At 44.7% G+C, this 138,815-nt stretch overlaps 15 protein-coding genes across 22 annotated transcripts in view; 8 read left to right on the top strand and 7 right to left on the bottom strand.

Moving 5' to 3' along the window:
- Positions 1–740, bottom strand: part of LOC136947627 (nesprin-1-like) — a 28,599-nt gene extending 27,859 nt beyond the window's left edge. Inside the window, exon 1 of the mRNA XM_067241756.1 lies at positions 656–740. Coding sequence (XP_067097857.1) covers positions 656–740 — 85 coding nt within the window. The remainder of the gene's footprint in view (positions 1–655) is intronic.
- A 14,956-nt stretch (positions 741–15,696) lies between these two features.
- On the top strand, positions 15,697–18,551 carry myct1a (myc target 1a). Of its 2 annotated transcripts, XM_067241933.1 has the most exons (3): positions 15,697–16,135; positions 16,448–16,682; positions 17,179–18,551. In XM_067241933.1, exons 2-3 carry the CDS (start codon positions 16,586–16,588, stop codon positions 17,721–17,723), a joined length of 642 nt encoding a protein of 213 aa, XP_067098034.1. In that variant the 5' UTR covers positions 15,697–16,135; positions 16,448–16,585; the 3' UTR covers positions 17,724–18,551. The 2 variants fall into 2 exon arrangements, with proteins under 2 accessions (XP_067098034.1, XP_067098033.1); XM_067241932.1 differs by lacking the exon at positions 16,448–16,682.
- A 648-nt stretch (positions 18,552–19,199) lies between these two features.
- serac1 (serine active site containing 1) lies at positions 19,200–25,699 on the top strand. 2 transcript variants are annotated; one of them, XM_067241553.1, is made up of 17 exons: positions 19,200–19,271; positions 19,569–19,666; positions 19,853–19,889; positions 19,986–20,128; positions 20,771–20,860; positions 21,479–21,610; positions 21,882–22,003; positions 22,165–22,293; positions 22,441–22,554; positions 22,648–22,810; positions 22,976–23,126; positions 23,227–23,362; positions 23,492–23,592; positions 23,773–23,870; positions 24,079–24,261; positions 24,500–24,643; positions 24,830–25,699. In XM_067241553.1, exons 1-17 carry the CDS (start codon positions 19,267–19,269, stop codon positions 24,961–24,963), a joined length of 1,980 nt encoding a protein of 659 aa, XP_067097654.1. In that variant the 5' UTR covers positions 19,200–19,266; the 3' UTR covers positions 24,964–25,699. The 2 variants fall into 2 exon arrangements, with proteins under 2 accessions (XP_067097654.1, XP_067097655.1); XM_067241554.1 differs by lacking the exon at positions 19,853–19,889 and having other exon boundaries at positions 19,226–19,271; positions 19,569–19,804.
- A 345-nt stretch (positions 25,700–26,044) lies between these two features.
- Positions 26,045–26,897, top strand: gtf2h5 (general transcription factor IIH, polypeptide 5). The gene is made up of 3 exons (XM_067242053.1): positions 26,045–26,086; positions 26,359–26,439; positions 26,548–26,897. The coding sequence occupies exons 2-3, from the start codon at positions 26,405–26,407 to the stop codon at positions 26,726–26,728; spliced, it is 216 nt and encodes a 71-aa protein (XP_067098154.1). The 5' UTR covers positions 26,045–26,086; positions 26,359–26,404; the 3' UTR covers positions 26,729–26,897.
- Positions 26,898–27,317: 420 nt separating this feature from the next.
- On the top strand, positions 27,318–28,546 carry dynlt1b (dynein light chain Tctex-type 1b). The gene is made up of 5 exons (XM_067242055.1): positions 27,318–27,401; positions 27,600–27,641; positions 27,841–27,964; positions 28,073–28,150; positions 28,263–28,546. Exons 1-5 carry the CDS (start codon positions 27,375–27,377, stop codon positions 28,331–28,333), a joined length of 342 nt encoding a protein of 113 aa, XP_067098156.1. The 5' UTR covers positions 27,318–27,374; the 3' UTR covers positions 28,334–28,546.
- A 98-nt stretch (positions 28,547–28,644) lies between these two features.
- tmem181 (transmembrane protein 181) lies at positions 28,645–35,767 on the bottom strand. 3 transcript variants are annotated; one of them, XM_067241476.1, is made up of 17 exons: positions 35,637–35,767; positions 34,123–34,226; positions 33,650–33,717; positions 33,269–33,359; positions 32,839–32,960; positions 32,562–32,678; positions 32,264–32,344; positions 32,063–32,162; positions 31,637–31,767; positions 31,449–31,540; positions 31,301–31,358; positions 31,056–31,158; positions 30,840–30,891; positions 30,655–30,737; positions 30,393–30,482; positions 30,241–30,307; positions 28,645–30,137 (listed from the first exon to the last, which is right to left on the bottom strand). In XM_067241476.1, exons 1-17 carry the CDS (start codon positions 35,765–35,767, stop codon positions 30,053–30,055), a joined length of 1,575 nt encoding a protein of 524 aa, XP_067097577.1. In that variant the 3' UTR covers positions 28,645–30,052. The 3 variants fall into 3 exon arrangements, 2 of the variants coding, with proteins under 2 accessions (XP_067097577.1, XP_067097578.1); XM_067241477.1 differs by lacking the exon at positions 35,637–35,767 and adding an exon at positions 34,747–34,850; XR_010877014.1 differs by lacking the exon at positions 28,645–30,137 and having other exon boundaries at positions 30,293–30,307; positions 30,393–30,488; positions 30,614–30,737.
- Positions 35,768–36,194: 427 nt separating this feature from the next.
- Positions 36,195–62,126, bottom strand: tulp4a (TUB like protein 4a). Its single transcript, XM_067241841.1, is given in 16 exon segments — positions 36,195–39,543; positions 39,736–41,927; positions 42,014–42,036; positions 42,038–42,258; positions 43,006–43,463; positions 44,045–44,138; positions 44,289–44,433; positions 44,774–44,918; positions 46,562–46,796; positions 47,067–47,291; positions 47,660–47,811; positions 48,002–48,109; positions 51,126–51,330; positions 52,125–52,286; positions 52,511–52,639; positions 61,814–62,126. Coding segments are annotated over 16 exon segments (4,863 nt in total). The 5' UTR covers positions 62,066–62,126; the 3' UTR covers positions 36,195–39,426.
- Positions 49,783–66,612, top strand: mrps10 (mitochondrial ribosomal protein S10). Of its 2 annotated transcripts, none has more exons than XM_067241843.1 (7): positions 49,783–49,848; positions 64,572–64,624; positions 64,921–64,987; positions 65,125–65,264; positions 65,507–65,615; positions 65,885–65,974; positions 66,139–66,612. In XM_067241843.1, exons 1-7 carry the CDS (start codon positions 49,816–49,818, stop codon positions 66,217–66,219), a joined length of 573 nt encoding a protein of 190 aa, XP_067097944.1. In that variant the 5' UTR covers positions 49,783–49,815; the 3' UTR covers positions 66,220–66,612. The 2 variants fall into 2 exon arrangements, with proteins under 2 accessions (XP_067097944.1, XP_067097943.1); XM_067241842.1 differs by lacking the exon at positions 49,783–49,848 and adding an exon at positions 64,342–64,413.
- A 2,751-nt stretch (positions 66,613–69,363) lies between these two features.
- si:ch211-51e12.7 (uncharacterized protein LOC336335 homolog) lies at positions 69,364–71,585 on the bottom strand. Its single transcript, XM_067242293.1, has 4 exons — positions 71,516–71,585; positions 71,062–71,199; positions 70,692–70,808; positions 69,364–70,304 (listed from the first exon to the last, which is right to left on the bottom strand). Exons 1-4 carry the CDS (start codon positions 71,542–71,544, stop codon positions 70,214–70,216), a joined length of 375 nt encoding a protein of 124 aa, XP_067098394.1. The 5' UTR covers positions 71,545–71,585; the 3' UTR covers positions 69,364–70,213.
- Positions 71,586–75,583: 3,998 nt separating this feature from the next.
- Positions 75,584–76,003, bottom strand: msgn1 (mesogenin 1). Its single transcript, XM_067241762.1, has one exon. It carries the CDS (start codon positions 76,001–76,003, stop codon positions 75,584–75,586), a length of 420 nt encoding a protein of 139 aa, XP_067097863.1.
- Positions 76,004–77,136: 1,133 nt separating this feature from the next.
- On the bottom strand, positions 77,137–83,100 carry LOC136948023 (flap endonuclease GEN homolog 1). Its single transcript, XM_067242281.1, has 13 exons — positions 82,940–83,100; positions 82,578–82,794; positions 82,248–82,424; positions 81,763–81,873; positions 81,536–81,609; positions 81,326–81,411; positions 80,945–81,095; positions 80,810–80,846; positions 80,628–80,708; positions 80,362–80,492; positions 80,204–80,265; positions 79,365–79,519; positions 77,137–78,651 (listed from the first exon to the last, which is right to left on the bottom strand). Exons 1-13 carry the CDS (start codon positions 83,098–83,100, stop codon positions 77,269–77,271), a joined length of 2,826 nt encoding a protein of 941 aa, XP_067098382.1. The 3' UTR covers positions 77,137–77,268.
- A 532-nt stretch (positions 83,101–83,632) lies between these two features.
- Positions 83,633–93,505, top strand: si:dkey-119f1.1 (Structural maintenance of chromosomes protein 6-like). Its single transcript, XM_067241409.1, has 27 exons — positions 83,633–83,839; positions 84,595–84,719; positions 84,843–84,960; positions 85,183–85,288; positions 85,646–85,782; positions 85,947–86,008; positions 86,132–86,212; positions 86,501–86,602; positions 86,771–86,890; positions 87,127–87,225; positions 87,337–87,483; positions 87,696–87,784; positions 87,990–88,154; positions 88,350–88,528; positions 88,875–89,073; positions 89,185–89,299; positions 89,483–89,643; positions 89,798–89,933; positions 90,062–90,142; positions 90,508–90,678; positions 90,978–91,115; positions 91,266–91,411; positions 91,625–91,750; positions 91,879–91,984; positions 92,244–92,396; positions 92,640–92,737; positions 92,943–93,505. Exons 2-27 carry the CDS (start codon positions 84,606–84,608, stop codon positions 93,049–93,051), a joined length of 3,258 nt encoding a protein of 1,085 aa, XP_067097510.1. The 5' UTR covers positions 83,633–83,839; positions 84,595–84,605; the 3' UTR covers positions 93,052–93,505.
- Positions 93,506–97,655: 4,150 nt separating this feature from the next.
- On the top strand, positions 97,656–99,776 carry tmem18 (transmembrane protein 18). Its single transcript, XM_067241673.1, has 5 exons — positions 97,656–97,804; positions 98,185–98,302; positions 98,595–98,649; positions 98,830–98,923; positions 99,110–99,776. The coding sequence occupies exons 1-5, from the start codon at positions 97,712–97,714 to the stop codon at positions 99,206–99,208; spliced, it is 459 nt and encodes a 152-aa protein (XP_067097774.1). The 5' UTR covers positions 97,656–97,711; the 3' UTR covers positions 99,209–99,776.
- A 24,327-nt stretch (positions 99,777–124,103) lies between these two features.
- On the top strand, positions 124,104–125,686 carry LOC136948072 (ALK and LTK ligand 2-like). Its single transcript, XM_067242340.1, has 5 exons — positions 124,104–124,383; positions 124,569–124,622; positions 124,866–124,946; positions 125,114–125,189; positions 125,578–125,686. The coding sequence occupies exons 1-4, from the start codon at positions 124,104–124,106 to the stop codon at positions 125,176–125,178; spliced, it is 480 nt and encodes a 159-aa protein (XP_067098441.1). The 3' UTR covers positions 125,179–125,189; positions 125,578–125,686.
- A 1,493-nt stretch (positions 125,687–127,179) lies between these two features.
- Positions 127,180–135,715, bottom strand: acp1 (acid phosphatase 1). 3 transcript variants are annotated; one of them, XM_067241596.1, is made up of 6 exons: positions 135,666–135,715; positions 134,869–134,942; positions 134,039–134,152; positions 131,929–131,990; positions 129,950–130,055; positions 127,180–127,854 (listed from the first exon to the last, which is right to left on the bottom strand). In XM_067241596.1, exons 1-6 carry the CDS (start codon positions 135,703–135,705, stop codon positions 127,777–127,779), a joined length of 474 nt encoding a protein of 157 aa, XP_067097697.1. In that variant the 5' UTR covers positions 135,706–135,715; the 3' UTR covers positions 127,180–127,776. The 3 variants fall into 3 exon arrangements, with proteins under 3 accessions (XP_067097697.1, XP_067097698.1, XP_067097699.1); XM_067241597.1 differs by lacking the exon at positions 134,039–134,152 and adding an exon at positions 134,217–134,330 and having other exon boundaries at positions 127,186–127,854; XM_067241598.1 differs by lacking the exon at positions 135,666–135,715 and having other exon boundaries at positions 127,186–127,854.
- Positions 135,716–138,815: the final 3,100 nt, after the last annotated feature.

Consider the following 138,815-nt stretch of genomic DNA (forward strand, 5'->3'; position numbering starts at 1 on the left):
TAGAGCGACCTTAGCAAAGGACCATGACAAACGCTTTTGTCCTCTGGCCTCTAGTGTTGAACTGCATCTGCTAAGTGACTGTCACATGACAGTCAGCCCACGAGGCAGACAGACAGACAAGCACAGGCTGGGAGACACACAGATGGTCAATTACAAGAAAAGAACTGACAGTCTGACAAGAAGGCAAATGTACGGATAGACAGAAAGACAAAGCTTGTAGACAGAGACAAACCAATGCTGTTAGACCAACAGACAAATAGTTACATATAGACAAACAGAGGCTGGTAAACAGACAGCCAGATGGATAGTTATAGGACACAGACAGGCAGCTGCTGGTAGACAGACAGGCAGCTGCATGGCACAGTCAAAGTGCTGCTGTTCATTCTGTCTGAACTGCCACAGACGCAGAGCGACCTCCACATGCCCCTGTGGCAGAGGGGAAACGCCCCCTTTCCAGACGCACGCACACAGACACGCTCCACACTTTCCCCTCTCGGTCATCCTCACGGAACACAGTCTGGTCCCAACAGTGCTGTCCTGTCTGCGAGGCTAAACGAGGAGGATGACCGCTCCCACGTACTCACTGCACCAACACTCTTGGACACACACACACACACGTACACACCCACCCACACACAGATTGTGCCCCACTTACCACGCAGGTAGTGAAAGAACCCAGTGACCAGGTTTAGAGATGTGTTCTTATTGGGGGAGGCATCCCCCCCCGTTCGCCGTGCCATCCTGTACCCCACTCGGTGCCCAGAGCCCCCCCTGCCCTCATAGGTGTGTGGAGAGGACATCCACAAGCAGCCTCCAGGAGAGAGGACACTCGCCCTTCCTCCTGCCCTTGCTGCTTCCTCCCCGGGCTGGGGAAGTGTCTCTTCAGAGCTCCCTCCCCTTTTTTTCTTCCAGGAGCTTGGGTGGCAGGTTGGCAACACCAGAACTGTTGCTCTTTGCTGGTTTGAGGATGTCCTCTTCCTCTTGGTCCCGGTGTCCTCTGCGCTCCTTCAGTCGTCCAAACGTGCTGTTCACTGAGTATTAGTTGTGCATGTCCGTGTTTTTCCTGCCTCCTAAGCAGCTTGAGTGTGTGCGTGTGCCTGTGTTAGAACGCAAGCCAATGTGTGTGTGTGTGTGTGTGTGAGTGCAGCGCAGTGCCGGCTTCTCTCAGCATCAATCTTTCTCACTCCCTCCCTGCCTGCTTCTCTCTCTCTATCTTGCGCCCTCTCTCTCTCTCTCCTTCACTCTCGCTCTTAGTTGGCTGCAGGAACAATCCATTTCCCTCCAATGGACAGCCAATCAGAGTGTGTGGGAATGGGTGATGCCACCAGAGCCCTTGCTGTATTTGGTGAGGTGTGGGGGGGGGGCGGCAGTGAGGCAGGGGGGTTTAGCAGGTTAGGGGAGAGAGAGAGAGAGAGAGAGAGAGAGAGAGAGAGGGAGGGAGGGAGGGAGGGAGGGAGGGAGGGAGGGAGGGAGGGAGGGAGGGAGGGAGGGAGGGAGGGAGGGAGGGAGGGAGAGGGAGAGGGAGAGGGAGAGGGAGAGGGAGAGGGAGAGGGAGAGGGAGAGGGAGAGGGAGAGGGAGAGGGAGAGGGAGAGGGAGAGGGAGAGGGAGAGGGAGAGGGAGAGGGAGGCAAAGCTCTGTCCCAGGGCTCACACAGTCATGCTCTAAAAACACCGGCCGACAACGTCAGGAGCACATAAACGTGCAGGAATTCCCTGTGAGCTTCGAGCGACATTCGTACGCAGCGTGTCGCTCTCTCTCCCCTTCTCATCTTTCTGTTTCTCTGTCCGGTAACTTGGTTAGGTTACCCCTTTTCTCTTTACCCATCCCTCCCATTCTCTTCTGTCTCGCACGCCTCACAGTCTGCATCTCTCTCTCTCCCTCTCTCTCCCTCTCCTTCCCTCGCTCTCCCTCGCTCTCCCTCTCTCTCTCTCTCTGTCCCTCTCTCTCTCCCTCCCTCCCTTCCACAGACTACGGGGCTCAGAGTGATGCAGTGCTTCCATCGTCGTCTGCAGATGAGCGGAGGCTGAGCCTGTGCCTCAGCTCCTGTCTGGTCTCCACCTGCACTCTCCCCACAAGCTGCGTCTCTCCCCCCATCCATACTGACCGCTCGCTTTTCCCTACAGGAGTACAGGAGCGGGTGAGGAATGGAAAGAAACAATGGACGGACAAAATATACTGTTTTAGTCCTTGGCCTTGCTAAAGGTTCAAAACGACCGGTAGTGCTCTCTCTCTCTCTGTCTCTCCCTCTCTCACACACACATACATTCTGATTTGCTTGGGCTGGATCGTAAAACGTCATTATCGAGGATGGTTGCTGGAAAGTAATTCTGAATGCAGATTCGTCTTATCAGCCTAAAAAAAGAGATGAGAACCATCCATCATTACTGTGATTTTCTCTTTTGTTCTCCCGGTTTCCCAAAAGGGATTTTAATTATGAAGGTCATCAATAACCAATGACAGCCGTCATCTGCTATCAGTCTCCAGATAATAACCCTCTACTGATAGCCCTCCTAGGAGCAGTCTGGAGATTGGACATTACAGCTGCACTCTATGGTGAGGTACATCTGAGAGAGAGAGACAGAGAGAGAGAGAGAGAGAGAGAGAGAGAGAGAGAGAGAGAGAGAGAGAGAGAGAGAGAGAGAGAGAGAAGGTGTATGTGTGTGTGCCTGTCTGCCTGTGTCTGTGTTTGAGATTGTATGGAGCGGTGATATTTCTTTACTTTCAGGTTTTCTACATTTACATATACATTGCCTTTACTTTTGCATCTCAAAGCCAAAAACTTACACTCTTCATACCTGCAGAGTCTACCACACTCCAACCACTCACACCATCTATTTCACACTGTATGAATCCACATGATAGTCAATGATTTCATTACATTCAACTCAAAATATTATCCCTGCAGGTCAATTACTTAAGGCATATCTTGCAGCAAGATGTTTGTAAAACACGTTTAAAACTTCTGTTAGACATTCGTTTTAAATATAAACAGCGTGACCCAAATGGATCCCTCCCTGTGCTTCCGTAACGTCTGACAACAGTGCTATTGAGGACGTCTGTAATGAATTAGACAGTATTGACTGGTGAACTCATCGAACCTGCCCAGCTTTTTATTATTTCACATCCTCTGCTGGCCTGCTGATCTCGGCCACAGAGCAATGTTGACCTTGTCCTGGAAGTGCTCTTTATCTCATGCTGTCTGTTAGCTGCTGGTAACAGTTAACAACACTCTTTTTTGAAGCTTGAAGCAAATGCATTCCCCCGTTTTGCAGGTAGTACTGAGGTAGGCTTACACATGAGCTGTCCATGGTGCTGAACAGCTGCAAGGGACTACAAGCAACGCTGTTTTAGACTGTGCACAGTCCTGCTCAGTTCATTTGAGTTAATTTGCCTTTTTTTTGTTTACATTTGTGATTTCAAAACCAATTAGGTTTGTCTTGTTGGAATCCACATTACAGCATGAGCCTCATTTGGTGCCATCGTTAAGAATGGTTCTGCCAGAATGTTTGTGTTAATGTCCTTGTTCTGTGGAACATTTGGACTGTTAACATACTCTGTGTCCTGGAGCAGATGACAAACTGTTTTAATTGTCTCAAGGGGACAAACAGTTTAGAAAAAAACAACAACAGTAAGCCATACACAAAACTTGAGATATTTATAGGGCTTATTATTCTTCTAGAAAATTCACACTCACACACACACAAACACACAAACTGCAAAACAACAACAAATGCCCTTGTGGGAAACACCAAGCACAATCCTTGAGGCTACACAGACTCGGTATAAAGCCCTGGAGAGTTCCAGATCATTCCAGGACTAGAAGCAGAAAAGAAGAAGGATGCCGGTTGGTGGGGCTGGAAGACCAGACCACATTTGAGCTGCTCTGATTCCCTGGTGGAGCCCCCCCCCCGACAGAGCCGAACCTGCAGTCACGTCTCTGGTTGTGGAGGTGGTTTCTGGGTCAGGGCCCCAGCGCTCACACAGGTGCAAGTCTACAAGGGGGAGGCAGCCTGGAGGAGTGGGAGACCGGGGGGGGAGACGTTCTTCCACCCATGAAAGGAAAAACAAATGGCCTCCTTAGAGAGCTGCGTTGGCTCTTGTTGTAATCTATTCACCCAGAGGATATTTGGGTTTGCTGTCTGAATGGCCAAATGCTTTCTTTCACTCTCCCTGAGAGGAAAGGGACACAGCGCCACCTGATGTATAGCTAGGGTAGTACCACAATACTGTTTTTGTGGAATTTACTTGAAACACATTATATAAGCAAAGATAGGAATCCACCTCAAAGGGGATGGTGTTAATTTGTCAATACTGGTTTTTCTTTTGCCAAAGGCATAATCAATACAGCCATGCAGTCACCTGCTATTGAGAAACACCTTAGAGGAAAGGAGAGAGTGAGGAATAGAAAAAGTGAAGGGAAGGAGAGAACCCGGCAAAGACAACGACAGAAAAGTATTAGGAACGATAGATGGCGAGAGGAGAGGGGCTGCTTTTACCTTGTGATTTCCCAGAAGGCCTTGCAAATCTCCATTTGAGCATCTCTGATCCCTGACTTCATCTGTGAACGATCGTCCTCGTTAATCAGCCGTGATTACCGGCCAGATACAGACAGGTGCCATGACAGGAAGACTAGGAAGCTAACCAACCACACAGACCTGCTACTGGAAGTCTGTCTGCTTTACCCATTATGTTCTTCTTTTTTTATTTTTTTTGGGGGGGGATTGCTATAGCAACGATGCATCGCCTACGAGGGTATTATTTATATCTCGCTAATGTACCAGGCCTGTTAAAGCAGAGGAGGAGGGGGCCAGAGATGTCTGGTTATCTCAACATACACACTTGCAACAACCCCGTTTAACTCGCTTTAATGGCTTTTTCCTTCCCAGTAGGCACACACACACACACACACACACATACATCTTCAAACCGCACTTCCTGAACTCCATCCTTCACCCCTCCATCAACCTCTTCACTCCACATCCGCCTCGCCACTTTACAGCAACACCCTTTGAACAGCCCCTCTTACAAACCCCACTCCAACGTCACACAAACACACGCACACACACACACTCACACACGTTCATTCTATTCACCCCCTCTTCACCCCTCTCCCTCCAACACCCACCCGTCCCACTTAATTTTGGAACACACTTTATACCATGGAGTAGTAAGGAGGAACTCCAAACGCTAGTCCATTAGCATGGCTAATTGCATTTCACTAATAATGACACCACACTTACAGAGAGGAAGAGAGGGGAACAAGTCAGAATGATTACCAAAAACACCCACTTCCCCCCCTCACACCCAGCACAACCCTCCTCTCCAACGGCAGATGTTCAGACAGAGGAGCGTGCCGCTGACAAAGATGTCAAAATATCACCTTTGTGTTCAAACCACTAGGCTGCTGATAGCCGGTAATTCGCCACAGTCCCACACCTGCAGTTGGGTCCTTTACACATTCAAGAGCTTCACATGAAAGGGGGGAAAAACAGAATCAGCTGAATGATTAAGCTAACTCAGTCAGTACACATACAAGTTGGTGGGGGGAAGTGGGCATGTGCTTTGAAATATCACTTTGATATATTTTCTGGCGACTGTCGTTTGCTGTAATATTGCAAATTGGCTTCGGGAAAGACACCTGGGCTGGTGAAGGATATTTTTCTGATTATTCGGGGCTCCATAATGATTTAACCAACGTAGGATCAAGCCAAGCTTGGAAAAAAATAACATCTGTGTGATAAATGGAATTGATTAATTTCTTCCAGAGAACTCTTTTGTGGACAGTCCAGCAGGCATAGGCTATTGATAACACTCACGTTGACACTGAGGGCATTAGGGAGCTTAAATTTGGCCAAGATTAAAACATGTTTGAGCTGTGGTGTGTTTTTCTGTGTGTGTGTATGGGGGGGGGGGATATTGCAGGAGTGGGTCAGACAGTCTAAGCTCCTTATCCAGTTTCAGCTGGCCAGCCACACTTTGCAGGCCGGAGAAAAGTAAAAGGATTGGCGTCTAAATCAATCCGAGCAGTCAATCCAGTAAACCATCTCCAGTACATCTCTCTAGTGCATGGCACAATACACTGACTCATATGACCCAAAATACTAAAGACAGACACAAAGCACTCAACTGCACACCAAAAGGGTTGTCTATATCAGCATAATGCAGCTGACCCATCCATCATCTACTGTTTTACCAAGACTGAAACCCCAAGTAGTTCAACGATGACAACCTAGTACACATTTTTGTGTTATATTTAACACTTTCTTTTTTTCTCAATCTATCAGTCACCATCGATAGCCCTTGAGGCCACTACTGTATATAATGTTTCCTGAATGGTCCTTGTGTTTGTAACAGAACAGCCAGGCTACAGTTTGTGGGGATAGGACAGGGTTTGTTGGGTCAGGTGGTTGGCTAAGTTTGTGTCTGGAAGGAGAGCCTGGAGGAGAGAAGAAAGCCCTTGGATCCAGGTACCAGCACACACGTACACAAACATACACAAACATACACTCCCCACCCACCACCCCACACACACACACACAGATACACACACTCCCCACCACACAAATAAGCCTCTGTTACTAGAGCACAGATCACCACTATGAACATACGGCACAACACAGGAACATAAGTCACACCCTGTAGAAGCATTCATGACTCAGGATTGAAATACAATGCTTTCTAACACAGCTTAAACGCCATAAAGGATGAAAGATGACAAAGTAATGATCTTACATTCTGGGTCACATTCTGGGAAAACTTCAAAGACAGACGATCTTGTCAAATTCTTAAGTTTTAAATAGAGGATATTCAAGGACATTTCAAAGAAGTGATCTGATGCCAGTGCAGCCTCAAGCACAGCTTGGGGAGGATATCGAGTCACATCTGGTAACCCGTGATGTTCTCCAGTTGCTTAACCTCTAGGGTCATTCCAAGACCTTTCGACCTTCAACTCACACCTCCAAATGCCAAACATGATCTCAGAGGCCAATCAAATGACATCCTCTTCATCTGCCAATCACTTGAGATGAAAACAGATGGAGAAAGAAGCAGCGCGGTCTGTGTGAGAAAGATAAGAGAGGAAGTGATGTTGAAAAGTGGTAGGGGGAGAATAAGAGCTATTTCACTGCTGTTGAATGCTTGTCAGGGTTTATCTGTGAAGCCCTTTGCCTTGTCTGTCAATCAAAATCTGTATCAGATTTTCTTGTTGGACAGAAAGCATTATTGGCTCAACCATAGAGGTTACTTATAGTTATGTGAGATGAAAGAGACAATTGTCTTCAACCTGATTTTGGATTCACACAATATTCCTCTCCCTCTGCATAGAGTGTTCCAAATAACCATGAAATCCATGCTTTCTTCTATGTTGTCTGATTGGTTGTTTCTTACAGTTGATGGTTGGGTAGAAAAGGGGAGCAATTGTTCTCTCTTTTCTTCTCTGCTTCTCTTCTTTACTCTTTGTAATCCCCCTCATCAGCCTTGGCATGAGGTCTGGCTTTTTTTTATCTCTCTCTTTCTCTCTCTTTTACAATATTTGATTTGCTATGATAATGGTAATACTTGAAACCACTCATTTTGTAACAAGTATGTCTTGGAATTCCTTTGTGCTGTTAGTAAATATAAACTCCTCTAATTTAACCCATGGTGTCAAATATTCAGCACATTGGATTTATGCCATCAGACTTCCATCAGACCAAGGCTTATTTTTTGTTGTTTTGCCAATACAAAACTTCTACACTTAATGCATTTTCCGTGCGCAAATTACCTTGAAATAAAAATCTACTGTACATGAAAATAAATCTACATAAAACAATGAATGATGCCTTTATGACAGTGCAATCTAACTTCATGTGAACCAGTCACAGAATGTAAATTGCTTCATTGTATTTGTACCTGAACCATAGAGACACAGCTGACCTTCCAAAGGGTGTTAACATTAGAGAATTACACTGTTTGATTGACAGCTGCACAAGAACGTCATTAAAAAGGGCGGCAGACTGAAACGCCTACTGCTTTGTTTGGGACGGACTGCCAGGAGCCCAAATCCTGTGAGGTGTCACTCAAACTTTCTCTAAATGGCAGGTGAATAGAGATTATAATCTAGAAGATAATATTAGATAGAAAGCACCCACACAGTCACACAGACACACACACAGGCTCTCTCACACACACACACACACATTTAATCAGACATATTGGTGTGACACAGAAGCAGAACCAGAGAGAGCCAGACCCGCAGGGCAAAAAGACCCATGCTGATTGTCATGTGACTGTTGCTGTGACGACGGGTCATAAACACAGTCTGGGATGTAGAGCGTCTTTAGTAGGACAAGGTGCCACACACCGCCCGATGTCCACACCCACACACACACATCCACCCACACCTTATATCTGGGTCTAGAATAATGATTACTCGCTAATGGACTTGGGGTTTACACGCCTGCTCAGTGTCTGTTATTCAGTTTAGAGCTAACTGGGCTACCAAAACCGCTGACTCCCAACGGTGCAATGAAAAAAGAGACCTCACAGCTATTTTTAGCTCCTCCTGTGTATGTGTGTATGTGTGTGTAAGTGTGTATGTGTGTATGTGTGTGTGTGTGTGTATGTGTGTGTGTGTGTGTGTAACCAGAGCCAGAGTCGATGAATGGTGGTGTCAGAATCACAGAGGAGGTTGGACCGGCTCAAGGTGACCGTCTGCCTCGGCCCATTTCTGTGCTGGCAGAACCACCATGTCGCCCCTGGCAACCACATGTTACTGTGGCACTGTGCCAACCTGTGGAATTGCGCCAATCCCAGGAGCCACTGGGAGACTTATCCCACATATCTGTCTTCAATCTCTCTCTGTGAGATGTAATACATGACTTCCTTTTTCTCACACATTTGGGTTTCTCCATGTGATAATCTGTGGTTCATTTTTTCGGTAGCCAAAGAGATGTTGATGTCTTCCAGATGTTCTCATGTAGGCTACCCTCCCTTCTCTTCCCCCCACCCTCTCCTTCCTTTCCTTCGTGTCTGTCATGACTACGAATGCAGAGGAAGCTCGTAAAAAAGGGGGACCACATTCCATAATGTTCATGGACAAAAAACACCCTCCAAAAAAGCCATGTGCTCTGGACACAAATACCCAGACATCCAAGTCAAGCCAGGGTGGAAACTCTTTATTGACAAAAAGAAACTAAAGTCTTACCAGAGTCAATTGACTACACCACCACACCTGCAGCCCAATAAAACACACACACACAATGAGACATCATCACAGGAGGCTTAAGAATCTCTTTCTAATAGGTAAACGTATGCCAACACATTGCTTCTGTGCTTTTTCCACCCACTAAAGCGATCCAAAAAATAAAACAGGTGATCTATTTGAATAAAACCGTTTCCTTGTTAATGAGTGACAACAAAATGCCCAAATTCCATGGCATATGGGAGAGTTCAGTCTGGGAGGCGTTCAAAGACGCTTCACCGTTCCCTGCCATATGGTGTCACTAATTGCTGTTTTTCCCTGCAACACTGTGTGCAAGGAGACAAGGTAGCCTACAAGAAGAAGAGAGCAAAGAAAAAACACAAACCCAAAACTGGGGCAAAAGTTCGTGTTTGCATAGATGTTGTTTTGTTGAACAGTTTTTACTGAGAACTAAATTAAGTCTGAAGGGAATATTATGAGTAAACATTTAGAGGTTTTGATGAGCGCTGATTATAGAAAAACTATTGTTTTATGGGACAGTGAGAGGAATTTGCTGACTAATTAGTGAAACATAAGATCTGTTAGGATACCCTGTGTTTTTACGAACATATATATTTGATTGTTAGAATCCATGCACATGGGGGCATTTGATCTACACGGTACACTTTTGCAACATATGCAACTACAAAGATATTTTCATATAGTATATCTAGGCAGGACGTTTGATTTTGCATGCTCTGCTGATAAGCGACGTGATGCCTGCTAAGCATCTTCTTGAAGGTCCACCTCAATATCTTGCATGTGATAAGGGCGACTCAAAAATTCAAGGAGGTTGACAACGTGTATCTCAACAATGCACCTTCCTCCAACCACACAGGATGACTTTACAGCAACAAGGACTCCTTATCTGCCAAGGCCTTGCACGACAAATTGCACTTACAATAAACCCCTACTGCCTGCTGGCCTTAGGCAGATAAAGGTTTTGCTCAGTAGTGTCAGAAAGACACACCCTAAACCACAGGACCAAGCCATCTTCTCCAGGGGAGATATAAAGAACAAGTCATGCTTTGAGGGAAGCTGCATTACAGTTAATGTGTTATATGTGATTTGCCTGAAGTGAACAATGGTCTCTTTTGTATCTTTGTGGTTCACGCTGTTTGGTTACATCCTTGGGCTTTGATTGAATTACATCACTTTCGCAAGGACTAAATTAGATCTCCCCGAAAACATGCAAGGACTTTCTTAAGATAGAAGGAAGATAAACTTGAACTTGAAACTTGACCTTCCATGCCTTACAGGAGCCATAAGATTCTTCAGAGCAAAATAGCCCTAGAGGCAGAAATATTTTCTTTTCAAATTGAAGAATGAAATATTTCTATTATTAGCTCTGAATAAATTATTCCATTATGTACAATAGCATTCACCAAAGTTTCCTCAGAAGAATACAACTTCTTAAATGTAAACCCACTCTGAATAATGATTTGAGAGAGGACATGTGTCGAGGGATGCTGCCTCAGCTCTGCTACAGTAAAACCTGCTAAATGCTAAAATGACTAAAAACCTGCCACCTCTGAAGCCATGCTGGATGCAGCCATCTTGGATCCCTTCCAGCACTCCACTGTCACCTGACTCCTCCACTACTTGGATAGGGCAATCAATCCAGTCCAGAACGAGATCTGGGAGTTTTATGTGCTACGGATCCTTCTGCAGCTGAGGTAGTTTCTAAGGCAACAAAGCAAATATCAGCTATAAAAAACAACTAAGCAGAATGATGCCAGTGTTGACAGAGATTAGCCCAGCATCAATTTGTAGTAATAATACACTGACAGAGGAGTAATGATGATCGCAGAGTAGACTATAGCAATTTATCACGGGTCCCATTTGAAAAGTTGTGTTTTAGAATCAGAATCAGAATGGGATTTATTCGCCATGAAAGTTTGCACAGACAAGGAATTTGCTTTGGCAGGAATGACGTTGACGTTAGATGAGATTCGCAGTGGTTTCGTGTGTGTTCCCTGTCAGTGTCCACATGGTGGCAATAAGAAGAGTAAGCAGTCCTTCAGAGGGGAGAGACGAGAGCAGAGAATAGGTTTCTCTTCGTCAGCTCCTCTGAGGATTAGCTTAACCACTGTCTGCCACTACACACTCACGCTAGGATGACAGCAGCACACGTACATTCAGCCACACACAGATGCGCACACACACACAGATGCACACACACACACACACACAGATGCACACACACACACACAGATGCGCACACACACATGCAGACATTCAAAGTGAACTGCCAGCACTGAAAACATTCCAATAACTTCAGTAACAACACACACTCCCTTATTTCCTGAAACTCGCTCAAAGTTGACCTTCAGCACAAATGAGCAGATGACATGCACACTGTACAGACACAACATCATTGAACACAACCTCCAAATACCTACATGAACACAGTAGGATGTTGCCTTGGACACAAGCTGTCATCCGTTATCACAAACCTTTTCATGCCAGGAATTCACAAGCACAGACAGTACATAGCTTTGGTACTGCCCAGGAAATCGATGTAACATATTTGATGTACACATAAAAGCTCCCATATGTGACATTGAGAGGAACAGTACAAGGAAACGTACCTTTCAGGTTCAGATCCCTTTTTGCTGTGTCATACCTCAACCTTAGCCGTGGGTCACCTTTAGAACCACTGCAGAGCAGGAGAATGAATGAGTAAGCAGAAAGCCCCTACCTTGCAGCCTCTGCATCACATTGGCTATGTCCCTGGCAGAGCGCCCATAGTGCCTGGGTGATGCCATGCTGTTCTGCTGTTCTCAAGTCAGCCAAGTTGTCCTGCTGCCTCAAGCTGTCACCACACCGGAGGCTGGGACTTCTGATCTGGGATCAGGCTGGAGTGCAGTAGAACAGTCTCCAAAGTGCAGGTTAAAGTCTGGGAGCTGTGTCCATGATGCTGTATTCCCCTCAACTAGTCATCCCTGTTGCAGTAGCAGGCTGCAATCTCTCACGCTCGCAAGCTCCTCCCCGTCTACGTGTGCGTGTCTCGGTCTCCCTCCCTCCCCTCTCTCTGTCTCTCTCTCTCTCCACCGGTCTCCCTTCACTCTCTCTCTTTCTCTCATGCAGAGAAGACAGATGGCTGCTCTGTGTGTGATGCCACCTAGTGTCTACTCACGGCACATCTCTGGGTCTCTTGCCCTGCCCACTGAGCTAAGCAGGGGGTGTGAGAGAGGGAGGGAGGGAGGGAGAGAGAGAGAGAGAGAGAGAGAGAGAGAGAGAGAGAGAGAGAGAGAGAGAGAGAGACAGAGAGAAAGTCGGTCATACTGCAGTTTGCTTTGTCATTTTTAAATACCTTTATTTATGTTATTGAATTCAATGGAAGACCAACGGAGGAAAATCCTATCCTCACATCTATTCACAATACAATTGACAACAACATCTCAGGATGTGAAAACGGACCAATAATCAATGCACATACATGCCAATGATACACCACTGCACATTACTGGTGCTTTCTCTGTGGATGATCGATGCTCTTTAAGATGCAGGGGACGAGCGGCCTGCACCGCTGGCTCTCGTCACTTATCGAGATCCGTAATCCCATTAGACGGACCCTTTTATCTCCACAGAAGGGCTCTTGAAAGAGGGGGGCACACCGGTGGTCTGGAGGCATGCTGCTCCTGTGAACAGAATGAGAGACTAACTGATTTTTCTCAATAGGGCCCAACACATCTTCTACGCTGCATGGGGCTTTTAAAGCACAACTTTTTCATTCTTCAAACAGACTTGAGTGATTTGTGGTTTACTTGATTGGTTCAGGTGATATAGCCTATGTAGGTTAATGATATAATTGATATATTAGCAGGGTATCTTCTTTGAGGGCAGGGTCTGACAAAAGAAAGGGCAGTTCCAAGCAGTCATATAGCCTGTAGTATACGCTAGCCTACACTAAATCTTAAACTTTGACTCTATGCTTTGTTGGTAAGGTTTGAGGTATTTTTGTTGTGATAATAAGATGTTATGTCCTTGTCTTTCTTCAATACCAATGCAGTTAGCTATGTTCACAGGCACAGGAGTTTGAGTTGCAAGTCCAGACTAGAGCAGTGTCGTGTAGTTCAGAACGGCCTACACAGCAGCAGAAACAATGCTGACTCCGACATTTTTACGCAGCGTGGATCTCGGGGTGACCTCTATCGGGCGATGCCCCACAGGACCGGGCAGAGTGCGGCGGAGGATGCGGTGCGTAGTAATGCTGCAAATTGTCCCCCCCCACACACATCCCTTGTGGTGTGGGGGGTTTGAGTTGTCAGCACCTGCCTGGTCGTCGGTCAGCCAACGCTGGACCTGGTCGCGAGTCTCCCGGTCCTGTCCTACATCTATAAAGTTGAACAATGGATTTTGGTGTTTCAAAACCCATCGACACTGTATGACTATGTTTAGCCTGTGTTCTGCTCCTCTCACCAACCGTCTCTGGAGGAGGGGATCCCTCTCTGAATTGCTCTTCCCAAGGTTTCTTCCATTTCTTTTCTCCTGTTGAGAGTTTTTTGGGAGTTTTTCCTTGTCTTCCTTGAGGGTTTAGGTTGGTTGAGGGGCAGTTCTATGGGCGTATGTGAAGCCCTCTGTGACATGCTTGCGTGTAAAAAGGGCTATACAAATAAATTTGATTTGATTTGATGTCTGAAAGGGAAGGTGCAAAAAAACATGATGTGAAAGGGAATCCCTAAGCCTCGTAGCCCCAAAGAAAGCACACTTCTGTCTCTCTCTCTTATCTGATCCCACCTAGCTCTACAAAAGCGTGTAGGTAATCTCCTTCAGGCGCTGTCAGCACTTACAGTAGCCTACTGAAATCGCATTAGTAATTGTTCGTTGCTTACCTGTCTGTCGACCCCTTTCCCTTGGATAAATTAGGCTGTTTTTCAACATCATCTGCTTGCTACAGCAGTTACGCGGAGACAGAAATCCCAGTTTGTCCATGTTCTATAAAAGTGATACAAATTTGTTTAAATTGAGATTTGTGAGGAGGACTTTTAGCAGAGGTGAACATAATTTTCAGTGGATAACGACTCCACCTACTGTTCCTTAGTAGAAGACAGCTTACAATGTGAGCAATACATTGGAACTTCAAACAATGCCCGGTTTGTGAGACAATAAAGCTACAGACACACACACACACACACAAATTCCTGTAGTTATAATTAGATATGTCATACATCATATATTATCAATTATTTTAGCCATTAGAGGCTTTATAAAAACCCACTTTGGCACAACAATCCTGCCATTGTATGGCATTTTGTTTATTTAAGCGGGGACATCAAATCCCGTAAACCTACAGCTTCAGCCACCCACACCCTTGAACAATCCATCGCAATGACCAACCAGCCTTCAGAACAATACTAATCAGCTAGCGTGGGTTTGAACTTCAGTCGTAGCATCAACACATTCTTCTCTATAGAAGATTTGCTGGACCTCCCAATCACACAATGTGTTAACAAATCACACTACATGACCCGCCCATGTGGGTGTAACGGCTGTTTCCTTTTTACGGCCTTTAAGACGGGGCAACAATTAAAGGAAGTCTCAGCTGCAGTGTAGGTACATGAGCTTCTCCATTTGCTCCATTTGCTCTCTCCTAAAAGGCCACAATATGAAAGTAACTCAACTTCCTTCGCCCTCATCAACCAACCACGTTGCAGATCTACAGGGGTTGGTTAGGGGTTAACAGCGTTCAATAGAAATTCCGTGTGGCTTATCATAGGCCCTGGTCACAGCTGTATAATAGTCACTAGCTAAGTCTTGTTAGATCTAAGAGAGTCTCAGAGGGGAGAGGGGAGGGAGCCAGAGGTGTACTGAGCTAAATCTTGGTTGTGGTTGCTTCCCTATCTTATCAGAACCAAGTGTTTTTACTGGACCTCTGTGACCAGAGCGATCCAGACAGCCCATAAAGGCACCACTATCCTGGCACCCTCTGTGGAAAGACTGAGGTTACTCCCAAAGAAGCTGGAGAGGAGGGCTCTGATAACCCAAATTCTCCATTAGATGTTTTTGCAGCATTAAGTAACAATTGTGTGTTATGGTTTCTGCGTGTTATTGAGCTTCTGTATTGAAGTGTGTCACTGCTCTGGCCTGGTCTGGTGTTGCCTGACATATTTACTTCAGACCCAAGAGTGTAATTGGTGGTGTAGGGATACTGTCGCCTGTGGTCTTTTCTGCGGTGGATTGGAGAAAATAAAGATTTCTTTTTTTTACATGTTTATAATTTCTGGAAAAATTTGAAATATGAGAGGGTAGTGGATTGTCCCATGACGAAAGCACAGGACAGGGAAGGTTGGAGGTTGGAGGTTGGGGGGGTGACATTGTCTCTCATTAATCAACTTTCAAGGAAATGATGGGAGGGGAAGTGATTGCACCAGGTCCCCCTTCTCTTCAACCCACTTCTGCAGGAACTCTGTCCAGTGCAGATAAGAGGGCCTCAGAGCTAATTTTGCGCAGGAAAGCAGGAAATGTGACAGTGAATTTTTCCGCTTCCACAAACAAGAAAGCCGCCAGACTGGCCTTGGAGGGAATCCTGTGTGCCTCTGGGCTGTAGAGAGAGGGGGAAAGACATAGTGTGTGTGTGTGTGTGTGTGTGTGTGTGTGTGTGTGTGTGTGTGTGTCTGAGAGAGAGAGACAGACATACATATAGACAGACAGAGAAAGTTAGCGACTGAGGCAGATCGAGAATAGGAGAAAGGGAGGGTGCAGAACACAGAGGCAGGGAGGACGGGGAGAGTGAGTGAGAAAAGAAGAGAAAAGAGGGATTGACAAGAAAGAGAGGAAAGACAGAAAGAGAGCCAAGGAGAGAGTGGATGCGTAACGTTCTCTCCTCTACTTCTCTGAAAGCACTGAGAGCGTTATGGCTGACAACAACACAAACCTCTTTCTGGAAATACTTAAACCCTTTGATGTTGGTGAGTTCTCTCTTGCTCTTTCCACTCATGCCCCGAGAAGGTTCTTGGTTGCCACATATATTCTCTTAAAAACTCTTTATTAAGTAATACACAGTAATAAGATATATTAAATTCAATTATTTTTGAAACTGAAAACAATGCAACTGCATGTATTTAATCACACCTTATAGACCAGTGTAGACACACAAGACTATGACACACTTAAGTCAAGAGTATTGCAGTGTCCTGACTATTGTGTGTTTTCCCCTCCATCTTCCTAAATGTCATTTCCAGATGATCCCTGCTTAATGTCTGCTATATCCCTTCCAACAGAGAGGAGACAAACAGCTGGAGGCAATTTGCTTTATGAAAATGAACTGTAGCTAAAGGAAATGTTTTTTTTTGGACTAGATTCATTCCATTTAGGTGAACCCCTGGTCCTTCATTCTCTCTCTCGTTCGTCCTGAACACATGTGGCAGTCGTTGCTTTCAACTACAGACTCAGAGTTGATCCCCATTTTGTGGGAAGGAGATGCGATCAGTCAGCAGTCTCTGGAGGTTTGCGCTGGTAAACACCACAGAGGAAGCACTGATTATTTTGTCTGGAGGTGCCATCTTGAAAGACTGTTGGCAGAGAAGGCTCAACGATTTAACGGTCAAGGATAGCTACTACTAGGGGGCTTTAAAATGGACATGTAATGTGACAACCAAAACGCTTTTGGTTATGAAGAATTTCCCTGTACTTGGAAATATGTGAATACCCATGCCCAGTCGTCAGTGACAGTCACATTACTCTCTGAAATGTACAAATATCTAAACCTTAAGATAGTTTAGATTTTGCCTGTTGAACTCAAAAGATTGATATGTGCTGCATCACTTGTCAAGTCTTAAGAGAAACCATTCCTAGATCTACAGACAAGAGACTATATCATAGGAATGGACTGACTGTTCAGTACCCTCTCAGTTTTAAGGTCTCTAAAGTCGGCTAAAATTAATTGTCAGTGTTCCCTTTCCTTCCACTCTCTCTGTTGTTTTCTATCTCTCTCTGTTACTCTCCCTCCCAGTCTCCCTGATCATAGCCTTCTGTGTGTCCATGGCTGTGGGTCTCCTCTTGGGGGCATTAGTCTACGTGGTCCTGACCTGGATGTCTCGACGCAAAGCCGGCTCCGCCAGCATTACCCGCCGGCCCCCTCGCCCGTCCCGCGTCTCCCCCCGTGCCCGCCCTGGCTTCAACCGCAACAGCAGCTACGACCGGCGCAGCAACAACAGTCTAGTCAGCGCCGCCTTCAGTTTCCACCGCCAGGCCTCCTCCCCGGACCAGGCTGACCCTCTGGGCCGCAAGCCCAGCTTCAGGGCCTCCACCTTCCATCCACTGCTCCAGTGCAGCCAGATTGCTCGCGAGGCAGAGGAAGGGAGCCAGACCACGCTGCCTCGGACCCCGACTCTGACCACCTCAACTGGATCCGCTCAAATCGCTGCCCAGGCTGCCACCCCTCCCAGGCCAGTGTCTTTCTGGAGCACTAGTAGTCTGAGAGGGTTCCATGCCACACAGACCCCACCTCCAGCCTATGAGAGCATCATAAGGGCCTACCAGGAGACCTGCACCTAAGGGTGGTGTGGATGTCACTGTGGGGCTGTTGACTGTTGACTAGGCCTGTGGAGTTTATGGACATTTGTAGAAATAATGAGAAGCCTTGGTGCTCTGTGTGTCTATGCAAAATGTATGTGTGTTTGTGTGTTGTGCGGGTAAGAAGTGGTGAGGTCAATGGTTTGTGAAGTAGTTGATGAAGATGTGTGTGTGATAAATTCAGTGTATGTGTGTGTCATATTGTAGTATCATATTGATTTCCATCACAAACCTCAATTCAAGAGTATGTATATGGATGATTTCCAATTTGAGAGCTAACCAAGACATTCACCTGCTCTTTATGAAAAAAACAAGATTTGCAATAACCAAGGAAATCAAGAATATGACAAGAATTGCATACCAGGCAATTTACTAAATACTATGAATGTGATTATGAAGGTGTTTTTTTTGTGTGTATATTTTGGATGGAATTAACTCGAGACTATGATTATAAGTTATCAAAATCAATTTCTGAAATTGTTGATATATTGGTAGTTCATCAAAGAATATGAAAGTGAGTTAATAAACTGAAACATGAATGTGTCCATATTTGGTTTAGATATGGTATCAGCACTAAGTTCTCCCCCGTACAGGAAACCCTGTCACTGTTTCCTCAGGAGGGAATTATTTCACTGGCCTGAAATGAAAGGTCAGGTTCCTTGGTGTCAAGTTACTGACCATCACTGGAAAACAGTATCCATTACAGTATTTTGACTACAGAATACACACAACACCGTTGAAAACTGAAACAAAGATATGTCTACACAAATAAACACACACACGCACACACACTCCTTTATATGCTGAAAATATTTGACCATTAAAGCTATGAAAATACTTCGAATTGTTACGGTAATCTTGGCTGCACTTTCTGTTATTTACGGTACGTGACGTGTTTCGTGAGACCATTGCATTAGTTTGCCATGTTTTTGAGGACGCCGCTGACAGTCGGAGGTCTAATTGGAGGGAGTCATCTAGGCCCCCAAATCACTGTAATTTAGCTAGTCACCAAATGAGGTAATGATGAATAAAACGTTCACAACTTTATGTACAACATCAAGTGTCAAGATATCAAGATAATGCATTATCTTGATATCTTGACACTTGATGTTGTACATAAAGTTGTGAACGTTTTATTCATCATTACCTCATTTGGTGACTAGCTAAATTACAGTGATTTGGGGGCCTAGATGACACTGGAAAACAGTATCCATTACAGTATTTTGACTACAGAATACACACAACACCGTTGAAAACTGAAACAAAGATATGTCTACACAAATAAACACACACACGCACACACACTCCTTTATATGCTGAAAATATTTGACCATTAAAGCTATGAAAATACTTCGAATTGTTACGGTAATCTTGGCTGCACTTTCTGTTATTTACGGTACGTGACGTGTTTCGTGAGACCATTGCATTAGTTTGCCATGTTTTTGAGGACGCCGCTGACAGTCGGAGGTCTAATTGGAGGGAGTCATCTAGGCCCCCAAATCACTGTAATTTAGCTAGTCACCAAATGAGGTAATGATGAATAAAACGTTCACAACTTTATGTACAACATCAAGTGTCAAGATATCAAGATAATGCATGACAAACTAAGCTAGCTAGCAAGTTAGCGTAGCTTTCATAACATTACAGTAGAACACACATAACAAGATAGCAATCATGTATTTGTGGTTGTCAGTAAGAATAATTAGCTTGTTTGATCCAGATAAAAGAAGCTGTGGAGATGACGGAAGTCCGGGTTTGGCACGACACCGTTAACTGGTGATATTTTATACTGCTAGCATCTAAGGTTTGTTCTTGTTTCATATGCAGGTGGAAGATGTCTGTGGCTGCGCTTCGAATGATCCGCTGTCGGCGACTGAGCACCACTGGCCCGAGTATGAAGAAAGTCTTGCCCTGGCGGGACATAAGTAGGTTGCATGGGAACTGTGACTCATGGCTAATCTATCCTTATGGTTAAGCATCGTAGCTAGTATAGACAGACTGAAGTTATTTCCAAAAGACACTGGTTTGCGTGTGGTCACCTTTCTCACTAAAGACGGCATATTGTAAGTATGAATGTCTTCATTAATGGACTTATTCTTTTTGACATTTAGGGAAAATTGCTAAAGTCACCGGTGCTGTTGTGTTGGGGTATGTCAAATTGACATGACAATGTTTTTAAAATATTTTTTTAAATAAATAAAATTAAAGCTTTTCTGGTCTGACAATGTGTCTTTCACCCACCAGGGGCTGTGTGTTCATCACATATGAGGTGGTGACCTTGAACAGAGCTGTGACCATTGATACTCAGGCCATTCTGCAGGAGAAACGGAAGTCCTACATATACCTGCGCCCCACACCTACAAAGGAGCAGGACAAGATAAGCACGGGTACTCTATGTCATTCACCTTAAGCTTTATGACAGGTCTTATGGTGGTATCTCTGATAGCACGCATGTATGTACAGTAACATAACGTACAGTAGGCCTACATTACTTTATTGTTTGTGCCAACTGCTCTGTGTTAAGCCTGCCACGACACTACAACAAATACGGTTTCAGTTTCAGTAAATGATTATTGAAATCAATACATCTCCACATCCAGACCAGGTGTCCATCTTAACAATCACTCCCTTCCTTCCTTTTTTCTCTCTCTCTCTCTCTCTCTCTCTCTCTCTCTCTCTCTCTCTCTCTCTCTCTCTTTCTGTCTCTCTTTCTGTCTCTCTTTCTCTCTCTCCTGTGTCATTCATCCTGTCTGTTCACTGATCTCACTTCCACTGGTCAAGGCTGACTTGTTTATGAAAGAAAAAAAAAAAGAAATAGCTTCTTGCCAAACCAAGCCAAATCAAACGATCAAATTATTCAATTATGCATGCTTACATTATGTAAAGTGAAAATGTTATTTAAATATTTAAAATACAAGATTCTGAATTAAGCATGTTAGCCCAAGAGTATTTCCAACTGTATAGTCCTCAGTGTAAACTGACAGCATAATTCAGTTGAGAACATTTGCTATAGATTTGTATTGTTTCAGGGATCACAAACAAAGCCAGGAGAGAACTTCACAAAGCAGTTCGTACATTTCTGGAACTCTCCTCAAGGATTCTTCTTCGACCACTCGATGGTAAGAAAAAGAACATAACAAATCCCTGCTGATGTCCAATACTCACCACAAACAGTCAGGCTTCTTATTCTGAGATTACTGGAAAGCAGAAGTCAGTGATGGAAACAGAAATATTCTCAATGTCGCAAAGAGGAACTGAAGTCCAGCTGTGTTATTGGAGATGCTCTTAGACAGACTTTTTGTAGTTTTGTTGGTTAGTCTCAGGATGCACCTGTCCCTTTGTCTCCGTGTGTGTGTGTTTTGTTGAATTCAACTGTTGGACAAACTACCCCTATCTTTTTTGCATTTGTTAGACTTCATGAAGTGTCACTTGTGTTGTATGAATACTTTTAAAAGATCACAGAGAAGAAAAAAAGTCTACGTTTATAAGGAATGTAATATTTTGAAACTTCACAGTTTTCCAATTGAAAGCAGCCCGACTGAACGGTCCAGGTTGGCAAACTCTTTATCTAGGGTTATTGTATAATGGTAGCCTTCTGTGGTAGTTGTTAGAATCCTAGGTTTTTCTTTTGTTTTGGTAACTATTTGTGATTTAGATTTAGACACCATGGCGTTGATCTTATGGCTTGATGTATATATGTATATATCATATTGATATTGTGTGTATGTGTATTGTAGAACACTTGAGTCGTGTGGATGCAGATCCCCATGAAGTGGCACTGTGGGTTCTGTTGAAAAGGACGCGGTCCAACACCAGGTCTGTCAGACTGCAGGCAGTTCAGGACCTGGCAGGCAACCACCACTGGCATGGTGAGGAGGCCGACAGCCACCACACAGCCTCATGACCTTTCACCTCCCAATCCCTCACCTCACCACCTGCTTCCAACTCTGTCCGTTTCTTTCTCCAGCACTTTTCCTGTCACGTCGGTTACAGCCACCATTAGAAATGTCTCAGTTAGCTCCGTGTCCAGCTACTGTAGCTCGTCCTCCTACTGTTGTGACCAGCACTCAGACTAACTCGTGAACTCGACGTCAGGCATCTTAGCGTGAGATCTCCCACTGATCCAACCGTGTGTTGCAGACTACCAGTTCCAGACCGCGGCCCAGGTGGTAGACCAGCAGACGGTGGTGGGGCTGGCACGCACCCATCAGGTGGACCGGCGCTTCTTCCTCTCCCCACCTCTTCTGCCCGAGGTCCAGGATGTACGTATCTCCTCCTTTCACAATGACTGTATCTCTGAAGTTCCATGTGTCTCTTCACTTGTTTTCACAGATAGCGAACAGTAGATGCGAGCTCGCTCGCGCACGCACACACGCAAACACACACACAGGTGGGCTGATGTGAGGTTGCTCCCTCTGCTCAGGGGTTTTCTGTGGAGGATGGCCTCAGGCAGCTGCTGGCGTCTCTGCCCCAGTCGGAGGTGGACGTGTGTGTCCAGTACTTCACCTCACTCGCCCTGCGGGAGAGCAGCCAGTCGCTGGCGACACAGAGGGTAGGACACACACACACACTCACACACACTCACACAGTTACGCATGCACACACACACACTCTGAGGTGAATCACCTCTTTTAACCCCATCACACATATTCGTCCATATACCTGATACACCCTAACTTTGTGTGTGTGTGTGTGTCAGGGTGGTCTGTGGTGTTTCGGAGGGAACGGCCTCCCATATGCTCAGAGCCTCACTTCTGTCCCCTCTGAGAAGGTGGAGTCCTTCTGTCTACAGGCTCTGGTTCAACACTCCAAGGTGAGGACCTCACCGGTCTTGATAACATGTTTCATCACCTGTTTACCATTTCTAGTATCATAACCCCCCCCAATCCCCATGTCCCTCGTCCAGGTACAGAGTCACTGTGACCACATTGTGGCCAACGGGGGTCTGCAACTCCTCCAGAGGGTCTACCAGCTTCGCAAAGACTCCCAGAAGCTCCAGAGAAACATCGTACGCATCATTGGTAACTTGGCGCTTAACGACAGTGCCCACCAGGCCATCATACAGTCAGGTAGGTGAACGCCACTGATCACTCACTGGCCAACAGATCCATTCCTCTGTGTTTACTAGGTCTGAATAACATTAATATTGTATGGAACATAGTGCAGTGTCATGTTACTTTAGTCCAGAAATACAGGAAAGGTTAAAGGTGTCGTGTGGTGGTGTTGTTTGGCAGGTTGGGTGCCTGTCCTAGCAGAGCTGATGCAGTCCACACACATCATGCAGGCTTCCCATGCAGCCCGCGCCCTGGCAAACCTCGACAGAGACACGGTGAAGGAGAGGTACCAGGATGGGGTTTATGTTCTCCACCCACAGTGTCGCACCAGGTACTGTGAGGTCTTCACCAATGTTAACATACATAGGAATTTGTTTTTTCTTACACAATATGGCGTATCAATCTATTTGTTGCTCTTGATTCGTGTTCAGCCAGCCAATCAAAGCAGACGTGTTATTCGTCCATGGGCTCCTGGGGGCGGCCTTTAAGACATGGCGGCAGAAGGACTGTGATGTGACTGAGGAGGAGAAGGCATTCAAAGAGGACTACACAGAGTGCTGGCCCAAGGTAACCATTGCTGCGTGGAATGACTGAGTTATATACAGACATGACATCAGTTTCAATGATCTAGAAGCATGCACATTCCAATGCTCACTCTTTGCTTTTTGATTGGCTCCTTTTTGTCTGTTCCCTTAGTCGTGGTTGGCTGAAGACTGCCCTAACCTGAGGGTTCTGTCGGTAGAGTACGACTCTCACTTGAGCGACTGGAGGTCCAAGTGTCCTGCTGAAAACCAAAGGTGTCTGTCTGTCTATATATTTGTATATGTACATTATATTTTGGATTGGAAGACTTCGGAGTTGTTTGTGTCTCTATTTTCAGTATTTTGTACTGTATGGGTTTTTATATATATCACTTATTGCAGACTGTTTCTGATTATTCGACTCCATGCTCCGTGTGTGTGTGTGTGTTTGTTCAGGAAGTCTCTGGCCTATAGGAGCAGAGAGCTGCTTAAGAAGCTCAAGTCGGCTGGGGTAGGAGAGAGGCCTGTGGTCTGGGTGGCGCACAGCATGGGAGGTACAGCACACTGGGTTGTCACGTGATTCTGCTGTTCAAAAGAAACAATATCTTAGATTTTGGAATATATATGTGTATATATAAGCAATAATATTGGTTATGGATTTTAAGGATGTTCCCATCTACTTTTGAAATGTTATGACACGGTTGATCTTGTTAGGCAACCATTAACAGCACACACAATCCCATTGACTGATTTCCCCCCTAGGCCTGCTGGTAAAGAAGATGCTACTGGACGCCGCCAACGACCCGGACCTCCAAGACCTGATGAAGAACACCAAGGGCATCATGTTCTACAGTGTTCCTCACCACGGAACCTTCATGGCTGAGTACTCGGTCAACGTCCGATACCTCCTCTTCCCCTCTGTAGAGGTCAAAGAGCTCTGCAGAGGTGTGTCTTAGGCTCAAGCAGACATGACTCGACAGAAATGTGATACGGTTTGAAGACATATTGAATGTATACTGTTACCCCCTGGACCATCAACTATGAATAGGATCTGTAGTGAAAAACTCTCCGTCCTATATCTGTCTGTGTCGATCAGTCAGAATTGGCATTGTAGCTTGATGTTGTTCTTCAACATGCAAGCTCCTCACCTCACTCCCTTAGTTGTCCCGCTCTTCTGTTCCAGACTCCCCGGCATTGCGCGACCTCAATGAGAACTTCCTGGACATAGCCAAGGACAGGGACATCAAGGTGCTGAGCTTTGCCGAGACTCTGCCCACCACCATTGGACCCATGATCAAGATACAGGTGGTGCCCCCACAGTCAGCAGGTACGGTCTCATTTCTGGAATAAATATGTGCTATGGAGTGAGGAGGGTGAGGGGACCAGGGGAATGAACCACAGATCACTGTTGTAGTTTTAGACTTTTTAACCGTTTTAATCTTACCTGTGTATGTAATCTAACCCATGAGACCTTTGACTCTTCTCCTAATCCTGAGTCTTCCTCCTCTTCCAGACCTGGGGATCGGGGATCTCATCCAGGTAGATGTGGATCATCTCAACATCTGCAAGCCTGAGAAGAAAGACTCTTTCCTCTACAAGCGCAGCCTCCAGTTCATCCAAGATGCGTTGCAGGGCTACGTCAGCTGATGAACACTGATGGGGTCCAGACACTTGAATAAGAGGTGGGGGTATGTTAGGGTAAGGCACCACCCCAGCCCAACCTACCTGCCAAGCTTAAGAAAACCTAACTGCCTCTCTTTTTGACTAATAGTAGAAACATTTTGGTCATGGTGCTCATAGGAAATATTTTTGGTGTAAATGTGGTGACTTGAGAAATGGCTGGGTTTATGTTGGATAAATCCAAGGTGCTCCAAATGTGTTCCATCAAAAGTCATCCTCAGAAATAGAATACATGAACCACTAATAGATCATGTTTTAGGAGATTGTTTTTAAACATCATCTTGACCATGTTTACAAGTAGTAATTGAGTGGATGAGTCCATTTTGGTCTTTTATCTTAATCATGTAGAGATTTTAATACTTCATACCCTCTGCACATGCTGTTTTAAGTATAGACCGCACTGAATTTCCATGCCAAGTCAATACTTGAATTGCAAAGTATGAATTTAATTTGTCTATTTTTAATTTATCTTATATATGTATTATAGATATCCGAATAACCTTGTTAAGTGCCATGATGTATGTCCTCTCAAGCCTTACCTCAGCAACTAAAATGTATTATGTCAGGTTGATTTAAAAAATATATATATATAGAATCTGACACTTGCTTATCAGCTCCATTGGTTTTCTCTGTTAACAAGAAACATGTTGTGCAAAGCATTATCATCAATATCCCTGTCAAATAAACGGGCTGTGCAATATTATATTATAATCATTGTTTCATGAATGTTCTCATACATAGATAGTGGCTCACCTGTTAAGAGTGTGTACCACGTAGGCTGAGGCTGCACCTGCATGGCCTCCTCTTGCACCCCTACATTTCCTGTCACTTTACATTTAGTCATTTAGCAGACGCTCTTATCCAGAGCAACTTTACACTGTATTTATTCCAATACATAAAAAATGCCGTAAAATACATTGAGAGAAAAGGTTTTCTCATACTATCACAGGGCTGACAATATACCCATAGTTAAACATGGGCCCTTTAAAATGTGTCGGTGTTTTGTCCCTCATGAGACCCCATACATCCCATAATTCTTTGAGGCAGCGTCACGGAGAAGCAATATACGTCAACAAAGCCAGCAACACAGGTAAAACGGGAGACAAGTTAATTAATAATTGTATATAAGTAGCAGCTGTATGTTGTTCATAGAATAACCATGGGTGTGGTGTGGCGTTATACTTGCTGGTGCTAATTACATTTGAACACGATTAGCAACTCACAAATTCTAGAATTGCCTGCATTTCCTGTAGCTTAGCCACTCCGTTTGACTTGTTTCTGTCTAGCTAGATAATCTATCAGCAACTTCACATCTCTATATTTTCTGAAGGAACAATGGAATATTTTTTGTTGTCCTTTTAGCTGGATCCCATTTTTATTGCTACCCAAGTCCTGTCTGCCTGACAAAATGGTCAACGTCCTCAAGGGTGTCCTTGTTGAATGGTAAACCTAAAGTATTATAATCTATAGACTGTGTAGACAGTCTATAGACTCGAGACTATGTATGTTGTTCTGCATAGCGGTATTTAATCATCCCCCACACCCCAATAGTGACCCGGCCATGAAGCAGTTTCTGCTGTACCTAGATGAAACGTCAGCCCTGGGAAAGAAATTCATCATCCAGGACCTGGACGACACGCACGTGTTTATCTTGGCTGAGGTGGTCCATATCCTCCAGGAGAGGGTGGGAGAGCTTATGGACCAGAACTCTTTCCCCGTCACCCAGAAGTAAAGGAGAGCAGAACACTGAGCTCGTCACTGTAGAACTAAGGACAATGTACCTTTGGCAGCCTGTCTACTGACTGGACGGATCTTGTGAATTGATTACATTGTTTGCAGCAAATTCACTTTCTACTGGGTTAAGAAACACCCTTTAGATATAAAAACATTGAACAGCTTTATCCTTTACATGCATTACATATTTGCATTGCTATCCGCACATGTATCAGTGGTAGCAGAGTTTTTGTTGTGATTTACGACTCTGTTGTAAGGTTGTTCATATAATTGATCCAGTGTGGATGTAAAAAAAAATGACATGAAACAAATATACGCTGATGGTTGTGAGCATTATATGATGTACTCACCAGTAGAGTGAAGATGCATACCCAGTATTCACTGTTCTCCTGGTGTGTTGTAAGTGCTGACTTTAATACATAACTATGGCTTTTCAAAAACGTGGAATAAACTTTTGATATGCTTGTAGTTTCCGACTGGTTTTGACCTTATACTTCAATAAATCTAATTAAATGCAAATACCCTGTCAATTTACAAGCACGCATCTTCCTCGCGCGCCCCCCAGCCGGCTCTACTTATCTGGCATAGTAACGTTGATTGACGGCGTAACGGGAACTGCCAGAGCAGCTGGCTAGCCAGTTATCATGGATGAGTTTCAAACTGGAGAGGAGGTAAGTGGACATAACGTCTGTTTCGATTATGTGGCTAGATGAATAGCGAATTTTATGCACACATATTCTGAATATAACATACTGGGAGCTATAGTAAGCTGGCTAACTACAATCTTGCTATTTTGCTAACGCCCGGTCTGTAGGCTAGCTACTATAACTAGCTCTAGCTAGCTAAATCATCTTTTGTTTCTGAACCAGACTGCCTTTGTCGTCGACGAAGTGAGCACTATTATCAAAGAGGTAATTAGATGTCAACAAAGTTAAAAATTTTGTCCCAATATGATTAATTTATTTTGACATTATTTTGCAAGTATTCTGTGTTAACATAGCCTATCAAGTTAAATCCTTCCCGTTGCTAAGGACATCAATACTGATAGTTGCTAGCCAGCTTCTTAGGCATCACGGGAGGGGAACTAACTCGGTGTGAATCTGTATTTAGTCAGTTGAAGGAGCCATTGGTGGAAATGCCTATCAGCATAGCCGAGTGAACCAGTGGACCACCAATGTAGTGGAACAGTGCCTGAGCCAACTCAGCAAGCTGGGCAAGCCTTTCAAATATATTGGTATGTGGTAATGTGGAAAGACTTACACTACTGCGTTCATCTGCAAGTCAACATGACATATCCACGTCTTCAGTCCATTTAAATGCATTTACTAATGTGTCTCAACAGTGACATGTATCATCATGCAGAAGAATGGGGCAGGTCTGCAGACAGCCAGCTCATGCTTCTGGGACAACACTACTGATGGTGAGAGTCTTGCCCTGTCTCTCTCACAGAGAAACCTGATACCTACACTACAGGTCTCAAACCATATGGTGTTCAAGGTGGAACTCATCCTGGTTGTCTTCTGTGCTTTCAGGTAGCTGTACGGTCAGGTGGGAGAACAAGACCATGTACTGCATAGTCAGTGTTTTTGGCCTGGCAATCTGAACTCCTTACCTGCACAGACCAGACACTAGTGTTCTTCCATGAATTAACTTTTCTGTGTATCTAACCTGATAGCTGGCAATTTGACCAAACTGTTTCCAAAAATCTTTTTTTTTTTATACCTAAGTGTTTGCACTGTGTTGTGCTGTTCTAATTTTTCTCTGGGCCAATTTGTCATGTTAAGATTTGCTACAGTTTGATTAAATTATTTTCTGTTTCCAACCATTTGTCCTTTGACTTATCGATCAATGATATGCACACCACACCTAGATATGTTTAGTATAAAACTACAAACACATTCTGAGTTTGTTTTAATGAATACTTTACTGGATACAGAATAGTGCTTTATTTACATGTGGTATTTACAGTACAGACAACTCTATGCCACTCAAATATTTCTGTTAAACTCAAATTAAACTCCTCCAAGGTCACGTTTATATTATTGAAAGAATCTCAATCACAAACATTCACATCAAAAATATTTACACAACTTGTTAGACCTATTGAGTGAGAACAAGGCACAATCTATCAGAATGCGTTTGATCTGCCTTTTTCTTTTCATCCTCAAACATTTTGCTTTACCCTTCAAATGACCAATGCTTTTTACACCTTTTACCGATGACAAATGCATGTACTTCATTTTGAAATGTAGTACCATTTTATATGAAAAACAATGAGTCAATGTAATAGGTTGGTTAGTGTGAGTGGAGTATAGATAATACAGTTCAGATTTAAAAATGAAGGAAGAACATAGTTCCACTTAATAAAAAGGCAGAACAGACTTGTTTGAAGAATAGGCATGAAGTAAATATGCAGGCCAACGGTTTCATACAAATAAGCACAAACAGTGAAGCATTCATGAGACAGTTCATTGGAATGATGTCCAAAGTCATTAGATTCTTTAAATGTTTCAGGAAAACGAAAGCTAATGACAACAATGAAAGCAAAAACAATACAATATCAAAAGCCATCACTGGGGCAAAGGTAAAGTACATTCCCACACATGGAGTGCAATCATAAAGCTGCTACAGGTATGTAAAGGTTGGCAAAGGAGAGGACATATGTAGCCATACCAACCCCACTTAAGGTACAATGTTACTATAGTAACATGGGTCACACTGGAAGTCCTCAGGGGGTGTCAACAAAATACAATTAACAACTGAACACATTAAATATGTGGATCAAGATATGTGCATGAGTCATAACAGTGGCAATCTAGATTTCTAGAAATACTCCCCTTAAAATGGCCAAACAACACAAATACAAAGCACAGAAAGATATGATAGTGGTTTGACACAATTTCAAAACAAACTTTGATAACCTTTGATTTTCCCTATAAATAAAAAGATCCTATTATCATTATTGGCACTGTTCCCTTTACCACTGTTCATCTATATCAATTAGAAATAAGGAAATGCAAGTCATGAAAAAGGGTAGTTTTGATGTGGCTAAACGTAGTTTCCTTTTAAATTCCACCGAAAGTTTGGAACTATGAAATGCTACAAAAACATTGTCCGACCACACCTGCAGTCTTTTCCTTTCAGTGAAATTACATTCAAAAGACTTTTCAGTTTTCTATTTAAAAATATAGTTATGTACACTTACAGTATATCACTATTTGCATAACCTATGCAAACACTCCTTATTGGTGGTTTGTTAAATACTCCACCTGGCACCTCAAACACGACAGGAGAGCAAGTGATGCTCCAATCAGAGATCACATCAGTCAGTGTCGCTCTCATCCTGGTACTTGGCGGTTGCTTTGATGGCACGGCCATTTTGTAAAGGCATTTCCTCGTAGTCGCTCCTTCATAAAAAAAGAAAAATATTTAACAGAAAGACAAAGTGGAACATAGGAGATTGTACACTGAAGGGTTAGTCAAGGATGTTGTACAAACGAGATCACTCACCCATATATTACTTCATCATCAGAGTCATTAAGCATAGAGAAAGCGGGATTGTCCTTCAATTGGGAATCTGGGGGACAGATAACTAGTCATGCGATACATTTCTGGGAGACATGACAATGCGTACACTTATATTTTCTCCTCGACTGACTTACCATAAAGAGCATTTTTAGAAGGGGAGTACACAAAAGCTAATGTGTATAAATAAAAGTTGAGCAGGCCGTAGAATGATAAGAATTCAGCTGGTATATCTGGAGTTAAGGAAATGTATGAAAATATAATATAACATGAATGACTTAATGTAAATGACTAAATGAATGTGTCTGTATTATGATATGGTTGAGGTTTTAAACTTTTTACTGAACACAACACTCACAACAGGTAAGACACACCCAATGCAGTCTTAGTAAAGGATATAGTTCTGGTAGTGGGTGGACAACTCTGCAACAAAGTTGTCTTGTAGAGCCTTGGAACCAAACCGGAGGTACAATATGACCATACTAGGGGAACAGAAACGGTTAATGCATGTCGAGACAAGGTCATAGAAGACAAATAAAACAAACTTACAGACTGATGGATAGATACTTTATACAAATACATACCTTATCACAAGGACCACAAATGTCAGGGCAGTCAGAAACTTCAAGCGCAGATCTATTGCCAAAAAAATGAAGAAAATACATTTTGAGAAAAGTATTGTCTTCTAAAAACTCCACTAAGAACTTACATCAGCAGGAATAAACAGGTAACCCGCAGTGAAAGTTAGTGACGTGAAATGGTATGGTGGTTCTGTAGAACCCATGTCAACAGTAGCCTACCTGTGTAAGGCATGTTCTTGAGCTCAGAGCATGCTCGGACAATGAGGAAGATCAGGTACAGGATATACAGTGTCACCACAATCAGGAAGAAGATCTTCATTCCCTGCAAGGAAAACATAAACCTTTAATGAAGAGGGCGGAGCAGCACACAAAACAACCCATGTGAAGAAAGTAAAAAAAAAAACATCCCATAACTTGCCAACTACATATACAATTGAATAAATCCAAAGAAGAGTTCATTTTACCTGGAAGTTTGCTATGTCAACTTTGTACTGGTAGGTTGGGTCCTGGAGTTCATTGACTCTGTAAGTACAACAACATGGCATTTTAACACACTGATGAACACAGAGAGGTGGTAAATTCAACAGAGACATTGGCAGAGTCCAGACTTACGTCTGCCAAATTCCCAGTGTCACTGCAGAAAGCCACAGGAGGCCTACGATGACCAGCTTGGGCAAGTAGAACGTCAAACATTTCCTCTCACCCTAAACAAAATACATTTGATGAACCCAACATTTCAGAAAGGGGTTAATGGACCAACCACAAACATGGACAGGGTTTAGGTTGGAGGCTGGACTCACCTGAACCCTGATGCCATGGTAGACACAGAGCCAGAACAGTAACAGGGCACACAGGAAGAGGGCCTGGAAGAACGCGTCCAGGGTTCCTGGGAACCAGCTGTTCACCAGGAACGACAGAGGGAAAAATGGATCTGAAACCAACAAATCCACAGTCAGAACACCGGGATTAACCCAAAGACTTGGGCGTTTGTGCTAGGTGTCAGGCAGTTACTGTTACAAAGTACATTGAATATTATTTAGTAGTACAATACACACAGCAGATGGAAGGAAAACTAGCATCCAGTCAAGATCAAAGAAAACAAAGGCTTTATGTCAATCGACTACAGTACACTGTTGACTACACTGACTACATACACACTGACTACATAACTTGCATAGTATGGCAACTGAGAGACCCTGAATAAAGACAGAGAATGGGCTCATCACCATTGTACAGCAGAAGGAGAGGCAGCAGGATGGACATCCACTTCTGCTCAATGCCCCAGTCCCTCATGGAGAACTTCCTCAGTGAGTGGGCAAACATGCACTGGAACACACAACAGCACGTCAGCGCACACATGCATAGGAGGTACACTCCCAGACGAGTGTACTCACATGCACGTACACCCCCACACAGACATCCCTTACCGTCACCATGAAGGTCAAAACCACAAAGACGAAGCGGAACCAGATTTCCACTTGCGAGAACAAGGGATTATACATCTTCCACTGTGGGAGAGAGACAGAGAGAGAGACAGAGAGAGAGGGTGGGGGGAAGAGATCACTGTCACTCATCAGGTCCAACTTCAAAGCCCCTCTTTTCCTCAGATGAAACAGAGATAGACGGAACGCTGGGAGCGAGGGAGAGCGAGGGAGAGCGAGGGAGAGCGAGGGAGAGCGAGGGAGAGACAGGTCCAGTGTTTCCTGGGTTGAGACAGCAGCTTACCATAAAGTTGACTTTGACGTCGTAGGTAACATTCTCTAGGCCTTTGAAGCTCACGTTAATCTGGTACTGGGTGTAGTTCAGGTAGCCCAGGTGGACCACAATGATCTCATCACACTTCTGCAAGAACACATATGCGGGGCAAAAAGCAAAAGATGATTGGAAATACTCATATTAATGGTTTAACTAATGAACAAAGAAAATATCAGCCCAGTGCTGTATGGGTCAAAGTGTGACGGCCTGAATGATGACTGGATGGCTCATTGGGTTTGACACGTACAGCGCCACAGTGCAACGTGCGTGGTTTCTGATGCACGTTGTTACTGATGTGCATCACACTGGCGTCCTGCATCACTCCCTTCAGCTCCACGTTGATTTCAAAGTGCTGCTGGAAGTCCACCACTGACCAAGGAGCAAGCACACACAGGACACGGTGTTACACAGCTCCTCACGACACTGAAAAAGGAATATTTTGCTTGTCTCCTAGTCGATTGATACAATTCTAATGTGTTCTGTCAGCAGATGCTTATAGGCAAAGCAATGTACAAGGGGGTGGATTTGAACCTGCGACTCTTCCACTAAGCTAAATACCCCCCCACCCCCCCCCCACCCCCTGTGAAAACTTCATTTCCTCTATTTCATCTGTTGGCCAAAACAAAAAGGGTCTTAACTCCGAGCTCAAGCTAAAGTACTTTTTCCTCAGGTCTCACCATTGCTGTGTTCCACCTGCATCAGGCAGGTGAGCCACAGCTGCTGGTTGTAGGTGGTGAGGGGAGGAGACTTCAGGTGAAAGGGGCCAGTCTGAAAACAACAATTACACATCTTATCATGCAAGCTAAGCTCTGAGAACAGGAGAGTGAGATGCATGCAGCCACATCAAAAGGCATTTATCCTGTTTTACTGGGCACAGAAATGATGAAGAGACTGGAAAGTTATTTTTGGATAGGGCAAATAACTGATGCTAAAATTAGATTCAAACACATGCATTTTGTGCATAAGTGGCCGCAGCCGTGAAATCCATTACTGGAGTACAACAAACAAAGGTGCATTATTCCCTTTCTATGTTCCTTCTAACCCGTGGTTTTCCTTACCTTTATTGAATGGTTTTTTACAAGCAGTTCTTCGCCATTGCATTTGGTCTCTGCAATTATGCTTGGGCCTAAAATTGAAAGAAGAATGATTCAACAATGACACACAAAGAATGAACCCTGTGTACTCAGCAAGCTCCAAGGGACTTCTGCCCCTTTATTGAGGCTGTTAAGGTGCATTGTAAAAAGAAATCCCCTCAAACTGAAGTGTAATGTTACCCATAAGGAGCTTTCTGATGTGTGACGTTATTACCCTAAGGAATGTAGCAATATTTCTGCAAACTTTATCAGTCTGGAAGTTGTCTGTCAGCGGGTTTTGATCATATTGGCCAGATTAAGCTTACATACCTACTCAAGTTCTGCTCAGTTTTACAGACAAATTAGTCAATAGGGTTACAAAACAATTCAGTCTGTTTCTTGTCAACAAAGCAATTAGTGAAGCCTAAATTCGCTCAAAAAGATATTTCTTTCCATACCTTCAATACCGATGAAGACTGTGAGGCTAAAGCAGACCAAGAAGACCACGAACACAAGGACAAAATGTCTTTTGGAGAGGGTGTAGAGCCGCATAGGGGCCAACCTGTCACAATGTTGATTGGCACAATGTCAGAATTGCACCTCTATCTTTCTTTCAAATTATCTCTCTCTCTCACACACACACAAAAACACAGTTTTACATTGTTACTTGGGTATTGGGAGACCATTAGCTAGCTAAAAAGAAAAATTCGAATTTCAACTGCTGGAGGCTAAACTCTTTGCACCTTGCATTTCAGCCAGGTGTGGCCTGCTTGGCCTGTGTGCACTGGACAAGCAATGGAAGAAAACTGTAAAACCACGAGCCGACGCAACAACAGGTAACCAATCCTATGGTTGACTATTGAGTTAGCAGCAGCCCTGGAAAGGTAGCTGGTTGGCGAACCTAAACCTGGTATCGCTACTGTACCAACAGTTGCAGATCAGCCAGCGGTGCAGACTGAACATGGAACAGACACACAAGCAAGCAGCAGGCAGGGAAACCCAACCATTCGGCACATAACCGGACATATCAGAATAAAAGTAACATATCGTTGATGAAGACAGACTTGAAATAACTAACTTACAAATCCATGTCGTTGTTTTATCACCCTTGAAAGCGAGATAAAATAACAAATGTACAGAAAGAATCCACATCCGTATACATCAGACTCTGCGACAACTGGAATGCTACGTCATCGTGTGGGTAGGAAGCAAAGTCACGTGGTGTCGTAGGGGAAAGGGACATTGTGGGTGACAGTTCCTCCCGCATGATTGTATATCTTAGTGCAGTATTGTCTTATTTAAAACAAACAATAATGTAAAAAATGTAATACGTACATAAAATCGTATACAATTTCGCATAACTAATAAGGTCAAATGGACAGGCTGCTTTTTAGAGCACGAACCTATGCAGTTTTAAAGGGTTCGCCTCATCACACTTGTTGCCCTCTGTAGGCCTTAACCAATAAGGCATTTTCTATTGGTCGTGGAAACTCACACTAACAACCACAACCTATGTAAGACAAAGGCAATGTATCATTGCAATATTGGCAAAAAAGTGTTTCCTTTTGGTGTGTGGCTTACTCCCCCCCTCCCTCCCCCCTCCCCCAAAATGACTAAAATAAACATGTACAGCTACAATGCATAACACTGCGGGGGTTCGTGGATCGACGTTGCATACAACCATGTTGACTGAGTGTTTATAATTGCCTATATTCTTTGTGTGTGTTTGGATGTTATGTATAATGTATGCCTATGCACGCCTACGTGTCTAAAATGTAGACCATATTAATGTGTAATTTATGTATACATTTGCAGATGTAGCCTATATTTTTGTAAATTTGTTGGTCGCGTGTTAGATTAAACACGCAGATTACATAATCAATAATGGTTGTTTAATACATCAAAATGGTTGTTTAATACATCGTGAATAACATACAATAAAATAGGTTTCATGTTAGGGTAACAGCCAAACCTGTAAAATCGATCGTCTCGATAAGGTGTCAAGTCTTCTTTTAATTCGTTGTAGGCTTCCTGTATCTTTTTACAGAAATATTTCAGCTCGCTATAGAGAGGGTTTTCTAAACCCGAGTAGTCGGTGTCCATCCTGCCGGTGTCTGGTGCCTGAAAATGGCGATGGGAAATAATCCGCACCCTTTAGAAAACAACACCGGTGTCTTTCTTTTGTGTTCTCTAGTTTAATTGAAAGTGCAGTCAAAGCTTTTTTGTTTGTGGAGGTCCAAAGAAAAAACCCACTAAAAACGAAGAGGGGGCAGAAGCGCACATACAAATACAGGGGTATGGGTCACGTGGATAAAAATCAGCACCAAGGATAGAGACAAGTGAACAACGTTCGTGATGCAAGACAGTTCACTGCAGTAAGGCAGATGTGTTCAAACCAATAATATTGAATGTAGTAAATATTTTTTAGAATGGTTTTATTGCCTGATTACTGAAGTGTAATGTGTAATGTTTCTGTGTTTCATTATTATCTGATGATCGTGTTATTAACTCACATCATTGACAAGATAAGTTCTCTGAAACAATGACATTTTATTCAAAAGATGCGTGACATATACAATTGTAAAATAATTTACATGGCATGCCTTACTACCGTTCACTATAAACATTCAGTCACCAAATCAGACTCTTTTTTTCAATGTATTTTATTTTTTTTCCTAGATTTGTCTACGTCTACATGTACGAAGCACATTTCTTCTCAAAAGAAAAGCCAAATCCTACAATGTCTATAATAGGTCACCTCATCAAAATCATTTAATGAACAAGCCTCACAACCAACAACCAGGCAGCATGTATTCAGTGATTTATGTGCACCCAGGTGGACTGTGATTTGTGACAAAATAACACATAATAAAGAGAAATGAACATGTCAGCATTGATCTTGTAGATTTTCATTGCATTATGATAACAAACAAAAGGATCATCATAACAGTAAAAAATGCATTTGCTTTCTGAAGGGGGATTGGTGGAAATGCACGCACTGACTGAAGATAATAGATAACACTGATGGGATCCATTGACCTCACAATTGAACACAGACACACTTTAACTTGACAGCTACATCCTAAACGACTACAATACCAACTACACTCAATAACTGGGCACTTACTCTTTTCCATCCAATGCAAACTCAATGACACAGAAAGTTTGTCTGGTCAAAATCAAATCACCTACCAAACCCCACAAATGAGCTGTCAGTAACAAACCCATAGCAACACAAATAAATGTTCAGCAAAAGTCAAGTTATGTACAGCCTTTAGTTCAGGAAATAATCTCATATAAATTAAATGTACAGACAAGCAAAAGGGATGGTGATTACAGTTAATCTCCACATAACTTTGGGGAAAATTGTTATTAAAAATAAAAGAAGCCGGAAAAATATTTCCTTCGAAAATATTGCACAACTAGACTAACACAATACAAATGGGTCACTGATTCGAGCAAAATTCTTCCCATCTCTTATTCAAAAGTTTCGCTTTTGAATAAGAGTGCCAACTGCCATGCATCTTAGAAGAAGAAAAAAAAGCGTATAAAATCAAAGAAAAAAAATCTAATTGTTGTCAAGATGCATGTCTGGTCCGGAGTGATCTCTCTCCCTCTCTTGTTCGCAAGCTCAAAACACATGTACACTTAAACCTCTCCTCCCCTTTATATCATTATCATGTTTCTTACAATCGAGCTAATGTTTTGGCACACACTTCTGGGGTGGGCCTACACTTTTCATCAAATTAGGCCAAGCTACCCTATTCTGATCCTTCTCAAATATACATTTGCAATGTAACGCTGGTGTAGTTCATTATGTAGGTAATTAAACCTAAAACGGATAATGCTGACAACAGGCTACATCATCAGCTGCAGCTCAAGCACCGCCCTGAACCTCCCATATTAGTCTCCATTTAAACAATGCTTTCATTTCAGATCGTTAAACCGCAGGGATATCAAACCGTTTGACGCTTCACCAGAGCTAATACTGAAATTGCATGAGTGATTCCGAATGGTTATCTGTTGTAGATGCATGTCAATGTCACACGACCGCTTTCCTCGACGTCTGAACACAGTGGAGAGGTATGTAAACTGCTGTCCCTCAAACTCCATCAGATGGTTTTACTCAACATTTACCAGTGATATGTTGCAGATATTTACATGACGTAAAAAAAGAAAGAAAAAAAAAAAAGGTATGAAATGGCATAGGTGAAAAATACAAAAATATTTCCTGTACCTTGCTTACATTACATTTAGTAGGGGGTGAAGAGCAGGGACTTTCACCACCCCTACCCACTGATTGACTTCACAGAAGTGACAGCACGTGACAAATCATTTCACGGCCCTTTATAAATACTTTACAAATGCACCCTCCCTTGCTCTCCTCCATCGGGTAGTCACTTATTGACCATGACAGGACATGAACATATGTCACACTGCTTTGTCACCAAAAAAGCAATTCTAGATCAATGACTCCCTCATGAGAGGAAGAGAGGAGGGAAGCATTTTAGTGTTATTAAAACAGGACATGATGTTGAGAACAAGGCCAGGGATCAGATTGTTGAACCTTGACCCTCTATGACCTTTTCTTTGTGACCTATCACAATATCACAATGACAGAGAAATGGGAGATGTATCAAAGAGTACAGGATGTCGGTCACAGTTCCTTTGTTCACACCTCAGAGTCTAATTCTTCTAACTGTATTTGTTCAAAAATCAAACATTATTGAAATAGTAACCTGTCTCCCAACTAAAGCTGACACCTTGAAATCTACATAAACAAGGTCCTAAGTATGACATCATAATATTAATATGAACAACCAGTATTACACTAATAAAATTGAGAATAACGTATGACATATGCAACAGGAGGGAAAACAAATACATTGATAAATAAATCCATGTGTGAGCAACATCATTTTTTCTTTCCTTCAAATTTCAACTTTGTGAAACTTGGTCAAAGGAGTTCAGCTTACATCTCTTTTTTCCCCTTTGCTCCCAGAGTACTTAGCAACAGGAAACTCAAGACAATTTGCACCAGTGCTCCAACAACAAAATGCATATATTGAAGCCTCAATTCCAGCCAAGATAAATTTAGATTGTAACAAAATAAGAGAGCATCAAGAGAAAAGAGAGACAAGTCTTTTCTTCATCCATAAAGTTTGATCTTTAAGTTCAAGCCTAAGAGCAAAAAGCAGTCGAACAACGTTTTTCACTGAAGTTTCATACAGCAATGGATTTCAGTGCCCAGTAGTACCTGTGCGCTCTGGGAAAGAAAGAAGGAAAGAGAAAAAGACAATAGCGACATCTTCAATCTCCAAAGATAGTTTTTTCAAGTATTACTGCCGCTCTTTTTCATGACCACACAGAGAAGACGACTCTTAAAGAGTCATCTGGAACTCAAACCGTTTGGTTGTCAGTTAAGTGTCCGCTAACCTCTATTAGCTTCCTTCAGCTAAAGCAGCATTTATATGCATGACGACTACAGAAATCAGAGATCTTCGACCCAGAGGGCGTTCTGTAAGACCACTGCCTCCCTGACATGGCAGACTATTAAGCCCCTCCTTGGCACCTGCAAGCTTATTGCACCCTCTGGTGGCAGCATTGTGCAGTGCAGTACTGCCTATTTCATTTCCCCGTCTGCAATCCAGGGTTTGATTTCAGTCTCTTCTTCTTCAAAAAAGAACAGTAACTTCAACTTAAATAACCATGTCGCTCCAGCAGATGAGTTGTAGGATTCAGGACAAGGGGGGCGGGACCACTCATTTCAGGCGCTGAGTGACATTTGCCAGAGCCACTGCAAAGGCTTGCACAGCAGAGAATGGGTACTGGAAGTCTAGGATGTAGGCGTTGCCGTCAATCCTGCCAAACTGCATCACCTGGACACAAACGAAAAAACTATTGGTGATTCAGTTCAAACAATATCTGGATTACCTCAAATACAACTGTGCAGTTTGATTGTATGCTGACTTACTGATCTCTCTGTAAACAGTGTTTTCTATTCCTTGCCTTTCCAAATATTGTTCAACATATCTTTATTCTAACTACCCAGCCAGGTTGAACCTCCTTACCTGTCTGCCCTCCAGCTCGATCTGGAAGTTCTTGGCTGACTCCTGGGTGACGCGGCCTCCAAAGTCAAGCTGGTACACCTGGGTTGCCTCGTTCCACAGAGGCTGCTTATTGGCCATGACGTAGACGAATCCCTGGCTTCCCAGTCCCCGGTCCTCCTTCTCATTGGCCTTGCGACATTTGATCTCATCCAGCTCGCTGCCCGCGCGGAGGCTCCTCTTGCTCTTCCAGCCCTTCTTGCTGCTCTGGCACTGGTTGAGCAGCTCGTCCCCGCTGATGAAGAGCTCGGGCTCGCTCTCGGAGCTGTCCTGGAACTCGCTGGTAGTGGTGGAGGCCTTGCTCAGCTTCTTGGCCTTGAGCTGCTGCTCCTTCTGGCCCTTGAGCTTCTTCTTGTCCCTGCCGCCCAGCCTGGGGCTGGAGATGAGAGAGTTGAAGTCCCCCAGAGCCCTGCCCTCCTTCTTCGACTTGCCTCCCTCTGCCAGCGGAGGGACGTTGGCCTCCTCTGCCCGCCCGTCCGGCCGCTTGCGGTTCTTCTTGCTGAACTTGTCGACGGCTCGCTGGGGCACGGGGCTCTCCGTGAGGGAGAGGACCTCCTGGAAGCCGGCCTCCCCGGCCTCCGCCATGGCTGAACCCTCCTGCTGGCCGCCGTGACTCTGCAGCTCCGCTGGGGGTGGAGGTGGGGGAGGCGGGGGAGGAGGAGGGGGCGAGAGGAGGGACTTGTCCACCGCCATGTGGGAGGATTTGGGGGGCAGGGGCACAGCTGGGCTGGGCATGGGGGGGCAGGGGTTGTAGGTGCCCCATGGTGTGTGGAGGGTGATGGGGGGAACGGGGAGCCCGGTGCAGGAGCTGCCTCCTGGGTACATGGGTGGCAAAGGGCAGCAAGATAGGTTGGCCAGGCTGGGAGGGTAACCAGGGGGTAGGACCAGTGTGGCATCTTGCTGGGAGAAGGGAACTGTTGCTACCAACTCCTTTGGGGAGCATGGGCGCGGTGAGCCCGGCATGGGCTGGAGCTGGGGTCCATTAAAGGTGGTGCCTGGAGGGTACTGGAGGGAGATCTGGTAGCCTGCAGCGGCCGCTGCAGCCTGGAAGGAGGCTGCGCTGGGACTGGTGGGGGACTTGGGGGAAAGGACGAAGGGCAGCCTGGACACGTCGAGGTGTTGGGTGGGGCTGAGGATGAGCGGGGGCGGTTTGTGGGGTCCCTGGGGCCCGGCAGAGGGCAGGGTGGCGGTCCGTTCCTGAGGCACCCACACTTCCTCTGTGGCAGCCGGGTCCCACTGATACGGCGGCGGGCGCTTCATGGTCAGTCCCGACACGTCGGCGCCCCCTAGAGCCAGGTGCCTCAGCGACTGACTTAGAGCCTCGTCCTCGGTGAAGGCGGAGTTGACGTAGGCCCTGTCTCTGTTGCCCCCTCCTCCTCCTCCACTCCCGTTCCCATCCAGGGCGCTCAGCAGGTTGTAGGAGGACTGGGAGGCCAGCGGAGAGGCGCTGTTGGAGTGGACGATCACCGTGCTGTGCAGGGCTCCGTTCCCCGGAGGGAAGTCCTGTCTGATGATGGTTCCCCCAGCTATCCCGTTGCTGCTCCCCGGCGCACTCCCACCCCCATTTCCTCCACCGTTACTGCTGCACTGGCTGCAGGTGTAGAGGGCAGTGGGCACCCTCTGCTGGTAGGAGGCTGCCAGCGCATTACCAGCTTTGGCCTTCGGGGGCAGTGTTCTCTGAGGGTCCAGCATCTGGGAGACTTTAAGCGCAGCTTCTCGGCTGTTCCTCCTGAGCGTGGCGTGGATCAGACTGCTGTCCAGCCTTTGGCCGGGGCTCCGCCCACCGCCGTTGCTCTGGTTGGCTGTGTCGGGGTACGGGGGCGGGTCTCCGCTGGGGATGGAGTAACGAGGTACGGTGAGTCTGTTGAGGGTGGCCGAGGCGTAGGGCAACTGGATCTTTTTCCCATCGCCTGAGGAGGATGACGATGAGGATGTGACCCTGAGGGTGGCTGAACTGCCGGGGCCTTGCAGCGTGTACACGTTCTGGTTGCAGACGAGGCGCGTCCGAGGGCGGCACACCTCCTCGACATTCCCGCTGCTATCGAAGGTGGTGATGCGTTCGTACCCCAGGGGAGTCGGGTATTGCGCCGCCTGCTGGCCTGGAGGATACAGGGAAAACTCGCCCTTCTTCAGGCACAGCTCCCCCGGAGGTGGGGTGCCGCCGCCGTTGCCCCCTGGTGTCCCGGAGGAGGCGGTGGACGCCACGGCAGCGGACGCCACGGCGGCGGACGCCACGGCGGCAGCGGCCGCAGAGGCGGCGGCGGCTGCAGCTACCGCGGCGGCGACGGTCCCGGGGTACGGGGGCGGGGGGTTCATCTTACTGAGCTCCAGCGGGGCGCTGAACACCACCGTGTCCCCTTCCGCCAGCTGTGGCACCGAGCGCGTGGGCTTCATCTTCAGCAGGTGCTCGTGCTCCGCGGCGACCAGCCGCTCTGGCCCCAGGTCAGCCTGAGGAGGGTGAGGGATCTGGATCTGCAGAGCCCCCTGCTGGAGCTGGTGGACCGTGGCGCCCGAGCCCGGGCCTGCCGACAGGGAGGGGACAGGGGTCGAGAGCTGGTGCTGGTGCTGCTGCATCTGATGGTGCTGCTGCTGTTGCTGCTGCACCTGATGGTGCTGCTGCTGCTGTTGCTGTTGTTGTATTTGCTGTTGATGTTGCAGCTGTTGCTGCTGTTGATGTTGATGCTGCTGCTGTATCTGCTGCTGCAGCTGCTGCTGGATCTGTTGGTGCTGCTGTTGCATCTGCTGCTGCTGGAGCTGCTGTTGGAGATGGTGTTGGTGCTGCAGCTGCTGTTGGTGCTGCTGTTGGATCTGCTGCTGCTGCTGCTGCATGTGTTGGATCTGCTGTTGGATGTGCTGCTGCTGCTGCTGCAATTGCTGCTGCTGCATCTGTTGTTGTTGGAGCTGTTGTTGGTGTTGCTGTTGGAGCTGTTGTTGGTGTTGCTGTTGGAGTTGCTGTTGGTGTTGCTGTTGGAGTTGCTGTTGGTGTTGCTGTTGGAGTTGCTGTTGGTGTTGCTGTTGGAGTTGTTGTTGGTGCTGTTGGAGTTGCTGGTGCTGATGATGTTGCTGTTGTTGGTGCGGTTGTTGGTGTTGTTGTTGGTGTTGTTGTTGTTGGAGTTGCTGTTGGTGATGCTGCTGAATTTGTTGTTGTTGGTGCTGCAGTTGCTGCTGATGATGTTGCTGCTGTTGTTGCTGATGACTTTGTTGCTGTGGGTGATGTGAGGGCGGGGGTCCCACTAGAAGTCGGCTCATCTCCAATCCTCCAAAGATCACCTGCCCAGGACTTGAGTACCTGGTAGGGACTGAATACTGGGCGGTCAAGATGGTGTCCTGACCCTGGTCCGCCCCCCCACCACCACCAGAGGCTCCGGCGGAGGTGGCCGTGGGATTGGACAGTACGTCCAGTTGGACATTCTGATTGGCAAGAAGGGACTGGACCAGGCCGATGCTCTGGGTAGGGGACATGGCCTGGGCAGGGCTGTGGATGGGTGCGATTGGGATGTTAACGGTGCATGGCGGGTTGTCGTCGGAGACCCCAGAGGGCCCTGTGACAGGAAGGTCATCCTCGTCCTCACTGAAGACGTTGGGGCTGAAGACAGGCAGGTTGATGTAGTCTATGGAGATCTTCCTCACCTCCGGCAGGTATATGGTCATCTGCCTGGGCTGCAGGTGCAGTAGACTGGTCTTGTAGATGACTGGAGAAGAAAGTGACATTGAAGTAACTGTGATCCATGAGTAAAAACTTAAATATGTTGTGTTAGGGCTGCACAATTAATCAAATTTTAATCACGATCACAATTTTGGCTTCCCACAATCAAATTTGCGTGATCGAGTGATATAAAAAATGCGTCATTCCGTTCGTAGAACCCTCCATATTAAAGTGTCTTTTTTTTTGCTTCTGAGAATAAATTTACACAATGGAAAATAGTGCCCTGTTTTTTTTGCCAGTTTTGTGCCAGTTTTGCTACATTTTCTTTTTTGTTTTATTTATTCTTTAAGGAGATGCACTGCATTTCGGTGAATAAGAGGACCTATTTTATGTTGATGCACATATTTGTACATTAGCAGGAATGTGCCACAATATGCATGTGAAAGCTGTTATAATTAGCCTATGTGACAATAAAATGTGTTTAGGTTAAAATCAACAAATAATCGTGATAATTATATCAAGATTGATCAAAATAATCGCGATTAGCATTTTGGCCATAATCGTGCAGCCCTATGTTGTGTAATGCATATCTAGCATTGATACAAATACATTCTGCAAGGTAGTTACCTGCACCAAGATTTGTGGGCAAGAAGGTGGCAAGCCCCACAATCTTAAACTTGGTTCCCCAAATATTGGAAGTGACCTGAGCAAGGTAATTATGCTGCAAAAGACAAAACAAAAACATACCTTACAAAATATTCTAAATATTTTATGAAACCAATTCTTCACAGAAATAGGAAGTGGTCACATTATGAATCAATTATGAAACCATATCGACCAATCCAATTCACTGGCTGATTTGGCTAACCACCTGTGTGATGTCATCCAGGGGGAACTCTCTCCAGGTGAGACTAGGAGAACCGATGGAGGGCTTGCGGATGGGTAACCGTGGTGACCTGGAGATCTCCTGAGTAGTGCGAGAGAGCTTGGGCGACTTGCGGGGGTCGATGTTAATCCTGTTGGTAAAGGGACAGACTAAGTCTCTACAGAGAAGGTAACACACGAAGAGAGAAGGTTTAGGCATGCGGTGAAATCAGATCAAAACAAAGCAGTGAAGCCCAATATTCCCTCCTTATTGCAAAGACACTTGAATTAAGCATTGGAGAAAGCACAATATCCATGTTATGACAGGACATGGGCTTTCAAAATATATTGTTACTTAAAAAATCTTGCGTAAAAAATAAAGGAAAAGGACACCAAAGTGGTGAGTACACCATGCATTAAGAAAAGTTAAAAGACTCAGAGCAAATCATTATAATGTATTTGATCCGAACACACAGAGGGGTGAGTCTCTACCTGGGAAGCTTGGGGGACTTGCTCCCTCGGGATATCTTGGGGGACTTCTTGCCCACCCAGTCATCACTCAGCTCGATGTCGCTGGAGTCTGAGCAGTTACAGCTGTCAATCATGGAGGAGATGAGACTGTTGCCGTACACTTCATCTGGAGAGCGGGAGAGAGAGCGAGAAGAGGAGGTGGAGGAAAGAAAGAGAAAAGAAGATGAACGAGCGAAAGTTGAGGGAGATAAATAGGGGTCGACCAATTATAGGCGCCGCTATTAAGCATTTTTATGGTTATCGGTATCGGTCATTTTCAAAACCGATTTGCCGATTATTTTTTTTGCTTCCTGCACCACAACCTGGTGCTGCTGGATTGGGACTACTAATTGTAACCTATTTTATTAGCTTATAAAACTTCAGGGAACTATTACATTTATTTTCCATTATTTGTTCATTTGTTGCTTGTTGTGGTTTAAATTTACTTCTTTAAGTTTTATAAAATGTTTACAGAATCCTGGACTTTTTATGTTGTTGTTATTATTAATATTAATGTTGTTATTATTAACAGTTCTCAGAATTAAAGATATGGTTAAAATAATTTAAAGACAGTCTTTGTCAGATGCCTTTTTATTCTTAATTTTGATTTTTACACTAGACATATACATCGGTTCAAAATATCGGTTATCGGTCTACTTGATCTGAAATAATCGGTATTGGCATCGGTCCTGAAAAACGCATATCGGTCGAACCCCAGAGGTAAAGCGTGCTGAATATGATGTTTCCTCGTGTGATGTTTCCTCGTCCACACAGCCAGTAGAGTGCACACCCAACCAGGTACTTAGACTATGCGAACTTCTAACTTCCCGTCATTAACATTTAGACCGATTCATTCCCAAACTCTCCTCTCAGAGTAACTTTCTCTCCTCCCTTCGTCCCTCTCATTCATATGTCATCCATGAACCGCAGAATACACCCTCGTCTGGGTCGAGCTCATTTATTTAATGGGCTTTAAATTCAGAATGGGGCTGCATGCATTTCATGGCTGGCTTCATTTATCACTGTGTGGGGTGTGTGTGTGGTATGAGTGTGTGCGCGTGGTGTGTGTGTGGGGGGGGGACTGAGGGCATTGCTGATTTATGGCTGGCCCAGGGGCCATCAGAGTCCCCATTAAGGAGCTTTTAATTAACACAGACCTGCTCGGCCCCTATGCATCCCAGACACATACACACACTTACTTTCAACCCTCAACTTGACAAACACAATCACTTTCTCAATGCCAACCAACACTGGATAACTGTCCTGTATCAGTCATCCAATTCTTCCAGGGAACCTGGTTACAAGCCTGATGCCCTCCTAACACATGACAGATAGAGATAAAAGATCACCACAAAATGCTATAACTTATAATCAAGACGACAGCTTGGTATCCATTTCACTACCGCAACCTTTATGTTGAGGACATTCTGAAGGGGCGGCCATATCGGGCCCTGGAATGGCAGAAGCCTATTCAGTCTGGATTGTGACAGTCACAGCAGGGAGGAATTCTAATGCACGGCCGTGTTCTCCGAAAGAGATTCCTCCTGTGCGATGTCTAATGAGGATGAGGGGCCCTTCGCTGTGTGCATGGCTTAGAAGAGGAAAACACACAGGTCCGAACTGGCGGACTTATAGAAGAGCCGGTCTTGTATGTATAACATGTATGGGGGAATTCTTTGGTGACATTCTACTTTGAGGGGGGGAAAAAAAACATACTGAATCAACCCTGATGATGAGAGATTCTCCTCCATCTCCCCCCCCGCTACTCACCAGCCTTCCCGTCCGTTTTGGGGTCCATGATGACAAACTCAGGCCGCAGCTTGCTGATGCGCCGTCCCTTGAGGATGGGCACCAGGCCGCCCAGGTACTCCAGGTAGAGCGTGTAGCAGGGCCCGCCCACCTCAGGGTTGTCCTCCGTGCGCTTCATGGTGCAGTGCAGGCGCTCGTTTCCCACCGTCGGGTAGCTGACGAAGTCGCGCATGTTGTTGGGGTCCGGGATGGGGGGCTGGAGAGAGGGAGATGGAGAGATAGAGAGATATAGACGGAGAGGAAGAAAGAGAGAGACGTGAGAGAAAGCAAAGTGACAGATGGACGCAAACTAGGTAAGAACATTCACGCGTAAAGCGACACCTCGGATCCCGAAACGACATCACATCCTGTTCATGGAACGTGCGTGCTAGAGCCCTGCCTCTTGGAGCTGCTAAGCTCGGCACAGAAATAGTGCCCCCCCCCCCACCCGAGACACCCGGCCGACGGCCGAGAACCCCGACTTCACCTTGATGGTGGCGGCGAAGGCGGTGGTGACGTAGGAGCCCAGGCGCGAGGGCATGGTGAGCTTGGCCACGTCCTTCTCCTCCCTCAGCGCCGTGGCGATGCCCTGCTGGCACAGCAGCTGCAGGCCGGCCACGCGGTGCTCCACGCGCACCACGTAGAGCGCCGGCCCCGACGCCAGGAACAGGCGCGAGTCCCGGTGGCCCCAGCACAGCGTGGTGATGGGACGCTGGGGGGAGGGAGGGGAGGGGGGAAACAGAGGGAAAGAGAGGAGATGGGGGGGGGGGGGGGGGGAAGAGAAATAATGCTGATCATCACCATTTTTTTATATTGTAAATTATTTGGCTACTTTATATTTTATTTTATATTTTTTATTATAGTATTAGTTAGACTTGTACCTTTAGTATAGTTAGACCACATATTTAAGTTTTAAGATTCCTATATGTTTAATGTATGCATCTTCCTGCCAAAGTAAATTCCTTGTCTGTGCAAACATTCATGGCGAATGAAACCCTTTTCTGATTCTGATTCATAGTGATCCGGGACAAACCACAAACTGACGGATGCGTGTCTGCGTGGGCGTTCCTGGCAGCTCACCTGGGTGGGCGTGTCCAGCGTGTAGATGTGCTCTCCACGGACGTTGTAAAACTTGACGACGGCGTTCCGGGTGCAGTCGGGTGGGGGGGCGGCTCTCTCCATCCCCGCCACGGCCAGCAGGTCGCCCTGAGAACACCACTGGACCACCACATCTGGGGAGAGACAAGAGGCAGGTCAGAACACACACACACAACACACACACACACACACACAACACACACACACACAACACACACACACAGTGACACGAGCCGGAGAAGAACGAGTAGACAGAAGAAGGGGAGAGAAAAAGGCAAAGGAGAATGAATGCACACACACATGCACACACACACACTAGTGTACCTTTAAGGCTGGTGTGGATGAGAGTGGGAGAGAGGTCATCATAGTTGTTCATCAAGCTGATGTCTCCGGAAGTGAAGCTGACCGTCAACAGGGGCTTCAGGCTGTGCACTGAGACCAACAACAACAACAACATGATTGGTTAGAACAATAACCACGACGAGCACCAAGGCATGTACAAGATGGACCACGGCGACCACATTAGACGCGTCACGGCTACAAATTGACAGAAGCAGCCCACCACAAAAGGCAGGTTACAAATCACAGGGCAACCCGGTCAATCGTAAATCCATTAAGACCGCTTAACGGCTGCAGTCCCAACACAAAGAAGAGAGTAACAACCTGAGCAGGAAAGTCATTTTTCTGTGGTTTGATGAAATTCACATACATTGATTATTTGAAGGAAATTGATGGGTCACATATAAGATAGAGACCACATGAAAGGATAGTAGGTTGGATCAATATGCATTTCCAGTGGGGGCCATAAATATAGATGGGAAGTAACTGTGTGTGTGTGTGTGTGTGTGCGTGCGTGTGTGTGTGTGTGTGAGATGAGAGGGGGACAAGGACATTTCAGTATCTTTGGCAGCTGGTTTAAGTGATTTATCTTTAGTAGGTGGTGAGTGCTTCTCTTCAAATACACAAACACACACAGCCTTCACCTTGCTTCCATCCATCTCCTCTACTGGTGCAAACAAGTGCGCTGGTGTTCCACTGCTATTAATAGCGACACAGAGACACGGTCACCTTTACTGTTCACTATTTCAACTTGAGCTCCTTTTTGAGGACGTCCTAGAAAGGGACCATGGACAATTAGCACAAGCATGTTGTGCTTCACCTAGATGTAGTGCTGGCACTGCCCCCCCCCCCCCCCCCCCCCGCCCCCCCCCCCCCAAAAAGAGAGTCCCTTGCACTCAATCCCACATGAGAATGAGAATGTTTGCTGTGCTGTGTTCTGAAGTGTTGCGTTGCATGTAGTGCATTCTAACATCATCATTTATGTTGGTGGAGTCTTGGCAGCCAGACAGAATGGTAGAGAGTCTGGACATCTCCCGACTAGCCCTATGGCCATGGAGGTGGAGAGAGCAAAAGAGAGAGAGGGATAGAAAGAGAGAGAAAGCAAGTGGGAGAGAGAGAGAGAGGAGAGAGAGATGGGGGGGAGAAAGAGAGAGAGAGGAGTGAGAGAAGGAAAGCGAGAGAGATAGCTACGGAGATCATTTTCCAGGGGCCAATCAATTACTATCGACTCGTTTAATTAGTGAATTAGGGCATCATCAGTGTTCCAGCAAAGGCAAGCACTTTGGATCTTTACAACACGGCTGCGCAACCGTAGCAACAGAAGGAGAAATAAACGAAAGGCAGAGAGAGAGAGAGAGAGAGAGAGAGAGAGAGAGAGAGAGAGAGAGAGAGAGAGAGAGAGAGAGAGAGAGAGAGAGAGAGAGAGAGAGAGAGAGGACCCATAAACACCAAACCCTCCCCCACTGACTGGGAAACCACTGAGGTGGGCCGACCGCTGTTCCCCAAGCCGCATGCCCCGCGAGCCTGCAGGAAGGCGTGTTCTACCCGGACACTGAGGGGTGGAATAGAGCCATTAGCGAGCCTCGCCAGCAGCTGTGTGTGTTGGAGTTAACTGGGGCATCAAATTACTTTGGAATCAAACATCCCGCTGGGATGGGGAGCGGAACAGAGGGCGAGGCGTGTTTTCTTCCTGGTCATTTCCGAGGGGCACGATGTGGGTTGGCGTGAAGGGAGTTAGAATAAAGGCCAGGTCTTAACGCCATTCAGGACAGTGGTTTATTATTTAGGGCCCGTCAACCATGTGGCTGGAGAATGTACCCATGTTGAAGAAGGTACGTATCATCCATGGTGGAGACCGTTCCCATGCGTCCTGTTTGTTTCCAGTAATAGCAGCCAACTGTCAACCACCTGGACATCAAGGAAACCAGGTGGTGTTTATAAGCATGTGTTTTATTGCTCAAGTTTCCGTAGATAAAGACCTAGCTGGCAATCATCATGATCGCATCGGTAACAGTGTTTGTGTGTGCGTGTGTGTGCATTAGTGTGTGTGTGTGTGTGTGTGTGTGCATTAGCGTGTGTCGCAGACCCAGGGGTCCGGTGACGTGTGCCTCAGCCTGTGTGACAGCTGCTGTTGTTACGACGACAGCCCCGCCCAGCCCCAACCACCGTCCCCCTGCAGCAAGTCAGCAATCAGGACTTCCTGTGGCAAAGTCGGACCAATGTCACACACGTCCGCCCGACAACGTCCTCTCCTCCTGCGCTGCGCTATTTCCCCCAATCACCTACCCCCCTTTTCCACGCTTCTCCGTCCGTTTTTTACACACTCTTTAGATTTCAGTGGCCATCGGAGGCCCCATCTCAGTGTGCATGTGTTCAGTCCTCAGTGGCCCCCTCCCTCCATTATCTGTGGTTGAGTCAGGAGTTATCACGCTAGCCTGTCAAGAGAGCGTCGCCAGTCACAAGTACGTGAGGAACTCAGCGTCTTTTAGCATATGTATGGGGGGGGGAGGAGAGCGAATGCTTTTACGTGGCACATGAAAGGTAGAAATGCGAAGATTTCTATTTTTCGAACGCAGTCTGAATGTACAGCACGCAGTGGACTTAAATAGCGGGGTAACATTAAAATAACTTTCAGTTGAGACCTTCAGGAGAAACACTATTGGCCACAGACACACTCTCTTTACTCTTCTCAAAACAGGTCACCAGAGGAAAAGAGCGGAGAGGGAGACAGAGATGAGCGAGAGAGATAGAGAGAGCGAGAGAGAGAGAGAGAGAGAGAGAGAGAGAGAGAGAGAGAGAGAGAGAGAGAGAGAGAGAGAGAGAGAGGGGAAACGGAGGAGGAGAGGACAGATGGCCACACATCTGGCTTCATCTCCATCCGTGGAATGGAAGCAGCTGTTCTCTGGTGTTCCGTTTCCAGAACATACCATCTCCTACTGTAACCTCCATCTAACACAGATTAAAACTGTGTGTGTGGGGGGGGGCAGGTATTAATAGCCTATACTATCTAGGGAGAAGGGGGCATGGGGGGTGGACATACAGAGGATGGAAGGGGGGAGAATCACCTTGCCGGGGGGCCTTAGTCATTGGAGGCAGTTGGGACAGGGACCGCACCGTGTGTGTGTGTGTGTACCTTGCGGTGGGAAATAATCGTCCGAGTCGGTGTCGCTCTCGCTGCTGTCCTCCACCAGGAAGTTGGGGTAGTTCCAGGACATGCTGACGATGCCGTCCGACTCATGCAGCAGGATGTGGGCCAGCATGCGCCCGTGGCAGTCCATCACGATCACCTGGCCGTCCGCAGTACCAAACAACACCTGCAGGGGGAGAGGAGGGGGAGGGCCCGGGACAGGTGAGCTTGATCCGTCTGGCTCACAGGTTGAGACAAAAGAACAGGACTATTCCAGAAGAAACCTACTCTACAGGGGTCAGAAAACCATCCCACACATTCTGTCTACGAGTAATGCACCAGAACTGGAGATACAAAATACGAGAGAGAGAGAGAGAGAGAGAGAGGAGAGAGAGAGAGAGAGAGAGAGAGAGAGAGAGAGGGAAGGAGAAGACGGGAAGCAAGAGCTAGGAAAAGATGGAGAGCGTAACAGAAAGAAAAAGAGAGTGAAATGTGACGGGGGAGAAAAAAAGAGTGAAAAAGAGTGGGAACTCAAACGGACAAGAGAGCTAGCTCAATGACACCTGAGCTGAGCTGACGTGCCACGCTGCCAGACTAAAATGCACCCCGACAAAACCAACAAACACGGAGACGGGGACATCCCTGATTGTCGCCCTCTTCAAATAACACAGACGCAGCCTGGAGGGCGGGCGACCTCTGCGCTCTGAGAGAACGGGTCTCAAAAAGTCCGTCGTGGTGAAAGCGCACTCAGAGTGACGTTCAGTTAAACACGGCGGAACTCAGATGCCCTGACTGCCTGTCTTGTTACATAGGGATGTTCTAGGTATTTAAGGAGAACAGCTGTGCCACAAAATGGCTCCCGTCCGCCACGCAGGCTGGCTGCCCCGTACTCTCAGTTTCCAGCCTCACAACGGAATAATGAATAGGGGTTCCTTGGAAACTGCCGGGTCGCAGATCGACATGGCCGCCGCGCTGCTCTACCTGCTGGTCATCGGGGGTCCAGATCCCGCAGGTGATCTGGCTCTCCAGGTTGATCTCAGACGACCAGTGTCTCTGGCCGCTGACCGAGCCCACCAGGACAAAGCCATCCCGGTACGAGATGAGAGCCTGAGTGCCGTCATGTGACCAGGTGAAGTCGCTCACCTGGAGGAAGAGGTTAAAGGTCAGCTACAGGGACAAGGTCTGTTTATACATTTATCCTTTAGCCAAGCAACGTACAGGGGGGATTTGAACCTGGGATCTATGGACCGCCAGTCAAACACTCTACCACTGAGCTATGCTTCCCGTGCCCCTCCCCATCCTCGTTCTCAAAGAGTCGACCACAGTGCTGTGGTCAGCTTAGAGGCACGGTCAGTGTTGGGTCTGACCTGGGCGCCGCGGTCGTTGACCAGCTCCACAGACCAGCGGCCCTCGTACTGGATCCACACGAAGATGCCTCCGTCCGTGTCGCAGGTGGCCAGCTTCTGGAAGGGTTCGTTCCAACGCACCAGCACCACCTGGTACACGCACACACGCATCACAGAATAAATGGAAAAGAGCAAAGTTAGTTAACTAGATTTGAGAACATATTGAGGGGCTAAATTTAGAGGCTGGAAGGGAATCAATCAGAAAGTGGGTTAGCCTTGTTACCAACGTGACGCAAACGAGGTGCTAATATCCTTGTGTCTAAAATGAGTTCTTATTAGCCCCCCCCCCCCCCCCCCCCCCCACCCATCAAGACTACAGTCTGGTACAATCAAAAACCTCGTGTGTTATACTTGTAAAAATAGCTCCCTTTCCACAGCTCCATTAAAAGTCATCACTTGAAACTGGGTGGGGGGCTAAACAGCCCTTCACCTGAACAAGGGGGACGTGGATGGGAGTTACTGACTGACTCATCACAAAGACAGCAAGTGGATAAGGGAGGTTTGGAAAAATAGCACAGCAGAAAACACAAGTCAGAGAGAGAAAAGCAGACAGGCAGAGAATGAGAGAGAGCAGAAAGAGGATACAAAAGAGGTGTGCTGCAGGGGTGAGAGAGAGAGAGAGAGAGAGAGAGAGAGAGAGAGAGAGAGAGAGAGAGAGAGAGACGGAGAGGGAGAGAGAGGGGTGGGTGGGTGGGTGGAGAAGGACCAGATCCAGCTGTCTGGTCTGCCGGTGACAGCAGCTCTGTGGGCGGAGCCAGTCTGGTCTGCCGGTGACAGCAGCTCTGTGGGCGGAGCCACGACCCCTGAGGTCAATGGAGAAGACATAGAGACACATACACACAGTGTACCTGCAGCACATCTGCCACCTCTGACCTTTTGGCAGTAACTCACACCAGGGGAGGTCTCTCTCTCTCCCTCTCTCCCTCTCTCCCTCTCTCCCTCTCTCCCTCCCTCTCTACTCTCTCAGGTCTGTAGCGTGACTCTGCCTATTCCCATAGGTATAATCTCAAGCCTGGTGCAGATCTCCTCTCACTGTAAGCACGTGGAGAGCACACACACACTCAGTCCGAGAACAACAAACACAGCAGGCTTTCCTGCAGCTTAGACTGACCCGCAGGTCCATCAGATCAGCCCTTCTATGGGTTCAGCAGTAGATTAGCCATTCCCCCTGCCCCCTCCCCCCCCCCTCCCCCGTCCATCAATCATGCTCAGCAGCAGCCTTCACGAGGGAGAGCACGTTGGACGGGCACACTGCAGCCGGGTTGACCGTTCACCTGTCACCTGTTCGCGGGGTCACGACCTCTGGTACGAGCTGCTGCGTGCTGGAGATCGGAGGGGGACGGAGACTGTGTGTAAATCTGCCCTGTGGGTTTCTGAAGGAGCACGCACACACACACACGCGCAGACAGACACACACGCTTTCACCATGAAAACATGCTCCTGCTTCAAGCTCCAACGGCCACCCATTTCCACTGGACACGGGGGAAAGTTATCTCCGATAACAGCCATCCCTCCGGCCTTATATCCTCCCCGTCTCTCGCACGCACGCACAAAATAAGTTGTCCTGTGCGCCACATTTACACCGTTCAGCCGCCCACTCCCACAGACATCCATCCTGGAAGTCTGTGGGTCCTGTCCCCCCCGTCAAGACTGATAGGAGGCCGGACAAAGACAAGCGCCGTGCTCCGGAGGAGGGGGAGCGCGGGCCAGACACACAAGGGACAACCTGCCCTCTCCATCACGGTCCTGGACTTCCGTGTCACAGCATATGAGAGAGAGAGAGAGACTTGTAAGGCGCGGAGCAGAGGTAGATCAGAATGGATCTTTCGGTTGGTCAATGTCGCTCCCTCCGGAGGGCTTTGTTTTAATGCGCTGGCGACGCCGTGGTAGGTCGTTGTGATTGTTAGGAAGTAGGACAGGAACAGTTAGGGTGTGGTATGCGTTTCTGTTTCTCCATACGACATGTTTGTGTGAGCATAAAGCGCTTTCCTGCTCTGTAATGCGTCTTGACAGGGCTGGAGATAGAGACACGAGGCTCCACGTCATGTGACATGTTTCTGGCGGCCATCAAGCGTTGATTATTTCGGGATGTACTAGTGCACTGTCTGCGACCCCTCTCAGGCTAACTAGATTGATTTACTGGATCGGTTTCTTTAAACAGTAAGAAAGGTTTGCAGACTAAAAGGCAACAGCGGGAAATAAAGAAGTAACCACTCACACACACGGACACATGGAAACACACACACACACACATGCATATAAGCACGCTCACACCTGGTCTCTCCACGGAGGTGAAGGCAATTCTTGAGTGTTTGTGTGAGGGGATTAGTGAGGGGCAGCAGAGCAGCACACAATGACACAGCGTTTCAGAGGATCAGACGTCACATTGAGACAGTGAAGACAGTCTGCTGGCCAAACACTCAACCTCACAACCCCCCCCGTCAGAGACTGACACACTGGAGGACAGGGGAACACGACGCCTCACAACCCCCCCCTCAGAGACTGACACACTGGAGGACAGGGGAACACGACGCCTCACAACCCCCCTCAGAGACTGACACACTGGAGGACAGGGGAACACGACGCCTCACAACCCCCCTCAGAGACTGACACACTGGAGGACAGGGGAACACGACGCCTCACAACCCCCCTCAGAGACTGACACACTGGAGGACAGGGGAACACGACGCCTCACAACCCCCCTCAGAGACTGACACACTGGAGGACAGGAGAACACGACGCCTCACAACCCCCCTCAGAGACTGACACACTGGAGGACAGGGGAACACGACGCCTCACAACCCCCCTCAGAGACTGACACACTGGAGGACAGGGGAACACGACGCCTCACAACCCCCCCTCAGAGACTGACACACTGGAGGACAGGGGAACACGACGCCTCACAACCCCCCCTCAGAGACTGACACACTGGAGGACAGGGGAACACGACGCCTCACAACCCCCCCTCAGAGACTGACACACTGGAGGACAGGGGAACACAACGCCTCACAACCCCCCCTCAGAGACTGACACACTGGAGGACAGGGGAACACGACGCCTCACAACCCCCCTCAGAGACTGACACACTGGAGGACAGGAGAACACGACGCCTCACAACCCCCCCTCAGAGACTGACACACTGGAGGACAGGGGAACACGACGCCTCACAACCCCCCTCAGAGACTGACACACTGGAGGACAGGGGAACACGACGCCTCACAACCCCCCCTCAGAGACTGACACACTGGAGGACAGGGGAACACGACGCCTCACAACCCCCCTCAGAGACTGACACACTGGAGGACAGGGGAACACGACGCCTCACAACCCCCCCTCAGAGACTGACACACTGGAGGACAGGGGAACACGACGCCTCACAACCCCCCGTCAGAGACTGACACACTGGAGGAGAGGGGAACACGACGCCTCACAACCCCCCTCAGAAACTGACACACTGGAGGACAGGGGAACACGACGCCTCACAACCCCCCCTCAGAGACTGACACACTGGAGGACAGGGGAACACGACGCCTCACAACCCCCCCTCAGAGACTGACACACTGGAGGACAGGGGAACACGACACCTCACAACCCCCCTCAGAGACTGATAAAACAATAACAGTAACCAAATGGATTTCTCAAAAGGCTGCGAACACACTGTGTATTGGACCACCTTTATAAGTTCCATATTCATTTATTCATGAAACCGGAAATCTAATGAATAAGTTAATGAAATCTGCGGAATAGGATATGAAAGTGGTTTAATTTGGAAGAGGGTGTGAGACTAACATTTTCTATGCATAGAAGTAGCTTTCCCACTGGTGAATTGCACACAGGCTCTAAACATGTTCTAAACAAGTGCAACAGAGAGAAAAAAAGGAGAGGGAAAAACAACGACACTCTCGTCTCTCTTCCTCTCTCTCTCCCCCCTTCTGTGTCAGTGTCTGATGGGACATTCAATCAGAGGGGGAACTCAATTAGAGAAAAGCGCTGCGCTAGGACCTGATGCCGGGGGGCGGGAGCAAGGGGGGGGGGGGGGGGGGTGATTTGCTGCGGGACATGAGGGTCAGCAGGAGGGGACCTTGGAGGTGGAGGGGAAGGGGGTGCAGGGGGCAGTGCAGAACTTTATTACATATCAATATCTGATAAAAGCGCATGTCCGCTGGTTATAATGGGAGGCTGGGCACTGGGCGCTACCGCCGACACGGCGGCCTTGGAGAAGACTTTATGGCGTGTCGCTTTCTCGTTCTCACACACACACACACGTACTCTCTCAGGTGTATACGTTTGTGTGTGTTACATAATAAGTCCTCGGTAGATAGATTAGCGTGCTAAAGCTGTCAGTAAGCACATTCAGCTTTTGACACTTTAACACGCTGCAGGTCTGCTCACCTAATGAGGAGAAACAGAGAAAGAGAAAGGAGGGGGGGGGGGAATAGGGAAAGATTCGAGGGGTGAGAGGCAAGGAGAGAGATATGATGACATAGGAGAAAAGCAAGCAGGTTTTGCAGGGGGGGGGGGGGGGGGGGGGGGGAAACACACACACTACATTGGAATAGATTCAGCCGAACTCGACTGGACATGGCTGAGGATGACCAGAGCTGTTACATTAGCCATCACCTGCTCATCCACTGCGACCCGTGAAGACCGAGCTCCAGCTAGATGAGCTTGCGCCCCATCGCCCAAGCTTGACATCACCACACGCCACCGCCCCCCTCTCTTCCCCTACCTCTCCCTTCTTTCCCCCGCTCGTCTTTGCCCTTCCCTTCCCTGTCCCCACATTTCTTCTCTCCACTCATCTCTCCTCTCCCCCTCCTCCACCCCTCCCCCTGTCCTCCCCTCCTCTCCGGGCAGGTCAGCTGTGAGCCTGTCCCCACATGGCCTCCTCCTCCACAGCTCTAAGCTGATTTATTCATGAGGCTCCAGGATGGAGCGTCACAGGGCGGGAGGCGGAGGCTGCTTTTAGCGCGCGCGTGGACACGTGTCCCACACAGACTCACATCACCACCACCACCACATCTGGGCTTCTGGGACGGGGCGGCGGGGGGGGGGACGGGAGCTTTACACGGGGGGCAGACAGGCAGAGGGATGCAGCTCTGTGCTTTATCAGGATTACACAACAACTTTGGAGGCTAGGCTTCAGACCGTGCTGTTTTCCTGGCAAATCACCATCTCTGATTGGACTGGCTTGTCGAGTGCTAGCAGTGGTGTAGTGCAGGCCAGGGGATATGATCCCTACTGGCGATCCACTGCAGGCTGCAGCCTACGTCATGATGTAAACACAACTATTCACCCGCGGGGGGCCCGACAGAGTTCCCAAATGTGATTTCTGAGTAGACTTGAGGGAGGTGCTCTGTCGTTGGGTGTGGTAATAAGAGTGCAGTTAAGGTCAGTTTCTGTCATTAGCAGACGTATAGCAAAAGTAGGTGCGTGTGTGTGTGTGTGTGTGTGTGAGTGAGAAAGAGAGCGCTAGACAGATCAACAGTCATCAGTGGCCCCAGGGTCTCCTCCACCTGGTGGAATATGACACCTCCAATCAGCCTGCAGTTTATTACCCCCAGAGGAAGGACCAGGAGGGGCTCCAGGGGGATAGTCTGCTCCCAAACCCACTGGGGAAGACTGGGTGTGTTCCTACTGACACAGAGGGACTGGGAACAATGAACCAGCCACCACACTCACCACGGAGTTGATCTTCATATTGTACTTGTCCCCCCTCTCCCACACACACACAGCCTATTTTCTTTATTGCAGAGTCTCCAATGACAGTACACATTTCTTATTTTTAGCCCCAAAAGTAAAACGCCTCCCTTGAGATTGTCACTGTTAATGCTCCTTCGTCTCACTGCCTGCCACACACACACACACACACACACACACAAACAAAGAGACAGAACTCAAAGCGCAGTGTTGTCATCAGCCGGTGTGATCTGTTCTGGTGGGAATAAGATTGACAGGCAAACCACTGTTAACTTTCATGTACTTGTCCTCTTTTTGGATCGTTGAAAAGTGCCACTCTGCCCACAGATGGGGGCTGCTTTTTCAGATTATATTATTAAAATAAGTCTTGGAGCAGATGGAGGCTATTACAATCTCATTTAAAGGCCCGTCCCTTTACTTGTTCTTTTCAACTGGGGCAAGCTACTGCAGGATATGTATTTCTGATGTACAAACAGATTTGTAGCAAAGATGCTTATGTCCCACTGCCAGCTGTTGCTGTAATGTAGGCCAAAGGAGAGCCTCACTGCCCCTATAAACCAATGCACGCGCACGCACAACCGCGCACACACACACACACGTGCAAACAGAAACACCAACACACAAACATGTACACATAATCTGTGATGACAACTCAGCGTCCTTCAATGAGGTAGATGTGGGACATGGCAGAAACGTGCTGACATGGCAGATCTGTGGTGCTAGCACACAGTCTGGTCAGGGAGAGCTGTGGTGCTAGCACACAGTCTGGTCAGGGAGAGCTGTGGTGCTAGCACACAGTCTGGTCAGGGAGAGCTGTGGTGCTAGCACACAGTCTGGTCAGGGAGAGCTGTGGTGCTAGTACAGTCTGGTCAGGGAGAGCTGTGGTGCTAGTACAGTCTGGTCAGGGAGAGCTGTGGTGCTAGTACAGTCTGGTCAGGGAGAGCTGTGGTGCTAGTACAGTCTGGTCAGGGAGAGCTGTGGTGCTAGTACAGTCTGGTCAGGGAGAGCTGTGGTGCTAGCACACAGTCTAGTCAGGGCAGAGCTGTGGTGCTAGCACACAGTCTAGTCAGGGTAGAGCTGTGGTGCTAGTACAGTCTGGTCCGGGAGAACAGCAGGACTGAGGTGCCCTGCCGGAGAAGACGCAAAATAATTAGGCCTGCGAGGTACACACATAACCAGATGATGACATCTCCTGCTGCCTCCTCCCTCGCCTGCCTCTCTTCTCCTCTCCGTTTGCTTTCTTTCTTTCTTCCTTCCTTCCCCATCTTCCTCTCTCTCCCTCCCTCTCACACACATGTTTCTCCTACCTCTCTGGAGCCGTGACGCTTTGAAGTCCACATCACAGAGCGTGTGCGAGACTCACACCTGGCCAGAGGAACCCTGCACGGCCAAGCGTCTCATCTCCTGGCCTTAAGGAGCCTTTCACCCTTTCTCTTCCCTACTCCCTCCCTCCCTCCCCCTCTGTCTGTCTCTCTCACTTTCATACCGTTTCTTCCCATTACTCTTCTTTTGTATCACCACCTTCTCTCGCCTCTCTCTCTCTCTCTCCCCCCCCCCTCTCTCTCTCTCTCTCTGTCTGTCCTCCTCAGTCTCCCTTCCTTCCTGTCGCCTGACTTCTGTTGTCCTTTCCACTTTACAACTTTTTGAATCAACAGTGTGTCTTCTGTGCTTCTCGGAATTTTCCCTCTTGTCCACTCGTCCTTTCATGAGCATATAAACCAGAATGGTCAAAACAAAGACAAAGTATAGATGGCAAGTAGTCCAACATGGTGTGACACTTTACACACACACCCCTGAGAACTAGCTACCTTGTAATCAGCGTTGGCCCCAGCCCTTACTGAGTGGTGAAAAGTAAAACAAACAAACAAAACAAAATGTAAACTAGGGCAAGAACACAAGCATCCATCTAGAAGGTCCGGTCCTTGTTATTACCTTGAGACCCCATCTTTCAGACGTCCACCTCAGATGTAAGAGTGCCAGACAAGTGCCTGTCGTTCTACACAAGCTGGCATCCACTTTTCCTCCATGACCAGGGCTGGCTATCGACCAAAACACCCCTCAGTTCAAAGCTCCTCTCTGTTCAAAACCTTGTGACACTTGCATTTCAAACTAACCTTCCACGTTGTAATGATAACCAAAAATCCTTGTGTCGTCAATGCTGCTGGGGTGAACAATATGCTTACTTAACCTTGGCTCACATAGCGGTTTCCTATGAGGAGAAGCTAACATGGTATTCTGGTCTGTTTTACACTCGGAACAGTGTGTCTGTCACAGCCAGGACATGATGTCATTTCAGCCAGGATGGCGATGTTGAGGGCTGGTGTTTGAAGGACGTTAAGAGGTTTCCCCCCAGGATGCTGAGAGAGCAGCTTTTTGGGTTCGCAGAAGGGTTATCACACGAAGGGAAACGTTTCTCCTCTCCTTCGATCATCTACGGAGCATTTCTAAAACATGGAGGATAACTACAGTGTCACTGTCATACTCAGCATCAATGCGTTCAGTGGTTAGAAAAGTAGGCTAACTAATATGACTTCCTTTCCTACAGGACACCCCCCCCCCCCCCCCGCGTGTCTGTTCTACACCATGTCGCTCCCTCACCAACAGGTCCCGGGAACAAAAAGCTTCACCTCAAAATCGTATCACCGGCAACTTGAAGAGACACTCCTCGTCTCACGAACCAGAAACTCAACTCTCCATTTCGCTGCTCATCACCAGAGCTGTGATGTGAACGAGCGAGCACATCCGTCAGAACCTGACAGAATTCATTAGGCTACGTAATTTCCCGACTGTCAAAGACGCAGAATTATGCGCCGGGCCGAGGCAACCAAATGATGGATTTTACATTCCCCCCCAAAGCGTCCGCTTATTTATTGCCTTATATCAAATATGGACCGAGGACAGACATGATCGACTTCATTACGGGAGAAACGACGAGGAGGGGAGAATCTCGGTCTCTACAGGTGGACAGGAAACCCAACCCTGGGGAACGCAGGCTGTTGTTCTGAGGCTACTCAGCACCACTTAAAACTCCTCGCCAAGGTAAGCCCGTATTGTGGTGGACCAGCGAGCCACATAGAGCACATAGGCCCACGCTCTGCCATATTGTCACTGTGAGAGCCAGGAACTAGCTTAAAGCCCTGTGTGAGTGGGCAGAATGGACAACACTTCAGTGCTTCACTGTAGGGCTCCACTCTCCAGTCAGCTGCCTTTTGGAATGCTGACACAGCAGCTTGGCCCATCTGACCCACAGTACCAAACTACACTCTCACGCTGAGAGGACATTTCAAACACTGTTGAATTGTGGGATGAGAGGCATTGAGAATACAGTGCATTCAAATCTTTTCAAACAAACATGCAATTATGAGTCAAGAGTGCTTAATTGACATGGCATCAAACATGTCTATGCCTTACCACTAAGGTGATGATTCAAAAAAAAGTACTTTTTGAACATAATGCATTAACTTGTTTATTTGTGGGCCAATGCCGAGAGCTTCAATAACTAGGATAAACATTATTCGCAATCGAAATGTATACATTTTGTTGATAAAACAACCAAAGTTATTTTACCTCACTGTTATGCCCTCGGAGGTTGAAGTTGATCCTCTGTGGAGTGGGCCGGTCTCTTCTACAATGGCTGGATGTGAACGTAACACCAACAACTCCCCTCCCGTTCCCGGTGGCCAGCCAGCCTTCCTCATAGTAGCGTCTCCTACACACCGGTTTTTCCTTCTCGCTCTTGGGCACCCGGCCCTTCCACGACAAGCAGAGGATGTTGGAGTCGCTGCAGAGCACGGGTCCATGTTCCACGGCGGCGAACATGCCTGCCTTCTGAGAGCGCTGCTCCAAAATGATCCGGGAGATTCGGAAGTCAGGCGCCTGTTTGAAGCTAGCGCTGGCCCAGCTATGGGTACTTCGCCTCCGATGTATAGAAATCGGTACCGGGCAACAAAAAGTGTTGCATAATATTTGAGGGTATCTTGGGTTATTACGGATTCCCCATGCTATTCAAGAATGTACTAGGACTAAGGACCACTCGTAAAAAAAAAAAAAAAAGTATTTTGGCAGTTTTTCTGTTTTAGGTTAGGGTGTCTGAAATGATACAAGTTGTCTGAATTATTCCAAGATAGTTGATTGCGAAAGCATGCCCGTCTACAACGTGGAATGACAGTGGCAGATAAAGATTGCATAAACGGAAAAGGCACTGGTGAATGTAATGATCAAATCGGTCCTACCTTTAGCCACTGTATCAGCTGGTATAATAGTATCGATCATAGGTCGGGTGGCAAACTACTGACCAAGATTCACTAAAAGGCCCATCCATGTACCATTTAATTGCAATTGTGGCTTCATCGTTTCATCCATGCAACCAACTAATTTAAAAATCGTTCTTCTTGTAATCTTCAAAAAAAAACAAGAAACATATCCACAGACGCACCGGCTTTTGTTTCACTTGATCATGATATGAAAACTAAACCAGAAACTGCCCTGTATTGAAAAGGGGCGTCTTTTTTTCTTAGTATGGTCAAATTCGGTGTGTCATAGTTAAACCGTCCGCCCGCTTTCCTTGTGCGATCTCCGTTGTCTGGAAGGAGTAGGGACTCCTCGCATCAGCTGTCTACCCACGGGAGTGCCACTTCTCCCGGCAACGTCATTACGTCACCTAACTTGTCTTCCAATCCACGTCGGGAATCCCGTCAAGGAGCGCTGATGAGAACAAAAACAGAATGATCGAAAGGATCACAGAAAGAAAATAACACCACACTTCATATTACTGGCATAAAAGGCAAGCAGAAAGAGAAAGGAGATAGAGATAGGAGGAGATGGGGAGTGAGAGAGAGTGCGTGGGCGGATGTCAAAGCCAAAGAACACTAGACAAGCTTTCATTACACAAAAAATACAATGAATACAAAAAACGAACAATATAAGATGGGGATGAAAATGTGAGGAACTACATTTGCATCGTATAACACAATACAGGCTTTGAGAGACGAATCAATGAGTCTCTCCTCTAAAGAAGCTGTAGCCTATAGACAAAATGCACACAAACAATCTATCATAATCTTAAGGTAATTTTACCACAATCTTAATAGCTATGGCTATGGAAAGTTCCACTGGACAATAGGTTTGCGTAAGCGTTTAGGTCATCTAGACACATTGACAAACAGATTTGGCACAGCCAGAAAAACTGAGTGCTGGTCTGACTGGGTAGCCCATAAAATATCCAAATAAAAACACGGTTAAAATGCCCACACACTGCCATTAGCTTGCTTGCTAGCTAGCTAACAAACTAGTCAAACTAACAAGTTCATATTCCAAAAACCAACCTACTACCGTGTTACGTTTTTTAAGCAAATACAATAACGATGTTTACCTTCCTAGATACCTAGGAACACTTACTAACGGGTAGCTGACCATTGTAGGACCTCGGCACTACTATCATCAACTATTCGCTTTCGCTAGCTTGACTAGCAATAGCATTACTTGGATGGATTTGCTAATTAGCATTAGCAACCTTTTTGTCGTTCCTATCTCGATAGATCCAATTATTTGGAACATTATAGTAACAAGGGGATATCAACGTTGTCCTTGCTATATAATCACATGAAACCTGTTGTCATTATCGTCAGATTAATATCAATGAATGATCAATTGCTTACTTACCTCTCTTCTATGTCTCTGTTGCTGCCACTGTACTGGCAGACACAGGGCCCTGGTTACTGTATCACGTGACACACACATGATTTGGCCTGCTTTGTCGCTTCTAGCCCAGATTGGAGAAAGATTTACCATAAGAAGTACCATTTACGATCATGATTCCTAATCATTCTGAATCTACCAAAAATCACTTAAATACAAATTGCCCTTATCATAGTATCAGTCAGAGCATTATTTCCTCAATTTCTATACGGCCGCTTTTTATTTTTATTTTTTTAAATGTACTATCACTTAATGAAATATATGAAAATAATATATCGTTAATAAATTACGTCTCGCGGTCACACCTAAATGTGTAGTTATCATCCTTTACAAGAGGGGCAGCATAACATCGTCTTTATGTAGAGATTGTATTCGTGCACTGCCACTTTAAAAGAATCATGGCTACCCCCATGGCTGTTGGTCGAAACATTCGCACTGCAGCAAGGATATTAGTTGGAATCTCACAATCGGTACGATATGTATTTAACAAACTTGAAATTATATATCTGGATTCTTTAGGTAGGAATTGTACACGTTTCTAAGCAGCTCAACAGCCATCAATGTATTCTAGAGATGGATTAGCTCTCAAGCTGTCATTCACACGTCTTGCCAAAAATCTTTTTCTTAGGGACCACGCTCGTTAAATGCTTGCAGAGGGCAAACACAAGGCACACTTATTCGGTAAGTTGGCTATATATACATTTTTTGTAGATTAACCTTTAATAAAAACACAAAATTTGAATACTGGAATCACACTCGTCATTAGTCTTGAAAGCCTCAGTATTCTCACAAATTCCCCAACCAGTTGAAGCTGAAGCATGACTGATAGATGAAGTCAAGCTTTATGCTGAATGGCTTTAATGAGTGCAGTCAACTACGACAGGACCTAAGGATGCGTTTTTAGTGATGGGTATGTTATTCAAGCGTGTTAGTTAGAAGGGTTGAATTTGACAGCCTTCTGTTTACCCATACTGTAGCAGGCTTCCTTTGACGTCGACCGCATGCATCCACACTGGAAGGCTCTCTGCATCAATCCCTTCTTTGGTGTGTATACATTTTCCTGAATAGGTTACACATATTACACATACAGGTCTGGAATGTATTTATTTAATGTCCCATACACATTTGTTTCTAAAAAATCTTGGTAACACATTACTCGGGTGTTGTATTTCTCATTTTAGGTGACAGAAACAAAGGAGCCTGACGTACTTTTCCAGAAGGTGTCTGTGCTGGTGAAGGGCCATGACAAGGCCGTCCTGGACAGTTATCAGTTTTTTGTCTCTTTGGCAGCCAAAGAGCTGGGCATCACTCTGGGCAAAGTGTGAGTTGTCACAAAGGCTCAGAAGTTCAGAATCTTACATAGCCTACTTCATACTACCTGATAATATTGGTGTAGGCCTATTCATAACATGATTACAATCCATTACTGGTAAAACTCTTAATATTATAGTTGAATTGTAATTATGTTTAAAAACATAATTATATTATCTTCCTTGTGGGATTGATTGACATGTTGCTAAGTACTATTCACTAAAATTGTCTATCACGCTTGCTCTCCATCAGATTTGAGCCTCCCAAAAACATTGACAAATTTACACTACTCAAGTCTGTCCACATCTTCAAGAAGCACAGAGTCCAATATGAGATGAGGACACACTATCGGTGTATTGAGGTGAGGAAATCTTAACCTTATGATCTTAAACTCATTCTATTTCTGTTCCCCACATTTTAAGGACTACAGTAATCAAGGATGTTCTTTTAGGCAATCTACCCCATCGGTTTTTCATGATATCTTCTTGTGGTTCATAAGCCTGTAACTCCACAGACTTAAATAAGGGTGGTTTCCAATATGATGAACAGTGGGGTGAGGTGGGACATCAGTTGCGCATGTTTACATTCTTCCCTGTCCTCTCCCCCCCCCCCCCCCCCCCACCCACCCAGCTGTGTCATGTGACAGGCTGCACAGCAGACGTGTACCTGGAGTACATCCAGAGGAATCTACCAGAGGGCGTGGCCATGGAAGTAACCAAGGTATGATTGACAGATGTTACAAAGAGCCATTAAGATGTTGTTCCGTGCTCTAGATTTTTGATTACATAGTTAATTAGATTGTGCTTTGATATTTGGTGTTTATGCTTAGTCAATCGGATAATGTCCACACAGTAGTTAACGTGCATATTGTTCCATCTTCTCAGACCGCCATGGAAAAGATTCCTAAACACATCATGGAACCAATGTGGAAGGACCTGACCTCTGAAGAGAAGCCCAGCCAGTAAGAATGGAGTGAAAAGAGTAGCTGTTCATTCTCTGGATGCTCTGAGAAGTCAGTCGTCATCAAACCTCCAACTTTCTTGGAGAGATCAACGGAGGGTGATTGTTCCAAACATGTATATTGATAAATTCTGGTTTTGGCCATCAGAATGGTTATAAACACTTCTGCACTCCCCCTAGTGACAGCATTGGTGAACAAGCAAGATAACATGTAAGCTGCAAGTATCTCATCCGTCAAATATAAAATTACTCAACTTTTTCAATTGTCTGCTGTTGACTTCATATCAGAGGTTGCTAACATGCAGCTTATTTGAATAGGTTTATTGTTTTTCAAGTATGATATGAGACTGAATTATGTAATATTTGTTTTTGTTAATAAAGTATATGTAATCATGGCATCCTGTTTTGTTTTGAGTGCTTGTTTAAGTGCATAAGCTTTAATTACATGCAGTGCTGTGTCATAAGGGAGTGAATCGAACAACAGTTATCAGAATGGTCTGCGGTGTGTTTGTGGTACAGGGAAAAAAAACTGCAAACAAAAGCAAATGTAATTGAAAAATTAATTTAATCGAATAATGCTGTACAAACAGACTGGTGCTGTGAGAACAAGCAGGAGGCGAAAAAAGATTCCCCCTTGTCTGTCCATTGTCCTCCCCAAATGAAGTCCAGTCATGTGCTCATCAACATATGGACTCCCTGTACTAGCTGTTCTATTTCAAGCCACCCCACCCCCCTCCCCTCGTCTCCTTGGATCAAGATGAGTCATATACGAAACCTAAAAGAACACTTGGCATTAATCATGTAAAGACCCAGAATGGCTCATCTTCTCCACACAGAGCAGCAGACTACAGTACATCTTTGGGATCATCTTAATCGCTGATCATTCAGGCAGTGTAATGGGTCGGATGTCACCTTAATGTCAAGAATACTCTCCCTTTTCACTTATCAAACTCACAACTGAGGGTATAGTAGATGATGGACTAGGAAATATTTACACACTAATCTTATAACTGAATCCAGACATACACCCTGCACTTTACATGTGGTAATTATTAATGCCTCATCAATCACTGTCAACACTGTTCTCTTGGGAATCCTTATATCCACTGCTGTTGCATAAGGAGGATGTGAAAGGATCAATTATTCTTTGTTATATGGAATATTGTGTAGGCTACATCTAATGCAGTGTGATTCTAATCATTATTGAAAAGAAGAAAAATGAGTTGTAGATGCAGATCCACTTTTTCACTGTACACCTATGACCCTGTAACAAGAACATACCAAAAGAGTTTCTATTTCAACATTCCCTTCTCCCGGTCTGTCTCACCTGGCTCAATGGACTCCTATGCTCTGGCAGGCTTTCTCTTCGTATCTGTCCTGTAAAAGAGAACCTGCAGATATCTGAGGGGAAGGGGGGGGGGGGCAGGGAGTTGGGGATGGAGGGAGGGAGAAATGGGCACAAGATGGGTCTCACCTTAGAGGAGAAAGAGTGGGTATAAAACAGCACATCACTACACAGGGAGAGAGGGGATGGGGGGAGAGAGAAGCTTGGTCTGGATCCTTCAGGACACAAAGAAGGTCAGTCAGTGATCATCATTGTAAGAGGATAGCAGCCGGGCAGGGGAAGGAGACTGGAGGGAGGGAGGGAAGGAAGCACTTATTTATTGATGGGGAAGATGGACAGAGAGAAAAAAGTGCAACACCTGCAGTGGGCTTCTGTGGCGTGGTATGTGTGTGTGTGTGCGCGTGTGTGTGCTGCTAATGGACTAGACGTTAGCCTCCGTTGATGTCTTCTGCCGTAAGGGTACCAAATAAAGTGTGTCTGTGAGTCATTGGATACATAATGTGCTCTACTTTTCCTATGGTTGTTATCTAGTTGTGGACATGGCAGAGGGTAAAAAAATAATTTTCATTTTCTTGATAATCTGTTTCAGGAGGGTTTCTACCATGACATATCTGTGCATTTTTCATTATGAAAGGTATTCTCAAATAAAACATCACTATTTCTCATTTCATGTCATGCAGACGACCCTATCCTGCTGTGGGTGTGTAGGACATATTGCACCTTTACATGCAACTGCATGCATTGCAACATACTGGGACAAGATTGGGAAAAAAAAGTCAAAAGAGATCAAAACAATTGAGGATAAATAGAGGCATCGTTTATCAGAAATATAAAACAGAGACCCTATGGATAGGTTGGAGCACTACCATGACACTATAAACCACTTGTCTGTTCCTGGGATATGTAGTTAAGTCATGCTCTAATTCCTAAAAATGGCAATATATTATATCACGATTCATATGGGGATGAAGATGTCCTCCTTTTAAACAGACTACCACTCCAATTCTGGTTGTGAGATGCTGTAGCCTAACGTTTTGTACATTTAGGTGGGAGTACATTTCCAGCACAGATGTAGAGTGGCGGGTCTTTCCTGTTTCAAATGTACACACCCTACAAACTGTGGTCCTCAGAGTAGTTCCATACAAAATTTGTGGTTGCTGTTAACCTCAGCCCTCAGCACAGCTAAAATATCATAACATATTTTATAGACCCATCTTATGTCTACAGTACAGATTTAAATTCCCTTAACGGCCTTGGTCCTCCAAATTCTTTTTAACAAATATGGGGATGTGTATTCAAGTGTATATGTGTGCAGCAATGCAGATATATAATGGATACAGAACACTCATAAATGATGTGCAGTGTTTTAGAATTTGCTTAGCTTTCATGGAACCATCAGTACAACAACAGCAATAAAAGTGTAGCTGTATTCTCTTCCTATACATTTGTTCTCGTCAATCAACATTACATAGTTGTACGGTTGCTTTAGGGTGACACTGAGGCGATGCTCAGAATGTGACTTTGAATAACCAGTAAAAAGAATACAGTTCAGTTTAGGTTTATTTTTATTTTTCTTTCTCTCATGACTACGTCAAAACTGTTGACGGTTTTCAAAAAGCACATTCACAAATTCACAAATTGTAAGTTAAGTCAATTACATAAAGGTAATAACACTTCAAAACTAAACACAAGAAATAGTATCTTATGGTATAATGAAGCAAATACTTTTATCATTTGCTTTCAAATATAATAGAGATATACTAATATATATTTGTTCAATATAGTATCCATTTATATTCATAGATTTTATTTTTGTCATTCCATAGTATACTGTAGATTGCTGAACACAAACATGTTCCAAACAGCAATATATGTATTAACTTAAAATAGCTGCACATTAATGATCTAAAGTAGCACGTATAGGAGCCATGAATGCATGAATGTCCAATATAATCTTTTCACTTACAAAATGTGTAGGTGAGTCTACACAGCGTTTGTTATGATAGTGTACTGTTTGTGAAGTAATGTAATACAAAACTATGTCCAGTAATGTCCAAACTATGTCCAGAAGGAAAGGGAGGTCCAAGGAGTCATCCACTACAGTTACTGTACACTGATGCTTGAGGGCTGTTTGTGCTCTCTGGTATCCTTTATTTGTTTCTCTCACGTCTTTCCCCTCTCACTGACACATACTGTGGTACACTTCTAGAACTCTCTACTGAGGGTCGGAAAATACTTTTTAAGGCTCACAGGGTGATCACAAGAATCACAGGACATCTAAAGAACGGAAATGTTGACACCTTCATCTTGGGTAATAATCATTCCAATGTGTTTCTTTCTATAATATTTACTGTACATTTTATTTTACGAAACAAGCTCATGTTTTTACTTCTAATAACAGAATTTACAATAAACAACGGTTTTACACTGTATGAGGCCTTTTAAGTGTCCTCACTTATTGTAGTCTGTTTCACCTATTCTCCGCCATTATACAATATCAATACGCATTTGGCTAAAGGAAGTGTTTCACATTGTGTTTAAAAAGGTCGGCTTTGTATGACACACATATGGGGGCTATGTATGTAGCCACCCCTATACACCCCACCTTGCTACAAAACAAGTAACTTATTTATTTATTTTTGGGTCAGGCTGCATTAAAAGCGTCGGCCACCAGGGGGCCCTGGCCACCTCTGGCCTCTACCAGGTGGTGGGTGTCGTGGAGGAGAAGCTGGTCCATTGTGGTAGCTGTGTAAAAGGATAAAATCACATATTGGATTCTCTTGCTCTGCCACTAGGAGGCACACTCTTGAGTGTAGTGCACTGGAGGGTCTCCCCCTTCACATACTGTGCTAATATAAAGGTCATTTTCAGTTTTGGTATGTTCACCTAAACCGTTTCATGCACTATTTAGAACAGGTGCCCTTGAATTTGAGCAGGGTTTATGATCTGTTGGCCCTAAATGGAGGTCTTTACCTAATGTTTTTTTAAATCGTTTGATTCCAAATGAACTGAATGGAAAAGGCAGGGGAAATGGGAAGGCATTGGAAATGGAAGGGAGTGAAGCTGGATATTCTATTAGAGCTGTAGAGAGGAGAGGATGTTCTGTGTATGTGGTGTTAGTAAACTTCTTACCCTCGTGGGCCTCTGGGGTGGAAGGGTCGAGGGGGCCCGTGGGGCATACCCCGTCCACGCAGGTGAGGGGGTCGCCCTCGGAACCCTGGATGTCCCAGGGGGGGAGGGGGGCCATGTCTACGAGGGACAAGACGATATCAGGACATCATGTCAAAAAGGAACTCCTTGGAGAACATATCCATGGTTGTTAAGATAGCTACAAAAAAGCTGATGAATTGATAAAGACCCAGACTACCTGCATGATATTGGTGCCATTCACCATTTTAAGTCCAATATATATTCTATTCTACTGATTACTTAGGGCGTGATGTGGTTTAAATCTAGTTCAACAGTGACCCTATAGATCACATACGTATATGGTGTGTTTCACCTGTGCATGGGCGGGTAGGGCCCTCTGAGGTGCAAGGGAGGGGGCGGGGGAGGCGGAGGACCCATGTGCATGGGCCCGCCCCTTCCTCCACGTCTACCCCTGAAGTCTGGGTATGGGCGCATCCTTCCTATCCCTCTCCTGCAGGAGAAGCAATGCATCATGGGAGAATGAGTCATTCAAGATTCCATGTGAATACCTGTCAATCATGTTTATACAAACTGCACAGCTCGCACGACAAAGATCCAGCTAATCCCACAGACTCCTTCAGCGCTGTCTCTTTCCCATTCTCTAAAGTGGTTTACTTTGACAGCGAGAACCCCAAATAAAATACTGATATACTGCAGTTGGATTTTCAATGACCAACACATGACAAAACATCTCTTATATTGTGTGCAGATCATTCACATCATACTCCTTTAACCTCATGTACAACTGTTGTATCCAGTACTGTTACCTCATAGGCCCAAATCCGTTCATGAGCATGTCCCGCCCTCGGCCCCTGCCACGCCCAGGGGGACCAAAGCCTTTCGTCATCATGCCCCGCCCACCACGAAATCCCCGGCCCATCCGACCCACTCGGCCTTGACCTTTGAACCCGCGACCCCTGCAGAGAGGTAGCGGAAATTGAAAAAAAACAAACATCTTACGGATGGATGTGATGGATGGAAGCTGGCCAGAAAGGCTCACATGACAGACCTGGCTTTGCTCTCTGATATGGACTCCTCAGATGCATCTTGGGAGGTTTGTGTTGTTTCTGTCACCTGTTCTGTGTCTGCCATCTGCAACAGACATCACATGTGGTGGAGTCAGATTACCAGTCTTTAATGAAGACCTTCAATAAAAAGTTCCAGTGACTCATATGCTCACTGATAGTAGGAATTTTCAGTTAGGTTGGGCTCCTGTTGCCCCGAGATCATAGGTCATCATTTAGTTCTATATATATGACACAAGGCATTCAGCGTAAAACAGTAAGGAGACAGTAGAGACTTACAGTCCATGATGACTTATGATATTGTCATGGTACATCCTTTCAAGGACAGAAGATGAACACTGTAGTATTTGTGGGCTAGTGGCCTTTCTTTCCTATAGAAATCCTCCTGACACTGACTCAGGAGGGCATAACAGTGAGTGATCTATGCATTAAAGCTGTGGTCTGGTGTCCGCAGACAGACAGCCTACCAACTTTGTCATCAGAAGTAAACCTTATTTATAAACTAAAGGTTTTAAAGAGATCAGTAGGATGTATGTTTTAGTTACATTAGGGTTTGACTGTCAGTAAGGACTAGCAAACTAGAAAATCGAGGGCTAGAACTACACATTTTCATTTCAAATTAGTATGCAGACAAACCAGCTACAATTCCTGTCACGGATACAGTGTACAGTTGAAAAGGCCTACTTGATACAACCCTGGGTGGTCCTAATGGGGAGTGTGAAATTGATCGTGCATCAGCCAACACTGTGGGGACATCACCTACTGCCAGTCATCTAATCTGCCATCTGTTCAGGGTGGCAACCACTTGTATCACATTTAAATAAGGGGCAAAGTTGAATAGGTAAAGGGTTAGGGTTAGAATATAATAAAGTCTAAGGCCGCTCACTCAGCAACACCAGCCAGTTAAAGCCAGACGTCCAGCTGCTGAGGTTGGGTGTTTACAGCAATGTTGAAGAGAGTGCTACTGTGTTAATAAGGTGCTACTGATTTCAGCTATAACTTTTACGAAGCCTTTAGAAGATGGGGGAATCACATAGATTTCATTCCCTGTGGCTGAATGAATAGATGGTTGAGAAGATAAATCAAGCCAGTCCTGAAACTACAAGGTAATCAAGCATGACTTGAGCAAAAGTCAGTTTCAGTCCCACATCATTTAGCGACTGACCATCTTCACTAGAACACAGGGTGTCCCCTACAACATCAGATGTCAGGTGGCTGAGCGGTGAGGGAGTCGGACTAGTAATCCGAAGGTTGCCAGTTCGATTCCCGGTCATGCCAACTGACGTTGTGTCCTTGGGCAAGGCACTTCACCCTACTTGCCTCGGGGGGGAATGTCCCTGTACTTACTGTAAGTCGCTCTGGATAAGAGCGTCTGCTAAATGACTAAATGTAAATGTAAATGTAAATGTTATTAAAAGGCTTGTCAAACAGTGCATGGTCTTCAAAAAGACACATAAGATAAAGAACATTCCCCCCCCTCCCCCTCCCCCCCCCACACACACCTAGAGATCCTTCAAGATCCTTTAAAGCAAATCTGTATCTCTATTAATGAAGATCTGTGATTGAAGAAAGGCCTGCGTGAAGGCCTGTGTGAATGGACAATAACTGGCTGAAACATGAAACGCTCACAGGAGATTCATAAATAGTTCCACTCACATACCGTAGCTGGGGATGGTAAGCATGCCTACACTAACAGACAGATAGACGGACCTTCAGAAGGAGAGAAGGAGAGGGAGGGGGGTAGTCAGATTCAACCAATCTGTGTCATGGGAGTTTCGCAGTCAGAGTGGCATGGAGGAGAGCTGCTGATGAATACTGCAGTACAACGTAGAGTATTAATAGTGCAGAGGCCTGGGCCCATAGGAGAATGTAACACCTGCATCATTGCAAGGCTGGGAGTGGGGCTGGGAGTGGGGCTGGGTGTGGGGCTGTGTGTGGTGGATAACGGGGGAACAGGAAAGACTGGGGTAGAGACACAACACAGACACACCACATCTACATGCTGACAGCTGGTGAATTTTCTTTGAGAACCAAAAGACCCAGGCCCCACGTGCTGGTAAGAACCTGACCTATCCATTGGTGTGGCATTTTAAAATCTGCTCTGTGGAAATAACGACAGTTTCTTTCTGCTTGTTTTACCATGTCAAAGACAAAACCTGCAGTAGCCATATTGAGGTGTTGTTACGGACTGAATATCTCCTCACAATAAAGGTCAACTTACAAAACTGAAAACACCATGTCAGTTGGAGGCCCATGCAATTATTTATTGGAATTCAAATGAATAATATACTTGGTTGTGGATTTACTGATTCATCAGCTGGTAGGCCCATTATCTATGCAAGAACACACATTCTATCTTTAGATTTGAAGCTCCTTGGAGGTTTGAACTATACCCAAATTGAAGATTAATTTTAATTTAAGGATTCTTTCCTTCACAATATACATCTTCATAAATTGTGCTTTTCCTCTGCAGGTTATATTTCTCAGTTCACTGAGCTTGACATTTAGTGCTGTCCAAATTATGTATTATGGAGCAACGATTAAAATGTTCACTTCAGCAGATATTATACTTTAAAATCATGAGGCTTTAAGCCGTGCATGGTCTACCTAGGGTTATATAGGAATCCCTCCGGAATAAATGCAAACATCATTTTCCAACTGTTGACCATACAAATAGCACGTTTCTAAAATATATATATACAGCTAATGTCTATTCGCTTGAGGAGATGAGGAGCGAAATTTCCCTTAGCCTGTTTTGGTTCGCATCGAAGATGAGTTAATGTGCTGACAATGTATTAGTTATGATATAAACACTTCGGATCATTCGTATGAATGAGTAAGTACCAAAAGGCTTCACATTTTCAGGGGCGTTCCTAATATGTTGCTGTAAAATAATACAGAAGGAATGACTTACTGTTGCCAACCTCTATGTTGTAGTAAGACGAGGAAGGTCCAGAAAAAAACTAAATACTGTTTATTTTTCTTTAAATACGTAAAAAATTTATAATATGCATAGAAAAATAGAAACGTAAAAAATGTTGTACCGTGCACCCTGTCCCTATTACGCTTTGAAATGGCGACTTCAGCCGACCCGAATACATCGAAGGCTCAGATTGCCTTGTCAAGGATACATTGTAAAGGAGAGCCACGCCCCCAGGAAATTAAACGGCTCTGCGATTGGTCGATCTTCATCATTGCGATGGCCTTAACTTTGACACTGTTATTGGTCAAATAAATAGGTTTAATGTTTGTTTTTTAATAGCCTTTTGATATGTTTTATCAGCAATTGATTGCATTAGCCTACAGAAACCAATGGCAACAAATATAGTAGCTCAACAACATATCAGCCCATAGCCAGTAAAATATTTAAAACAGTGCAATTATTGACAGTCATAGGGACAATTAAATTCAATTGGGGTATGGGTAAAAGCCTTAAGAATATGGCCTATTTGTAGATTTGACCTCGCAGAAATTATCTAATGAAAGTGTGGCAACAGAAACGGATATACAATAACATGCAACGCCCAAATTATAGCCTACATTTAATTAATCATGAAAACAATGACACTTATGAAAGCAAATGTCAAAAGAGTACTTTTCAAGTGCCCACACAATAACAAATATTTACAGACATGGGGCATGAAAATATTAAAAGAATATGGAAATTAAGTTATTAAAGACAGCATCAGCAATCTCATGCAAATATGTATGAAACAAACCGAACCAAACTTTTTATCAATGGTTTACAATCACTCCACAGGCCTACAGCAAGTAGTAGCCTATTTCCTAAAATTGCCAGCTTTGCGCACATCATTGCGCACAGTTCAGAATGTTTGAAAGTTCTTTGATGTATTCAATGGTGAATTTAAGAGTTTGGATTTTGGTCAGCGGCTGGCCTCTTTTACTGTAATCCGGAGGCAGGTAGTCGCGGAGTTGGTGTAAAGCCTCTGCTAGACTCCTCATTCGCATCTTCTCCCTCTCGCTCGCCTTCATTCGCCTCTTAGTCGACATTTTTGGTTTGGTCAGCTTCTGCGAAGTGCACAGGGTCGGGCTTCCTCCTGATTTGTCGTAGGAAAAAGTATCTGGTGAGGAGCACATCGAGTCAAATGATGACTCGGGTGAGGTGGATTGAAGCGAGTCTTGACTGCTTCCAAATTCCCTTTCTTGTGCTTTCCAATCCCAGGTGGAGAGAATTTTTGCTGTAACAATTTCTATGTCACTATCATCCATGTTAGTAAAATCTGCAGACCGAGTCTCCATGCGTGACAATAGCGCCAGATGAAGAGCAAATTCCGAGGAAAGGTAAGGTGAACCGTTTTATACAGAGGCAGCTTTTTATGAGTTCACAGCTGAGGCGAAAAGTTCAAAGAACCCTAAGTGCCAAAATGCGACCTTTCCCGAAGGACGCTGTTAGTTGTCACCAAAGTGCGAATATGGCTAAATAGACGGATAATGTGTAAAAGAAAGAAAAATAATTGGATTTTCTTTTGTGGGCAATCGTTCTAAAAGACGACACGACATCAATTATCAGTTTCATGTGATTTGTTTAATGAACGAATGAAAGGTGGCTGTTATACATGGGCTTTTCACACGTCCTTGACATATGAGCAGCGTGCATGTTTTTCGTCTGGCATGCAGAGACAATTTAAGGAACATACAAAAAAAAGAAAACGTATGCTGAAAGACAAATAACCCCAATAGTCTGATGGAAGAAATTCCCTGTAATGAAGTGGAATTCACAGTTCGCATTGCGCGGGCGCGTAAAAACCATTACGCACATCAAGTAACGGCTAACAACATGCACAAATAATATATTTGAAAGTTTATATGTCGTCTTTCCGGTATTTTATAGCAAAATATAAGCCTACAGATTGGTTTGCCGGATGTTCTTACGGAGGATGTCATTACGCACACGAGCAAGGAGGATGCAGCTGTCACCGAGACTCCGTGAGACGCACTAACCTGACAGGCCTTTCATGTCTGGAAAGGTGTGCAACGAGTCACTACTGATCAAAAGAACCAGCACAGGGTGGGTCATAAAACCTCAACTGTTGGGGAGCCAGTGACGACGAGAACCTCTGCGCCCCAGTCTATATCTGTGAAATGATTTTTTTTACCAAGTGATTGTTTATGTATTTATAAGGACGATTACTTCTCAAATAAGACAAGAATAAATAGCTCTATACAGGAAGTTGTATAATTGATCAACCAAGGCAAGAAAATGGATGCAATATCGACCTAGCAATCATTTGCTTTAGTGCCTTTTGCATGCACTTGGATGAAGCAATGACAAAGTAGGCCAATATTTCGAAATATGCAGAAAATATAGATACTGGTAAAGGGTGTTTAATAATTCTGCCAAATCATATACATCCCAAAATACTTGTTATATTTTATTAATGCACGACTAAGAAAATGTTCCTCTCCACTTGAGTACAACATATACAACCAAAGAATGGGTCCCTCCATTTAAATCACCTACAACACTACAACATTTACTTCAAGAATTTCAGCCTGAGCCGCTCAGCCAGTGGCAGTGGGCTCTCAGCACAAACCACCGAGTCATCGTCATCGGAAATGGTCCCTGGTGAACTAGGGATTTGAATGAACACATCATCATCAACAATGGTAGATGGTTTCAGTGGCACAAGCTGGTATTTCACCTTGGAAGGAACACAACTACGTCGCACCTGCCCAACCACGCTGGCAGGTATGGTTTCCGAGGCTACCTTGGTGATGCTGGGTACGGAGACGGGCTTCAGCGGGTAGTCAGTGAGGTTGAGGCACCTGGGCTTGTCTGTAGCCCTCCTCGGGGTTTCTGGCTGGCGGTTCTCCACGTCGCTGTCCTCGCTGGATGAACACACACTGGTGCACACGCTCTTCTTGGTAGCATGGTGTGGTTTGCTGTTTTTGTCTCCCTCACCGGGTTCAGAGTGGCTTCGCAGTGGTGGGACAGAGGATGACGAAATGGCTGCCTTTACAAATGTATACCTGTGTTGAGGTTTGCATTTACCAGACCCATCGTCTTTAGATGTTTGTACTTGTTGTGCTGAGGATCTGTGGGTGCTTTTTGAGAGCTTTTGGTTTGAGGATACAGAGTTGAGCTCATACTTCCCATTCTGGTCCTTATCAACCAATGGAGCTAGTTTGTTGCCATTCGGGGGCTTCCTTACTGGCTTGAGATCAATCAGGTCTTTATTAGGAATCAGTACAGTTGACTTGGCACCCTGGTTATTAGAATAGAGAGGATTTATGGGCTTTGACACAGTGTTCACATGCTTTGTGACATGATCATGGTGCGGCTCAATGATCTTCACAGATTGGAATGTATTCCTCTTAAGAACCCTGTCTCTAAGGGAAAAGTCTGACTCACACGGCTCTGAGGATGTCGATTCAGCTGGTCTGAGATCAGATGAGGAAGCCTGTGTTGTTTTCCTTTCCCTTTGCTCGACATTGTCCTGCGAGGTTCTGACAGGCTTGGGACCTGCAATGTGAGTGCTGGTCACAGGTTGGGTCGGCGAGGAAGTGAAAGACATAGCCTCCCAGTCGATGTCGCTTAGGTGCAGTGCGTCCATCACTGTTGAGATGGACGGAGATGTTGCCATTTCCGGACCTTTCCAAGAGGAGGTCAGAGAGGGAGGTGATACCACCTTCGTTCTCAAAAGCTTGGTAGAAGATTCTGGAGGGGCCTCGTCCTCTGAGGACAGGAGAGGAACTCTCTCTGGTCTGAGGTGACTCGCGGTAGATGGATTGGGCTTATGGTTAGGCTGTTGGGGGTTTCTTTCAGTGGTAGAGCCATGCAAAGACATCTGGCTCAGGAGGTCAGAAACTCCATCACACGCATCGGCTGGTTCCTCTTTTTTGCTCTTCGGTTTGTTCTCTGAAATGAGTCAAGGAGGTGATCAAATTGGCTTAATAGTCATCACAATCACGTTGTCTCAAATCTGCTTTAACTGCTACATCTACATTTTGACACATAGGATGTAGCCTATTTTCAAATATTTTTGAAGTCTCTGCTGGAGTATCCTTGCACATGCCCTAACATGGCCTCTTTCCACCCTTCAGGAAGCTCTGCTCTACAGCAGAGCTCTTCAAGGGGAGCGCACCCCAACCTGTCTAAATTGACAGCAGCTACTGTGTGACAGACACCTTTGGCTCATCAAAGCCTGTGGTGTTGGGGGTTAGAGCTGCCAAGCCCTGCATTTCCAGGTGTCAGAGGCGCTTTTAAGAGAGACCCAGAAAAACATCGCAAAGCTCCAGGTGCCTTTGATCACGACACCCCGCTTTGGGACTTGGGGAACGGGGATCTTAGTTTTGGGACCTCCTGATTTTGACATGGAAAATCATTTTTTAAAGATGGTACTGGCTGTACTATATTTCTTATGTTACCCAGTTTACATAACAATTCATGTATGCTTGTCAAAAACATATTTTGCCACCTCCCCCATTTCATTTAATCACTGAGAAAATAGTATAACTTCAATACTGGGACTTATCCTTTTAGAAAAATTGGCTTTCGTAGTGTCTTTCTTTAAGTTATTACCAACAGACAGCAGTAATGAGAGCAGGAAGCACAGGAAGCGTTGTCAGCCTTACTCTTGGTCTTCTTGTTCTCCGCCAGGGCCTTCTCTGCCAGGTAGAGCTCCACCACCTCTGGGTAGGCCACACGGAACAGAGCCTCTTCCTCCACCGTCCTCACCTCCTCCCGGCTCGCTGCAGCGTGCTCCTCAGGAAACACATAGTGATCTGACACACAAAATGGAACTTAGTCAAACTAAATAATATTTACCGAAAGGCAATGGTGAAAGAGGCATCGACAGTATTTTGGTTACTGTTAAACGTTGCAGTCATTTAAGTAACTTGCTATCCTCAACAATATACATTATTTTTTTGTATATTTCGTATCAAACCTAAATGGTGATTATGATTCTCTGGAGGAAGAAAATATCAGATGAGGTTGTTAGCAAAGAGGGACTTTGATATGACCGTTTTCCCAGCCTGTGGAGGAAGCTGCTTTAGCACCTGGTGGTGTTGAGGCTTATCCGTCACCTCTGTACCCAACCTCACATCAAGTCACTAACAGACAACACGGTGACAAGCACACCACGTTTACAGGAGTTTGGGCCCATGCGAGGGTTACTCACAACACTGCCACACAAAACTTAAAGGGATCCTTCGACATTGTGTAAGTTAAGTCCTATAGATGGTACCACATGAATAGATGAAATAGCCCTTTAATTGAGTCTACCCTGATATCATAAGGACAAAATTAAACACTTCAATGACAACACTAAACATCTTATTCATTTCATAAACAATAACACTAAGGGCCAGTTTCCCAGGCATGGATGGAAGCCTAGTGGGCCTAAGAGACCTTTCTACTAAATATTCAAATGAAGATACAAGTGTTTTACAGTGGCTCAAGCTGACCTGGTTTCCTCCAGATCACTTCGAAGCAGGCCACCGCGTTTCTAACTCGTGGTTTCCAGATTCTGCGTACACAATAGAAAACATGACATCTTGTATAATGTTGAAGTTGTTTTCTCTCCGAGTAACAACCAATGAATTTGTGTCCAGTCAACACCTACTGTAGTGGTTGAATCTGTGGCGATGTCTCTCTCCCATATCTTCTGTTCATCAGCTCACTGTATGTCATCAAGACCAAAACCTTTGCACTTGTGTAGTGCTTCGGCCACTCCATTTGATCATGTGCAAAGTTCTAGAAAGAATGATAAAATAAACGTTTAAAATCATTTAAACTATGATGTGTATTATACAACGATACTCTTAACAGAAACACATTTCTTATGCATTTTTCATCTACTTAGATAAAACATCAGAATTAATTGTGTACCTGCATCAACAACATATTTGGTTTTCTCCTTTTGAAATGGTTCACAGGCTTGTCTTTATCAATCATAAATTCATTGACGATCTGAGAAATGCAAAAAGAGCTAAATAGTAAATGTTGATGCAGACCAAGTCATACTGCTTTTTGCAGATTCAATAACTAAAAGATAATACTATTCACTTTACCTCTGTGAAAGGGAATTGATCACTGGCCAGAGTTTTCCTAGAGGAACGTAATGAAGTCAATAGGTATTTTACTTTATTATGAGCATGTCACTTAACATCTGTACAGGCGTTTTATTTTCTCATTATCACGCTTACTTCCTGATACTGGCCTCAACTGAAGAGGTTTGGTAAGTCGGCTCATAGCGGTGCCAGTCACAGGGGCACTGGTAATCGTAGTCCTTGGGCTCACAGAAGTGTTTACTGTCACACAATACACAGCCAGCACGTTCATGGGCCTTAGCCGACCCTGCACAGTAGAGAGAGAGAGAGAGAGAGAGAGAGAGAGAGAGAGAGAGAGAGAGAGAACACTGAAATCACATTTGCCAAACACAGCCCCTCACGTGTAGGTGCCTGTCATAGCACAGCATGGTGGCTTTAATCAGACACGTACACGTCATGTAATCACCCTGAATCCCCCCTCTGCTTCACACCTCTCATCCACACCAGAGGCTGAGGGGAGATGAGGGCAAGACTCACCGGGATGGCGGCACACCAGGCAGTGAGGGCGCTTCTTTCTGCCCTCTCCTGAAACACCCACACCCTCCTCCCTCCACTGATGGAATCTGCCATGGTCAGAAACACTCAGATATACCACGGATCTCCCTCTGTAAGGTTGGGGTCGTTTTGCACAGTGGTCTAAAAAGGAGACTGTGCTAGGGGAAGAAGATGTGAACGCGCTGTACTTACTTTTGTAAAAGAGTTTGTCCTTTGCATGTCTTGATAAGCTTCAGCGCCAATTCTTTACCAACACCTGGTATACCCTTGAGGAGGTCAAATGAAACAAAACAAAATAAATGCACATATACCGTATATTATAATCTACTGTATCGTCTTTTGGCTACAGTTCAAATTTTAAACACTGTTCATGATCCCTCACTTTTGTTACAAAAGTGATCTGTATTAGAAGTGAATACCTTAGGAATGTAATCACAGCCCAGAAGGATGGCCAGGCCAACTAGAGTTTCCCTTTCCAGGTGCAGCTCTAACTGGACCCGGGGCATCTTGTAGCAGTCAACCTGAGGATCCTGCCAGGGGGACAACAATCAATAATACAACTCTCTGTGTTATTGGAGCAATTAGAATCTAGTGGAGGGTTCCTTTGACTGCCTGAGCAAGATCTGTTACAAGTTAGTGGTGTCATTAACCTGTGATGGTTAAAAGAATGGTGGTGGCCTTGCAGGGTCATGGTTGATTTCCTTTGAGGTTGTTTGCCTGACTAAGCTAAGATATGACTGTACTACAACGTAATTGTTGCTAATTCTCGTGCGACAATCAAATACTAACAGGACGCCTCGTAGAGTACAATGAAAACCCCAAAAGTGGGACTCTGATCCACATAAACATCGGAAACCTTTAGAAGTGCTTGATTGGATCGACCAATCGGATTGTGGGGTGTTACCTTGGTGTTCATGTTGAAGTTTCTGTAGACAGTCTGAGCTCCGTAGAGGAAGGCGTCTCCGTCGTTGGTGATGCAGCCGTCCACCAGGCCCTGGGAGTCCAGGTAGGCACACATGGCCTCAGCCTCCCCTGCTGCTGTGACCCAGGGAACCCCCAGACAGTCAAGCATCTCCGCACACTGCAGAGAAGACAGAGGGGAAGGAGTCGGGTCAGATTATATTCACCTTCTTCAGCTATTTTACACAGAAACACACACTTTCCTGCATGTGTGTGTTATACAGTCTTACTACACTTTATGGATCTTGTGCAGCTGTAGATGTAGTCCACAAACCTCTCTGAGCACAGCATTAAAGCGCCCCCTAGTGGTTCCTTTAGTAGTGGTTGTTTTTGTGGTGGTGGTTTTAGGAATGGCCTTTTTGAACCCCCCGAATCTCATATCCGTCCTTTTCCTCATTATCTCTGCTTTGAGTTTTGGAGCCTCTCCTTCCATGACAAACACAAGCTTTACTCCCATTAGCGTGAGAGACGAGACTCTGAAAAAAAGGTTCCTGGAAGAGAAATGTATGGTTGGATGCCACTGCAGATCATATAGAACAACCTTCTTTCAGTAAAATAAACTATGAAAGTGCCAACAAACTATAGTTACAGTGTCTTTAACATTTACTGACAACATTGATCGTGTGGCACTTTTACCTAAGGTGTGGCTTGGTGACCTTCCCCATCATTCCTTGGACGTGTTGTGCCTCACATACCCACAAGCTTAGATCCACGGCCAGGGTCTTTCCAGCGAGGCTGTACAACGGCACAGACTCACAAACCGGTCCAAGAATGGACCACAGGTCGTGCACACCCATCCCTGGATCTGGATATCCACTCTCACAGATCGTGCCGAAAGAACAGTTTAGCGCCCGGTGTTCGAACTACAAAATAAACAACTGGTACGGCTGGCTAGACGAATGTCTACATAAAAAGCTAACGCAACTGTGTAGTGATCACACGCCACGAATTATATTAGGAAAATACATTGGAATACACCAAATTTTAAGAATAAAAAATATTTTCCATAACAGGATAGGACAGAGTGAACTTTCAAATTCAGCGGCATACACAGATATCCTGCACATTTCCGGAGTCCTTGAAGCCCTCTTTCCGGTAACCTTATTTTTTAGGAGAAGTTGGTTTCACCCAACAATCTTTTTTATAAGTATTTTGCCACTTTCAGTTCCACACACCTAAACAAATTATTAGCTATATTATTTGATTATATATTTTTTGGTTTTGAGATTTCAGTTCTGACGAGCCTTGCCCCTCGCAGTCTTTCAGCCAATGAGTATAAAACGACTGAGTTCGTCATTTAAGCGCGGATTCAGCCAGTGAAGAAGTACAAAGAAGTGGATTGGCTTTACTGGGACCGACCGAGCTCCTGCAGGGAATTATCTAATGCGCAGCAGTGAATATGTTAAAAGAGAATGTCTGACATTACAGGTCTTTACATTAGTAAACGTTTTATGAACATCGGGGACACAATTTGATTTATTGTTGTGCTCCAACTGTTTTCAAGTTTCCCATCTGCACTTCACCAACGATTTTCAGGTGAGATTGCCATTGTAGCTAGCTAAACTATGGGTACTAGTACTAGTAGAGTCAATAATGTTAATGTCCGATCATCAAGTCAATGTATGAAGTCTAAAAGCTAATCCATCAAACCTAAATAGCAATTTTGTTGTTGCAGGAATTATGTAATGTGTTGTGTTAGTCTAGCTAGCTTGCTAGCGTACTTTTTGTATGTGTATCGTGGCGGAGAGATTGGATTTGTCAATCGGCGAGAAGTTTCTCCGATGTGTCAGTTCATTTGGCATTAAATAAACAAATATGCTGTAAAACGTAGTCGGAGCCGAGCCTGTCATAGTGGCTGTCTAGTTACTTTCCCCTACTGACGTTTCAGATTAGATAACAAGACAATTATGTGTCACCACCTTCAACATAAATATACATGAACGTTAATGAAATGTTGTACACACAAAAGATAAAAGGAATTTGTATGAAATATTGGAACGCAGAAATACATTGACGCTACTCGGCTACTGTATGTTTCCCGCAGAATCAGTCAGTGTGTAGTCTTCTAGGTCGTTTCAGTTTCGTTTCCCAGAACACAGATAGGTGACTTAGGAGTTTTGACTGCAGTTAGTTAAAACAGCTTACACGTTTGATCTTTTACATTCAGTTTACACACACAGACTACATACATTGGCGTAATAACAGGTCCTCTCTGTCTATCGATTGTCAACTTGAGAATGTTTTTCCATGTTTTCAAACTATCTTGTGATTGTTTATCATCGGTATTACAGGGTGTTTGACAATGTCAAAAAGGAAAAGCACCTCTTTTGAAGAGACCCACCCCAAGCGGGGAAAGCCAGCTGAGGAGGATAATGTTGACGAAGTGGGTCCCAGCCAGCCTCTTTCCTTACAAAAGGTAACATATTCCCACTTTTTTTTATATCCACACCTGACAGGTGGTGTGGCTTGATTTCATGCCAGTGTGTTTGGAAGGGAGTACAGTCTGTGAACTTTATCATATGTCCTTGTGTTGTTGCAGACTGTTGGGGAGGTGGGCATTGTGGAGAGCATCACTTTGAGGAACTTCATGTGTCACTCACTGCTCGGTCCATTCACCTTTGGTTCCAATGTCAACTTTGTTGTCGGAAACAATGGAAGTGAGTTTAAGCCTACCCGGAACACCTCACTGGTTTTGGTTTGCACCTCTGGTTGTATCGTTTTACCCTTAAATACGACGGTAGGTTCGACATGGTTTACTGTGTTACAATTAAACGCGTGTACCCAGTGTAAGTTGTCGATGCTTTGTTTGTTTGACTTTGCTGGTTATCATCATGTGACATGCCTAGGTTTACGTGCTGTCTTGTTTTCCAATGTGACAGGTGGAAAGAGTGCTATACTGACAGCTCTGATCGTGGCCCTTGGTGGCAAGGCGCAAGCCACTAACAGGGGGTCTTCCCTGAAGGGATTTGTGAAGGAGGGAGAGAGGTAACTTCACACACAAAACATGACATTCTTGACTGAAAGACTGAGACATAGTCTAACATCAATATTGTCACTTCATTTTCTTAAAATGACTTGCGGGTCTGAAAGTGTCCGAAACTAGTCGACAAAGACTAACCGGAACTTCTAGAAAAGTCAAATGGATAATAGTTGGGTCTGCTTGACTAAAAGTAGGTTAATGTCTACCACTCCCACTCACTTTTTTAAAAATTCCTTTTTGAGTTACAAATGTCAGCCAAGTGATTGTTGCACAAACGGAGGTGTGTATGTGTATGCGTATGCATGTGTGTCCAGTTAAATGTGATAGTTGTCGAACTGTTTGTGTTGTCCTCTCTGCCTCAGCTCTGCAGATGTGTCCATTACACTTCGAAACAAGGGGAAGGATGCCTACAAACCAGAGGTGTTTGGCCAGGCCGTTATCGTGGACCTGAGGATCACACGAGAGGGCTTGAGGTCCTACAAAGTCAAGTCGAAGGCTGGTAATTGACTCTTGATTCACGTGTGTGAATGAACAATTTGACATACTATACATCTACTGCATATGTCTGCATGGTGTTACTTGGGCCCCATTGAGGATCCGTGCTTGTAGTCATGCTGTATTGTATGTTACTAGCTTTTTAAAACACCTGCTTCTTGATCCCAGGTCAGCTAGTCTCTACCAAAAAGGACGAGCTGATGGCCATACTTGATCATTTTAACATCCAGGTACAACCAATTTATTACAGCAATGCAGTTCATAACGTTATATTAAATATGTGAGAATTGATATGTGTGTTAAGAGTTCAGGGGTTGACTCGTTTGAACATTTCTTCTTGTCTCTCCGCAAAGGTTCACAATCCTGTGTCAATTCTCACTCAAGAGATGAGCAAGCACTTCCTCCATTCCAAAGGAGAGGGTGACAAGTACAAGGTGAGCAGAGGCCTTAAACCTTTATCATTCCTAAACAATCATGAAGTAACTTTGGAACGAGTGAAATCGAATAATATAGTAAATTGCTTTGAAATGGTGTGTAGGATTTTCAAAATGTAACCTGGGAATTGCTAATTGTGTCCAAATTGGTCTCAAGAGTGCAACCATTCAAACCTGAGCCGCCATCATGCCCTCTGTCCTTGGATTGAACAGGCATGGTCTCAGGAAAGAGGTTGGTTTTGTCACATTGGTTGTCACTGGGTTCACGGCTGTATGTTCCCCTCCCAGTTTTTCATGAAAGCCACTCAGCTGGAACAGATGAAGGAGGATTATACCTACATCATGGAGACTAAAACCGTCACCCAGGGCACTGTGGAGAAGCATCAGAGCGTGAGTGTTTCTGTGGCTCAGCAGATTCAAGGGTTCTGCTGTGTTCTCATAAACATCAAGAACATTGCAATACAGTACACTATGGTGGATCTCTTACTGGAGTGAATTTAGGCATATAAAGTCTTCACTGCGTCTTCACTGCGCGTTTATTTGCTTTATCTGCCCCAGTCTCTGGAGGAGCTTCAGAGAAATTACAAGGAGAAGGAGAAGCTGTACAATAGCTTGGCGTCGCTGGATGAGATGCAGGCCAAGTTGGAGGAGCTGCAGAACCAGATGGCCTGGGCTCTGGTGAGATCAGGGGGTCGCAGGTCTCCTAATGACATGCTACGTCTTCATGTTCATGATCTGTTGAAATGTAGTTGGTCGTCAGTGTTCTGATCTGTTTAGCTGTTACAGCTGTTCATCAATTTGTAGTTCTTATTCTTCGGTTTGTAGTTTCTGTTTGTTCTCATTGGTGTGTTTATAGTTCTTTTTTTAGTCTGGTCACACATCTGATGTAGGTGACTGGTGTGGTCCTGTGTTAGGTAACAGAGATGGAGAAGGAAGTGAAGCCTTGTAGAGAAAAGCTGGAGTCTGAGGGGAGGTCCACCATCAAGTATGATGAGAAGGTGGAGGAATGGAAGGTACTGGAATTTTAACCCTCAAAGCACATTTAGGTGCTCCTCTTTGTGTGTGTGTTTTTTTTCTCGTGGTCATCCATCCAACCTGTCTTTGTGACCTCACTTCCTGTGCAGGGGAAGGTGGTGGAGGCGGAGAAGAGGGACAAGGAGATCCGTGATCAGCTGGATGACATCACGGTGCGTGTGCAGCAGATGCAGCCCAAGTTGGCCCAGCTGAGGGCAGAGGAGCAGGCTAAGAACAAGCTCTACAAGGCCTCCGAGGTGAGCAACGACACCTGCACCTGACGTCTGTCCAACACTTGAACCTCAGTGGTCAACAGCCACACGTCCAATAGAAGACCTGAATCCGACACAGACGCACAGCTTACCTTGGCCAATGCCATCGCTAGGCGTAACCTAGGGCAACCGCAGTCGTCTTACCTCCGATGAGAGAGAGAGGAAGGATCGGTCAAACCTCGCTTTTCCTTCTCCAGACCAGCGTCCACAAGAACCGAAACAACCTGAGGGACCTGGAGAAGGACAAGGACCAGCTGTCCAAGAGGATTGACGAGCTGAAACAGAGGTATTGCTTTTCTCCTCATCGCCGCTCTCGTATCTTCTCCTTCGTTTTCTCTCTCACTACTGTACCCCTTTCTCTCCCTCTACTGTACCTCTCTTTCACTCTCACTCTACTGTACCTCTCTTTCACTCTCACTCTACTGTACCTCTCTTTCACTCTCACTGTACCTCTCTTTCACTGTCTCTAACTCTCCCTCTGTCCTCTCCAGTATCAGCGAGACGACGGGCGCAGAGAGACAGCTGCGTGCGGAGCGCATCGAGAAGCTGCAGGCGGACCTCGACACCCTCAGCTTCCAAGACTCCACCCTCACCCAGCAGGTCGACCAATACCATAAGGCCGTGGACAGGGCCAAGGACGAGCTCGGCAAGATGAAGTGAGGCCTCGATCCTCTCCACCTGTGTTTGTGTCTGCTGAACCAGATTCACCCAGAGCCAATCGCCCGCATTTAGAAAGGGATCGGTCGGGATTTCAGTTACAAAAAGCAATCTTCTATTGGTCACATATCAGGAAGTGTGAACGTGTGAGATGTGTCGGTTATCCAAAGCGGTGTTGTGTGCTGCGCTTTCAGGCGAGAGGAGAGGCCGGCCCAGGTGGCTCTAGACGCTAACCAGAGGAACCTCAGGACCATGGAGAACAGTCGCACCGACCGCCTGCGCCGCTTCGGAGAGCAGATGCCTGGGCTGCTGGCCGCCATTGAGGAGGCCCACCAGAGGGGCAGGTTCAAGCACAAACCCAGAGGGCCTCTGGGTAAGAGCCTGTCTGTGTGTGGTGAAGCCGTGGGCATGCAACTCGGTTGATGCATTCCCAGGTTTGAAAAAAGGGATTTGAAGTAGCAGTATTTGGGCTGTACTTGGGGTCAAGTGAAATCACAGGGTCATACACATATGTACAAAACTATGTAACCCATACATAGTTTTGTAGGGTGGGGGGGGGGGCTCTAGAGCCATTTAGGGGGGGGGCTCTAGAGCCATTTAGTTTGTTTAATAAAAGAGCAAGCTATAAATATATATATATATATCCGTCTTTTTTTGTCTCTTTTCCCTCTCCTATCACATTACATCTCCTCCCCACCACCTCTCTCTTTCTCTCTCAGGCTACTGTATTGGTCTGAAGGACCCAGAGCTGGCCCTGGCGGTGGAGGTGTGTCTGAAGGGCCAGATGCAGGCGTTTACGTGTGATAACCATGATGACGAGCGTGTGCTGCAGGGCCTGATGAGCAGGGTCTACCCTCGGGGCAGACCCTCCATCATCACCAGCCAGTTCCTGCCTCATAGGCATGACACCAGCAGGAGGTGTGTGTGTGTGTGTGTGTGAACACAGTAGGACTGCATAGAGGGCCTAGTGTCTGGTTAATGTGAAGTGTGTTTCCTGTGGGAACTGAAGTGTGTGTGTGTGTGTGTTAGGGAGGTGAACCACCCCAACTACCCGTCCGTACTGCAGGCTCTGGAGATTGAGGACCCCGTTGTGGCCAACTGTCTTATTGACCAGAGAGGCATTGAGTGCATCCTGCTCATCAAGGTAAACACACACACACACACTCAAGGCCCTACAGCGAGAGGCTTGTGGCATCTTCAGTTCCAAAACGAGCAGCTACCACTCACCACACTAGTTCTCCTGTGCAGTGTTTCTGTCCAGCGAGGGTCACTCGCTGGACGGGTCTTTACCGCGGTGTGACGGGACTTTCTGTGACCGTGTGTGCAGGACACAAAGGAGGCCCGCATGTTGCTGCAGGGCAGGAGCCCCCCGAGGAACTGCTCCCAGGCCTTTACCAAGGACGGAGACCAGGTGTACACCAACCGCAGCTACGCCTCGGACCAGAGGAGGCCCAACTTCCTCAGCGGGGACGTGGAGGAGGAGATCAGGTGTGTGTCTGACGGAGAACACGGACTTGAGAAGCCGTGTGGCCATCTGCCTTCCCTCGTTCTCCAGCCTCTGCCTGGGTTTTCCTCTCTTTCTGTCTTTCATCCAACTCTGCTGTCTCTCTCTCCCTCTGCCTCCTCCCTGTGCTACCACCAGGCACCTGCAGGGGGAGATAGAGAACCAGAGTGCCTACATGGTACGCTCCAGGCAGCAGATGAAGAAGGTGGAGGATGACGTGAGGCAGAACGAGGGCCTTCTGAAGAAGGCCCACGAGGAGAGGAAGAGGACCAAGGTCGGCTCGCCTCTAATCTAGTCGTCGCCGTCTAAGATATAAGATGAGATGAACTCTCTCCACTCCTCCTGGCCTCACTCTTTTCTCTTTCTCCGTTTCCCCTCCCTCCCTCTCTCTCTCTCCAACAGGACAAGTCTACGAAGCTGCAGCTGGAGATATCAGACCTGCAGAACGTGGAGGAACCTCAGTCTGAGGACCTGCGACCTCTGGTGAGTACAGGGCCTGCCGGGGAGGCAGATTGAGGAGGCTGGTTCACACAGCCAGGAAGGGGAGCCATGGCGAATGACACACAGCTGAGGGGAAGAGGAAGGCAGATGCTATCCTCGTCAGTCCAGGCCACCCTTTCAAAGGCTACTTTGAGCCGATGCTCTCTGGATGCTGTTTCAGAGCACAGAGGTCATGAGTGAGCGAGATGGAAATGCATTCAAATGACCGTTTCAGTGTGAGTTTAGTCACACTTGTCCTACTTATTAACATCGCACTCGCCCACACACAGGCATTCAGTTGGACTGTACGCTCATCATTTCATGTCACATCTCTCGTACACACGCTGACACGCGCCGTCTCCCTGCAGGAGGAGGAGCTGCAGGAGATCCTGGATAAGATCGCCTCGTCGCGTGCGGAGAACGAGGAGGCGCGAGGCAGGATGGCCCAGCTGAAGGCTGACTGGGAGGCGGGGAACCGGGAGTACCAGCAGCACAAGGAGCAGATCAGCAGCGTGGCCGAGGAGGCCGAGCCCATCAAGGTCAGGCCCATCAAGAGCACAGCTGGGTAAAGGTGGACCCGCCAACTCCTAATGAGGAGGAATATATATATTAAAAAATATATATATATATATATATATATATATATATATATATATATTATAGTACTAATTGTCTTGACCAACTTGACATTTTAAGTTAAAGGTTGAGACGTATTCTAGTTCTGAAATTATGCCTGAGCGAGAACTTTTAAATGTTCTTTTATCCGTTTATTTCCGATGGGGAAATAAAGGAAGTTGGGAAAAGGGTGTTCTTATTTTGTGCCCTTGTCCCTCCCCAGGACGAACTAAATAAGAATGACCTCGAGGTGGATAGGAATAAGCGCCACAAGAAACACTACGAGGAGAAGCGCATAGTTCACCTCAAAGGCATCCAGGACCTAAAGGCCGCCCTGCAGGACAAGGAGAAGGAACTCACAGTACGCAGGAGTGGGTCTGGGGTTGTCTCTTATGTTTTGAATTGTTGCACACGCTTGTAGAAATAGGAAGGTGTGTGTGTACGAGCTCGCTTTCGTCTCCACCCCCCCCGCCGCCCGTCCCTCTGAATATTTTCTATGCGTGTCCATTAGACGTCAATCGTCAAGGCGTCTGAGATCTGTCCGGAGCGCTTGGAGGTACGGAGGTCAGCCAAGAGTCTGGACACAGAGATCAGCCGACTGAAGCTGAAGATCAGTTCCCAGCAAGACCAGCAGGGGGACCCTGAGGATATCATCAGGTACATGACCTCTGACCTTTAACCCTGAGCCCCCCCCCCCCCATACACAGGCTTCAGCTTCAGACCATCAAACCCTGTGTTGATCTGCCGCTTCTTGCTTAGTGTTGATTCGGTTAGCACCTCCCAACGTCCTTCTCCTGGCCCAGAGTGTCGTGTCGTAACCACGGGAACGTGTGTGTGTGTGTGTGTGTGTGTGTCCCTCCCTGTCCACAGACAGTACCACGACGCCATGGATAGCTACAAGACCGTCTCCATGCAGGTGAAGAACCTCAACCAGTTCGTCCACCTGCTGGGACACATCATGAACGAGCGGCACAAAGTCTACACGGAGCTTCGCATGTATGTGGAGACACCTCCCCCCCCCCCCTCTGTCAACTGTCTATAGGGTGCAACCATCTCAATGCTGCCAACACTGCGGTCGTCAGACATGCTGCTGACACGAGGGGTGTTCTTCTGTTTCTCTCTAGGTATCTGGCTGTGAGGTGTAAGTACTACTTTGACTCCATGCTGTTCCAAAGAGGTTACACAGGGAAGATGACCTTTGACCACAGGAAAGAGACCATGTCCATCTCGGTAAGAACCCTTCCGATCCACATGTTCCATTTCCCAAATGACCGTCCCGCAAAACCGTCCGTGGTTGTCAAAAGATCGTAACGTTCATTCTTTATGAGAAACGTGTTATTTTTTTCACCCTGTGTTTAGTATCTGTCGTGCACTCTTTCACGCTCTGTCTGTCTCGTTCAATCTATCCCCCCCACTCTTGCACTTTCTGTTTTCCGCCCTTTCTCTGTTCCGCCCTATCATTTCCTCCTCTCTTTTATTTGCCTCCCAGGTCCAGCCAGGGGAAGGGGACAAGGCTTCTCTGAGCGACATGCGCTCTCTGTCCGGCGGGGAGCGCTCCTTCTCCACCGTGTGTTTCGTTCTGTCCCTCTGGGCCATCGCCGAGGCGCCGTTCCGCTGCCTTGACGAGTTTGACGTCTACATGGTGAGAGTGCAGGATATACAGCTATACTTGGTTATTATAATGAATAGTTACTTTCTTTCTTTTTTTACGGATAATTTCGTTGACATATCCTTGATGTTCAAGTAAATTGTTCTCATAAAAATCCAGTGCAGATTTAGGTCTGATATTACAAATTTTGCACATTGCATGTTCTCACATGGTGAGTCTTGGCCGGCTTCATCTAAAGAGTTAGTGACTAGGAGGTTTGTTGTTTTGTCTCTTCAGGACATGGTCAACAGAAGGATCTCAATGGATATGATGTTGAAGGTTGCTGCCAGCCAAAGACACCGGCAATTTATCTTCCTCACCCCACAGAGCATGAGGTACCTGCCAGTGTCTAACAATATAAATGGTTACATTTTTATTTATTAATTTTCTCATGCTGGTAGTGGTGGTTAAAAAATATATCGTATAGAAGTATTCACATTTTTGTAGATGGTGTGAACCCTGTGGGTTGTGAATCTTGTGAGCTAAAACTGAAGTGTCACTACTACACTGTAGTTGGCTTATTGTCGTTGTCTTTCTCAGCTCTCTTTCTGTAAACCATCTGATTCGGATTCTCCGGCTGAATGATCCAGACCGCAGTCAATCGGCCCTGCCTTTCGGCCAGAGGAACCAGGAGGAAGAAGAGGACTGAGAAAGAAGGAAGACTCTGACTGAAGCACTGTTACTGCACACACTTGGTAACGATGTGTGTTTTAAGTGTGTAAAATATTTAGAAAATATTTGTACAATTCTGTTCTGGTTGAGAAATTTGTATATAATTTAGTTTTGCATTTTTTTATGACTGAACTTGTCATTTTAGTTCTCAGTGCAAACCATTTACTTATTACTGTAAATGTTATGGGATGCATGAAAGCACATGCATGTGTAGCAGTGTATTTGTCTATATTGTTTCTAGCTTTATTTAGAAACTTTTTTTTTTTCTTTCCTTAATTTTAATAATCGTATGAGACACACCTAAAGTTTGTTGTAAGATTTACATTTTCTGAATATTATATACAAACAACTGCATGGCAAAAAATATATAGATATATTTCAGCTGTTTTGGGCCAGTTGAAAAAATAAATATATTCATGTTTTGTACAGAAGTTGGCAGTTGTGAGATGTTTTTCACTTTTAAAGGTAAGACCAGAGATTGTGAGGAGGGTCATGAAAAGTCATCTTTTTAAATAAAGTTCACTACATTTTGTCTCACTAACTTTCACTCACATTTAAAACAGTTTAGCAGCCCACTAGTATGCTCAGAGTAACTTTATACTAAGACAGTCCTCTACTGTTAGCGACAATAGCCCAGTAATATTGCTAAATATCTATTGTCATGAATTGAAATTTGACAGTTTCATACTTTTAAATACATTTCTCTATGGGGATGAATAAAGTACCTGTCATGTTTTCATTTATTAACAATTCCAATGCATTACACATCTGACAGTGTTATTATAGTTTACAGTGCAAATATGTGCTGAGTGTGACTTTAAGGGTTCAGAGCCAAGTCTTAAACCCAGACAGTCAACACGTAGTCCAATAGAAAGCATGCTCACTCACACTCAACTTCAGTCAACTTCTGAAACAACACACAGCGCTGTACTGTAGCAGTAAGAACACCCTCCTGAATACCCGATAAACAATGAAGGATAAATCTATCGCTTCAAGGTTATTTGATAGTTATTCAATGAGCCCTGGTGAAACAGAAAAAGCAGCAGTATATCACCGGCAAGTAGACTGTGAGGAGCAACATGAGCAGTTGGAGAAAGCGAGTAAGAAAACGAAGAGCCACAGCGAGATTCATCTTTCGTTTTTGCCAGAGCGATACAAACCCTTAGTAGAAGAGGACGAGGCAAGAGAAAAAGCCAAAGAAGCAAAGAAGAAAAAGAAAGCAACATATAAAAAAATAAGAAAGGTATGGAATAAACATACTAATACCCTCTGGGCTCAACTACTAAAAGTATTTCAATGGATCTTCACCCAATGTTTTGCACAACGACTAATTATTTTATTACTAACATCAGTATACAATTTTCAGATACTTTCAACAATAGAAATCCCAAACGAGTATCCTTACAGTACTAATTTCATATAACTTGGGTAAGTAGCCTAGCACCATTGGCATACTGGTATTACGAGACAGCAATACCATACAATATTAGACTAAATTAAATATTCCTGAACATTACTAATTTATGGTAACTTAAGTGTATTAATCAACGTTGAATCACAAATTGTATTAATTGATACACATCAAAAGGCATTTTCATAACGGTGGGCTACAGGTGGACGAACAGCCTTTTCAGGATTAATCCAAATTGTCAATTGTTGTTTTCCCTGTGTGTATTTTCTAATCACCTCTCAATGAACACATGGATCTATAGGATGACACGTTAAGAACTGAAGTGATTGAACTGGAACGTGACAGGGTTAATGTGCTACAGAGATACCATTTTGCAGAAAATAATTGTCAAACTGCTGATCTATGCAAAGCAAAACAATCTATGTTCTCTGTGTTACTGGTAATTTACTGTAATCTCAATCATTTAAATATGGAGGCTCTCTCTCATTCTCTCTTTCTTTTTTGGCTGTAGTTGTTGTCTTTAAATAGCAGGTTAGACTATGCACAGGCAAGCATTTACTCACACTTGGTTGCCCAGACACTCATCCGAGCTCAGACCATCACTGGTCTATTAGTCAGCCAGGCTAAGCCCATTGATTTGCTAAAGAGCTTTGGGCCCACTAGATCCCACAAAGCTTCAATGTGATGTGACCCTTTCTGCCTCTCTGATTTTGTTGGAAAGTCACATAGAGAAAGTTAATGCTATGACCATAGAGAGTGTGGCGAATAGAGTCCTTGTTGTCCTTGTCTTGTAGCAAAAGGTATTCCAGTTGCTCTGTTGTTTTTCAGTAGTCTGCTCCTTTTTTGCTCCATACTTGATAAGAATACCAGAATCACAAATTACAATTGGTAACCTGTTTATATGTTTACAATTCACTCACTGGCCATGACTGCAACTTTATAGTTTGTACATAAAGGGTATTTCCTGTTTTTGCGTGCTACAAAGCAAATCTCTATCACCGCCCTCACGTTCTTAACATGATGGAAGTGTTCCAATTGAACATAAAAGTATTTCTTATCCGCCTGAACATCAATCATGACTACTTTCACGTTTCCCATATCGTGTTGATGCATGCTTGCCCCAGCCAAGTTTACAAATACACAGATTTAGGGCTTTATTGAGGAAGGACAATTCTTGGATCTTGGTTGTAAAACCTGAGGTGTTACTGTAAGTTATTTAGTGACTAACAAGGAAATGGTTAGTGTGTGTAGAAAGCTTATCTGATCAAACCAGAAATAACATTGGGTAACATGGTAAATTATTGTATGAGCTCATAGTTAACATTGTCTAACAATTATAAATGAAGTGGGACATCTACATTATTTCATTAAATAGGTGAAGGTAAGAAGGTCTGGTTAAAAGTGAATAGTTGGCTGTGTGTACAGGTAGTTATTTTTGCTGTTTTTGAACGACCCCTCCCCCAGTCAAACTGTTGGATTTGTTCCATTTTCCCTTCCCTTCCCTTCCTGAACACTGACCATGGAACCCTAATGTTCAGCAAGACTGCCTGTTTTAGTTAGAGGGAAATTTTGCTGTTTCCCCCTGCTGTTCGGCCATTGTTCCAGAATGGTACAGAAGGATTTCTTCATAGTTGGCCTAGTTCTGTCTTTTTGATTGGATGAAGAAAGCAAAAACAACTTTGAATAGCATTGAATAAGAATATGATTCCCTGCTTACATTTATTCATTTAGCAGATGCTTTTATCCAAAGCGAGTGCATAGGTGCTTACCCTTCAAAGTCCATCCAAAACAATACGCCAGAGTGGTGGTTAAATGTTTTTATTACTGGTGAATAATATAGTTTAGAGTTATTAACTTCATAGTTATTGATTGGGTGAATCTGTTCTCCTGTGGGGCTCTTGTCTTTCAGAATGTTGGCAAGGCCTTTCACTACAGCTGGAAGTGTTTGATTCTGGGCCTACACAGCTTTACAGCAGGGTACTCCACTCCCATCTCTGCAGCTGCCAACCTCGTCCCAGACTTCCACGCTGGCAAGGCCAAACGCTGAGTCGGCCACATCATCATATTTTCTAACCCTAACCCTATGATTCCTAAAACCACAATTTCAAGTCAGGTGTTGCACTAAACAAAGATTTTAAATTGTCATCTGTTAGGAATACAATGTTCTTACTTTAGTATTATTACAGAGACTAACAAATTATGATCGTAGGTAATTTACAAATGTATATATTTTTATTGACTTGTAAAACGCATAATGTTTGAAAATAATTTGTATTTATGAGATGAAATTATTATATCTGTATAAAGTTTTTATCTTTTGTACTTACTGTGGTGTTTCAGAAAGGTTTTGAAAATATTTGTATACATTTGGGTAATTCTGAATAGACGAAGATACTTACTGATTGTACATAACCCTAAGAACCTTAACTTACTAGAATAGGATCTTAGTAACTATTATGTGAGTACGTTTCTCCAACGTTGCTTGTGCCTTTTTAGATAAAATATAGCAACCGCTCTTTTCTCTTTCAGTAAAGGAGACAGAAGAGCGAAAGGGAACTGAAGCCAGTGTTTCCCACAGGTTCTGTGACCTCAGATTAAGTGAATGAGGACAGGAGCTTATTAACAAAGAGATTTAGAGGAAAGACTTAACATGGTGGCCAGGGGAACCAAAACAGGAAAAGGAGGCAGAAAGGAAGAGAGCCTGGGCTTCCTGCTCACAGGGAACCTACTGTATTATTACACTGGTCTTTTATTCTGCTTGTGAACACAACACACATATTTCTGCTTGTGTCTTCATGCTTATTTTGTACTGTAAATATTTAATCATGTGTTGGATCATCTCTACAGTCTTTGTGATTTGATGCTTGGGCGAAAGGCAAGAGGAAGTGTAACGAATGCTTGTTCTGGCCGACAGGTTAGCCAACTGTGTATCCATAGACTGAAATAAGCAGAAACGTCTGAATAGAGAGGCTTACAGGAGTTAAGATTGGGCACAAAGAATTAAGGTGTTGCGTTGGAAATGTATTCGTCTGCTAAATCAAATAAACTTCTGAATATGATGATGTATAAAAGGTGTAAATAAATAAATAAAAGTTCGAAGTGGTGGCACACTCGATGACGTCCTTTGCCTGCGACGGCGGATATGGCTTCCGGTATTTCGTTCAGCTTTGTTGACGAAAGGTAAACCGTATAGTCTCCCAGAGAAGGCTAACGTGGGCTTTGCAAGATGACTGACCAGAAGGCAGAGAATGTCAGTTCAATTCCAATTGATGGATTTAGCAATATGCGAATCACATCTATATGGACATATCTGATGTCTGTAAGTATGATATTTCATGATTACTAAAGTAGGCTACATTCTGTTATTAGCTCGCGACTACAGTGCAGTATTAAGTAGAATTTCAAGTAGATAGCTTCGGCAAACAGGTTGAGTAGCTCCAGTTAGCTAGATAGCTCTAGAATGTTACATTTTATTGATTTACATTGGATTTGTATGACTGTGTAGTTACGTGTGACTTGTAGTTACACAGTTGGCTAACGACGAATGAGCTAGATCAAAGTAAAAAGTGTGGCGAAATAAACGTGCACAGTGTGAGCCATGTAAAGGTGCTGATCAATTTTGTAATCGGAGACATGTAGTAAGTGTTTTAATAAGATGTTTATTCCGAGAAAATAATCATTGTGATTTCCCGTCCTCAGATACAATGGTCGGAAACATGGCTTATTGGGTTGCTAGTGTTTCATGTTCTCTCTTTCTGCCTGACACTGCTAACCTGTAGATATTACAGACTCCAGATCTTTCACTTCCTTATGTTGGGTAAGTTAAAATGTATTTGAAGTTTGATTGCCACAGTTGTACTGGATTCACCAGTTTTCCACAGTACTCAAATGTGTGTATAAAAGGTCAATTCTGTCATTTTAGATGATACCCACATGTCTACCATCAATAAACTCTTATGCTGTACTATCTCACACATCTTTTAACGTTTTCTAAAAAAAACATCTGGACATCCAAAGATCAAAGATGTTTGATGATATTTTCATATTGAATGTGTGCCCTGGCTTTAAATGCCACTTAATGGGAAATTAAATTGTTCCTCTCTTTGCAGTGTGCCTGGTGTATTGCGCCGAGTACTTAAATGAGCTGGCAGCCATGAACTGGAAGTAAGGACAGCATTTATCTACCCACAATATTAAAATGTGTCAAGAAAAGCTTTTAAACTATTTCAATGCACCATGAAGGCAACTTCAATGTTTTCCAAAGGCTAACTAGCTGTAGACTATAATGAGCATTGTACTTTACTAACATGAAATTCTTCTGTTTTCGTTACAATGTATTTACAGGTTGTTTTCACAATTCCAGTACTTTGACTCCAAAGGAATGTTCATATCATTGGTTTTCTCCATTCCCCTTTTATTCAACGCGATGATAATTGTGGTATGTGGTTACATAACTTCTATGGTTGTGCGCTTAAACTGTCGGCTAATGTGTATATATTAATGTGTGTGCTTGAGAGAGAGAGAGAGAAAGAGAGAATGGGTGTGTGCTATATTTTGATCGTTGTCTGTGTTAACGTGTGTGTGTGTGTGTGTGTGTGTGTGTGTGTGTGTGTGTGTGTGACAGGCATTGTGGGTGTACCGAACCTTTGTTACCATGACTGAGCTGAAGATCCTGCAGCTGAAGAGGAAGGCCCACAGAGAGAGCAGGAAGAAGGCAGAGTGATCTGACATCACATCCTGGGTAAAGCAGTCTGGGATTGTCTGGTCCAGCCCCCCGTGTGAGCAGGACACAGAACACAGTGTCACTAGTTGACTCATATCTTAAAGTGGAGGCAGATTTGCATATGGACGTACAGTACACAATGAGGTGTTTGAGCTGAATCTATTGTTTCCCATCATTCTAAAGGGTACTTTTAAATGGGATGCCATCTGTTCCATAAACTCTTTCCCTACCCCTGTTACTCCTTATTGGAGCTCTCAAAGGACTGGTTTGTCTGGTTTGGTGGTGGTGATCAGGTTAAGTACTGTTCTCTGTAGTGTATTACCGTTGTGTCATGGCATCCAGTATACTGATCACTTTGTATGAAGGACCAAAATATGATTGACTGTATGTTTTATAGAATTATAGAATTTTACAAAGCAGTATACTATGGTAAAGGCTAATGTATTGTTAAGTTAATAGTAAAAGTTGAGCTCATGCTCATTTCAATTTTCTGTGACAGATATTGCTTGGATCCTAAGTGAACAGCATTTGTAAGTAATGCAAAATAAACGTCTCCTTTGCCAACTGACCCTTCAAGTGTTCTCCTCTTGTCCACAAGAGGGCGTGATTCACCCAGTCACTTCAGCCTGTGTGTACTCCACTAGGCCCAAGGAGGAAAAAGATCTGGAACCAAAAAAACAAACACATTTACGATGATATAAAGTTGGAGCCTCCCAACCAGTCCTGCAAAGTAGAGTTCCTATCCAACAGGGTAGAAAACATTGACAAAAAAATGACCTTTGGAAGAAAAAAAAAAGTAAATTTTTAAAGCCCAATTCCTTAAAAAGAAGCCAATAACGACTTGTGCTTTTTCACAACTCACCCCATTTTTCATTCTTTATCGGCATGAAGAGAACCAGGCATAAAAGCTGGACTCCAGCTGCGTGTTGTTATTCATGCCTATTACACTTATTCCTTTCTCCAGATGCGAACGACGTGTGTGTTGGTATGCCGACCTGTGCTGAATCTGTCAGGGTCGATTGCTAGAGACGTGAGTGATCGGGCCGGACGGCTGCAATCCTGTTATGGAAGTCATCTGAGGTGGGGGGGGGGGGGGGGAGGAATAGGGTGGGGGGGGTGGAAGGCAAACTTGGCAAGGCCTTGTCTCTGGTGTGTGGGGTTTGTTGCATGCCAAAGGTTTATGTATTTCTCCACCCCTTGACTATATCTTACTGAGTGATCCACTGCTGCCAAAAGAGCGGCCTTTGGAAGTTTCTCTCATCGTCCTCCGCAGTGGCCAGTATAGGCAGGTGGCTCCACACAGCACAGGCTCCCATGCATGTACAATACCTAGTTTTAAGAATAGATTATAGGGTAGGATATAAAAGGAAGGACCCCTGTTGAAATGCAGAGTTACAGTTACACAAAAAGCAGAGAGGAAAGCAGTTTCGTAGAAGTGTGTTAAATATACTACAGGTATCATCTGGACATACTTATTGGCTTACTAGGAATCTTATGGGATATAAAGTGTCTGGCAGGTGTTTTATGGCCCACAGACAATTGTATCTCTGAATCTCTATTGAGTCTTTGTTCAGATCAGATCCTTGATTACATGACATCAGATTGGAGGGTTGTCTTGAACAAGTTTGGCCGATGTTTTCAGATTCACGCTCAATGTTCTTTCCATGTATGAATACTTACAGTCTCCTTTCAGAAGACAGCATGTGATTGAATGAGTCACACAAGGCCCCCGTCTCTCTCACCTTATAGCCCTTGTTCGACAAATCCTACTTTGATTTAATTCCCAGAACAAGACCTAGTCAGGTATAACTGAGGACGTTAGATTGAACTCTGCACGGTCCAAGTTGGGAATCAGACTTCAGACTAGCATCTGCAAACCATCATCCGAAACTTCTGGCAGGGGTCCCCGGTAAACCCAGTTAATATGGCAAAGAGTAACTGTAAGTTCTGCCAACTTTAGTTTTAGATCCCCCGCCCCGCACCTGTATCTTGCGGATGTTTTTGATTGAGACACGCCTGCAACGAAAGAAGAGGGCCAAATAAACACAAAACATTTATTAAGTATATAAAGTAGTGAGATAAACACATGATCTAATCCAATGCTGTTTACTGGTCTGCAAAGCAGTTTACGTACACTGACACAGAAAATAAGCAATGACTTCACTCATTCAACCAGTGGTGGATATCTTGTGGGTGTGTGTCTCTGGTGCTTTTTTTGTGGAGTTTCTGTAATGACTGGATAGCTATCCTGCTAGCATTCAGTTGGACCCAAGCACAACTCTTTCTAGAAACAGGTTAGACATGAAGAAGTGGCAGAAACTACAGGAGGCCTACTTGTCTTTGTTTAGCCTACTTACATATTTCCAAGTAAGAACTCAACTTAAACTATTCTTTACCCTCAAAAAATAGATGGTTCTTTGGGAATAAGTGGAGACAAAATTCTATATTCAGCAAGGGCAATACTGGCAACCAATGAAAACAGAAATTGTCAGCCTAAACCGAGGCTAAATGATTGAACCTGAGAGAAAGAAAGACAGACAGCCGTTGTGGACTCATAGCTGCTCATATGCAACTTCTTTATGATCCGTTACCACTTTGTGGACTCAGAGATAATGTAATTTCCTGTAAGTGGCCTTACCCTTGCTGTAGCACTGAAACTGATCCTCGTCCTTTTCATTGGAGTGAGAGGGCTCCTGTGGTGTGTCCGTGTCTTCCACCGAGTGACCGCACTGCTGTGATCGTACACCACTTGGCCCTGTTATGGTATGTGACACAGCCAAGCTGATGGTAGTTTCCCATCAGCCGATGTGACGTCATTATCCTTCTCCCCAGTCACGTGTTTTCGAGTGTCATGTCTTCCCGTCACCACCATGTGGGCTGGTAACAGCGCGGGCTAGCCGGATCCTCACCCAGGAAACCGGATATGCCAACAAGCACACGCACACACAAATGCACAGAGACACACAAATGAGCTGCGTTCAGTCTGCATAAGGATGGTTCGAGGCAACACAGAGAGCTGTGCACACAAGCAGAAGCCCTTCCTTACATTACAAAGACTCAGGCCCCTCCTGTCACTTTTTGGTCCCGATCACTTTCATACACATCATTTACACACCGCTCTGCTGACGAGCAGCTGAAATGTTGTGTTCTTTTTCTGATGATGACACAACACAACCAGATAATGCTCCTGCTTGGAATTGAGTCAGAAGCAGGAACATCATGCTGAACAAAATATCCCACCACAACGCTAACAGCCTCAGCCTTAATGTTGTATAAACAGCATCCAAATGAGGTCTGTGTGAACACTACACCAAAGTGATTCACAAATCAACTTTTGAGTCTTCAACAGGCTGTGTGTGTGTTTATGTGTTGAGTGTGTTTATGTGTTTCCTTTCCCCGGCTCTATCTTGGGACTTCCAGTTTACATTTTCCTATAAACACCACCGTAGCTAACTATGCAGCCTAAAAGATAGCATTTTAACGGTAGACAGGCATTATTTACACTGTGGAGTAAGTTTAACCTATCCAATGTGCCAGGCAGGGCCAGCCAGGGACTCAGCACCCAGTCTGTGGAACTTTCCAGCACAACCTCAGTCCCTCCAGGTCAGCACCAGGGACAGTGCCCCTGGGCTCTGCAGCAGGAAGAGACCTGCCATCCATCAGCAGCACCATGGACAGCACCCCTGGTACACACCACCCCGAGCTCTCCCAGCTCCTTCTCCAATCGCCCCCCCCCCCCCCCCCCCCCCGGGGCTTGGACCAATCGGTGTTCAGGGTTAGGAGACGCCGCCAGAATTAGGCTGCATAGGAATCAGGTGCTCGCTTACGCCCACCACACGACACCATAGTCAGCAGACGAGCCAGGCCACCTGGCCGACGGCTCCAGTGGGGCTTACCGGCCTCTTCTGAGCGTCTCCCTGTCACAATAGGTTCATCATTAGATTGTATGTCGGATATGCATGGATTATCATCCTCGTCCACAGAGATAAATATAAACGGCAATTTAAGACCTTTTCTGTGCTTTCAGTGATTGTATGATTCGACTCTAGGCTGCAACATCTGCTCCTTCATTGTATACAGTAGATCAATGCAGAGCTGGATGAACAGTACACCCTTCTGTAATATCTTTGAGTTAATGGCACACACACACCCTAACTATGTCTCCCTTTCTCTCATTTGCTTGTTGGGTCTTGTTCACACACTCACATTTGACACAGAGGCTCCTCCTACTTTGAAGTTTGGCATCAGCATCTGAGACATCAGCCCATTAATTTGGGAACACAGGTTTAAATGCTTGCTTCGGCACTGAATCATGTGCACACACATACAGCTCTGGAAAAAATCGAGAGACCACCTCACCTTTTTCTTTCATAAAAAAAAAGTTGAGAAGGACAATTCTGAGTGAGGAACAGAAGGGTAAAATAAACTGTCCCTTACTCAAAATTGTTCTTCTCAACTTAACCCTTGTGCTGCCTTCGGGTCAAATGACCCAAAGGTTCACAACGAACCATCGTTGTGTTGCGACAATTTTACCCAATACAAAAACAAATAAAAAGCATTTTCTTTTAACCTTCGCAATGTGGGGGGTCTGAGACAGCCCGACGGTTAAAAGAAAATGCTTCACTTTGTTTTTGTATGCGGTAAAGTTGTCGCAATACGACGGTGGGTCACAATGACCGATGGGTCAAAATGACCCGAAGATAACACAAGGGTTAAAAATAAAAGAAAAAGGTACGTTGGTCTCTCAATTTCTTCCAGAGCTGTAAATCTTACAATCATAAAACTGTTCATGTGCTCACACACACACACACACAGCACACACACACACGGCCCCCGCTCTCCAACTGAAGAGAGAGACGGAGGAGAGGCGAGGGTGGAGAGAGAGGGAGCTCTCCTGAGATCAAACCACCGAGGGCCTACGTCTTAACCTTTACCGGCTGAGTCACATGATGCTCCGTTTGTCCCTGTCCACTTCAGCTCTTTCACCGTGATTCATTACTAAAGGCGTGACTTAATGAAGACGTAAATTCTTGCAAACTGTCCCCCTCCGCATGCGTTGGAGGAATTCACCACAAACACAATTAAGATCAAAGAACAATATTGTAAGTGTTCCCATTTGCACTTGAAAGGTCTGGATCACCAACACACTGATCATTATACCGACAAGGAGACAAGCCAACGAAGTGTTGTAACTTGAAAGAGGATGTGGTATTACTTCCATATTTAGAGCAATGTGCTGTGTATGATTTTCATACTTCCATGGCATGACCAGAGTTTGAAAACAAAGTGGACCTCCTGTATATTTACCGTGTGCTTTTAATTAGTTGGTATCCCCAGATGTCCTCATTTTCCTCACTCGTGTGACTGTGAGGTACCACCGAGCTCCTGGCAGAGTCTCTGTGTTTATCTGTGGTGTGGGGGAGAGAGGAGTCTTAAGAGTGGAGGATTTGAACTGAGAGGCACTGAGGTTGGTGCTTCCTGCAAAGGCTCAGCTCTGAATTGAGCGGACAGGTGTGTGTGTGTGTTTGTGTGTGTTTCAGACAAATGACTCCAGGTGGATGGTCAGTTCATGTGCCTATGGCCGTCCATATGACAACTTTTCAAATTGTAAAAACACCTTGCACCTTGACCCACAAGTGATATGGATCAAGATGAAATCCAGATTTGATGAAAATAATGTCAAGCTTGTCAATAAATACTGTGAGTAAATATTGAGTGACAGACTGCATTGAATGAGACAGACTGAGTGAATGTGGCCAACACCGGGTAAAACTGTTTTGTAGCTCTCTCTTAATCTCTTACAGCAATGGGCAGCTGTTGGGGATTTAGTAAGAAGAATGAATGGCTGTCTTTCGCAGTTGTAAACAGAAGTAGGCCAGTGAGGACCATCAGTAATGGCCGCATGTTTAAATGATGTAACTAACTAGCTAAACTGTTGGTCTTAGGAAGAAACAAGAGTTAGCAACATCCTGCGTAAAACACATTCCTCCTGTCTGTCACTGGCTAGCATTTAGCATCAGAGGAGCTATAAAAAACATTGATTCCATCATGAGTACAAGCTGAATTAAACGCTTAATGGTTTATTTATGGAGGGGTTTCAAAAAAAGAAGCGAGGAAAAAGTAAACGTTTTACCTCAGGAAGTAGTGTAAACGGTGAATGTTATGAGAGGAATGAATAATGTATTAAAACATCTGATGAAAAATGCATAGGCTGAAAAACAAATATCCCTGAGAATTAGCTCTGTGTTTCCCCTCAAGATGGCGTCTTTCACCTTATCAGATCCTGTACCTAAAAAATACTGAAAAGCTTTTTTGGCATTCAATATGAGAAATGTTTTTAATGAGTTGTAATTTATTTGGTTATCCTAACAATAACAGTAGCCATTTCGTACATACTTTTGGGTAAGTAGCTATTGCAATGCCTATTAAAAAGTTTAAATTGCACGTTATTACAAAACGTTGAAGTGAAAGAAGCCACACTATAGGGGAGTACATAAGGATGTAATTGGAGGTTGTTCAGGAGCAGTTGAAGGTTGTGCTACCACAACAAGATCAATGTTAACATCCATTGGAAAGTCCCACCTCCCCAATACCAAGTTTCACTTGTTATAACTTTGTACAATTAATTCATAATGAAGTGTAACTACAGCAGTTCGTATGTAGCGGTACATATGTTACTATAGGTAATGCTATGTACTTATATAGTTATGTAGTTAATGTAACCTTACGTAACAGTAAAGTGTGGGAGACTTTGGTAATGATTGGGAGCTGGGAACTCCTAACCTTTAACATTATTTTCTCTTTTCCATGTTTCCTTTTGGCATCCCCTACAGCTCCCCCATATTAAACTTTTACTTATCCTTTCATCAAGATTGTTCTCACCCCATCTTTTAAACATGAGTCACTTTCTACACAGCCTGTGGGGAACGGGAGGACATAGGGAGGGGTTTGTCCTAGCTCTGATTAGATCAACTTTCTCATGGTTCCCAACCATCAGGTTATCAAGAATATAATATAGGGAGACTAGTCTATAGGTCTCAGAGTTTGATCTCCATAAAAGCAAACCATCTCCTTGTCTGGCTTTCAAGCTAAATTGGTTCACAACTGGAAATGTAACATCCACAGTTGACAGATTCATCCTTTTTGGACACACAATTGAATACATCTGTACAAAAAAAGTGGAATCGATCCTGCCGACTGTCCAAAAACTCAACCACACCATCCATCCACATCATCCATGGTGTGGACCCATGCTTACCTCATCTGACCTGCATGTGGAGATGAACTACAGTGCCATGCCAGCTCCTCTGGGGATAAAACACAAGTACAACTGAGAAAACTGCCATGTTCTCAATCAATATTTGATTAAGATGAAAGCATAGGTTCACTACAAGGAGTGTATGTGTGCGCAGTAAGGACTGTTACTGTATTGCAAGGTCTTAACCTCTGGGTGGTTTGTGAAATAAGTATGGGAATATTACAAATAGAAACCACAGCTGGAACAGGAGTCAGATGGCTGAGCGGTTAGGGAGTCGGGCTATTAATCAGAAGGTTGTTGGTGCAATTCCCGGCCGTGCAAAATGACATTGTGTCCTTGGGCAAGGCACTTCACCCTGCTTGCCTCAGGGAGAATGTCCCTGTACTTAGTGTAAGTCGCTCTGGATAAGAGTGTCTGCTAAATGACTAAACAGCGTCACGCTTCTTTAAGAGACAGTGTGTCTCTCTGTGGCCTGTCTGAACCCGATAGTTCATTACATTGTTGTTGTAGATGAGGTTGGTGTTCCGATTTTGACTATGGTTAGTTTTCATGACTCATCTAACGTAAGAAATTCACAGTAAGAGGCTGATCACATTGATCAAGCATCACATTAGGTATGACGTATTTACTGATGGCTGTCTTCCTGAAACGTGAAGATATTACGCAAAACGTCTTTTCACAAGTGAAAAGGAGGGCCTATAAAGTTACATCAGTCGGATCGATACGTAAATGATATCTGACTCATCTGAGTCATTTGTGATCATCATTGTTTTGCAGAGAGGAGCAACTGTGTCTTGAAATGCAGTAAGAAACACGCACAATTATGCACACACACAAACACACACACGCACAAACACAATAACAGGTAAGGTACAAGATCACCTGAACAAGGCCTCTCCTCTATCTGACTCATGGGAGGAAACAATTCTCGACCATTACAAAATTCGGAAGGTTCCATCTTGTTTTCATTCACAAAGAAGATGTTCCAGAATGTTCTTGTTTGACTTGGGTTGGCAGACGGTCGGCAGACGGAGCCCCCTCTGGGCTCCCCACCCCCTCCTCCCACTTCTCCCACCCCTAGTCTCTCCGAGGAGTAAACACTGTTGGCGTCTCCTGGAGGTATTTTGGATCATGTCTGTTTGCCGTTTTCATGTTTTGGGAAATTACCCTCCGGGCCGTGAACTGAGGGGGGCCTGGGGCCCCCAGGTCTGCAGGGAGAGCTACACTGCTCAGTCTCAGAAGGAAACCTGGGCAAACAGGCCTGTTGACGCAAAAAGGATGGAGGAACGGAGGAGTTTCTGTAAAGCAGTTTGCCCAGGGGAGGAGGATACCGGGCTTTACCTTTCCTCTGGAGTCATGAGTTTGCTCTGCGTCCAGGAGATCGGAGCACCAGGAAGAGGAGAATCGTCCTTGTGAGTTTTCAATGACTCATCGTTTGGTGTCAAAAGGTTAGAAGCTGATTTCTTTGTTGTTTTTTGGCACAACACTTTTTCTCTGGGGAGGGGAAGTTTGCCTCGACTCAATCTTCAGCGTTCTGGACATGCTCACTCACATGGATTTCCAGAGAACCAAGGTTATGCAGCTGAGCATGGAACTGTGCAAAGAGAAAGTGAACCATACTTAATACAAAATACATAACAAAAATGACAACATCTTTACAAATGTGTTCCGTTTCCATCACAACATGGCCAGGGAATTCACAGTGCCTGGTGCACGGTAAGAAAAATGCAGCTGCATTTCTTCGGACCCTTTTTTTGGTGTGATCAGCACTTTCTGCACTGCCAACAGAGCAGCAGTGACCCCTGTGACGACCCCAGTCAAGAGTCATGACACAGTCTCCTGGGCACACTTATCATCAACCTGTGACACTGAGATGAAAACAAGCACTCAGACAGGCAGACAACGAGCATTACTCTTAATGGCCTGTAGGGGGACAGAGATCCGGATGGCTCTGTGGGTGGCCCAAGGCTCGACGGGGAGCCGTGCTGTGAACAAACGTCACGCCGTCTGCCGTGCGAATCATGCGTCGACCCATTGAGACTTGTGGGTAAGCAGAAAATACAATGAGATAGGACCATGAAAAAACAGGGAAGGAATTTGTTTACAAGTTTAAAATTAGCCCTTCCAGTAGGGGGTCTCATGTTGTCTTTACGTTGCAAAAGGGGAGTCATGCACACACATCGCTGTGGGAGGGAGGTGCATTTGGCTGGTGTGAATTTATTTCCGTGCTTATTTTAATCCATTGTATTTTTTGACCTCAGGAATGAATGATGGCAGATCCACCATGAGTCTTCAAAATGGCTTCCAACCCTCAGCTCCTCCCATACCTTCCATTGTTTCAAAAACGTGTGAAATCTCCCCATCCTCCTTGTTTGCTTATTGCCGTCTCATAAATGGCTGTAAAGCAGGCTGGCATTGTAATCCGAGGGTTAAAAAGGGGGGTATTTTTAACCCTCGGATTGTTGTGTGATTTCATTGTCAGCAGACAACCCCGAAAAGCACATATTTATTGACTTGAGTTATTACTCGCATTGTCGGAGCATTGGAAACATGTGTTGATGTGGAACCGTCTAGGCTGCCAACTGCGGCAGGCTTGTTACACCAGCACTAACCCCTCCACCATTATTACATCTGCTTTCTATCGGAAGATGGACAGATGCATACACAGACATACAAACTCTCCAGTATCGTTTGTCTTTGACACATGAAGCCAAGGAGGAAACAGAGATTCATACGTCTCAGATCCATTGCCTTTTATAGAAGGTCCTGGACTAATGAGATCGACCAATCAGGTGATAGATTGTCCACAGCTCTGTTGGCCGTTGAGGACCAGTGTCATGTGGTGAGCTGACTCACCGGCCAATGAGGGAGGAGGTGATGCAGAGGAGTGAGTCATAGATCCAGACAGATGTGCATGACAGTTCGCTGTGCGGAAGACAAAGGACCAACACTCTTCATTCTATAAACTCCAGCAACACTTTACATTAAGATTACATTAACTACCATGTAACCAAATAGCAATACCTATGGTGAAAACAGGGTTACCAACAACTCATTTGGTAAAACTTCAAAGTCCAAAGGACACAAGGCTTATGTTTATAACTTACTAAAACTACATGTATTTTACTACAGCATCTCAGCAAGTAGAGTCTTAAATTTTCCTGACATCGACTTGATGAAGACCAGCATCCCATTGAAAGGAAAAACTCAAAGTAAAGCTGAATTGACAAGGCCATCTTCATAGTGGATGACTTGAATAATAAATAATCAGTCTAGCACACTAAATCAGACAAAGCTGTCCTTAATTTCATTCAAACACTTATTTTTCATGCATAGGCGTGCAGTTTAGAAAAACGGCATATTTTTAACACTCATTAGGGCCAAGTCATACCACTGGGTTCAAATGGACTTTGGATTTCCATCTCCTTCACGTCTCTGACCGAATCAGATGACACTGTGTTGTGTTGTGACCCACAGAGTCAACCGCTGGGCAGTCAGTTAGGGTTGCTCCTTGTGTTCCCCATCACAGTCTGCGAAGACCGAGGTCATTCACACGGATTCATTACATTAAATAATTCAAAGGTTATTTAGGTGCATTGGATTGATCACATAGACAGAACGTACGGGGCTGAGCCATTGGTTTAACTGTCAAGCAAATCAAGTGCACTCAAAGTGTTTGGAACTAGAAACTGACCCTGGGGTGATTTGGGGTTAGTCCTCTTAGACTGTAGGCTAAGTAAAGCTTGCACTCAGTAAAGCTTGCATTCACGTTGGTCAAGGAGTTAACTGGTCTCGTGTGATTGCTATGACTCATTGGTTCAGTAATGGTACATAGTTAGATTGTGTGACATGAATTCTAATGAGTACAGAATGAAAGATTGATAAGGCTAAAAGCTCTTCTTAATATGTTGATGACTCAGCCCAGATGTATTCTATATCGATAAGGGTACAGCAATAAGGCTTTCTTCAGCCCTTCCACCTCTCTCTTCTCTCTCTTCTCCTTCTTCCTAACTCTCTCTCCTATTGGACCACAGGAGGTCACGACATCCACAGACAGGCATGTCATTTAAACCGATAGGATTCCATCGTTAATTTGAACGCTAGGAGTGTCGTGCGTTTCAGACACAATCCTCAATTGGTGTAAGTAGCGGAGAAGACTGGCCGTGTTGGACATGGTGTTCAGACAGGGAGAGATGTGAGCGACTAACAAGCAAATATCATTCAGCAGATCTGTCAATCTATTTTTGAAACTTTAGATTTTCCTATTGCAGTTATTAGTTTCGAGTACAGCGGAACTGGTCTTCAACAACCACATAGTTCCACTGTTGAGGCCTCATTCAGTTAAACTTCATCATGAATTATTTTCAACCTGAGTTTGTCTTTGTCGATTCGGAAGGAGCTGTGTCCTCTTTCCATCAAGATGATGGAAAACTGACAGAGTAAGGTAGAGTAAAATGGTGTTGACAAAGCAGTTCAAATAAGGATGGAAAAAACTAATGATGCGGTAACAGCTGGGTGTGCGTGTGTGTGTGCGTGGGTGGGTGTGCATGCGCGTGTGTGTGTGTGGGATCTTCAGAATCAAACACTCCCATTGTAGAGTCATCCAACTGAAACGTTTCTCTGTCCAACTAATAAAACGTGTCAGAGTTTGTTATCAGCTCTGGAGACTGGAAAGAATGCTCCCTCTTGTTTTTGTCATAATTAATTTTTTTTTCATTCTCTGATTACTTTTGTTCTGATACCCCCATTCCCACTCCCTGTCCTCTCATCTCCAAAGCAAGGAACTTTGGACTGACTCCGGCAACAGAATTGGCCGAACTTTTTACAAATAAATGCAACTCTGTCTACAGAACACCTTTGGCCTGGGAATGCCCTGTGAAACTCACCCTGGAGCAACCTCCCCTCCCTCACACTCCAACACACTAATCTCCATTCTCTCTATCTTGTTTTCTGCCTTCGTCTCTTGCACTCAACCTCCTTTTTCTTTTTCTCTTCTTTGGCATCTCTCCCTCCCCTGGGTCTTTTCCAAGGATCCCAGGACCCGTTCCTAGAGTGAGTCGGGTTGGTGTTGGAGTCCACGTGTCCTCCATGGTCAAACAACACAATGTCTTTTCTTATAATGACCAGTCAGAAATGGATGCGTCATGTCAGACACCAGGCTGGACCCGGGGAGGGAGGTATAACATGACCACCCACTCTTACTCAGAATGGAACATCACCGTGGAAAGACCTAGAACATTATTAACACACCTGCATCCACTCAGCCTCAAGACTAGGATGCTTGGTTGTCCCCTGGCCGGGCTCTGCCGGAAATGGAGCCGCTGGGTGGGATCTTCATTAGAGGACGGAGCTCTGCCTCCCTGGGCCATGGGAACCAGACCTGTCTCACTGTCAGAGCCCAGCCTCTCACTGGGAAAACGCTAATGGTACTGTCAGCACATCTGTCAATGACATCACTACCTGCCCATTATGCCCCTCTCTCAGGACTGTGTGGTTGTGCCCTTTAGGATTGCGGGGGGAGATGGTGTCAGATTAAAGAGAGGTGTGAGAAGGGAGGCTAATGTAGGAGGTAGGGGCAAGGATGAGACTGAGCTTGAGGGTGGAGGTAGGGGTAAGGATGAGGGTGGAGGTAAGGGTGAGGGTGGAGGTGGGGGTAAGGATGAGGGTGGAGGTGGGGGTAAGGATGAGGGTGGAGGTGGGGGTAAGGGTGAGGGTGGAGGTGGAGGTGGGTGGAGGTGGGGGTAAGGATGAGGGTGGAGGTGGGGGTAAGGGTGAGGGTGGAGGTGGGGGTAAGGATGAGTACTATGACTGTACTATCACTGTACTGTGAATGACAAGGCCATGATTAGTTATGTGTGTTTGTAAAGCGGCACTCATTTCCCTTATGGTTGTCATGCACACTATATCACAGATGTTCACCTGTTGTACTCACAGTTCACATATAGTGCCATTTGTATCCTATTTTGTTTGTCAGTATCATGGACATTGTAGATGGCCAGTTCTCATGAAACAGATCACCCTGACATGAGATGCATTGTATAGAGTCTTTAAGGCTTGACATTCTGAAATTCATCTGATTGGGCTTGTATTACAGTACAGCGTGTGCTGTATGAAACCCTCGGATGTAAAGCAGCACTCTCAACCACAACTGTAGTGTTAGAGTTCTCTCTATATATACATACGCTATATAGAGACAAGTATTGGGACAGGTACACCTTCCACCTACAGGAGCTTTTACAACATCCCATTCTAAATCCATAGGCGATAATATGCAAAATAATGTGGCCTGTGTCACAATTAATACTGTATTCTCCATACCATTTTCCAACATAAATACATTTATTTCACAGGAAATTCACAGAAAAACAGTAACGGATCAAATAAATAAATACATTGACTGTTGTAGTACTTCAGCTCCGTTTTTAAAGCAAAATGTACTTATTTTACAGCTGCACATAATGATCTGTTGAGGAGGACACTGTCGACTTGAACATTCTTCAGTGACTGATCTCTGTGAAACATCTGGGCCAAGTGGTCAGAGGAATGCTTTTCTTATTGTCATGCTTATTTTAGAGTTCTTTTTCACTCCCATACTCTGTTCTTGATTTTTTTGCTTTCCCACAGCAAGTGTAGCAAACTTAGCTTGTACTCAAAGTGTGTGTAAATCAGGAAATATAAACTTCCCAAACATGAATCCTTTACCCTCAAAGAAAGCTTGCCTGTCTAGGATGCTCAACACCATGTCTTCAGGTCCTCAGTCAGGGTCCTGTGACTGGAGGTAATGGTTATTGCACCATGTTGAGACTAATTCCCTACCTGCTGTTCTTTTCATCCACCCTAAAGGAAATGTCCCCGTGTATCTAATATGTAACACAAATCCCCTGCCGTCTCTCTGTCAAGTTAGCTTTTGAAACTCTCCAAAATAAATAAAAACATATCCCAGCGACTCACGGAAATTTTAAAGCGGGAGACAATGTCAGCCAGACGCCTAAAAACAAAACAACCTTGATCTGTTGTCTGATTCCTTGAAGAACTACTCAGCCAACCCCACAACCACACCTCTCCTTACACCCCACAACCACACCTCTCCTTTCACCCCACAACCACACCTCTGCTTTCACACCACAACCACACCTCTGCTTTCACACCACAACCACACCTCTCCTTACACCCCACAACCACACCTCTGCTTTCACACCACAACCACACCTCTGCTTTCACACCACAACCACACCTCTCCTTACACCCCACAACCACACCTCTCCTTTCACCCCACAACCACACCTCTCCTTACACCCCACAACCACACCTCTCCTTTCACCCCACAACCACACCTCTCCTTTCACCCCACAACCACACCTCTCCTTTCACCCCACAACCACACCTCTCCTTACACCCCACAACCACACCTCTGCTTTCACCCCACAACCACACCTCTCCTTTCACCCCACAACCACACCTCTCCTTTCACCCCACAACCACACCTCTCCTTTCACCCCACAACCACACCTCTCCTTTCACCCCACAACCACACCTCTCCTTTCACCCCACAACCACACCTCTGCTTTCACCCCACAACCACACCTCTCCTTCTGCCTTGCATCCAGTACTCAACACCATCACTGCCTCCATCTTACACGCAGATGTGGGCATCGCTATAAAGAGGTCCTAACAATCAGCAGACACGAACAGGGCAAAGATACACAAAATGGCCACCGCCAACATCACCTAAACAGCAAGGTTGCTGACAGCTGATGCTATGCTTGATGTGGTGGTGACCTTGACATAAGCACACATTGTTTTGTAAGAATGTTCTGATCACGAACACACATCTTGAAGATCTAATCATAAACAGGCCTGGAATAATTGTTCCCATGATCAAGAGAAATCGATGGAAATCAAGATTATTGAATACAGAGCCATGTGAATGAGATTTATACCTTTTTTGCATGAAACCTCAAATGTTTGGAGCGAGATGTCAATTGCCTGGTATTTCTTTTAATTTAAGGTATTAAAAATGTATTGTGTTCTCATAGATTGATGCAAGTTTTATCTTCTCAAAATCTATTGTTATCCTTCGCTGAACGATGTATGACCTTTTACTCTCTTAAGGGAGGTTTGCGTGTTATCCCCGGGAATGTCTTGTTAAATTTCCATTACTCATACAGTATGTATTTGTTTGGATCAAACCAGGTGAAGATGCATCTCTACACTTTTAAGGTCACTTCATTAAAGCCGCAGGAGCCCCATACTTGCCATCCTCAACACGTGTTGTCAGTGACTCATACGCCAAGTGTGTGTGTGTGTTTGTGTGGTGGGGGTGTTCACACAGATCAAACGTGAGGCCTGATGTCGAACTACTCTGCTGAAGACCTCCTGGCAGCAACGTGTCGATGGTAGCCCACCTAGACATCATGTACTTTATGGGAGTGTGGGGGTAGGGGTGAAGGGGGAAGAGAGAGAGAAAGTGAAAGAGAGTTTTGTAAATGAAGTTTCACTGAGGAAAAATAGATCCTCTGTGCTATCATCACCTGCTCTATCTTCAGCTCTGCTGGCTCCACCCAACTCAGGATGGAGGGAGGGACTGATGTCTACACCATTAAGAAAAGAGAGTGGTCCTCCAACAGGTGGTGTCTTAGTACGCCAGAAATTGGATTTTCAGTGCTGTCTGACATAGGAGTGTGAGAGTGGGAGAGCGAAGACTGACCGCATCCATAATGGTGGGTGGACTATAAAAAGAACACAACAGTAAAATCTGAAAGAATGTCAGATTTAATGAATATTTTTTATTATGGCTAGGAGAATTTAGATTTGTTTGTTGTCATTGGCTCAGTCAAATCTTTGTGGTATACACATACAGACACACAACCACATAATTTCTTAACCCTTGTGTTATCTTCGGGTCATTCTGACCCATCAGTCATTGTGACCCACCGTTGTATTGCGACAACTTTACCGCATACAAAAGCAAAGTGAAGCATTTTCTTTTAACCGGTGGGCTGTCTCAGACCCCCCACATTGCGAAGGTTAAAAGAAAATTATTTTTATTTGTTTTTGTATTGGGTAAAATTGGGTAAACACAACGATGGTTCGTTATGAACCTTTGGGTCATGTGACCCGAAGGCAGCACAAGGGTTAATGGATTTTTGATTATCCACGCTGTAATTTCAGGATTTACACTTAAGGCAGACATTTCCCCACAGCTTTCTGTCATCATTAGAAATAGATCGGGAATCCGTCAAGGAGGACCATGAACAAACACACACACACATTCATGTGTGTAAACATCAATGCGGCCAAATAAACACACATGCACGCCTCACACAACCGACCACCAACAAAACGATTACACACACGCACTTGTATGAATGCACACGCACACAACCTCTCATCAGTGTCTCCCCCACAGACCTAGTAGGAAAACACATGTCAAAAGCCATGACCCACAATATCTCCCCTTCTCCCTTCCTGTCTTTCAAGCAGGGCCGGATCCAGGGAGGTGCAGGGGTGGGCTATGCCCCCTCAGATTTCTGCCGCGCCCCCTCCCCAGCGCCTTCTGACTTTCTCTGCCGTGCTATTTCATATGTTCTATGTCTATGTTGAATAAAACACATCAATACCTCAGATATACAAGATGTGCAATGACAATGCTGAACATATATTCCAAATATAATCATTGCTTCAGATAGAATAAGTAAGGATAATGATGAACTTATATTCCAAATGTATGATTATGCACCAAGTTGTGACTGGGTCTGTGAAAGTGAGAAGTGGGCCTTGCTCAGGAGAATATGCCCTTTAATGAGAAGAGGAATGCCATAAGTCAGCCTAACTGGCAGAGAGGGGTGTACGGTGTGATATGATCTGCTGCAGTCAAGGCCGGTGAGAGGTACCGGATGGGGGAGGCGAGATGGCCACACTATGGGACAAGTTGAGGGTACAATGGGCCTCACAACTCTTGAGAGTGAGAGTCAACACCAGGAGATAAGACGAAGATTCATTAGACCCTACTATCCTGGTCCACGTAACTCTGTCATTATCAGGAAATTGATCGTTTTGGTTGGAAGAAAAGAAGAAAAGGGAGTGCTAACAATTCAGAGAGTCATGTGATTGCACCAATTACTCTTTATTTTAATCAGGGACATTCCTATAAAATAATCTTACATATGCTGTCAACGTTTCACAACATTAAAGGGGTCATTTACTGATTTTATAGGGTATTTCACACTGTTCCTTAAGGTCTCCGAATAGGGTATGTGACATTGGTTGGGCTGAAAATGGCCCGGGTGCTGTTCTAAGCGCCCTGGCGAGCATGGTTTGGACAGCACTCAAATGCAGCCGGTTCTGCAAACGTATCCCATGCGCATTTTCAGCATTCGGGCTTTCAACCCAAGTTGGTAAAGCTCTCGAAGTTGGTTAGAGTACTCAACCAAGCTAGATGCATGTTTCTGCTTCTCCTGTCGACAATTTGGAGCCAGAAATTATAAAGACATCACCTTCACTAGACAAGGTTTTACCAATTGGAAAACGGCAATGTTTTTTTTTTGTAATTTCAAAAAACTATCTTGCGCTCAAATGAATGCCAAAAAAGGTTTGGGCTAAGCCCCGAATGTTTACAACGCCTGGCTCCGCGTATGATTAACACTCGGATCGTTAAGCAGTCTTAAAAATTGTATCAATATAAAAAAATATACGATCCCTTTCCATAATCATGATACCCCCCAGAAATTTTCACTGCACCCCCAGTCAAAGCAGGCTCCATCCGGCCCTGCTTTCAAGTCACTTTTGGTTTTGATGACAGTCATTTTGTATATTGGTGAGACTTCCCTCCACCTCTGTCGTCTAATGAGAAACAGCTATCATGCTAATACAGTCGAACACTCTCTGCATGCCTCTCAGGCATTAGGCTGAGTACCACTGATTCAAAATGATTTAACTATAGTTAATATTAATGGGAGAGAGAGCTGGGGATGGGGTGTATATCAAATCTATGCTATGTCTGTGGTACTTCTGAGCATGCAACAAAGTATTTTGTCTGGAAATAATTATCTTTCAGGGTGAGTGTCATCTTAACCGGAGTCCCATCTCTCCCTAGAAGCCAAATAAAAGCAAGCAACAGGAGGTGGACTTGGATTTCGTCTCAAAGAAAAGCAGACGGTAAATCTGAGCCTACTGAAGGGGCTTGGAGCCTATCGAACGTGTAAGCTTGATAAATGGATAACTTACATATGTATCCTAAAAAGTTTTTTGGTGAACTTTAATGGCCTTTTAACTTTTTCAACTCAAGATTATTTTTGGTATTGTATGGGTGGGGGGTTATGTGTGTTTGTGTGTGTTTGTGTGTGTTTGTGTGTGTGTGTCTATGTTCATATTTTGAGGTTTTACATGAGTTGTGTATGGGAGCTTACAGGGTGAAGATTGGTATTTGTGCATGTATGTGGGGAGTGGCAAGTAACAATGAATTAACTGTTCACTGAATCATCAGAGTGTTCATCATGCCTTAGACAGGCTGCGGACCACATGGTAGCGTAGCCACCCTTCTGCAAACAAGCAAAGATGCCACATTTCTGGTGGCCTCTCGAACACAACTCACTTTACCAAAGGTTACCGCAATAATTATAAAGCACACTAATTCCAATTACAGCCAGCCAAACCATTGGTCAAATGTGAGCTGAGACACTACAGGAGAAATGATAATGGCTTCCATGTAGCAGATGCAGAAGTTGATTAGCCGCCTTAGCTTGCAACAAATGTTCTCAGCATCCTCAGTTCTGAGAAAGAATTGTGGGTATGTTTTATTGTTTGGACAGTAAGTCATAAACTCTGGGGATTTCCCCCCTCTTTTGGGAACCTCCTTGGTGTGGGGCTATCTCGTTGTTATGTTCAGTGACCTATGCACTTTTGTAAAGCTCTCTCTTGGAAGTCGCTTTGGATAAAAGCGTCTGCTAAATGCATAAATGTAATGTAATATAATGTGTGGCAAATGGAACAGTATGGTGTGATTATATTGAAAGTGATTGTTTTTTCTGTGTGCATGTTTCTCCACAGGCAACTTTATACAAGCATGTGGTGTGTTTTGGATGTTGACCTGCACAGTGGCAGAGTGAATTCTTTTGTGGCTGAGGGCTGGAGGATCCAGAGGGAGGGGACTGAAGTTGTCTGCGACCCTCCAACATGGCTTCTCTGACAGGCTTCAGATTGAGGCTTGCATGCCGTGTTTTTCTGGGAGGACTCCTGGGTGCACTTGAAATACAACATGGTCGACCCCACCCGCCACTGCCACACTCCAACACACCTCCACCCTCCTAATCTCTGTTTCTCTCCATACCCCTGTCTCTGTCCCTGATAACAAACACGTGTATTCTACACAGCTGAAGGGGATTTGAGGATGGATTCTCTTTTTTCTTTCTTTACTGAGAAGGAATGTGTAATTTGTGGTTTTGGAATCATTTACTGATGACAATTTAGTTAAACATTTCCTGCATTCATACTAATACTGTCTGATGTCTAGAATTTCTGGTTTCGGCTTATCTACAGTTCGTCATAAAACCCATGTAAGTAAAGGTAGCATGTGCCAAACAAAAGGTTATGCATTTCTTACGGCCATTTTTATAAGCATGATTATGGCCTACTACATTATTATTTTTTTAACTTCATAACAGCATTGACAGCTTGCAATATAAAGAGTATTAAAATATTATATGCTGTTGAAACAGTTTAGTGGTGAAGTGCACTGCCAAGGGTAACAGAGCCTATTTCTTGGTGAAGTGAGAGGGAAGTGCAGATCACATTGCCTTGTACTCTCAGGTGATCCAGCTAGAAGCAGATCAACAGCCCTAAAAATGTTAATATCCACTAAACATCTGTCAGTGTGAAGGAATTAGCGCACACATTCAGTATACACACGTTCGATCAGACACATAGAGTACATACACACACACCTGTCACAGACACACACAATACACACACATACTTTATACTTATATGCACACGTACACGTCAGACACACACATGTGCTGCAAGGGGAGGAGGTCAAGTACAACCTCCCATCCCAATCTAGAACCTTCCCATAGAAGATGGGTGGCGCAACGATCCTGGACTGCTGTAGTCCACCTTCCGAGGCACAAGCGAGGATATGTAAATACGACCTTTCGACCTCAGTCCATCCTTTCTTTTCAACATTATTTTCATTTTGGTGGGGAATGTTTTTGCATTCTCTGAATCCTGGTCCCTGGAGTGAAGAACACATTTTGTTATTGGCAAGATGGTGTGAACTCTGCAACCAAAAACCTGCAATTTTGCAATCAGAGACACACGCTCATTTTTCATTCTGTCATCATAATACAGATGCCTCAAAGTTTATTGAGTCTGAATAAGGCTTTGTAAATAAAGGACAGCTTTGTGTTTAACAAGATGAGCATGGTTTTGTAAGAGAAGGCTAGAGAAAGGGTAAAGCTAACTTGTAGTGAAGTTTGTTTGACGGTAAGTATTTGAAACATCATGCTAAAAACGGAAACTCTCAAAAGCTATTTCCATTCTGGGCATACACCCCATCTCTGGACTTACTACTCAATCAGACATTTTCGGTCTGGATGGCTTGACTCATGTCAGAATCCATATTCAGAGTAATCGCAGCACTGAAACATATTCTTCTCTGGCGAATAAAACATGATTACATTTAGTAACAGCTAAATGACTGAGAGAGAGAGAGAGAGAGAGAGAGAGAGAGAGAGAGAGAGAGAGAGAGAGAGAGAGAGAGAGAGAGAGAGAGAGAGAGAGAGAGAGAGAGAGAGAGAGAGAGAGAGAGAGAGAGAGAGAGAGAGAGAGAGAGAGAGAGAGAGAGAGAGAAAACGTGCACTACAAATGGTCGGAATAGTACATGGACCAAAGCAGAGGATGAACGCAGGCTTAGGGGAGATGATGGATAGATGTCCAGGGAGCAGTGGGAACAGCCAGCAAAGACACAGCAACAAGCCACTGGGGTTGGAGGGGGACCTAGGGGGGGGGGATCTCCATCACGATCATACACAAAATAAATGAATGACAGAAGGACAGAGTTAATGGCAAGAAAGAGGTCGAAGAAAAGAGAGTCAAAGCACAGCCAGTGGGATGAATGTACTTAATATGTCTGCATATCTGTGTATGAGGTGGGTTATCTCTGATCAGAAACCCACACAGGGGCAGAGTGGATCGTGTGCGTGGTGTCCAGACAGCTGTTAGTCATTTGACGTAAAGCTGATAGGTTAGATGAGTGAGCGAAGAGAGGAGAGAAGGGGGACGTATCACATAAGCACTCCGAACCTTTTAGCATAGCTTTGTTTTGTTCATTGGCCAGGTACGTTTAAAGACATGCCATTGCTTCTGTGTTCTGTGTTACGAATCCTCGTATTTTTGTTGCGCGTTCTGGTCAGGTGACAAAACAGACCAGTTGTGGCACATGACACATGTACAACAAAAAAAAGAAAGTCAAAACAGATGAGCAGGTTGCAAAAAGACCATTGGTTCACCTCGTTGTTGAGTGTTCAGGTCATTAGAAAGTTAATTTGTCTATTTTGTTATCACAAAATAAATCAATCAGGGCAGGAACAGTTTCTGGCTTTGCATGAAATCGAAAAGATTTGAGAGGAATGTTGGCAAACCTCTCCCACCTGATAACATTTTAACATCCTTGATTACAAAGTGTGTCTCTGGCCAGGGCAAAAAAAAAAAGCCTACTTCACATCCCTTATGGCTGTGTTCTAGTGGAGAGAGTGCCCTCAGTTACCCCTAGAGGAAGCCAGAGGCAGGACAAGCCGGACCGGGGAGAACAAGAGGTGTGACTGGGTTGAGGCTGGGTTCACATGTCCTCCGAATGATCACATCAACTTCCAGAACACAATTATGCAACGGATACTAAAAAACACAAAACTCGTATCAGATAGACGGTTGAATGGTGTGTTAATAGGTGGCCACTCACAATGAGAACTAAGCGGGAAGGGTTCTAGATTTTAGATGAAAGAATAATCATTGAATTGTAGATTCAATGGTTTCTGATTGAAACCTTGTTCCGTTTTTGGTGTGTAATACATTTAGTCATTTAGCAGACGCTCTTATCCAGAGCGTAATGTGTCACTGCAGTATCATACTAAGTTGTGAAAGGATAATTGTGCGGTGTGGACACCGCAATATATCTGAAACCGTTCAGAAAGGGATAAGGGCAATAGTTGTGATCTGACCGCTGACCTTGTGGAGGAGGTCAGAGGTGGTTGTGTGCTCACACATTCCTCCGAGATCATGAGTACTGTTTTCTCTCCTAATTAACAAGGTTCACAAAAAGTAAAAATATGTAATAGTAGACCCAGTATATCTTTCAAGTTTGACTAAATTAATGCTTTGGACGATGGGCAAAGGATAATGATTTGTTCAGAGAAGTCAGAGACATAATCACTTTCTAATTAAACACAGATAGGACTTTATGAGAGGAAGTGATTCTTAAAGAATGTAGGACGCTAAAGGTACTGAGTCTAAAAATGTGTTGTTGAACTTATGGTGGTCCTGACGCCAGGCCAAAGGTTTCAGGGAATAGGTTAAGAGAGGAGATGGGGGCAGCGGCTTTGCCTTCTATTTGAGAAATGGGTCCAAGAACATGAGGAGGACCTACTGCACTCCTCAGCAGTAGACTAATATGCTTTAGTAGTTTACAGCATTCACAAGTTATAGAGCTTTCACTCTTCCGAACACATCCAACTCAATGTGCTCTTCTATTGCTGATGTGACAGGTATGTAACAGACGTGGCCTCGCTCCGTCACAAGGTCTACGGGCCGATGTTTTCCCCTCGCTGGGCTCGAACACAACACCTCTGACTTGCCAAGCGCGACCACTTCCAGCTACGCCAACGAAAATCTAGCTCTTGGTTGACACGGGTGGCCATTTATATACTTGAGTTTCACGGATTCACACCCGTTACACTGACACCCACCTCCCCCGTGACATTTAGGTGGAATAACGTGTCCAGTTTTCCAAACTCTTTTTAATACTCGTACCTGTATTAAAGCCACGATGTGTTGAACACCGTGAAAATTTAAAGGTGGGTGCGTGCGCTGTGTTTAGGCTACAGGTGGGCTGTCCAGAGCGCCACGGGCTCATTACGCACATTGATAAGGTGTTCAATTCGTGCGCAAAAGCACCAGAGTTCCATAGGGGACGCCAGAATGTTTACTTACAGGCGATCGTTGCATCGCTGTCGAGTATCTGATAAGGATAAGGTGTCTTAGCAACCCATGCAACTAAGAGAACAAGATTTTCTTATCAACGCGAATAATATAAACAAGGTATCAAACGTCGTGGAATTGAATACACTTTCCACAAACAGGCAACATGGGTCATATTATCATGAAATACAAAATAGCCTATACTCTTTATTACTTTGTACTACTTTATGAGTGTGAAGGTGGAGGGAGGTAATTGGAACGCAGACAGTTAGTCTACATAGGCTACTGGAGTTTAAAAGGGAGCTAGGAGAAAACATAACTAATTGACACCCAGGCAAAAGCTTGTATTATATGACCCCTGTATTTCAGTTTTTGAAAACTGCGCAATACTAGAATCCCTATAACTCCAGTTATTGATTTGAAATGCATTACAGTTGAGGCACAAAACGGATGATATGAGAGCATTGCCGACGAGATGCCGGTATCTGTGAACGTCCATGTTGGTCAACTGGAATTTCAGCAGGAAAAAAGCTTCCTGTAAGCGCGCAGTGCGCATATAAGTGGAGTGACGGAAAGGGGGGAGCGCATATAACCTCGCAAAGTGAAATGATCATGATCGGGAATAGCCTATAAAGATACTTTTCTCTCATGAGTAGTGTTCATACCGCGTTTTCAATTACAGACATGGCAGGTGATCCTCGAGGGACAAGTTCTTACGTCTGCGAGCGAGAATAAAAAGTGAGCGGCAGCCTGATATAAGAGACCTGACATTTCAAAGGCGCACAAGAGTTGCGGAGCGAGCCCAGCAATAGTTTTTTCCACCAGCATTCATTGGGTGAAGGATAATAAGAAGATGACCAAACGTTCAGCCCACATACAACTATAACTAACAGATGTTACGCTTATTTCCTTTTTTGGTCCAATAGACCTTTTAAACCAAGGAATTACATGTGGCATGACGGAGTGATTTTATCTGGCACGGTTTTTTTTTGCCGTTTTAACATCGTAGGACTTTTACTTGGACATCAAAGCTACAAACTATTTACGGCCAGGGGCAATACTAGTAGGCTTCGTAACCACTTTTGAACTATTTTCAGTGCCCTTCACTGCATGAACAACTGCTACAAAAAGAAAAGTAAGTTCTCTCAACAACACATTGTTTTGTTTAAGAGTAAGCTATGCACCAGATGCTATTTAGGCTGCATTTGAGTTATTGTTAATTTAGTTCAATTAAAGAGGATATGATGTAGGCCTAGGCTATTGGTGTTATTATCTGATGGTTTATGATTTATGGTGGCGAGGGGCTCAAGATAAGCAAAAAATGTAGTGATTTAGTGTGTAACATTTCAAGTGCATTTGAGTTTTTTGGGGTTGTAATTGTTGACCACTCTTTCAGGGGTCTAGTGAAAGTCACAGCAGCGAAAGAGAAGGAACTGCGGTATAGCAATGAGCGGACAGCCCAAGCCTGTAATTATGGGGCTCGTGCTGCTAATATGCACTACTACTCTGCACTGGGCAGAGAGCGCGCCCGCCGCGACGGCCCCAACGGAAGCGAGGGATGACAAGAGCCTGCTTAGGCAGATAGTGGACATCGTTAAGCACGTGGAGGATAGACGCGGCGAGAGAAGCGCAGAAACAGCATCACAGTCGACTTCGAGGAAAGAATCCCCGGGGGAGCCAAGGGAATCACGCAACCACAAATCAGATAGCGGGGATCAAATTATCGGTGAGCTTCGGGTTGACAGCTGGGCGTTCCCTAAGTGGAGCACACAAATAAATACCGTAACTTAACATCGTAAGATAAATTTGCCCGTCATTAAAAAGTTATTCACAAGAATGTTAAGCTTGTCTGCAAAAGTCACACTTTTACACTGATCCCTCTGTTTTCTATTCCTTTTCTCTGTCTTTTAGAAATCTTCCCCAGAGATCTCAGAAAGAAAGAGAAGTTTCTTAAACATTTAACAGGTTAGATGAACTTCTGTGTTTTATGTGTGTGTGTTTTTGTAAAAGAGAGTGTGTGAGCGACAGAGAGATTGAAGAATACATTTAATACACACTCCTTGTGTGTGTATTAAATGTAAATTTATTACATTATGTCTCTCTCTGAGAGAGACAGAATGGCACATTGATCTCTTACAGAGTGGAAGAGATTGGGACATGTTAATGACATGAACGCCTCTGTATTAATTCAGGCTTCCTTTTCCCCAGGTCCTCTGTACTTCAGTCCTAAGTGCAGGAAGCACGTGTACAGGCTTTACCACAATACTAGGGACTGCACAATCCCAGCATGTAAGTTCTGCATTCCCCCAGACAGGAAACATGACATCACGAGTTGTGTATACTTGGATTGGGTCTGGCGTTTACAGACGCCGCACATGTGTTCTGGATAACAGACCATGGTAATACACAGAGGTCTCTAACTGGCACACGTCTCTCCACTTTTGTCTATTTTCCAGACTTCAAAAGATGTGCGAGGCTTCTCACACGATTAGCAGGCAGCCCGCGATGCACGGAAGGGTAGCACAAACAGAGGTAACAAGACAAATCAAGTTTATGCTTTTTCATGGCTGAGGGCTTATGTTAGAAATGTAGAAACGGCCTAAAACCTTATGCATGTCAAGGAGATGGTACGAAAAAGGTTACATTCTACACCTGCTGCTTGTCTGTCCCAGCGAGACAGGTCAAATATACCTGTGACAGGTAGAATACTGCACACCTGTACACACAAACCCAAATCTCTCCAGTCTAAGGAATATATAGACAAATGTTCTTGTCCATGTCATGCATGCTCTGCCTACACAATAAATCTGTAACAAATTATGTTGCTCTATCCATTTCATGCTGCTTTCGGAGAGGAAAGAATTTTTCGGACGCTGCCAAGTACGAGAAAGCACTAAATTTCACTTCCTCTCCCTCGCAGGTTAAAGCCAAACCAGAGCTATGTGGAAGAGCCCTGAAAAAAAGTGCCTTGGACAGTAACAGGGAAACAGAACAAACTCCATCCAGTCACGCCATTCCGCACCGTGTCCTTCATCAGAGAGTTGTGTTTATCTAAAGGCATGGATTACCTATCCCAGGTCTGGGGCCCCGAGAGGCCTGCTGCCAGTGGCCCTTAGAAGGAGGCATCCAGAAGACAGTGACCACGATAATACAGGTGAAGAGAAAACGAATTAACAAGAAAACATGGTAACAGGGCCGTAGCCCCTGCTGGCTGCCAGAAAAATATGACTTCTCCCCTCTTGTTTTTCACCAAAAGAAAAGGGATAGCTTTTTTTTGTTGTTGCCTTGTTTGTTTCTCAATGAAAAGTCGATTGAGGATATTTTTGTTGTTGTTGTTGGGGTTGTGTATGACTTGTATTTATGTACTTCTGCCATCATCTCTTGTAAGCCGCACAGCCTATTACTGGACAAGCAGCTCTTTATCAGACTCTGCAGTCACCGCATTCTTACACCTACCTGAGCACACACTGAAAGTATGATTAACTTATTAACTGCATGAGCATTCCCTTGCCCCTTCTCTTTGCAGGACATGAATACAAAAACAATAGAGAGACAAATATATAGTGCTGGTTGCAGTCAAATGTGTGCTATACTGACATCATGCTGTGAATCTAGGTTGTGTGATACATAGTATATTTATATACTCTTTGTTGTCACATGTTCATCTGTACATTGTGTACAAACATTCTAACCAGTGTGCAATATGTACATATTGTCAAGACAAAAATGCATAAAAGGAATTCATATGACAACCATAAATTTAAGTGTCTGACATATATCAACTGGGTGTTGAAAAACATATATTGAACTTCTTTGCCATTTCTGTACCACAGAGAGAAAAGACAACCCTGAATATGTAGACACTGATCTGCTTTGGAAACTCAACTTTACTTTGTGCTTAAACAACCACGGAATGAAAGAGTTTGTCTTCTCAGATCCACATAGTCAATAGGCTTTCTAAACCACTAGGTAAATATTTGTGAGAAAAGTTGGATTTGATTGAGCTAAAATGACAAAGTAACCAAAATCTTTATGTTTGTTGATCTGCAACATCAGTGTGGTATAGACCATATTCCCTAGTGGCAACATGTGTTTGTTTAAGTTTGTTAGCACAGCACACAACTCTAACCAATAATTTCTAAGTTAGATACGTAAAGCCCACTTCATTTTACTTTCCTGCAAATTCAAAACGATGTGCCACCATGGAGTACCACTGAATTAATAATTGAGAAAAACAAAAAAGACTGGACCACACATATGTTGACTGATATCTACGGTCATTCCACTTAAACACAGTTTAGCAAATCTTTCCTCTTCAGCTCTGATAACTTTTTAGTTTGTCATCTGGTTCTATTCTCCCTCAGGTTTTGGACATTTGAAATACAATTAATGTTTAGAGATATATTATCAGCTCCTAACTAATTGAAACTCCTGAACATTGGTGTGGAATTGCCAGTACCAGATTGCAGAGTTAAGATACATAGGTTTTTGGTTATTAGGTTAGATGAAAGAGTCATTGTATGAAGTCATTAATCTTTATTCTGAATGACAAAAGTAAAGCTCATAACAGTAATTTACATCAGTTACTTGGTCTTACACTGTTAAAGGAGAATATATGTGGATTCAGGGAGACCAAATCCTATTTATCCCAGTCTATTTAATAGACTAAGAGAGTTACTACTCCCACCAAGATTAGCATTTGGACTAGCCTTAACTTTTGTTACCTATGAACTTCAAAAGATCACCAGTCAAGCAACCATACTGAAGTGTTTTGTCAAAGGGTGAACATTGTGTTGAGACTTCAACTACTTTAATAATGTGCAAAACAATATCTCACTTTCATATTTTATTATTTTCTCCGTCAAGTGGACTTATAGGCAACAAAAAAGGACATGGGCAAGTGTAATACATATCATCCTTCCTGCTTATCAATCTAGCCATATTGCAGACATTGTAGACATTGAAAAACTGATTTATTAACGCACTTACTGCATAATTCTAAATAAAATCATGTTTGTCCATTTGTGTTTTGCTATATATTGGGCTTCATCAGGTATGGAGAAAACTAAAGGCGTGTCCAATAGTATTTTGGTTGATCCTTGTCAGAGCTGAAATGTTGTTATGAGTTGGCATCCAAAAAGGCTTTACAGCATCTCACGCACTGTTCATACACCTTTTCAAAGTCTTCATCACCCCCCTTGGTAACAGAAAAGAAAATGAAACTGATTACAGTATGTGCATTAATACAGTGAAAAATGCAAAACACAAATTATTTGCATCTCCAGGCAGGGGCGATTCTATTATCAGACCTTTAGGGGTGCTCAGCCCCCAATGAGAATGTGACATGAATACAGTGCCTTGCAAAAGTGCTAAACCCCCTTGCTATAAATCCTTAATTTCACTGGATAACAATTAATACATTTATGTATTATTATGCAAAATATTGAATGAATGAAAAAACTAAGGATATCCCTTTCTTAATGAACTACCAGCATCAAATGATAATGAACAATAATAATTTTAATTTTTGTATTATTATTTTTAGGGGTGCTCAGATGAAATTTAGGGGTGCTTGAGCACCCCTTAAAAGGGTCTAAAATCGCCAATGTCTCCAGGTGAACATTCATTTGTATCTAAGAGGTAGAATATACATTAGCCTTCAAAAGTTCCCCACATTTTATTATGTTTTGGAATGTATTTAAAATGCCTACGCTATAATGAGGAATTTAAAACATTCACATTCAACATTCTTTATTTGGTATTGCAGTGGCTACAGCTTAGAGAATACTTGTGTAGACCTCTACCAGCTTTGTACACAGATTTGAGGTCGTTCACACATGCTTTGGATGAAAGCATCTTCTAAATGAATATAACGTAAAGTGTACTATGGAAATAGTATTCATTACAATCTATGTTCACCCTGTTAGGTCCTACCAGGAACCAAATCATAGTTTTTCTTATAGTTTCCCTTATAACAGGGAGAAGAACATGAAAAACCACAAATGGGTCTAAGTAGACGGTGTTTCTGGAAGCGAAAGGCTCCAGGTTCCATTGAGCTGCACCCTCCTGTGAGACTTTCAGAGCTGTCTGGCTCTGGGCCTTGGCTGCTTTAGACTGCCACGCCTTGTGGCTACTGGGGATGGTCCACAGTGCAATGTTGTTGAGGCTACAAAGTACGAGTGTTTCCTATACACCAGGTAAAACCTATAGGGCTACATTTCCAATGGCTGGCTAATACAGGCCATATCCACATGCACAGCAGCTTGTAAGGGGAAAGGGGAATATACAGCCAATTGGATGAACACCCAAATAGGATGGAACACATACATTTGTGGTCGATCTCAATCTGTCTTCTCATTCATTACCATAGATACTGTACTATTCTGTCATAATCCTGGTTCCAAAAGCCTCCGGTAAAGCTGCAGTTTCACCCATATGTCATCAGGTGATCCGCAACATGCAATTTTTGGTGTGTTACAGTCACACACAAAAAATGATTCATTTCCATGCTACATTTTTTTATGTTACAATAACATTGGACAGGCGATATGATTTATAACGTTTGTATCAAGAGCTCCAGGATCCAAACATGCAGACTGCCCGTCCTGAAACATTCCTGAAAAGCTTTTCTTTGTTTTCTCCTCTCCCCCACTTTAGAAACAAACCGACTGTAGATCAACAACCGAACTTCAATCGTCAACCCCCTACACTCCCCAACCCGGCTAACTTTCCCTCAGTATAACTACCCCCCCCCCCCCCTCCCAATACTTCCCACACACCCCCTCAATCATCGCATCCATGTAGAAATCCAATTGATTCTTAAGCAGCCCCACCAGACTCCATTTCCACAGCCTTTTGGCAGGACTTCCGAGAGCAGAGGAAGCACTTAAGGTCGAGAGGAGTTAACTAAGCCATTCCACGTTATGAGTTGGTAAACGGAGAGGGTTGAAAGAGCGTGAATCTTTCATCAAAAGTGTCAAAGCCCCTTCCAGCAGGAGCTTAGGGCCTCCCCCACAGAGAACAACACTACGGAAATAGCCATATTTTGGCTTTGAAAGTCAATATAGAATGATAAAGTACAACATTTTACTGCTGGGAAAAGGCCTTTTAGGACAAATGAATTATTTTAACGTTTACTAAGGCTTAATTTATGAATGTTTCCTTTTTGCGTTACGTTCAGAACAACTACTTTCCGAGCTGTTTTGAAATCGCTTTGGGGGGGCATTGCTTATTTAAGTACAGTCGGCTTCCCATTAGGCATGTGTGAAGGTAAGTTGGAACTGGAGACTTACGTAGTAAGGGTCTTTGATTATCAGCTGTTTCTCAGGGTCGTACGAGCCCAGCAGCTCAATCTTAGCGGTGCTGTTTTTCACCGACTTTGCCTTCTTATTCAGGTCACTATTCAGGGAAAAACAGAAAACACATTACACTTATAGACAGCGATGCAATACAATAACCTTGAAAAGGCATAGAGAATATACTTGGTAAATACCAGCAGAACATGTGTTCTGAGGGACATACACATTAGAGAGAACCAGACACTAAACTGACTCGGGCATTTAGCCGTCAAATAGCAGCCATGAAACTAAATCCATCTGGTGCATATACCTGATGTTTAGGGAACCATTGACATGAGAAGGAGAGGCTCCACATCACCCGTACACAAAGCTACTGGCGCTTTCTTCTCTTTGTTAGCTAAGCAACATAGTTGGGCTATGTTGCTTAGAAATACAATAATAAACTCGAAGGGAGCCGTGTCCCTTTATAAATATAACCGCCTTCGGATGTGAAGGTCAGATCCAGTGTGTGGGACATCCCATGTACCAGGGTCTAGTGTGCAGATGCCCTGCAGGGAGTCTAGCCTTCACCTAGGCCGGTTTAAGACTTTGACCGTAAACTTGATTTCAAAATGCAGAGCCACTTCCCTAGTCTGACGCCATCACTAGACAGCTGGCCCCTGTGTGCCTGTTTAAGCTTTGACACAGAATGGGAGGTGGGGTCAGAGCGGAGAAGGAAAGAGGCAAACAAAAAGTGACCCACTCTGCTCTGTAAATAAACTCGGCAAAGCAGAAAAGATTAAACGGTCAAAGAAGAAAAGGAAAAACAAACTCCCGGCAATCAAATCCTGCTGACTCGTTATGGTGAAGTTCTAATGATGGTTGAAGGACCCACTTTAATGTTCTGCCTTGCAATTATAAAACTTTGTGAAGGGAGGGAGAGAGATACGGTAGGGAGAGAGGTAGAGACATACGGTAGGGAGAGAGGTAGAGACATACGGTAGAGAGAGGTATGAGAGAAAGAAAGAGAGAAAGAGGTACAGTAGAGGGAGAGAGGTAGACAGAGGGGTACAGTACAGTGTGACAGAGAGAGGTACAGTACAGTGAGTTGATAGGTGTGTGTGTGTGTGTGTGTGTGTGTGTGTGTGTGTGTGTGTGTGTGTGTGTGTGTGTGTGTGTGTGTGTGTGTGTGTGTGTGTGTGTGTGTGAGAGAGAGAGAGGTAGAGAGGTAGACAGAGAGAGAGGGGTACAGTAGTGAGAGAGGTAGAAAGAGAGGTAGATGTAGAGAGAGAGAGAGAGAGGTAGAGAGAAAGGTAGAGAGAGAGAGAGAGAGATAGAGAGAGAGAGAGAGAGAGAGAGAGAGAAAGGTAGCGAGAGAGAGAGAGAGAGAGAGAGAGAGAGAGAGAGAGAGAGAGAGAGAGAGAGAGAGAGAAGAGAGGTATAGAGAGAGAGGTAGAGAGAGAGAGGTAAAGAGAGAGAGAGCTAGAAAGAGAGAGAGGTAGAGAGAAAGGTAGAAAGAGGTAGAGAAAGAGGTAGAGAGAGAGGGGTACAGTATTGAGAAAGGTAGAGAGAAAGTCGCCTCCGGAGAGTAAAGACGAGGCATCCCAAAACTCAGTAAGCTGCTTACTGACCGATCCGCCGTGGGCATGTGATCTCAAAATGATCCCAAACGTTCAAAGTAGCAAAAACATCCCTCCCCCTGAAAGAGCTTAAGGTCAGCGCTTGTTAAAGACTGACTTCTCCCTCCACATTAGGTCAAGCTTGAGGTATTGAATGTATTTTTGTGTTTATAACCAAGGCAGGCCAATCGTGTTGTCAAACCCTATGACTGGTATAATGGGGAACAAGTCTTCCAGCAATAGGCCTGCATACATGCAGTTGTTAGAATGTTTGGTGTGGATGCTAGGAGAGCACATGGTTCTCACAGTAAAAACGAGACCAAGGATTTTGACCAGTTCTTAGTGATAATGCTAATACTGCACATGTAAGCGTACCTCATATTACTTTCATCCATGCAGAGAATGTACTTGAAGTTTGTAAAATCTTCCTTAGTCACCTATGGAGGGAAAACACAGAACAAACATTAACTTTGGCACTGGTACAGGGAGAATACAGGCAGCATGCAGCCTCTCTGGACTGTCAGAAACTTGGCCACAGATAACTAGTGCTAGGTATCTAGCACGTTCCATTAGCACGGTAAAGACTTCGCTCTGCTCCAGACGGAGTCATGAAGACATTCACAAAGAGAACACCCTTTCTGAACTCAGAGAACATGGGACGGCATCCAAAGTGAAGCTTCAAGAGAAATAGGGAGTCGACTGCGTGCGCGTGTTTGTGAGGAGAGGAGAAAGGAGGGTAAAAGAAGCAAGGGGAAAGGTCGAGAAGGAAGAGGTGGTGTGCGTGGACGTGTGAGTGGTCCCACCAGTGCTTCCCCTCTTCCCCCGATCCCTTCATCCGCTTGGTGAAGGAAGGGATCAAAGCGTCACATCTGTAAGTATGTGGAGGGTGTTGTGCAACACGCTGCTCTTACTCAGCAGCGCTGTCTCCAGACAGACACCCCCAACTCCATGTTCCCTCAGGGTTAAGGGATTTTGAGGTCAGGTGAAGCATCGAACAGGACGTACATGTATTCAGAGAGAAAGAGTATACCTCAGTAAGTGTGAGGTCAGTGACTCAAGTGTGAATGCGTGATTTTATGGAATAGATCTGAACCGATGCATTCTTGAAAGGTGGCTCAATTATGCATTGGCACAAATAAACATAATGTGATGTATGAACTGTAGGTATTTTTTCTGACGGAGAAAACGTCAGTCCTTAGCAGTCCTTGCAACATGTTCATATGAAAAACATCTAAACTGACCACGACGCACCGAGGTTAAGCCAGGTTACTGTGCATTTCTGGAATAGCTTCCTGACAGTTAGGAGGCTGATCTGAGAGTAATTGGCTGAGCGACTGGGAGGAAGAAGAGACTTGGTTTATAGGCAGATAACAGATAACAACCCTGCAGAGTTGCTGAGTTATCCAATAACGGGCTGGTACAATCCAAGAAGGGTGTGGACAGACCACTTCATTAGATGGGATGGTCTGAGAACATCTATGCTTCTTTCAAAGCGTCATGATAAGCAGAGTAAATTCTCGAGATAGATGGATGACAGCTACCTGTTTGACTAGGAATTATTATTATTATGATGATGATGTTTTAGCAGGGTGTAGGCTTAAAACACTGCAAAAGTCATATTTCCCAAACGTCAAATCCAGGTTCCTGTTCTACCCCATCTAATGTTCCAGCCAAAGCAAAGCATCCTAATATCTGATGTAATTATTGTGTTTGGATGGATGGAACTGACTAAAACAAACAAAAATAAACACCATTTTATTAAACAGCATCGCCCTGTCTCCAACCAGTCTTTCCAGTCTGTTCTGTTTAGGCACTGGCGACAGACAGAGAAGGAAAGCTAAAGTTCAAGTTGTGTGTGTGTGTGCATGTGTGTGCGTGTGTGGGGGTTGTGTGTATTTGCGTCAGGGAGGTGGCGGCGGGGTGAAAGCAGGAAAAACCCTGAGCTTGTCAAAGTTCAATGTGTGGATTTGGGTGGCTTGGGGGCCCAGGGTCTGAGCTCCCCATCCCTGCTTTGCGGGGCTTAGCCCAGGCCAGGGTCGGCATGGAGTAAGGACACGCGAAAATGAGTGTATTCCCAGCCGTGGGTAAGGCAAGTCCCTAAGAGCTGGCGGAGAACGAGGGGGAAAGGAGGAAAACTGGAGACAACTGAGGGAGAGGGGCAGGGGGGACATGGGCTTCTGACAGACCTATGAAAGCTATCGAGTATCCAGCATGGGACCATGCTTGGTCTCAGGACATTGTGGTGGGATTTTAACCGACACTTTCGTCCGTGTAGAAAAAACATGAAGCACCGGGTCATAAACTATTCAGTGATGTCGACTTCAGTGTTGTGTTATCCTTCTCGATTGTTACATAAATAGGACTTATAGTGTGAATAAATGTACATGCTGTACAAGTCCTACCACAAACAAACCCACGCACAAACATTTACAAACCCACCAGATCCCAGTGACCCAGCAAGGACCAAGGGGCGGTTCTATTATACCTGTCGGGCCCTGTGATTGGTCTCAATGCCATGCTTGCTTAAGCAGGCCAGACCTCGGGCGTCCGGAAGGCTGCCTGTGTTCCAGTCAGACGTGGCACCACCGTCTATGACCCACTGCAACAACAGAGAACACAAGGGCTAGCCACTAATGCTACGAGGGAGGGTAGGAGGTCCATACCTGCCGGGCAATGTGCCTCATGGGCACACCATGCTTCTTCATGCAGGCTTGGCCGCGGTGGTCAGGGGGGCTGCCTATCTCGTAGGTAGAGGTTGCAGCACTGTCTATCCTCCACTACGCGACGGAGGAGGAGGAACAACGGCAACACAGCAAAATCATGTCTTCACAAATGGGGGTTTTCCAACTCACATGCAAGACATGTTCTTTCCTCAAATATTGAACTCCAATTTTAGTTTGTGGTTAAGAAACAAATCCTGATACATGCAATTATAAATCGTAATATTTGGTTAACTACAGCATCCCTTTAAAACATGCTGACACTTTGTATCATTCGTTTTGTCTTTGTCAAGGGTTAGCTTTTGTCCTTGATTCAGCTTTACTGTTAATGAGGACATACAAAGCAAATGAACACACTTGCCAAATCTCTGGGAGCAGACAACTGCAGAGTTAGAGATGTGCTGTACGGAGCCTACATTTTCATATTCATTCATTAGAGTTGTGCAATTCAATCCATATGTTATGCCTTTTCTTGCTAATAAAAAAAAGTGTGGTCTAGCAAATCTGAAGGACTTCTTCCTTCAACACAGTGACTGGTCTGTATGTCAAATGTGATGCTAAACTTATACTCTGTCTATGCAGATAAAGATCTCACCTCGTCCACAACATCCTTGTCTGTCGCCATCTTCTTGAAGACAGCTTCAGCAATGGGAGACCTACAGATGTTCCCTGGAAATACAAACAAGGAATATATATTCCAAATCTACAGCATTATAATAATTCACATAATGATCTTATGATGGATACACGTTCTTCCCTAATGTTGAAATGCTACAGTGTTTTAGTCAGCTTTGTGATATTAACAATGACAACTGACAAGCATAATTCGAAAAATGTAACAGTATGTGTTACATCCACATGTCAATGGATGTGGTGCATTATGCAATGTTGGTTGGCTCTACAAGGAGCATAGCTAGTATTGCACATCGGCTGCCTTTATTTTGCAGAATATGCTGCCTGACCTTGGTTCATATTACATACGTATAGCTTGATAGCTACAATATACGATATATATCTGGGTAAAGGTCTCACAAGTGCTGATTTTCCTTGAACCTCAAAGCTATTTGAAGAACTAGACTACAATTCTGGCGCTAACATCAAATGTGACACTATTTTCTCACACGACAGAGTAAAATAGGTACTTTGAGCAGTAAATTGAGAATCTGTTACAAGCTGAATAATACATTATCGGTCTTTGTGCAGCAACTGGTAGCTAGCTAGTTCCAGCTACGAGCTAATGCTGGCTAATCATTGATTGATGGAAGACAGTTAAACTTTCTAGATATCATCGCTAAACGCCTAGAAAGTATTTCTGGCTTAATTGTTATAAAATAACAAACAACTTTGAGACTCAAACTAATTTTTTGTTTGGTTTAAATCATTATTTCTTACCCAGGCACACAAACAGGACAGACTTTGCACTGGCTGCCATGTTGGTATGATGGGTCCTGTGTCACAATATCTAAGGTGCCCAATTCTTCTGCCTGGTGTAAATATATGTTTCTTCTTCTGTAGTAGCTATTATCATTTTATCTCGTGTGTGTTAGGTGGTAGTGATTATTTCAAACGTGATTAAAAGTGAGTTGCAAACTATGTCCAGTTTTAGGGGTCGTAATATGACTCATTTTTCGTGCTCGATTTTCATGAAAGGAAGGAAATCTTTCAGGGTTTATATAATAACAAACAATCTGTTACCGTGTAAATACATTTGAGCCTGTTTAAGCTTTGTAATTCCCACTGCCCCTTCAAAAACCTATGGTGTATATGCAATGTATAATCATGAAGTTTACTCCAGATCCGAATGTTGACCTGTGACTTCGGAAATTACACACTGAACAATCAAGAAACTGTGAAGTTTCACCCTAGATTTCAGCTGCCCTTCAGGTTGCCTTATCCTCATCTATTTTAAGCAGCAGTTTCCATTCTAAGACATTATGCTTGCTTGGGTTTCTGTACGGAATACACAAGTCATGGGAAAGAAGAACATTCGGAGACCCAGACTGAATAAGGAGTTTATATACCTAACCATTACACTCTGCCTGTTGTATAACTTACTTACATAAGTGTTTGTCCAGCATATAAAAATTTGGCCCTCAGTTTTCTATTCTCTCACTTGCAGTTGTCAGATAAAATGCGTGAGTGAATTAGTTCAAAAATACATCTCTTTGATCTTCTAAGCCAAAGATCAGGTTTTCAGATGTTCCAATTCTCCAGAGAATTATTGTCCCTCTCTCTTCTCTTCACTGTAACAAGACTAACTAAACACATTCAGTTGAACCCAGACCTAGTGCTTGAACAGAATGGCACTCCACTTGGTTGTCAAGAGCTGGGACTGGACAAATACAATACAATACAGAATGTCAGTTCATCCCTATGATTGGTTGGAGGTCTCTGAAACAGTATCTATGCTTTTACAAAGTGCATACAAATCGAAAGTTCATAATGACGACACCACAAATGTGAAAAATGTGTCTGTAGCTGTATATTGCACATGCTCATGAATTACCATTATTAGGCCCACAATTTGTGATAAATTAACAGCCTCTCTTGTAGCTGATTGAGTAGGTGGTGACCTTATTACTGCAAATTGGTGCTGTATGCATAATCACTTATTACTGGTGGGTTAGATAACAAGAGACAGTAAACTATAGCTAAGATGCAAGTTGCAATTTGATTTTACAATTTGTGAGATCATTAAATTGAATGACTCAGACAAACTCATTCATGCCTTAAGCACCGCTGATTAATGATTGTTAAGGAGTCACTAAAAACATAATTAAGGAATGATGCAAACAGCAGCACATTAATGCATAGATGTTGCTTCTAATAAGCTAGTCCAGAAATGAACCGGAAAGTTTAAAGCGAGACAGAGCAAGGAAGAACTGGTTCTGTCAATGAAACGGTATACAGTAGCACAGTGGGCATTGAGAAAGTGACGACACTACTGTGGGAAAATAAGCTCGTAAACTTTGATGTGTCCCCTGGTAAATGGATAATGTTACAACTGCGTTTAAAAAGTAGGTTCCAGTTGAATTAAGTGGATCCTCAAGGGATACTCACACTTTGCTTATTATTTTCTCAATTTTTTCAGATTCTTCTTCTGTCTATCACTTTTTCTGATGATCACAAACAGATCTCACTAAAACTACTTCATGAATCAGGTATTGGACCGAGAGCCAGAACATCTATTATGGTGGGCTGCCAGTATGTAAGTTGAGTGTTGACCAGGAGACATTTTTCTGTATTATATACTCTAATGAGGCTGCCCATGTGATTATGCTATACATGACCCTGTATCTTTGAATGCAAGCAAAGGAAAAGATGAAGAGAGAGAGCCAATGGTGGATGTAAAAGTCACATCTGGACTACAAATTTAAAGTATGTTGGAGCCAGTAACGACATTTGGATCTGGTGCCTGTTTTCACTCATGGACAACCTTGAATGGAGTCAACCTTGCATGTTACATTGTTACATTGGACATGGGAATATATTGACAGAATTTATTTAGAATACTGTCAGGGAGCTTTGCACCCTATTTTGTGGTTCCTGTGCCCCCTTTAGTGTAATAAGTTGACTAACTCTTGGCTTGTCTATTTAGTAATAAGAACAATGTCTCAAAGTGGCACATTGTTTGATGAATCAATCAATTCTGCAGATTGTTCTCATCTCTTTTTTCAAATTTCCTCAAAATTTCCTTCAATTAAATTGTCAAAAAAAAGTCCATCTGTAATGCACTTGGCTCCATGACTGGCAACCCTGCACTAGCTTCTGTTATGGTTTGTGTTTTGAAGCATAGTGTTAAATTGCAGAAGATTATGAACATCGTTAAACTAAAGATTATGAACATCGTAAAAACCAACAACTGTTGGTTTTCATCCATAGATGGTCTGGGATTTTTGCAGCGCTTGCGTCTTTACCGATGCAGAGACAAATCTGTGGAATCATTTTTTACATGCCTGCAGTGTTCTATAGTGTTTGCTTAAGAGTGAAACCTGAACATCCTTCTGAGTTTGGAAAAATAAACACGATGATTGGTAATTGCGAACTCAATGTTTGGATTGTTCATGGACAAAAGTTGTAGCTTGAACTGCAACATTTTCAGTGGTTGAGAAAACATAATATCAAGTATATCCAATGCAATAAAAACTGTCAAGACAGGCTATTGTTTATTTACAATAATGTATTCCTCTGGAACCTTCTGAACAGTTCAGTTTTATGTGTGATGGTGTCCCTAACTCTAACTCCCTAACCCTAAAAAAAGACCAGTGCGTAATCAAAAGCATCTTTATACTCCGTTACCATTTAAAAATGAAGATAATAATATAATCCATATTTATAGTGGATGTGACCGCTTATATTCCCTGAACACACATTAAAGGACTAAATTCAACTGACAACCTGGAAAACTGAAATTCACATGATGAAACCAAACCTCCTATTAAGTATATAGATACATTAATCTTGAAAACCAGGAATTGAAAGCGTGTGTGTACATATTCAATGTGTCTGTGTGTGCATGTCTGTGTCATTACATGCAGTCTA

Source organism: Osmerus mordax, chromosome 8 (assembly GCF_038355195.1).
Source record: "Osmerus mordax isolate fOsmMor3 chromosome 8, fOsmMor3.pri, whole genome shotgun sequence".
Lineage (NCBI taxonomy): Eukaryota > Metazoa > Chordata > Actinopteri > Osmeriformes > Osmeridae > Osmerus > Osmerus mordax.

Excerpts from the sequence above, each read along its gene's own strand:
- serac1 (XM_067241553.1), top strand. Across the intron at positions 22,294-22,440 it reads AGTCGCTGGCGACACAGAGG|GGTGGTCTGTGGTGTTTCGG; the intron begins GTAGGACACACA and ends TGTGTGTGTCAG. Across the intron at positions 23,363-23,491 it reads ACACAGAGTGCTGGCCCAAG|TCGTGGTTGGCTGAAGACTG; the intron begins GTAACCATTGCT and ends CTGTTCCCTTAG.
- gtf2h5 (XM_067242053.1), top strand. The coding sequence starts at position 26,405 with ATGGTCAACGTCCTCAAGGGTGTCCTTGTTGAATG. Across the intron at positions 26,440-26,547 it reads AAGGGTGTCCTTGTTGAATG|TGACCCGGCCATGAAGCAGT; the intron begins GTAAACCTAAAG and ends ACACCCCAATAG.
- acp1 (XM_067241596.1), bottom strand. The coding sequence starts at position 135,705 with ATGGCAGCCAGTGCAAAGTCTGTCCTGTTTGTGTGCCTGG. Across the intron at positions 134,153-134,868 it reads ACAAGGATGTTGTGGACGAG|TGGGTCATAGACGGTGGTGC; the intron begins GTGAGATCTTTA and ends CTGTTGTTGCAG. Across the intron at positions 127,855-129,949 it reads TAATCAAAGACCCTTACTAC|GGGGGTGATGAAGACTTTGA; the intron begins GTAAGTCTCCAG and ends TCTGTTACCAAG.
- mrps10 (XM_067241842.1), top strand. The coding sequence starts at position 64,342 with ATGGCTACCCCCATGGCTGTTGGTCGAAACATTCGCACTGCAGCAAGG. Across the intron at positions 64,414-64,571 it reads TAGTTGGAATCTCACAATCG|GGACCACGCTCGTTAAATGC; the intron begins GTACGATATGTA and ends TCTTTTTCTTAG. Across the intron at positions 64,988-65,124 it reads CTGCATCAATCCCTTCTTTG|GTGACAGAAACAAAGGAGCC; the intron begins GTGTGTATACAT and ends TTCTCATTTTAG.
- tmem18 (XM_067241673.1), top strand. The coding sequence starts at position 97,712 with ATGACTGACCAGAAGGCAGAGAATGTCAGTTCAATTCCAATTGATGGA. Across the intron at positions 97,805-98,184 it reads TATGGACATATCTGATGTCT|ATACAATGGTCGGAAACATG; the intron begins GTAAGTATGATA and ends TCCCGTCCTCAG. Across the intron at positions 98,650-98,829 it reads CTGGCAGCCATGAACTGGAA|GTTGTTTTCACAATTCCAGT; the intron begins GTAAGGACAGCA and ends ATGTATTTACAG.
- si:dkey-119f1.1 (XM_067241409.1), top strand. The coding sequence starts at position 84,606 with ATGTCAAAAAGGAAAAGCACCTCTTTTGAAGAGACCCACCCCAAGCGG. Across the intron at positions 86,009-86,131 it reads TTGATCATTTTAACATCCAG|GTTCACAATCCTGTGTCAAT; the intron begins GTACAACCAATT and ends CTCTCCGCAAAG. Across the intron at positions 89,644-89,797 it reads GACGTGGAGGAGGAGATCAG|GCACCTGCAGGGGGAGATAG; the intron begins GTGTGTGTCTGA and ends TGCTACCACCAG.
- myct1a (XM_067241933.1), top strand. The coding sequence starts at position 16,586 with ATGTGGCAGTCGTTGCTTTCAACTACAGACTCAGAGTTGATCCCCATT. Across the intron at positions 16,683-17,178 it reads GTCTCTGGAGGTTTGCGCTG|TCTCCCTGATCATAGCCTTC; the intron begins GTAAACACCACA and ends TCTCCCTCCCAG.
- LOC136948023 (XM_067242281.1), bottom strand. The coding sequence starts at position 83,100 with ATGGGTGTGCACGACCTGTGGTCCATTCTTGGACCGGTTTGTGAGTCT. Across the intron at positions 81,412-81,535 it reads GGACAAACTCTTTTACAAAA|ATTCCATCAGTGGAGGGAGG; the intron begins GTAAGTACAGCG and ends TGACCATGGCAG. Across the intron at positions 80,709-80,809 it reads ATCAATTCCCTTTCACAGAG|ATCGTCAATGAATTTATGAT; the intron begins GTAAAGTGAATA and ends TGCATTTCTCAG.
- tmem181 (XM_067241476.1), bottom strand. The coding sequence starts at position 35,767 with ATGGACACCGACTACTCGGGTTTAGAAAACCCTCTCTATAGCGAGCTG. Across the intron at positions 34,227-35,636 it reads CGAGACGATCGATTTTACAG|GTTGGCCCCTATGCGGCTCT; the intron begins GTTTGGCTGTTA and ends ACATTGTGACAG. Across the intron at positions 32,163-32,263 it reads TTTTGACCTTCATGGTGACG|TGCATGTTTGCCCACTCACT; the intron begins GTAAGGGATGTC and ends TGTGTGTTCCAG.
- LOC136948072 (XM_067242340.1), top strand. The coding sequence starts at position 124,104 with ATGAGCGGACAGCCCAAGCCTGTAATTATGGGGCTCGTGCTGCTAATA. Across the intron at positions 124,384-124,568 it reads TAGCGGGGATCAAATTATCG|AAATCTTCCCCAGAGATCTC; the intron begins GTGAGCTTCGGG and ends TCTGTCTTTTAG. Across the intron at positions 124,947-125,113 it reads GGACTGCACAATCCCAGCAT|ACTTCAAAAGATGTGCGAGG; the intron begins GTAAGTTCTGCA and ends TCTATTTTCCAG.
- si:ch211-51e12.7 (XM_067242293.1), bottom strand. The coding sequence starts at position 71,544 with ATGCTCATGAACGGATTTGGGCCTATGAG. Across the intron at positions 71,200-71,515 it reads AACGGATTTGGGCCTATGAG|GAGAGGGATAGGAAGGATGC; the intron begins GTAACAGTACTG and ends CTTCTCCTGCAG. Across the intron at positions 70,305-70,691 it reads CACCCCAGAGGCCCACGAGG|CTACCACAATGGACCAGCTT; the intron begins GTAAGAAGTTTA and ends CCTTTTACACAG.
- dynlt1b (XM_067242055.1), top strand. The coding sequence starts at position 27,375 with ATGGATGAGTTTCAAACTGGAGAGGAG. Across the intron at positions 27,642-27,840 it reads TGAGCACTATTATCAAAGAG|TCAGTTGAAGGAGCCATTGG; the intron begins GTAATTAGATGT and ends ATCTGTATTTAG. Across the intron at positions 28,151-28,262 it reads CTGGGACAACACTACTGATG|GTAGCTGTACGGTCAGGTGG; the intron begins GTGAGAGTCTTG and ends CTGTGCTTTCAG.
- msgn1 (XM_067241762.1), bottom strand. The coding sequence starts at position 76,003 with ATGGATGATAGTGACATAGAAATTGTTACAGCAAAAATTCTCTCCACC.